The 105,966-nt window shown below is 35.0% G+C and overlaps 3 protein-coding genes across 4 annotated transcripts; all 3 read left to right on the forward strand.

The window, feature by feature from the left end:
* The first annotated feature begins 20,065 nt into the window (after positions 1–20,065).
* On the forward strand, positions 20,066–23,008 carry LOC133518652 (ADP-ribosylation factor-like protein 16). Its single transcript, XM_061852333.1, has 3 exons — positions 20,066–20,521; positions 20,768–20,866; positions 22,519–23,008. The coding sequence occupies exons 1-3, from the start codon at positions 20,243–20,245 to the stop codon at positions 22,714–22,716; spliced, it is 576 nt and encodes a 191-aa protein (XP_061708317.1). The 5' UTR covers positions 20,066–20,242; the 3' UTR covers positions 22,717–23,008.
* Positions 23,009–35,983: 12,975 nt separating this feature from the next.
* LOC133518930 (NADH dehydrogenase [ubiquinone] iron-sulfur protein 3, mitochondrial-like) lies at positions 35,984–37,016 on the forward strand. The gene has a single exon (XM_061852723.1). The coding sequence runs from the start codon at positions 36,041–36,043 to the stop codon at positions 36,986–36,988; it is 948 nt and encodes a 315-aa protein (XP_061708707.1). The 5' UTR covers positions 35,984–36,040; the 3' UTR covers positions 36,989–37,016.
* Positions 37,017–42,597: 5,581 nt separating this feature from the next.
* On the forward strand, positions 42,598–75,976 carry LOC133518931 (lachesin-like). Of its 2 annotated transcripts, XM_061852725.1 has the most exons (9): positions 42,598–42,967; positions 54,380–54,479; positions 54,630–54,736; positions 54,971–55,156; positions 57,790–57,982; positions 59,394–59,522; positions 61,102–61,221; positions 73,573–73,743; positions 75,421–75,976. In XM_061852725.1, the coding sequence occupies exons 2-9, from the start codon at positions 54,413–54,415 to the stop codon at positions 75,798–75,800; spliced, it is 1,353 nt and encodes a 450-aa protein (XP_061708709.1). In that variant the 5' UTR covers positions 42,598–42,967; positions 54,380–54,412; the 3' UTR covers positions 75,801–75,976. The 2 variants fall into 2 exon arrangements, with proteins under 2 accessions (XP_061708709.1, XP_061708708.1); XM_061852724.1 differs by lacking the exon at positions 42,598–42,967 and having other exon boundaries at positions 53,353–54,479.
* Positions 75,977–105,966: the final 29,990 nt, after the last annotated feature.

Here is a 105,966-nt window from a genome sequence, read left to right on the forward strand (position 1 = left end):
TAGGCAAAAAACATCACAATTTATCTGATATATTACACCTGTCAAATATTTCTTCATTAATCGGCCTACATTGATTATCTGGAATAACTACCACCCTCCTCTTTACGTAGTATTAATTTGAGTTCGCAGAAGTCGCGGATTCAAATCCTGGTTCGCGCCAATTAGTTTTTCGGAACTACATATATACCGAATATCATTTGATATTTACCACTAGATTTTCGGTGAATCCAATGTTTTCCTTCACCGAAAACCTACCTAGAAAACCTGCATACATCCGCGAAGAAATTCAAAGATGTAAACGAATTGTAAAATTCACCAAGACTGACGATTACCCGGCAATCAAAAAGATATTAAATTAATATCTTATAAGAAAACTATAAAATTGAAATCTAATCTCCTAAATGAATAGAGAACGTTCACATGGGTATTGGTTTTCCGTACAAACCTATGCATTTGCTGTTCGCCGCGCAGAAACGACGTGGCGAGCTCATAAAACCTTATCTGGCCCCGTCGAGGGCGCGTTTAATACGTAACTGCTACTTGAACGCCCTAATTTACTCGTACAAGTCACTAAACTACTAAATCAACGGTTGTTGGTTGTGTTACAAAATATTTTATTTGACAGTTTTATTTATTATCTTATTTAGTTCTGATTTTTCAAACATCAGATAAAATTATCTGTCACAAATTTCCTTCTTGCTTGTGAAATCTTTAGCGTTCTGATTAATAAAACTGTTAAATTAAATGAGATATCACATTAGATAAATATTATCATACAAAGTAAAGCGGTTCCGCGACTCGAAAGAATGATGGTTCTTTTGGATGATGATATCTTGATATTACCAACAGTACAGCAAAGAGATATCAAGTGTATTGTGGTAAAAAAATACGAGGTTGTAATGATAACCGATCACATATTAATCTATTTTTATAATAAATAGTACATTACTATGTAGGACGGAAACGAAGGGTTGCAGGGCAAGTAAATATAGACGGCCGAGCGTAGTGAGGTCGAATAGGGATACGCGGCCGGCAACCCTGTTTCTCGTCGAGATTTGTATAGTGCTTTTCTCAAACTTGCAATGAAATAATAAAATATAATAAAAAAGGATGATGATGATGATGATGGTTTTATGTCCTAATATGACAGGTATTCAGTACGTGGAGTATTGAAGGGGAACAAAAATGTACCTGTAGCCGCCGTGCAGGTCAGGGTCTCGACGACTCAAATAAAACTTCGATTTATAATGAAGTGAAGTATAATCTTCCAAAAGGTACCGGTTTACAAGGATTCTTACCAAAACGGTTAAATGTAGAAAGTGGGTGTAGATAGTATGGAGGATAATGAAAGAGTGAATTTGCAATATTTGATCAGTACAAAAAGGAAACTTCTGCCATTATGCTTTTATTCTTTGTGTTTTTTATTATTACTTAGATGCTTTTAAAAGGTGAACGAAAATTTAATTATTTTTGCGCTACGACGCACGGTTTAGGAGATACAGCTCAAAAAGTTTTTTTTTTCACTCATGCAGAAATATTTGTAGGGCTGTATCTCCTAAACCGTGCGTTGTAGCGCAAAAAGAATCAAATTTTCGTTCCCCCTTAGGAAATCTTGAAATAATATTGAACAAACACAAAAAAAAAAAAAAAAAAAGCATAATGGCAGAATTTTGCTTATAAGTTTTTTAAGGTTGAATGCCAAGATGTGCCATAATTTGACGTTTAAAAACAAAAGAAGGTGACCTTGCAGGTCTAGGTGTGTAAGGCTGTATGAAATTCCTTTTACATATCATCTTCACTCATTGCACCTGATATGTAGTATTTCTCTCGTGAGCGAGACGGCTATGCGTGCCCAGGATCGCGGATAGCATGTTTTTCATTTGTTATTTTCACAAAAGTGAAAATATTATCGGTAAGTTCGACCAAAAAGAAAATTGCGCATTTTTAGAAGCAATTTTCATAATTAGCTTTTGTGCGAAAACTTTGCCTCACCACGTTCAAGTTTACTCGCCCGAGCCAAACGCTCCACAAGCGCCCGGGATTGAAGTACCAGCAACAATGACGGTCTTTGCCTTTTGTAATACTTTATTATGTACCGGCAAAGATCCCCTGACAAAACTTTATTGGACATCGAGTATGAGCACTCAGATACGAGAACAGTTATAATGTGACGTCATACAGCGATAGTCGATTTGAGGGAGTTTGTTTCTCAGAGTACTGAGAACTTTATTGCCCCTTTTGTCGGGGACTCGGGGAAATATAAATTGTTTCTTACAGAAATATTTATATATCTACAATAATGTGTTTAAGAGCAGTGGTGGCAGCATGGTTTCATTTTTATCGTTTGTCACTATGCCCGTCACTTTCGCACTTACATACTTGTTAGAACGTACCTACCGTACCTACTGTTACGCACTACCGACTACTCCCGGCGACCAAAAACTGGGGCCAGGAGACCAAGCGGATCGCAAGCACCACTAAAACATGTTGCGCTCTTCTCAACTAACTTCGAGAGAGAGATAGTTACAAATTTGTCATCTCGACGTCAACACAGTCTTTTTTTATACTAAGGAAGAGTTTTAGGCTAAGTATGTCAGGCTTTGGCGTTTCTCCGGCCGGCCATCTGAAATCATGGGGTTGCGAACTGGATCGCAGTAGCCATAATTGTTTCTAGGTGGATATGTAAGTTTATATAGGGACCGTGCGCGTTGGAGGTCTGCCATCTTGTGGCCTGAATCGGAACCATAAACATGTACATTTACATGTCACGTGTTTTCTTGTGCATAGTAGGTTCTGCCATCTTGTGGGCTACATCGGAACAATAAACGTCACATTTACGCCTCGCGCCAAAAATCTGACGGCTCCTGTGCTGCCTACTACAGTTCATGCACGCTCCCTATATGTTTAGATTTAAATCTAATCTGTCAGTGTCCAAAGTGACGTTTTTGATTGAAGAAATGTCACTTTTGATACTGAAAGATCAGAACCATACCTAATCATATCTTGTTAATAAAATTAGAATACTCCTGACAATATTTGTAGGTAAGGCATACAGGGTGACCATTGGACAAATCCTGAAATCCCACGTAGGGTTACTTCTCAGGAATGCTCTGACGTTAATATTTTTTTAATTAGAACAAATAATAAAAAAAATTTTTTTCGAACAAAAGTTATTTGCAATAATCGACAACAAAAAGAAACACACTGTGTTAATCTTTGGCAGTGTTTTTGACAATTTGTTCGAAATATTCAAAAGTCAGAAGCTTATTAGTGTCATAAATAAAACAGATAATCAAAAAGGTTGAAGAAGGTTCCATACTATTCTTTGAGGATATTACTTTAGGAACTACAAGCACATACAGGCTGCTCCAAAGTAAAAATTGGTAATTTGTTAAATTGTTCGAAACCGCTACGCCGGCTGTTATGATACTTTGTACAGTCAGCATCAATAGTAGCGGATGAAATAAGGCGCCAAAAGTATCTAATATTCCTGATAACTTTTCTAAATATCGATAAATTTCTTAAATTCAAGCTCAGAAGTATATCTTTTACCGTCTTAATTGTTTTACATATAGAAACCTTACTTTTTGTTAAGCTGTTACAGAAATGAAAGTATGTACTACTTTTGAAGCGTTGTTTGATCCGCTACTTTTGATGCTGACTGTACACTGGTTCTAAATACCCTAATGCATATGTACATTTCGGCTTTGTCCAATGGCTAGGGACACACTGTATATAGTTCGTGTCATCCACGATAACACGCAGATTAGTCAATTCTAGCTTTTAATAACATCCTATTACGAATCAAGGCACGCGTCGTCGTAAACGACAAGATCTATAAAAGCCCAAATTGTATATTGAATAACCGTGTAGAAAATGTTTGTAGATATCCAAAAACAAAGAAATAAACATACATAATAAAACTTACTAACAACTTAAACTATAAAGATAAAAAAATTTGGCCCAAATTGCCGTCAATGGGCAAGGTGCCTAGAAGGCTGGCCGTATTTCCCCGCTGTATGGCGATACTTATACGCTGTGCGAAATAGTGGCCAGCCCTCTGGTCGCCTTTTGTAGAAAATAATGCACGAACATGAGATTATGCGAAGATACGAGCAGAGGACCATTCATTGCAATAGCAGAATATTTAAGTACTGTTGTAACCCGTGAACCGTTAGAGTTCAATAATAGAGAGGAACAACACACACTAGGTGAGTTCTAAACCAGTCTCAGACGAATGCTGATTAAATATGATATTTCTGGGAAAGTCACTCTTAAGACCCTTATAACATTTTTGAATACCCAAGCTTGTTTTTCACTAGTTTGTCTACAAGTTGAGGTTTCAAATATTATAATGCCTTTTTTTGTATTTTGTGCAATAAAATTTAAATAAGTTATTAAAGTACCGACATCTTAATTACCTTTGGCTTGTAATAGACTAAATAATGGTGTACCTATATATATATTCAATTCAAGCCTGTTGTAATTATCGTAAAGCCAATATTACAAGAAACCCAGACAGAGAGAAAACAATCTTGACAGACAATCTTAGTAGTGAAATCGTGCTAAGTGAACTCTGATTTAGACGTATCAGCCTCAGCTGCCTGTCTAAAACTAAATAATAATAATAATAAGCCCCCAGGGCAGCTTGTGGCGAGCTGAATGGGAAGTGACGTCCCTTGGGTCCCATACCCCCGAGAGTCGGTCAGGCCCCTCTCTCCGGCTTGCCTTGATTGGCCGGCTGGAGTGAACACTGAGCAGGGGCCGCAGGACTCTCACCTCTGGCTTGCCTTTACCGGCCGTCCAGAGTGGGGTGTCCGAGCTATATGCTCGCAGAGTGGAAGTGAAATATGCATAAGACGCGACTTGGCACAGTGGCTGCTTACAGCCACTGGGTAGAAAGCGGCGCACACCTCTCCACACTCTGAGCCACTCACGCAATGTTGTCCCCTTGTCGCTCCGTGCGAGCGGCCGTTTTCGGGGACCCATATTGTGAGTTGGCGAGTCACCACCTGTCAATTTTTTCGTGTTTTTTAACATATGATCAGGGCAGGTGCCATAGTCTCCTCCATAGTCTCGATCACCAGTCCACTAGCTACTCAACCCAATAGCCCGGTTTCTCTATGTACCTTTTTCTTAAAATAGTCCTACACTAACCGGGGCTTGTCCTTGGGTACACTACTATAGTGCAAACAGGGATATTCGTCGGTTAGTGTCACATTACTTTTAGAGTAAATTGTCTGATTGCAAGGGGACTCTACGTGTTGGCTTCGGCCCCACGCACGCCTTCCAAATGCCCGGGACCCCATGGTCCCGAGAATTTGTAAGAGACATACAAATAATAATAATAAACGGACTGGTTTTGTTATGGCTGACGTTTTATTTTAGGGCTTTAAATTACCTGTGCGTTAAAATGAACACTTTTAGTTTCTAAGTTTAAATTTTTATTACAAACACTTTATTATAAATTTCAAGTATAGCGTCTATTAGAGCACCGAAAGCTAGGCCCTCAGGAGGCTATAAAGAAACTCAATAGTATCTTTCCCTATTTACCGAACGAGCGAGCAGAGCGAAGTGAAGTTCTTACATTCAACTTGGAACATACGGCTGGCTAGAGGCACGTCGGGTATTTCGATGTTTAACTGTGCTGAGCTAGCAGGGGATAGTTTGTTATACAAAAACTGTAGTAAATTTGTTCAAATTTATATGAAATTGGGTAAACGTATAGTTGAGGGTATTATAAGTTAGTCATTAAATTATGAACAGGCTCGATCAAGGGATTATGGAGCTACAAGAGTCTAGAAGGCCAAAATGCTATTTGTTTGGAGTCTTGCTATTCAGTTAAGGGCTCTACAGACTTTTGCAATAAATCGCACGCGATTTTAGACCCATTGCCTACTAAGAAGGTGCAATAAATTCAATCGATCTATCTTTTAGACTAACCGCGAGTTCTCAGTTCGCCCCGAACTGATCGTTATTAAAATAACATGTAATGTGCCTCGCATGTCTTGTACAACCATAGAATGGTCGTTCCTCCGCACGGCGCCGGACAGTCTCGTCTCGGGCGATATAATATCACACTCCGCTGTGCACTGGAGGTAATCAACCGACGACACTCCATACACGGGTGACTAGGAAAAAGACTCGGATTGCCAGTGATTTATGGACATCAACTGTAATTCCAGTTTCATATACTATCTCAACAAAAAGCCATAAGGTACATTTTTTATAACAGTTGCTCAAAAAGTGCTACATTATGTAGCTGTTTAGCGTGCGGAAAGTTTGATTTCGCGAACTAGTGCTTTTTACTTTTCCACTTGTTCCAATTCATGACTATTTATTGATGAGTGTTAATGTTAGTTTCCTTTAAAAGTCGTAATCAACATAAAAACCTACTGTTAATGTAAAAATAATAAATATAAGCATATTTCATATTTTATTATTTACCTCTTCATAATTATAACACGTTAATTTTTTAATATTGAAAAACCTTTCTTAATAAGTTGTCTGAATGGAACGGAATAGCTGCCGAAACGCCTGTCAAAGCAGAGGCGTTTTTTCTTACTGCAAGAAAGGTTTAAGTTTACAAAGGCAACATTCGATATTGTTTTCATACAATTTAAATATACGACACACAAATAATCGTAAATAACGATACTTAGGTAATAACAGTATTGGTATTGGTTTGGTATTTTATATTTACAATTGTTTCTGTCTGAACATGCATAAAAAAAGTACTTGTTGTTTTTCTTATTTTTTCGCAACTGTATTAAAAAACTTCGTTCGATACACGTGCGTCATTCTTCACTCGTCCCGAGTCTTGCCACTCGCCTACTAGCATTGGAATTCAAGGGGTGTTGTTATCGTAAAATCATTATCAGGCGTGTTTCAAATTGAGTTAAATTTTCATTCAATATAAAGATGTTTTTCTTAACAGAATTCTGGGAGATGAACACAATTGTCGGTAATCATTCCATATCACTTATTTGAGAATAGGATTTGGAGTACGATTAATTTTAATTTATCCAATAGCTACCGTACTTCCAGTTTTGCTGTATCGTACTCCCATAATTTGAGTGAAATCGCGATAATGTTTTAAAAAGTTTATTACAAATTTAGAATATTAAGGGTCCCCAACAAGGTCGGTTCTCCATACAAACGTAGTTACGCTCTCATTTTAGAACGATCAGCTCTGAAACTTTGTAAAGTAGGTACTTACAATCAGGATCAAGTATAACTAGTCGTGTAATAGCTAGTTTATGTAGCTTCAGATACCATAGTAAAAAAATACGCTTTTAAGTTATTCATAAATACAAAACTTTTTTTTGCTCTGTTTCGTTTGTTTTATAAATTGGAGCTACATAAACTAATTACAGGACTAGATATCCCTCATGTTATTTATTATACTACTTTATTATGTGCAAAGTTTCATAACAATACAATACGTAGTTTTAAAATGAAAACAAAACTCCGTTTGTATGGGAAAGAGATATTTGGCCGAGCTTGCCGGGGACTTTTTAGTTATGCGAATCAAAAAAATTAATAAGGGAACAACAAAAAATTTTCAAGATCAGGGATTCATCAAAAATCTAAAATAAGTATTTTTTCACATCTGTGGAAGATTAGGTACTTAATACTGTAAATAAATGTCATTAGTTACTACGCCATACATTTTTAATGCAAGCGTTCTATACTTTTTTTTTCTATGTATATTAACCACATAGTTAAAAACAGACTATAAATATTATTAATATCATATAAATAGGTATCAAATTAGGATAAAATAAACAGGTAAACTTCCAACTAGCTACAATTTGATCCGCCGTAGAATTACACCAATCGATCAGATACAATTGTATATAATTATATACATGAAATATGATTATGATGTCAGTATACTTTCGAATTGACCTGATTGTTTATTTGCCTATAAGAACAACAATAATTGTGAATTGTGATGTTATATTGCTGTACAAATTACGAAGCTTTTAAAACAACTTAATCGGTTAAAACGTTTTGTTTTAAAATTAGGAGTAAATGAACTGACGTGTACTGCTGAGCTTTACAGCTCTAATAACTCATAATTCAGATGCGTAATGCCCGTGAAATAGATTCCGCGAGCCCCCTCCCGATTCTAGAAGAAACGTTTAAATAATTTACCAAACATCAGGCTTTGTAATTGTGTGCTGCTAAAAAAGTAACCTTACAACTGAAAAAACAAAGTGTACAATTAAATATACCGCAAGCAAAGATATGCAGTTTCAAAAGAAAGTAAAGTAAATCCTGCGAACCGGCCCGCTGGCTCGGAACGCTAAATTAGCCTGCCAAGCTGCCGCGACTGTTGTTTGATATATTATGGGAAATGATATGAATATTTGCTTCGAATAATTCATGTGAGATTTGGCTCGGTAACTGACCGTTTTTGCGAGAAGTTTCCTGTAGTGAAGCGATAACTAGTGTAAACAGTGTGCGGTCTTTAGTAAACACGGATTTGTATTAAATAGGTACCTATTTAATTTTCCATGTTTAACTTTGCAGTTTGCTTAAATAGCATGCCTCGTTTAGGATTGTATATGCATGTATTAGGTGGATAGTAGCAGTCACATTTTATGTCCTATTGCAAAAATAAAAAGTTTTTTGACAATGAGGGTCCAGGATTTCTTAACCTATAACCGCCACATTAAGCCAATCCGTCTCGTGGAGTATGGATTATTAGTCACGGATATGTCACACCAGATCATAGAATTTGATAATTTGGTATGTTTTGAGCATGAGTATGATTAACTAATCATAACCTAACTAAGCACAGGGAGGTTTGGAAAGCGAGAGGGGAGGCCTTTGCCCAGACACACAAATAGACTTATAATAATTTAAAAAAAAAAAAACCTACCTAGGTTTGACTTTTTCATGACCTGGCCACGAGAAAAATATTCATTATTCAAACCAAAACGAAGTTTTATTATGTGCACTTACTCTTGTTATTAATCCAAATACAAATATGTAAATTGTCGTGACAAATCTACAATTACGCGCGTTAAAAAAAAATACATTTTACAATTGTGTTTTCGGAATATTTGATTAATCTCTCGGCGTGTGTCAAGACCATACTACAATTAACGGCCCGATTCGAAGAATAAGATACGATAACGATAAGTTCTGGTTTATTATAAGTTCTCATTTAGATATCGTTGCGGGCAACCAATGTCACTTTGACGTTAGATATATCTTACATAGACCTTACTGGGATCACAGTGGAATCGAAATAAACGTGAATTTTAAAATGCCGTTTAGTTATCGTACTTTCCAAAATCTTAAACGTGTCTTAATCATTCTTCGAATCGGGCCGTGAGTATAATAAATCCATTTTACCGCAGTAGGTACTTTTTGTTTCGACCAGTACTAGGGATGGTACAGAGTACAAAGTAGATAAGTAGAGAGTGAAGAGACACGTACAGAGAACGCATGAGTTTAACTTGTAATAGAACAGTCTTCTTGTAATAGAAGTCAATAAATCAGGTTTCGAATCGATAAAATCACTAGAGAAATGCCTCAAGATTGCTAATGAAATTTTTGGCAACCGTATTGTAATTACAGGTCGACAATATTGTTAAATTGTAAACAAAAATACGTACCACAAAAATAACACATTTGTCAAACAACTAAATTGTAATAAATACAATTCTTCAAATCTACACATCTTACAATTATGTAACCAATCTTGATATACCCTCAGGCTTCAGGTCCACAAATGCGAAGTATTTAATTATAAATTTTAGACTTGTAGCTGTGACAAATATGTAATTATGGTATGTATTTTTGTTTACAATTTAACAATATTGTCGACTTGTTCACATGTATTAGAGTTTTTATTATTATTTATTTAAGAAACAAACAGTCGGTTACAAACAATTTTACAAAAAATATCTTAGATTAAGACCTGGAGTTTCCTTATTGTATATAAATTGCAGTCAAACAACAAACAAAAATAGGTACTAGGTAGTTAAGTTTGATGGTATAGGTAGACTCACGAGAGCCGGCGGCGCACGTTTTGTGCACAATTCAGTCAAATTTATTTTATAAGAAATCCTCGCCAAATTTTGTTAATCGACCCATATCGATACATAAGTATTGATAATAAAGTTTAAGTGTAGAAATTTATGAGGAGTGACATATTTACCGGATAGTGACATAAGTAATGACAAAAATACATAATTAATTAATTAATTAACCAAAAGCACTTTTTATTGAATTAACGGAACAGTTAAACAAATCTAAATTATTAAGTTTTTCATTTTAGTTAAAAATGTTACAAACACGTCTTATAAATAAATTTTTTGCATAGCATGTTCTACTAAAGGGAATGGAATGCATTTTTTTCTTCTGACACTGGCGCTGACGTCTACGAGGAACTTTCAAATGTATTTGTTGTAGAAGTGAGAGTAGAGTTTTGTGGGATAGGGCCCTGATGTTTCGAGCATATTACGCCAGCATAGTATAAATAACTACTGATGATTGTGTGAGTTTAAACGATATATTCCGTAATTTATCTTCAAATGTAGGTATACTATTTCTGATAACAAAGAAACTTTATAAATAACAGAATCACGCGACCGATTTGGCCTAGTGGGTAGTAACCCTATCTATAAATCCGATGATCCTGGGTTCAAATCCCGGTAAGGGCATTTATTTGTGTGATGAGCACGGATATTTCATTTTCCGGATAGTTCCTGAGTCATGGGATATGTATGTATTTAAGTATTTATATAATTATATTTCGTTGTATGAATACCCACAACACAAGCCTTCTTGAACTTACTGTAATTCAATTTGTGTAATAATGTCCTATAATATTTATTTATAAAAAAAAAAAAAACATTCAAGCGAAGTTCCTAAATTATAGAAGTACACACAATAGTTTTGTATAAATATCTGCATCATTTGTTTCGCATAAATATCCTGACTGTAATAAATATCATGTAATAAGATTTATTACACAGTTCAACATGTTATGTTTTTTATCATACGTATTTTAGTTGCAAAACATGCAGCTTAAACCACATTTACCACGCGTGATTTGTAAATTTCACAGAAATGTCATAGTACCTACGTATGTACGATAGCTGTTGTGAATGCTGTTAACAATCAAATGTATACCTACGAATATGACAACAACAAACAAAGACATAATTTCAGCTATCTAGACAAAGCAAGATTCAGTAATAGAAATCAAATAAACTGCTCTGCTAAAACCGGTAAACATGTACAATACGATTCCGTTTTCCATATCCCATCAAAATTCCAATAACACCGGCCCATAGCGACATTTCGCTTGCAGTTAATTTTCAACTGCGTAATGAGCTTGAGATGCATATTTCACACTGGCGGGCCGTTCGCGGGCGTTAAGTGGGGTATTTTATTGGCTTATTATACAATATTCTAAGCTAAAAATCGTGGAAAGAGTAGGTTTTTAATTGGGCAACGAGCTCGCGTGGTGCTGACGGGTGGATTATTCATGGCTGCTTCAGAGCTTCGCTCCGTCGCCCCGTTAATTCAGCCTCGAGTTTTTTTATTGCGCCCTTTATTCTCCTAGATTGAACTTTTTGAATATAATATTTGACCGATTAAGAAAGTTTTGCTACTTTTTTATTAACTTTAATAGTTATATTTAATTACGCCAGTTTAAATTTAAAGGACTCTATCAAAAAATTACTTGTTGAATTTATAAGCAAATGGTAACTCATTGCCATAATATGAGTCATTATTAACCGATTTTCTTCTACGACAAAAGATATCCAACTCTTCTCGCAACTAAAGCAGTAGTCGATGTAGGATTATTTTCTGCCTGTAATAAAAGGCTCAACGGAAGCATTTTAACCTTTATTTAGGGCAGAAAAGACCACTTTCGTAAATTTGACGTAAATCGTTACGCCTCTCGGAAGTTGCTTTTTAGGTATATACGTTCACAATATAGCGGAAAAAATTATGAAATTATTTTAGGTACTTACCGATTCATTTACTTTATATTTATACTTGAACAAGTATATAAATAAAATAAAAAGTGTATCAAATTGGCATCACAGCTCTGTAACGATGAGCCAACTTTTTTTTTATTGACTTAAGTCAAAGTATTATTTTCATTATTAAACCACTCTAAGATTGCAGAACTACAATATATATATATATATAAAGGTAAGTATGAATTAATATATTATCTATCACACTTGGGTAAGTAAACCTTTTTTCTATAAATACTTTACCTATATTGATTAATAATAAAAAAAATGTTAATAAAATTACATATTTCCTTAAAAAATCTCCAATTCTAATTCTGTAGGTACGTGAACTTATTGAAACAACGCCACTTACAGTTCCTTTTTAGGGTTCCGTAGTCAACTAGGAACCCATATAGTTTCGCCATGTCCGTCTGTCTGTCTGTCTGTCCGAGGCTTTGCTCCGTGGTCGTTAGTGCTAGAAAGCTGAAATTTAGCATGGATATATAAATCAATAATGCCGACAAAGTCATACAATAAAATCCAAAAATTTAATTTTTTTAGGGTACCTCCCCGACACGTAAAGTGGGGGTGAAAATTATTTTTTGCTTCAACGCTACAGTGTGGGATATCATTGAAAAAGTCTTTCAAAATTAATAGGGGTCTTCAACAAACATTTTTTGATAAAGTGATTATATTCGGAGATAATCGCTCCGAAAGATAAAAAAATGTGTCCCCACCTCTAACTTTTGAACCATAGGTCAAAAAAATATGATAAAAATCGTGGAAGTAGAGCTTAAGAAAGACATTAAATGAAAACTATAGCGGACATGATCAGTTTTCATAGTAAAAAGACGTACAATCTACTATACTTTAAGCTCCAGTTTAGCTTATTGTGACGGAAGAGTAACTACGGAACCCTGCTCTGAGCATGAGCAGACATGCTCTTGGCCGGTTTTTTTTTTTAATAATATATTTACAGAGCTCAGCATAATGAGTAAACAAACGATGTTTGTTTCTTTAACACTGTTACCGCAACGCCACAAGTGGCCGAACCTAAACACGCCGGTTACTGCAGTTTGTTATGATAAGTGCTGAGAACACGTAAACTATATATTGTGGTTAGGGCGTCCACGCGTTAGAAGTTGGTAGGACATGATTAAGTTTTAAGATCTGTTTTTAATACATATTGTGTATGTTTGTAGCCTCGAAAATATTTTCCAGCTACAAAATAACTACGGTAAAGTGTGTATTGAAAACGAACCAATGTAAGGTATACCCGGATAAGATCTGATGGAACTCGTGAATGGTTGCTGTTTGTGGAGGCCGGTCTATTTAAGCTAACACGGGCTACATGTTATGTTATGTTATAAGTATGTAGGTAACTTATGAGTGTCATTCACGTGAGACACTTCATTCGGTTCTTGCGTGTTTGTCTGATGTATTTTTTTGTTTTTAATTATTTATATAATCATTCAAGTTTTGGAGACCCTTTATATCTCTAAGGATAATTTAATGATCGTTTTTTAATTATATTTTATCTCTGACACTCAGAGATTTTTACATCTCTAAAGAATTTTGTTCATAGTTAATATTATAGTTTTTTTCTTGATTAATTCGACGTTTAGAGACTGTACACATATGTAATAAAATATCAAATATTTCATTAATTCCATATTTGAATTGTATTTTGTGATTTTGGTTATTTTTATTGCTTGTAAAAATTTGAGATGTAAAAGTGCCCCGTGTGGTCTATTTGCTGAATAAATGTTTGATGTTTGGAAGGTAACATCGTATGATGGCAACTGCTAAAAAATATATCCAAATTAGCAGTTATTTTACATCACTGGCAATACAATTTGCGACGCCATTTAACACCGCTCCTCTCGCCATTTTGTAATAACCGCTCAGTCGTGTCAGTCGTGTGTCACGAACGTTTAATACAAATGTGAAAAAGTTAATTTTTAATTAAAAAAAATATAGATCAACTTTGAGTGTAGATTACTCCTAAACATTAAGGGGTATTAAGTATATTAATAATAAAACCTTCTTTTCTTTTTTATCATTTGCATTCAACATTTGGAGGTAAAAGTAAGTCAGAATCTAGTGTTTTTTTTGTAACGTCCTTCCAACTCGCTGAAAAATAGTCCGGTCTTAGCCGGGTGTACCTTACGCTATTTCGTTATGCTGGGATACTATTCCTTAACTAACTTTTACATTAACCTTTAAGAGTAGGAACGCATTAAGATATGCAGTCGCGAATTAGTAATTCATTCGCCGTAAAAACCTACTCAATGATTAGTGAGTAATTGAAATTCAAATGTGATCCCTTGTTTCCATCTATTTAGCTACGAAGCTGAGCTGTAGTTTTCAAATAAAATTTGGAATAAAATATTTAAAATAAACAAGGTACAAGTAATGTATCTTTACGAGACATTTTTACTAAGCCGTAGAACCTGATTAGATTACAATGATGATGATGATTACAATGATGAAATTAAATCATCATGGTTTCTTATGAAATTCAATTGGTTTAAAAAGTAAAAATTTGAGGTTTGACGACCGGTCTGGGTCACTACCAGACCCTGCCTATCAAGCCGATGGTCCCGGGTTCTAATCCTGGTAAGGGCATTAATTCGTGTGATGAGCATATTTATGAATATGTATATATTATATATATCGTTGTCTAAGTACCCGCAACACAAGCCTTATTGAGCTGTGCCGTGGGACTTAGTCAATTTGTGTAATAATTTCCTATAAGTAATATTTATTTATTTAAAAATAACTTATCTGATAATACAACAAATCTGCTGATAGATATTGTTGTTCACCACAGTTTAAACTATGGCATTATATAAGCTAAATTCGGTTTGGTTCCTTCAACATTTAATCGACCCGATAACCTTTTGGTATTAAAAATAACAACAGGTGAATTCGTAATGTATTTTAAAGAATTATTTATTTTAAACTTTATTGCACATTGTAGATTAGGCAAAGTTAATGTACATATGTTATTAGGCTTTGAGAAGGGTGTAGGGATAAAAAGTAAAAGTAATATTCATCTCACCGAACTGGTTACATGTCCGATCCTCTTTCTATATAGGCAGCTCGTCTTTGCAATCTCCTTGTCAAAATTAACAGTGTCCGAACAGGTTTGCTTTTACAAAAAAATCTTAGTGTATCCGCTTTGTAAGTTTATCTGATTTCGTATGTATGTATGTATATGTAAGTATATGTATTTGTATCAATATTATTTATATATATGTATATTTATCTTTGTCTTTACACAATACAATCTTATGATTGTATTGTGTTCGTACCGGTACCTAATTATAATATCTATACCACATGTTTTTGCAACGGCTGCTACTTATTTACCTAAAGGTTGACTGGTAGAGAATGCCTTATGGCATTATGTTCATCTTTTGTACAGTCTGTTTTATTATGTGCAATAAAGTTTAAATAAATAAATTATAAGCAAAATACAATTACTACATAAATAAAATAATAAAGTGAAGGTACCTATAAATACAATTAAATACAATTATTGATATTTACGAATATATGGATATATAATACATATACATACACTGTACAGTCAGCACCAAGAAGATAGTGACGGCTAAAGTAGCCAAATATATCGTAACACATCTTTGCTATCATATAAATAAGCAAGTACGTTGCAAGGGCATGCAAGTTCGCCTCTGTAAAAATGATGTGCTTTTTTCTGCTTTATGTTTCTTTTTGTACAATAAAGTGTTTTACTACTACTACTACTATGTTCAAATATATTTAACCAATCTGGCCGTTACTATCTATTGGATGCTGACTTTATATGCGATGGGTTACGAACTAATTTCTACTATCCATACAATATACATCCGCGTGGTTACTCTAGCCGTACAACGCGATGCGGTTGCATTTATAACGTGATGACGGTTATGATAAGGGTGTGATTGCTTTCCCATATTTTGTCCGTTAAAATGTAAACATCTTTTAGCTATGAGAAATATAGTTATGAATATAAGTGCTTTAAATAAATTCTTAAAGCAGATAGACTTAGACCAAGCTGTTTGCAGCGATTTTGACTGCCCAGACTTTAGTGTTATTTAAACGTCACAATTTCATAAAAGTTTAAGATAACACTTGCACAGTCTGGGTTATCAAAATCGCTGCCCACTTAGCTCGGTCTTACTCTACGAATGTATTGCGCTATAAAGAGTGTTAGTTTAACTGAGGTGGTTGGTTTGGTAAGAAGTTATTATTATGGCCATCTGGCCACGGACTGGTTGAAAGCCTGGGTCTATGAAGCTGTTTTGCATTATATTATGAAATTTAAAACGTAATATATCTAGTTTTAGTCCCAAACTCCAGCTACCTTCTAATACGCGATCAATGTGGAACTTCATTACCAACTACAACTGCCTGAAATAAAACCTACACAGTCGCAATCAGCTCACTGGTTAATTGTCCATCAGTCATAGTATTTTTGAACTGGGTACATAAAGTATTATATTTGTGAGTATATTTAATTATAGTATAATTATGTACCTAAGTTTTTTGCCGTTAGTATATATGATTTATCGCTATTTTGTTTTTTAAGTTACTTTTTTTTTGTTTAATGACTGCAGCTACCACATGGTTGACTGGTAGAGAATGCCTTTAGACATTAAGTTCGCCATGTGTACTTAATTTCACATAAAATACTTAAATACTTGAATTTGTTATATTGTGCAATAAAGTTTAAATATATAAATCAGATATATCGGAGTGCTGGAGATGCTCAAAAATATCTGAACACGCACTATAGCGCCCTGACAATGGAGGCGTGGTGATATATCTGTTAGAACCTTGTCCGCTCCGAAATATCTGATAGCGACTTTTACAAGTCAAAAAAGTTAGATCATTGTTGAACCAGTTAATTATAACTAAATATGTACAAAATCGTTAAAAATGCAAAAAATAAAACCTTCTAAACGTATCTATTTCCCTACATGGCCAGCGAAAAGGCTAAACATAAAGTAGCAATCGGATTTCCGTGGTTTAACCAAGTTAAACGAAACTTGCGACAATTTCTTTAAAAGCCTATAATATCTTTTTAAGAGTGCTTATCGCGAAAGGGGTACTAAACCAGCCGCGTCGCGAACATTATTTAAAAAAGAGGAAGCCGCGAGAGTTTACTTGTTTTGTAATGTCTGCATGGAGCCAAGACACAGTAGATCCGGAGGCGCAGTCAGATCTGTATAATCTTCGAATAAATATCAGGTGGCAATTAAAGCTCACTAATTACTACTACAAGTTGAGGGCAATATGGAACCATACTAATAGAAAAAACCGGCCATGAGCATGTTGGGCCGTGCTCAGTGTAGAATTCCGTAGTTACCCGTCTGTTACAAGTGTTACAACAAACCTTGAACGGGTGCTATATTCCAAAATCTCCCAATTATGATTAAAAAAAGAAAATATATTTATAATGATGCGAATATTATTGGAATAACGCAATTCTAAGGCAAGATATTTTCGTAAATGAGAGAAATAACTCAGACAAAACATAAAATAATATTGGTTATCATCATCATCTCCTAGCCGTTTTCGACCACAGCGACTGCGTTCTACCGCTGAGAGCGTCGCTGGTGCGCTCTCAGGTGACTGATATAGCCAATTTTTGCAGCAAATGTACGACCACACTCGTTGCAAGTCAGCACCCCTCGGACATAATTGTAAAGTATGGCCGCAGGTGGTCTGGCCTTCAGCTCGTCGCGCTTAGCGTCGAGTTCTGTGAGCCGCCTGGCTTCAAACTGACGTACCTGAGTCTGCACAATATGCCTCCAACGTGGACGGTCACTGGCTAGACTCTCCCACTTCGTTGGCTCTATATAAGCTCTCTTCATATGCCGTTTCAACACATCTTTGAACCGCAAGAATTGGCCGCCTTGTTTGCGCTTTCCATCTTGCAGTTCGCAGTAGAAGATGCGTTTCGCGACTCGGTCTTGGGACATGCGGGAGACGTGACAGCACCATCGTAGCTGTCGTCTCATTAGATAGGCCTCTATTCCAGCGACATCGGTACGCCTAAGGATCTCCGTGTTTCTAACACGGTCAGACCAATGGACGCCCATAATTTCGCGAAGGTATCTCAGATGGAAGCTGTCTAATGAGCGAATATGCTTACGATACAGGCACCACGTTTCTGAGGCATACAAAAGATTCGGCAGGACAATAGCCATGTATACAGCTATTTTAGTAGAAAGCTTTATATCGTGTGACCGAAACACCTTGGAACGAAGTTTGCCGAACGCACCTGCAGCGGCTCCTATTCTGCAGTTAATTTCGTTGTCAAGGTGGCACTTAGCTGTAATCGTGCTACCCAGGTATTTGAACTGCTCTACTAGTTTAAGTGAGTCCCGTCCGAGTTTAATGTCAACCTGCGGATTGGCAATTGTGCCGAGGACCAGAACTTCAGTCTTCTTGACACTTATTTTAAGGCCAAATCTATGACAATCTATTGGTTATATTTATTTATTCAACCTGTAGACCATAGTTGAAAAAATATATTAATAATCAGTTGCCGGACACCAGATGGTCAACATCTCCAGCATCTCCTGAAGATGCCTCGTAGAGAGAGGCGAAACACGTATCGACTTTTGTACTATTGTTCGTGGTGTGTTTTATTTATTTGCGTTTTTGCGGAGGGTGGGTGATAATCTTAATTACATGCAAAACATACGCAAGTAAATATAACGGGTTAGCACTGATTGCCTAGCACGTTATTATTTCGCGGATGAGCAAATTATGTAATATTTTACGCGTAAAATTGCACCTAATGCGTGGAGGCTTCGTGCTCTTTGTAAGCGCTTCATAATGCGCTGTCTGTAAAATAGAAAATTGAAAAAGAAAAAATAAAAATAAAAAATTGGGATCCTCCCCTACAAGTAGTTTTTTTCACCACATCAGCTGGTAAAAGCTTGATTGTTCAAAACCTCATGAAAAAGTTGTTGATAAAAATTTTGTCCACATGTGGGGCCAAGTAAAGAGATGCAAATTTTGAGTATTTTTGTTATGTCAGCTGGTATTATTGACTTTTAAATGATGATTATGAATTATAAGTATTTAATGACTTTCATTTGGATTTGATGTGGTTTGATTTTGTTTGATATCTTACAGTTAATATTTTCTTCGGGTCTGTGAGGTGAACAATTTTGTGTTTCACTTGGGGGCAAAATTTGTTTAACCTTCGTGCTTTGAAACCCTTGCAATGCTCGTGGTTCAATTTTGGAATCTTTCGCTGCTCGGGTATCAATATTAGCACGAGCGTTTAAGCAACAACTTTGCCCCTTGTAAAACAGATAACTGTTACAATCATCAATCCTTCGTACTCATTAAAAACACATTTCAAGCCAACTGACCTACTGTACGTATTAACCACTGGCCAAAGGTCGTTGGGCCATCAGATAGCACCAGATTTGCGGCCACTCCATTAACAAATTACCTCTTTAAAGCGCTTCTGTAAATAAATGTGCAGGATTCTTTATTTACACGAGATAATGGTTTTATTTTCGCATACGTGCTTGCGTGCTTGAGCAAAATATAAAAGAAAAGTATTTTTCAATTTGTAGATGCTTATTTTTTTTCCAACTAAATGAACTGGATTTTGCGAAACTATGATGTGTAAAATACCATGATCTTTTAAGTACATTTTTATTATACATTAAATCATAAAACACATTTATTTCACCTAATCATATTTTATTTTACTAAACTTATTTCTTACAAAAAAACCTTCCTTCCTTAAAAATGGTCGAATTAGGAACATTCATTCTTTGCGAAAAATGTTGAACAATCACGAGATCCCACGAAACATAAGGTAACATTTTAGAAATAATGTGCGTGATAAATCACTCTTACACAAAACATTAAAATTTAAAGATTGTTGGGAAAATAAAAATAACGTATCTCATTATAACATAAGTGTTATTAAAATTACCGTCTTTTACAATTTTATTTCATACTGAATAAGCAGTAAATGTACGTTGTAAGAAATCGTAGCATCTATACATTACCTATTTTGATCTCACAACACCTTCACGGCACACAATTGCTCAATATGTTTATGTCAGGTGGCGCCATCTATTAAAAAGTTTGATAAACATTTTCGTTGCTAAGCAAACTTACGGCAAGCCTCTATTGACATAACGCGCTGTTTTATTATTGTTACAAGGACTATAGTGAATGCAAGCTTCATTATAAGAAATATGAATAAAAACGTTCTTCGCCCCGTAGTGGACGACCAAGAGCCACGTATTAGTGTTATTTGTCTTGGTCCAACGGGATCAGGTAAAACGACTTTGTTGAAAAGGCTACAAGAGGCCGAAGGTATTGACAATACCTATAGTCCGGTACCCACCATAGGAACTAATATTTATGATATACACTACGTTAATAAGAGTGGGAAAAAACAAACATTAAGTATACGAGAAGTCGGCGGAGAGATGGCGTCACTATGGAATAATTATTTGGAAGGAGTTGAAAAGGTAACATTATTAATTTATCACTAATACAATGTAGTAAAATGGGTGATGCTTGAGAGTAAAACATGTCGTTTAAAAAAAAAACATATACCTTGTTTTGACTTTTCATCAACACATACAAAGTATTTAACATTAATGTTGATTTTTGTTCTGCATCCAAAGCACTTTTGTCGAGTACAGTACTATTGGATTTTTTTTTTAATCCAAAGTTAGGAGTTAAGTGAGTAAGAACTAATCCTTTTTTTTCAGGTCATATTCGTAGTGGACACATCTAATCTGTGTCAAATATCGGCGGCAGCTCTCATGCTGTATACATTATTGGCCGAGCCCTGTCTCAAACAAGCTAAGGTTAATAATGTTCATAGTTTGTCTGTTGTTATTACCTATACATACACATAGACAATTATATAAAAAAACCCTCCAATTATACTAAAGCATGCCTGGCGAGTATTAAAAAAGGGGATATCAAGCGCTGATGTTCGGAGCGTTCCAAACCGCGATTGTTCCAAAACTATAATGTACAAACTTAATAAATCCTAATTGTACATTGTGAAACGAGAGGGGTGAGTGAGATACTGTAAGTTAAATTTTGCAATACTCTTACCCCCTGTAATTACACAATGTTTCTTATCATACCTACGAAGAAAAAACTAAATTTTACTAATAATACTACTTCTAGTGAAATCTAATCAAATCAGACTATTAACAGTTTTACTGCGCGGCTTACGTGGGCGATGACTCGCGAATGCGATGCGACGCGACGCGGCGCGGCGCGGCGCGGCGCGGCAGCCCAACGACATTCGGAGATAGCTCCGGTATAACACTTTCATAGGTATCAAAGGATTGAATTCACCCGCGCCGCGCCGCTTCGCGTTCGCGAGTTATTCGCTCTGGTAAGACACTGCCTATGATTTCAGAGTCATATTTAATAGCTAATCACAGCGAGGTATTTGTATATAATTCCGAAACTACCAAGATTTTAATTTTGAAATGATTGTTTGATTCTTTGCTTGGCTTTAAATACTATTTAAATACTGGGAAATCCCGGTATTTTCGGTTCCGGTATTTCCCGGGAGTAATCCCTACCCTCTACGCATCCTCGCACCGATCGGCTACCTTACACATCTCTGGTGATAACATTCACAACTGTCCACATCCTCGTTATGCATCCTCGCACCGCCCAGCTAATCGCACATCTCTGGTGGAAATGCAGCCTAACTTTGATTTCAGTTTATCCTAGTGTCAAGCAAGAAGTACTTATTTTATAAATAATGAATAGATAAATATTGGACGATCTTACACAAATTGACTAAGTCCCACAGTAAGCTCAAGAGGGCATGTGTTGTGGGTACGCAGACAACGATAAGTATAATATATAAATACATAGAAAACACCCATGACTCAGGAACAGATATCTGTGCTCATCACACAAATAAATGCTCTTACCGGGAGTCGTCGTTGGTATACCGTTGTTTTAAATTACTATATTTCTATACCATACCTCTCGCGTCGAATGATATTTCCTATTACAGTTCCTTCAAGTTGCTTTTGGTTGGACTTAATTTAAAAAAAGTAACGCGTTTATACCATATTTTTATTAAAATTACTGTTATATTTCTATAGAAATTAATGTGTTAAACTTCAAAAAACTGTCCACAAATATTTTACGTGACAGCTACTCCATATAAAAATGAATTGTTAAAATAGGGATCATTATTCGATGAGATACATATATACTATGTAATTATCTTCATTTTGATTATATAATACCACGCTTTAACTACGATTCCCAGCGAATGGGTGGAGTCAGGCTGCGTCAGAGCGCCTTTCAAAGCCGTGACCGGCCCCGGACGGACTACATCGCGTTTAATGTATAGGCACATTGAAAATGCGCTCCGACGCAGCCGGACTCCGCCCGTTCGGTGAGAAACGAACTTTACTATACCCGAGGTCTCGTTCAGAGCAAACTACTAATAAAACTAGTTTGAACTTGCTTTCAGTTCATCCTAGTGCTAAGCAAGATGGACTTGGCTTACCGTCAGATGAGGAACGAAGCCCTGCTGATGCTGCAGAGCCGCCGACTGCTGGCGGAGCTCCCGAGACCCCCAACCATTCTCGAAGCAGCGCCGCTTACCGGCGAGGGTCTGCTGGAGCTGAAGGCGCAGCTCACCAATCAGAAGATTAAACCTGCAATATAAATGGTAGACGTGTAACCTTTTAGCGACAGGTGCAAAACATGAAAATAGTACATTGTGCAACGAGGGGGGTAAGTGAAATTTTGCAAACAAGGCCTTTTTGCATTAAAGACTCGAGTTTGCAATATTCTTCCCCCGGAGTTACACACAATGTTTTAATCACACTTGCGAAGAAAAAACTAAATTTTAAGTGTTAAATACGGTGATATTTTAAACATTCGTCCGCCATATTGTCATTCTTTGACAAAAAAAGCATTGATGCGTATCCGGCATTCAGCCGCGATTGAAAATTCTGTAAAAATATTTTAAACTGCTATCAATTTAATCAACTTAGATATTTTTTAACATAAACAATAAACATAAATTATGAACGTCAGTATTTTAAAAGTAAAACCCATTTTAACCTTCTTGGTTCGTATGAATTAGTGACACATTTTTTTAAAAAGCTATAACACCCTCGGGATATATAGCTTATTTTCACAATCCAAAAAAATCAGACTTTAAATTGTTGCATGCTAAAATCATAGTTACATGCCGTTTTAGATTGGTAGGTAAATATAAAAGCAATGTTGTTATTCCAATGTATATAATAGGACAAAATAAGGTAGGTACGTACGATAATTTAATCTGATTATATTTAAAAATTACAAATTTCGATGGATGGGCGTAGCATTATATAATTATTCTTAATTATTTTAATTATTGTGTTAATTTTAAGTCATAAAGTTTCAAGTCAAAGGCCATAATTTTTGTAGAGTTTTAGTTTAAAATACGGCTTAGAAGCGATTGTATTATTCCAGCACTTTGGCCCTTAGTACTTGAAACTACTTCGAAAAGTCAATTTTCTTATTGCAATAGGACGGTATACATCTATTGCAATTTTAGAAGAAACAAAATTTGTTTCTTTCTACTATTTAATAGTCCAGTTCACGCAATGCCTTAGCCTGCGTTTCCACAAGAGATGTGCGAGGTAGCTAAACGGTGCGAGGATGTGTAGCGAGGGTGTGTAGCGGGCTCTTTTCAAATATGCGAGCGAGGTGCGGTGAGACGGGAGGTGATGATTTTTTTCGCGCTTGCGTCCGTAACTCGCAACTTGCAACACATTCCTTGCACATATTCTTCCCTTGTTTTGTATGTAAGTACATAAACCTCGCTCTGCTGAGCTGTTTCCACTAGAGGTGTGCTGAGCGAGGATAGGTAAATGAAATATTTCTATTGGTTCATGACAAACACTTCCCTCGCTAAGCATCCTCGCATATCTCTGGTGAAAACCCAGTCTTAAGATTTTAATTACCTATAATCTCATACTTCAAAGGCCTGTATATTTTTTTTTTTTTTTTAATTTACTTAAAATACTAAACGCATGGCTATATCAATTACGTTTTATTAATACAAATATTATATTATATATTAAGGCTTCATTTATTTACTTATAAACACCCAAATAATTGAAAAATTCATGTTATTTAATAATTAAATTATTACGGAGATTATTCCGTTTAAAAATACCTACTTATTTACAAGCATCAACTATAAAAAGCATTATTATTTCCCCCCACAAATAATTAACACTCCATTTTAGTCATACCCCGACCGAAAACACATGCTTCATCCATAATTCCTAACAAAAACAACTTTGTGCCTATTGGGGCTTAATTACTTCAGATCTTAACAATAATAAAACTTTCGTAAATTTCTTGTCTTATAAATTATGAAGATTTTAAACCTAAGGGTAGGCGGAGAGCGTTACAAGGCGAACAAGGCTCCACGTTTCGTTCGAAGGAACTTCGCCTTCAAAGTTTCGACATGTGTCCCGCAAGACTCCATCTTACCTAGATAGAATCAGAGACCAGTCAATAGTCAATACTGTTAGTCTGTACTCAAAGTACACCACCATTAAGTTAAGCACAAAGCAGTTCTATGCAATAGATGGCGCTGCTCTTTTATCAGTGGTAGTGGTAGACGCCGGCAGCGCCACAGAATATATAATTGTACTACCGTACAGAAAGGAAAATTCCTACAGAGCCGAAGTTTGACAGCGATTCAGGGCCGAATCATGTTGTCTCTTTTTAATGTCTGTAACTGCCCTTTCAGCCGAAAGGGATAGTTCCACCCTAAATAACGGAGCCGAGAAAGCCCAAATGATTTAGTTTCCTCCCCCTGGCAGCAACGCTCACACTTTGCCTAGCGCTGCGATTGTCTTATATTTTGTACCTGAATCAGGCGACTTTGTAGGGAGATCATCAGTCTTTATTACTTACTTGTCATTGATAGAGTATATAGAACCTCAAACTCTAGTGGAAGTAATGCGTATGTTTAAGCGTCGGTATTTTTACTATCTAAGTATAGATCTGTATTTAGGATAGTTTTATAGCAATCTTGGCTGGTTTCTAGTATGTATGTCTGGATACATTTCGGAAAGTATAAGAAAATACCATTGAGGTATTATGTAGTACTAGAGAAGATCACTGGAAGAAAATGCTTCCACACCTCAATGAAATGCCGGTACTTTACTGCGTTTAGTACGTCTCCGACCACTGGCGAGATGCCACGCATGTGTCACAAATTAAAAAAACAAACAATATAAATGAAAAATATCATTCTGCGTTATGATATGACAATGTATTGTAATAATATCAAGAAACATAATAAAAGCAATATATTAACAATCCACTGCGAAAAAAACTCTTGTTTTAAGCTCATTTAAATTATTTTGAAACGTCACTTTAAACACTCGCGGTGGTACGCCATTTTCTTTGGCGCATAGATTAAATTTCGCAGATGTAACGTAGGTACTAATGATTATCTACCTTATTGTTTGCAGAATATATACATAATAATGATATATTACTCTTTATCTCGTAATTTTTTTAATGTTTTTCTCATATTTAAAGAGTATATTATGCTATAAGCGCCATTTGATCAAAATTGCTACGAGTACGAAAGTCATTTGAGAAAGAGTTTCATGACTATTTTTATAAATTTGAATGTCGTCCGTGTCACATATCCTTAAAACAATTTCAATACACTTGTAAGGAAAAAAATACAATTTATCTAGATTCTTCACAGTGTGTATGTAGGCAGAAAATGAACAGTTATCATAATAGTTTCGCCTCTGGCTAGCTACACAGCTATGCTTATTCTTTAGCTTCATGACAGACGTCAAACGCCGAAAATGGCGGACACAATTTGTTCTCAATAGCCTGTCTAGTATATTTATGTCAGTGGAAAATACAGTCTGCAGTTGCATTTAATTACCAAATACAAGTTTGAAAACTTTGATGGCAACTAGACCTTAGAGATGTCTAAGAAATGACACATTTAATATTTTGAAATATAACTTAATTTCTCAAATTTAAATAAATTATTTAGCATTTATTTGTAACAAGTTAATTTCGCGAATAAGCAAATAATTCAGATGATTTTGTCGATGTGAAGGCCTTTATGCTAGTCTAATCTCTATTTAAATTATAATAATTATGTACTATATTGCGTTGCTGTTGAAACTGTACTCTTACTCATGCCGGGTGATCAGGGGGTCTACCGCGAAAATTAAGGCATAATTAGAGTGTTAGAAAAGAAAAGAAATTCGATTTACGCGGTTATAGCACAGTATCTACATCTACTTACAGTCAGCAGAAGCAGCAGAGCAGGTGAGATAATAAAAAATCTACCCGTACCCTTACTCACTGAAAACATATGTACGAATATCTACACGATTTTGATTACGCTAATCCCGAAAGTGAATACCTATACTAATTAAATTAAATAGTCCATGGGGTTATTCTATGTTTGTACAGAGAAAAGCTGTATACAAATTTCTATGCACAATGATACCCTGTGGTCCCTGTGTGCTTCGGGCAAGGGCCTTTACGTGATGGTTCCAGATCCGCGCACGCCTCCCAAAAGTCCGGAACACCATTGTTTCCTATACCGAAAAGTTGTGTTTAGAATATTTACCATTTCTATTATTATTCCGTACTCAAATTCCTTTTTAGGGTTCCGTAGCCAAATGGCATAAAACGAAACCCTTATAGTTTCGCCATGTCCGTCTGTCTGTCTGTCTGTCTGTCTGTCTGTCTGTCTGTCTGTCTGTCTGTCTGTCCGAGGCTTTGCTCCGTGGTCGTTAGTGCTAGAAAGCTGAAATTTGGCATGGATATATAAATCAATAAAGCCGACAAAGTCGTACAATAAAATCTAAAAATTTAATTTTTTTTAGGGTACCTCCCCTACACGTAAAGTGGGGGTGAAATTTTTTTTTCGCTTCAACCCTAGAGTGTGGTGTATCGTTGGAAAGGTCTTTCAAAACTAATAGGGGTTTTCAAGAAACATTTTTTGATAAAGTGAATATATTCGGAGATAATCGCTCCCAAGGAAAAAAAAAAATGTGTCCCCCGCCCTCTAACTTTTGAACCATATGTCCAAAAAATATGAAAAAAATCGTGGAAGTAGAGCTTAAGAAAGACATTAAATGAAAACTATAGCGGACATGATCAGTTTAGCTGTTTTTGAGTTATCGCAAAAAGTTTTCCCTTCATAGTAAAAAGACTTACTTTAATTAGGTACTGATTATGCAAATTTGCCTATTTGTTTAACTCGGGTGAAAGGTACCGTTTCATCCCTTGGTTAACAATTTACTATACTTTAAGCTCCAGTTTAGCTTATTGTGACGGAAGAGTAACTACGGTACGGAACCCTACACTGAGCGTGGCCCGACATGCTCTTGGCCGGTTATCTTATTTAATAATTGAAGAGGCAGTTGCTATGCCGTCTGTCAGCGCGCAGGCGCAAGCAGCCACCGGAAGCCGGAAGTTGCGGTGTTGCGGGCACAATCTGGAGTTGAATGGTGGGAAACACTGAATCAAGTGCAGCCCGGCCTCTGTTTTATGTATGAAACTGTAAATGATAAATGGGTAACGTTTTCATTTGATTTTAGGTTTTAATTGTGCGTGAGTTTCAGCTTGAATAGAATTTGAAATAGAGGTGTATTGTCAAAGAAAACTTTGTAGCCACAGTAAATTTACTGCCATCTTTCATCAAATGATTAAAACTTTTAGAACGCCGTTTGATTGTGATCCTCATTCTTTCACTGATGTGGTGGTATGTTTTCGAGCGATGGCGTGATCAAAAACTTGAAAGTTTTAGACCCTAAGGGGGAGAACAGGGGAGTGGAATTTTGTATGGGGAATCAATAACCGCTGAACCGATTTAGTTGAAATTTGGTATGTAGATAGTTTCTGTTTTGGGGAAGGATATAGAATAGAATAGAATAGAAGAAATTTATTCAGAAAACGCTTAATTTTAGGTAATACATGAGACGACAGAATCAATTTATTATTAAGCGTCACTGAAAAGGTCTCCACTCAGCTTAATGTCAAGATACCACCTAAGGATCTCGACGCTGGTCTTCCATAGAAACCTTTCCGAGAGAGCGCAGCTACACGCTAAAGTACAAAATTTTTTGACGACCGGTTTGGCCTAGTGGGTAGTGACCCTGCCTACGAAGCTGATGGTCCCGGGTTCAAATCCTGATAAGGGCATTTATTCGTGTGATGAGCATGGATATTTGTTCCTGAGTCATGGGTGTTTTCTATGTATTGAATTATTTATAAATATTTATATATTATATATATCGTTGTCTAAGTACCCTCAACACAAGCCTTATTGAGCTTACTGTGGGACTTAGTCAATTTGTGTAATAATGTCCTATAATATTTATTTATTTATATATTTAAGTACAAAAGTTTCAAGTAAATATCATAAGGCTATAATTATAATTCAAGTAAAAACTACAATAACAAATAAATTATTTAAATTAACGGTACCTAAACAGTCAGTCAGTCGTCATACAAGGCGAAATAAATTATAGGGTAGGAGTTCGTTCTAGTACATGGCATAGTGATGGCACAGGAGTATACCCAATATTTATAATTTTTGTAAGTGTAAAATATGTTTTTTAAATTTACTTCTAAATGAACTAATTGACGGTGAGTTCCTTATAAGTGGAGGTATATTGTTCCAGCACTTCGTGGCTAGTTTATTTAAAACTGCCACGAAATGATGCGGTGCTGAGCCTAGAGCAAATAAGACGAATGGCTAATATGGCCCCTAATATGGCGCTGTGAAAAAGTTAACTTTTCATAGAGGTAGAACGATGTCATGGTTTTCATAATGCCAAAAGGCATGCAAGCAAAATGCAGCGAACGTCGCGATTCCATATTCATTAACCCACTATTATTTAAATAAGGAGTTACATGAGTTCGAGGTGGAATATTAAAACTAAAACGTGCACATGCGTTCTGCAGCCGCTGCATTAGCTTTTTTGTTTGGCACAATAGACATCCACCTATGACAGTATCAGCATAGTTGAGTTTTGACAGTATTAAAGATTCACATAGAGATATTCTTACGTCAGTACTTAAATATCTACGTACACTATATAATATCTTAAGTCTATAAAAACATACTCTAGAGATCTCCAATACGTGGTTGTGGAATCTAAGTTTACCGTCCATAAGCACACCCAAGTTCCTTGCTTCCGTTACATGCTCAATACAGTAATCCCCAATCTTAATCGAAGGGTTGTGGTTGCACATTTTACGCCTTTGCTTCTCAGTACCAAGTACAAGGAATTTTGACTTTGCTGGGTTTAAGACTAGACTGTTTTTGTTGGACCATTGAACTATTCATCTCAAATCGTCATTTATTTTTAGTCATAAATTGTCAGCATAAATGTGATAAGCACAGTTTTTGATAGCTTTCACTATATCCGCGCTATATACAGTATATATACAGAATAGGACCCAAAATTGAACCTTGCGGCATGCCACGGGAGACTAAAGATGCACCAGACACTTGAATGTTACCATTCTCACTAATTAATTGGACTCTCTGTCGGCGACCGCTTAAATAACTAGAAAACCATTTCAATGCCCTGATTTCAAACCCATAATAGGCTAGTTTCGAAAAAAGTAAATTGTGATCAATGGTATCGAACGCACGTGAAAAGTCGAGCAAAACATGAATGATCCTTTTCCAGCATCGACATCAGCATCGAGAGATATAGAGTTTTCAACCCCAAAATCGCCCCGTAAGAGTGAAAGGAGGAAAAGGGCATTACGGGAACAAAAGGATTGAAGTTTGTACGGGGAATAAGTAAAAAAAGATGCCCCCAGATACGTATTTAAGAATTTTTAATAGTTGATCACCCCCAACCCTTTAAATTGGGGGATGGAATATTGTCATAAGAAACTTACAAAAAGAAGTGAAATCCCATCAAAAACAACTTCATCTCAAATGTTGCCAAGACGAAACCATATATTTTGACTAAGATATATAGAGTATGTTCTACTTGGAAATGTTTTTGATGGGATACATGGCTTTCCTATCCTCGGTTGCACTTTATTATATTTGTCACAACTATGAAATAGCGATGGTTTAAGAACATTAAGGCCCTGTCGGTTTATCACTCTAATTGAGCGTAAGCGTGATCGAGACGGATGTGCGTGCTCGGATATCATGTTTATGAATTTTAATTTGTTGTGAGTTTTAACAATAAAAATATAATGGACGAGTTCCCTCGAAAATAAAATTTTCTTATTTCTAGAAGTAATTTTTATGTTTTTAGGTTTTGTGCAAAAATTCTTGCAAATAATTAAAATGCGTTTTAGACCTATGTTCGTGATTTTTTTTTCTATCGTGCGAAAGTCAAAAACTCAGGATTCGAATCGATGAAGTCCCTACAGAAAGGCCTCACAATTGCCAGTTAAATTTTTGGCAATTGTATTGTGATCTAAAAAAGCGGGACGATATTTCAAAACCTGTTATCTCACCCTACGGCACCTCGTCTTTATGGTTCCCATAGTATTAAGTAGTTTTAGGAGTAGCAAATAGCCTCATGGGATTTTACTTTTACCATAGAGTTCAACCTAAAAGTTGGTGCAGAAGATTTATTGTACGTACTTACCTTTCCGCTTGACCCGTTTCAACTCCCCGTTTAAATATTCAAAAATTAAAACTGGGTGCTTTGGGCAGCTGGAAACTTGAGTAAATCTTTCTTTCCGGCCGCAGGGAGCGGTACACCTCAATCAGGCTACTTCCCTAATCAAAACCGACCGAATCCTTGCGAATATTAATGTTTTATCTCGCAACTTGTAACATAGCATAATACAGTTTGAAGATTTCCATAGCATTTATATTAGAGTAATTAAGGTAATGAGTAAAAACATGCATTTTTGGTTTATTATCACTTAAATGTTTTCCCATCCTCTTATTCACAAACAGGGTAAAATCCTCGACTAGTTTATTTAACTATGTTCTCATCACATGTCATATGAAGGACAAAAGGTGTTTCCGCGGGAGTTATGGATTGTGGAAAAAAAGCTATAATTCCCTAGGGAGGTATACCTTTTATTTAGTTTTGTTATTAATTAAAACGAATTAACTAGGTATACATGAGTTTTACTTTTAAAATATTAACTTTTATAATTTAGTATTTTTGTTATAAATAATTAAAAATAATTTTTCCGTATATGTATGGCGTTTTTCTGTATTCTCTTGTGAAAAAAGATGGCGGTATCAGGCCGGTTGCTATAGGGAACACCCTATAGCTACCGAACTGAACACAGTTCGCCGCCTTGCAGCCAAAGCTCGCTAGACACGCTTTTAGATAACGACTCTTTAAGGATCACGGTGGCCCTGCGTTTGGGGTGTAAGGTGTGCGAAGCACATGGATGTATTTGTGGGGTCATGGTTGAAGAAGAAGGTCACCATGGCCTTAGCTGCTTGAAGTGTGCGGGACGTTTCTCAAGGCATCATGCTATTAATGATGTAATCCACCAGGCTTTGGTGTCGGCAAACGTTCCTTACGTTTTGGAACCTCCAGGGTTGTGCCACACAGATGGTAGGAGACTTGATGGTCTGACATTGGTTCCATGGCAGAAGGGCCGGTGTCTCTTGTGGGATGCGACTTGCGTCAGTACATTTGCACCTCCCTACTTGAGTCTCACGGTTAGGTCCGCGGGGTCAACTGCGGAGTATGCAGCCAAAATGAAACATTACAAGTACTTTGCCCTGGCCCCAATGTACGACTCCGTACCAGTTGCAGTTGAGACTGCGGGACCTTGGGCTTTGGAGGCGAAGGACTTCCGTAAGGGATTTGGGTCGGGAAATGGGGACATTTAAGACAGGTACGACTCGTGACGGTTATTTTATTTTGCTTAAATTATTGTTTACTCGTATAAACGACGAAGCCTGTGCGGATATCATCATTGGTTTGTTTAGGACGAAGCATATTGCTGATATGCATCGTGGCCACCTGACGTAACCTGCGTTGCGGATAATTTACACACTAAGTGGATTGTTTTAAACGTGGTAATAAATACTGTAATACATTTTTAAGTTTAAACCAATATGTAAGTTATTAATTTACATGGTTTTTTTTATCTTTAAATAGTAAACATATGTGCCTAAATGATAAATACGTAATGAAAATATGACGTTTATGACAATGACACTTAAGCTTCAAATGTACACATGACCGCAATAAAATATTTAATTTTTTGTTCAAAGAGCCATGGAGCGCAACATGCTTGGGGTGAAAAGGATTAACCGGATCCGAAACACTACGTTGCACACCAAAACAGGCATCGTCGACGTTGGGGTCAAAACTGCCAGGCTAAAGTGAGACTACAGGCCATGTACGACGTATGCACCCACAGAGGTGGGCTAAACTAGCCACGGAGTGGGTGCCACAACGTAAACGCCGGCATGGTCGGCCTAAGAGGAGATGGCGGGACGACCTGGACGCATTTATCAACAACTGGACGGATGCTGCAGTTCATCGGGATGATTGGAAGTCTAGGGGGGAGGCCTTTGCCCAGCAGTAGGACACTTTATAGGCTCTTAAAAAAAATATTGTATTAATTTAATAGCTGTTTGAAATATTTTTACACAATTTTTAATTGCGGCTGAACGTCGGATAAGTCTATGCCTTTGATGCCTAACCTATCAAAGAATGACAATATGGCGGACGAATGTTTGAAATGTCACCGTATTTAAGAATTATTTTACTTGAAATATAGTTTTTTCTTCGCAAGTGTGATGAAAAACATTGTGTGTAACTCCGGAGGTAAGATATATTGTCAATAAGCCTGCGGCTGTCGTGAATATATAGAAAAATAGAATATATACTCTCGTATGATATTTCAATTACCCCACAATGTACTATTCACACATGTATAAGTCCAAATGACACACTAAGACAAACAATTATTACCTAATTTGATTCAGGCTTGTTGTTGGCGCGTTTATGAATAAGGTGGTTAGGAATATTTGCTCTTAATCTGAAGTGTACTGTAAAGGGATACGGGCTATCTGCGGTGGGGAATGTAAATGCTCGAGGTAGATTTCTGATAATATTTAATTCTATTTTTCTTCAAATAGTAATACCACAAATATCGACTACCATGAATGATTGCCGCTTTCCCAATCAATCGCCTGCAGATCTTTATTCCTTCAGCAGGGCGATAGTTCTGAATTCAAATGATCGTTGCCAGTTATCTACCACGAGACCGTGAAAGTTTCCAACCTTCACAGTACCTATTAAAGTGTGAGAAACAAAATGGTCTTTAAAATATAAAATACATCAGGTGGACTTGTCTTTTTCTACAGACCCAAGATACCGATTTCAGAGATACATCTACTGCGGCAAATAGACTAGTTTTTCGCAGCATGCCAAACTAAAAGTGGACAGGCAACTGTATCACTGTAAAATCACTTTCATTATATATATATTATATATATATTTTATATATATATATATATATATATATATATATATATATATATATATATATATATATATTTGTATTTATATCGACCTCAAAATCTATTTTATTGTAATCAAAGCAAATCCAATAAACTTGGTCGTTTTCGTGTTGAGTTTAGAGACTTTTAAGTTTAATGACATAAAAGTCACCAAATTAGTACAAATAGCACGCCGTAACGAAATTAATTACACAGCAATTGACAACATTTCAAAATTTTCAATATCCCTAAATCGAAAACCATTTCGGGAGGGGCTCCTGTAGATTACAAAAAAATATATAAATTTTATATATTTTTTACGAATTTTTGCATTCAAAATCTCTAAAAATATTTAAAACGGAAATGACGTCACCCAGCTCCTTCAGTTCTGCCACTACAAGCAAAAAAATGACTTCCGATTGGGTTGACATTGTCATTGTCATTGAAAACGGGATGAAAACCATCGTTTGACTTGAGTTTTGACGTTTGTGACACTTGTTAATTTGTGATTTTATTTTTAACGTTTGAGATTATGTCACTCGCACTGTTGTCTATGCTCAAACGTAAATTAATTCAACGTTTTTTCCAGTGTATGAAACAGATCCGTGACGTCACGATTCTCACAAATGACGTTTGTTACATACGCCCTTTTGTTTCAAGTAACAAAATAAATAGATTTTATGACCAAAATATAGGACTTACGCAAAATAAAAAAAATACGGGTACCTTAAATTAGTGCGTTCTTTCGATGTAGACAATAAAAAGTAGCACTTAAAAATTTGAAATGTTGTCAATTTATTAAGAATGCTGGCGCTAGGTCTTTACATACAATTAATTAAATAGTAGGTACTTTTATTGGTTTCAAATCTTGATTAACGTAATTATCGATCAATTATTTTCAATAAAGAAGCTGCGAAAATGTAGTCATCCTAGGTAACTGACCAATCGTAATCCTTAAAGGGAAAGGGGACGACCGCTTCACCATACAAACGTAGTCCGCAATTTCCTCCCTGAATATTAAAATTAAAGAAAATAATTTTTATACAAACATTTGTATAGAAAGGTCGCTCCGATATTTGAGCTAGACACCGCTATGCGCGTATTAGAGCGACATCCCGCTCGCACGTCGGAGCGACGTGCAAATCGGTGGTCAATTAAGAGTACGGCAGAAAGAACGTTAATATCAGGCTTACTACACGCAAGTTGTGCTTGAAAGAATGCGGGCAAGGTATTAGGAAAAGACTAAAAGAAAGTTGCTGCTGCCGGCGCCGACTATATTTTACTTACCTTATAGACAGATACAGCGGCGGCATCAACACCGCAGCAAGAATGTCTCAAGCTTCAGCTGTAGCCATCCGAATGTTACCTTAACCCACTGATAAGCAAACTAGACAATAGCCATAAGTCCGAATTCAACAAGAAATATATAATGTTGGTAAATATTGTGAAAATTAAACTTATTGACCGAGCAAATCCTCTTTCTTTCTTACTTTTTAACAACGAAATAGGAGAAAGAAAGCAATTAGACCACATTTTCAGTTAAAAAATAATGTCAAATGTGAAGGATACATTTTTTTTCTTTTTACATATTGTTCGTATCATCTACACACAGATTTGTCAAATCTAACCTTTAATGACATGACATTACAAGTCAAGGCACGCGTCGTCGTGAATGATACGATCGATAGTAACGTATTTGACAGTGTCGTGTCAGCTTTTAGTGGAAAAAACATAATGCTACATTTACACGATTGCCAAGACTTGGCAAACGTCTACAAGCTCCAAGCCTGTACAAACGCTTGAATGCCATTTAGACGTTTGTAAGTGCGTTGTTGTATTCCGGACAGGCAAATACGGTACACGTGGACGTCGAAGTTGGTTCGGTAGTTTTGGTTATTGCGTTCGATTCGCGCTATCGTGTAAATACATCGCAAGCGCTTGAGGCATACTTCTATGATCTGTGTTCAAAAACCGACATATGTGCCGATAGATGATAAGCTGCTCAATTCGAACTTTAAGATACGTCAATTGTTAGGTCTAGATACGATATGGATCGGATATATCAGTGTCATAAATGACGTTTCTTCAAACAAAAACGTCACTTTTGACCCAGACATATCCGATCCATTAGGGTTAAGATGGTTAGCTCTATCATTTGTCACCATGCCTGTCACGTTCTAACAAGTATGTAAGCGAGAAAGTGACAAGCATAGTGACAAGTGATAAAAATGGAACCATAATGCCGCCGCATATTTATGTATGAATGTCACTTTATTGCACATAAACAGGTTAACATAAAACAGACAAAACAAAACCAAAAAAAATGTTATGTACAAAGGCGAACTTATCCCTAAAAGGGATCTCTTCCAACTAACATTTGAGAAAATATCCGATATATATTATTTGCCATATCGTATATAAACTACCTAATATTTGACGTATCTTAAAATTCAAATAGGTCCGAACCTCTTGAAAGATTCACATGCTTGTCGAGACTTTCCAAGCGTAGACATTTAGAATAATGTTGAATAAATCCTTATTTATGAGTCTTGTACTTGTAGGTATTCGAAAAATAAATAATGTCATATTGTCAATTTTAGTTGTCACTTATATCAAAATGAATAGAATTTTATCTTCTTTAGTTAAAAATACAATAGCACATGTTTTCAAACGTTCACTCCGCGTAACAAAAATTGTATCAAGCGATGGCAAGGGGAATGATCCATGTAAAAGTAAGGATCCATGCGCGGAGAAAGATGTAAGCAGCGATAAGGTGCAGTTAGAGAAAGGCTTTGCTTTGCAGCCCATCGATGTCAAAGCTTGGACCCTTAGAAAACATGACAACGTAGCCAGGCAAAGGCTTTATGAATTTGGTTTATACGTTGCTGCATGTTTGCCGAAATTTGTTCAAAAGATTCAAATGACTCATACAGATGAACTTGAAATCCTTGTTGCTCCCGAAGGTCTGTTATGTGTCTTGAGCTTCATGGCTCATCACCAAAATGCTTGTTTTGCTCAGTGTGCATTAGTTACTGCTGTGGATGTTCCTTCGCGTGTGTATAGATTTGAAGTCGCTTACATTCTCCGAAGCTTCAGATTTGCAACAAAGGCGACAGTTAAAACTTACACAGACGAATTGACGCCTCTACACTCCGCGTATGAATTATGGCACGGCATTAATTGGTATGAAAGAGAAACATACGACATGTTCGGCATTATTTTTACGCATCACCCGGACTTGAGAAGACTTCTAACCGACTATGGGTTTACAGGACACCCGTTGCGAAAAGATTTTCCCCAGGTAGGGTATACAGAGGTTCGTTACGATGACGAATTGAAGAAGATCGTTTATGAACCGGTGGAGTTTGCCCAAGAGTATAGAAGTTTCCAGCTGCAGTCGCCTTGGACTTATTACAGAGAATTTCACGAGGGCTACAACTGTCCACCTGCTCCACCTAAAAAAGTCTAAACAATATAATTCATATATATATATATATATATATATATATATTATAGTGTCGAAGCTTCGTGTTGTTTGTTTAAAAATAAATTGGTATCCTTTTTATTTTAAAGTTTATTATTAAGTTTAAGTAGTTTAAGACAAAGTTTCTTGAATAACCTGCCGTACCGTAAAACTGGGGTCTAAAATTTCCGTTCGTTTTTATAATTATAAAAAACTTATCTTTCGAATTTACTCTTTTTATCATAGTATCCTTATAAATTGCACATTTTGAAATTAGACTAAACTAATAAAAATAAAATACACACATAAAACTTAAATGCGAGAATAGCCCTTAAGATTGGTCTCCCAGATCAGCCCCCTGCGAACTGTAACCATAAAGACATAGGTAACATTCTCCCGAGGAATAGGCCAGACCTAGCACGGATGACTTACTTAGTCGTTACTTTATTGGACTTAAAAAATATTTAAAATTAATATAATACCTAACGGTATTATACCTGCTTCCAAGTAATAAGTGTCTAAATCGCTAACTAAACAGAGTTCCTAATATTTTTTTATTTTCTGCGAGCATCAACATTATCATACATAGACACACATACCTACACACAAATTAAAAGTCTAAAAACTATAACCCTATTTTTTCTAAATTAATTTTTAACAAGCAAAAACGTCTGCGAACGATGCTATTAAGCTTAGAATAAATTTAAAAGTGGAAAAATTACTGTCTTGGGCTACCAGACAGAGGCCGTGAGTTCAAGTCTCACCCAAGACAGTAATTTTTCCACTTTTAAACCTTGTTTTTTATTATAGTTAATTTAAAGGGTGCATTCCTGATGTTAAATTAAGATACTTTCTCTAAGACACCGGTATCCAAATTAACTCAATTTTGGAGATAATCAACAATTTATTTTTACATGCATAGGCTTCTAAAAGCATGTGTATTTGCCTTAGTTCGTGTTTACATATTCATTAGTGTTTAGTATGAGTTCATACATTTACTATAGTCAAGTGCTATCTTGGACGATCGATATTATGATATTGATAATTTTCAATTGTTTGGTTGACTTAACTATGATGTCGATGTTACAATAACGCTATATTCCTAAAAAAAATTAAAATTTAATTATGTCCTTTAGTATCCTTAAATGTACTTAATCATACCCGTCAGTCAGTCATAAATTAACGAAGAAAAAAAAACTCCGTGTATAATCACCTCTTTTTTGCAATTCGGTTAAATATTAAGCTCATGTGCCACCCGAAACGTGAAGCTAATTGATTGACTCTTCCTTCATTAAAATTGCCTCAACTAAACACTACATCACACAAATACTTGTCAGTTTGATAAATTCTGTATCGATTTTAAGACTACGTCTTAATTGAGTAAGTATTATTTTCATTTATTTATTTCTATCAATCTGCACTAACATAATGATTGGATAGTATCTACAGGATGTAACATAAAAACAAGAATAGTAGGGGTCCGTTTATTTGCTATCGTCTTCTGGTTAGGAAAAAGTTGAAGCAAAATTGTTTTGACGCGAATTTTTTTTTCTAGGCAGCAGGTCGTTCTAGTCGGCAAACCCTCCATACAAAATCCAAAAAATGTTTCGCGTCAATTTTTTTTGTTCTTTTTCACAATCAGAACACGATTCCAAAGATGGCCTTAAACGGATCCCCACTATTTTTGTTACACCTTTATATATAATATCTGAATTTATTACTTTAGCTGTAACATATATATTTGAAAGATACCAATAAGACAATCAATGATGTAAAACGCTTTACTAAAGCTTTGTTAGGGCATCGTAATCAAAAGAAGTCATTTAGGAGCATACATACGTAGCCGGAGATAGCCGCCATTGCCGTGAGCGGCCAGATGACGGTCTTTCTAACGCCTCAATTAATAACTTCGGAAATTAGCGGCAAGTGGCTAATTATTCTATCTCCAGTTCATTAAGTTAGTTGCCTCATAAATAGCCTGGGTCAGGGAAATTATATTTCGATGCCTCATTATACCAGCGGGAATTATTAGACAAATTTTTTCGATAAACGACGTAGTAGTGCATAACAAAAAGAAGAATAATGTAGTTCATTCAAAGATGTACAAAGTGATTAAGTCCCTTTATAAGACAAGGTGTGTTACAATTTTTTGAGAGTTATATTGCACTCAGTGAATTTATATTTGTACACTATTGTTACATTCGTTTAACAGGTGGTGTTAAAAATCCGCAGCAATCTCGGCCGAATTTCACCTTCCCATAAAAACGGAGTGTCGTTCTCATTTTAAAACAATGTGTTGGATTGTAATAACGAATGAAACTTTGCACATACAATGAGATGAGGTGTATTTATCTATGCCTGTAATTACTTTATATAGCTCCAGCTTATAAAATAAACGAAATAGAACAAAACAAGTTTTGTATGTAATTTTTAATTCGCTGTATTTTTTTTACTTTGGTATCTGAGGTTTCTGTACTTCGAATGGAAAAAACGGAACCCTTAGAGGATCACTTTGTCCGTCCGTCCACCCGTCTGTCCGTCCGTCCATCTATCTGTCTGTCAACCTTTTATCTCCGGAACACGTGGAGGTATCAAGTTGAAATTAAAATCAAACTCAAGTCTACAGCTCCTTGAAGCTGTGATAAAATCAAAGTTCTAAGTTAACGTAAAAAATATATATGGCTGTTTATGCCGCAAAACAACGTAGGCATATTCTCCTGCATTTAATTTCCATTGTCTATATACAGATACACACACTAGTTTCATATACTAATGTTGTCAGTTTTTACGTTTACCTAATTACAAATAAATATGACGGTTTTACTTAACCATTTGTTTGTACGAGTAATATATATCTACTCGTATATGAACATTTTACGATTAGTAATAAGAAATTAATTTATAGCTAATAGGTTTATATTTAGATTTATACGTTTTTAAATATTTTATTGCGTATAATGAGTAATAAAAATATTTCTTACATATAGGCGTATACAAGCATAATATGTATGATAAAAAATTTAATTTTAAATATACATTGGTAATTATCACTGGATAAAATTGAATAATAGGTATAACAAGCTAAAACAGGTAATCTAAATGTTTATAATTATTTTAACTGTTACGAAAACGAAGTAATTCACAAAATAAACAAAAAAAATCTTCATATGACGATATTTCTTCTAAATACTTTACTTTATTTATTGACTTGATACTGTGACCATTTATAGAGTCAGAAAACGATAGGCTGCCTTTACACCTGTAAGTTACTTTCGTAATATTTAATGTAACTTACTTACGGTTGCATTTACACTTAAAATAAACTTACAGTAAAAAATGCTTACGCAAATTTTGTGACTTTAAACTTGCATAAATTATTACACGCCCATTTAGATATGCTTACTAAATCAATAATAAAAATGTATACTCATAGTCGCCACGTACAAGCCGCTGCTGCATATATAATTTAATACAATATAAGGCGAAAGCAAAAGAATGCTGAAAGAAAATGCTGGCTGGGTAGCCAAGGTTTTGGCTAGAAAAAAGAATAGCACGAGGTGCGTTTGAAAATCTTTTGAAGGAGTTGAGAGTGGAAGACCGAGCCCAATTTTTCAATTTTATAAGAATGAATGCTACAAGTTTTGAATATAATTAGGAAAAAGTTGCACCAATCATTAAAAAACACGATACACATTTTCGACAGGCAATTTCACCACCTTTTGTGTAGTCCCACAGTATGAGACGTGCTTCAAAAGCGGTAATTAAAGTTTCTACCTCCTCTGGTGACCAGGTTTTGTTTTATTTTTGTCTAGAGGACATTGTTTTGATGTAAGTTCTCAACTTATCAATTTAGTTCGATAATCTGTGAGTCGCTTCCGTAAAGAAACACGAACGTGTTTAGACTTGTAATTTCCCAATTTACAAAAGCAGTAAAAAATTATAGTAAGCTACTTACAACAAGTGTTTACACTTGAAAATTTTTCGTAAGTCGCTTACGTAAACGACTTATGTAAGTAAAACTTACAGGTGTAAAGGCGGCCTAAGTTGGAAGCGATTTTGATAACCCAACCTGTGCATGTGTTAAGTAAACGTCATAATTTCATAGAAGTTTGACGTTTCAAATAACACTTGCATTGGCTGGGCTGCCAAAATTGCTGCCAACTTATCTTGATTTGACTCTAGTAGTCTAGGCCTGGCAAGTGACAATACTAAGCATAGAATTTTTTTGGGAAAAAAATGTAAAAAGTTTCAACGACAGGTCGCGTATTCTTTTGTAATACAGGTGATTCATTTGATCTGGATTTGTTATGGATATATGATCTGTCAGTGTCCAAATTGACGTTTCTAGTTGAATTAATGTCTTTTTTGACATTGACTGATCACGGCCACAACAAATTAAGATCAAAATAACCTGTTATTACAACCAGAATATCCTTCTGATTCAGTTCTTTGTTTAGCAAGAGGGCAAAGTTGTTGTTTAACCATTCATGCCTAAATTCTTAACCCGAGCACGAGAAAGATTATAAAATTGTGGAATCTTTAGCACTGCTAGAGTTTTAAGGTACGAGGGTTAAACCAACTTTGCTACCGAGTGAAACTATTTTTTTTTTTCACCTTATGAACGCGAGGAAAAACTAACAACCCGAATCAAATCCAAATGAAAGCTATTAGATATATATCATTCAAAATCATTGTTTAAAAGTCATTCCTAAATTCAGCCAACACGAGGAAACAACCTAAAATTTGCATAAAAATAACTTTGCCACTTTTAAGGATAAAATGTAAATTTCACGTCAGTTTTTGTAGAATAAATAGTCTTTACGAAGTAATGTGGTGAATAAAAAATTGTACCTTCAACGAGTTATGTGATATTTACCTTCTACTGAATGACTTTCTATGTGCAAGTCTTTAATATAAAAATATTGTACATGTAAGTTATTAAATATATACCATTCAAAAAGTTATGAAGAACTGTCATAAAATTAAATTGCACATATTCAGCTAACGCATTTCAATATTTAATAAATACATAATTGCTTTTCTTGTATATTCTTTAATAAAACAATAACAAAGGTTTTATACGATATTCATTTGTTTATTAAAATTACATATAAAATCGATTTACGTAGATACATTAACAGTACCTCACACACAACACAAAAAATACTTTAAAGCAAATTAATAATTCGCATTGCCTCCACGGGTTCTTCTTACAGCTTCCAGGCCATTAGGTCATTAAGTTTCTTATGTGATGTTGCGGGATATCGTTCCATTCTTCCACTAACACATGTTTCAGGTCTCTAAGTGTAGCTGGGGCGCGGTTTCGATTTCTTACACGCCTTCTAAGCTCGTCCCATACATGTTCAATCAAAGCAAAAGTAAAACAAGCGCGATTAGTTTCATACAAATACCACTGTCAATTTTCAATGACCCTTATTATTTGACCGTGAGTGTACATAATTTGTAGGTACCTAAATCTACTACTATTAATTATGTAGTTTCGTAGATTGATTTCCCCTGTATTCGATATCATTGAGATTTTAATTAAATTGCATATAACAGGAATAAGGTAGAGCTACCTTTTAATTTACGCATTCTATGTTTTGTTCATCATTGTGAATTGTTATCATGTACCTACCTCACATCAAAGTATTTTAATACATATACAGGAAACCTTCTGTGCTTATTTTTATAACGAGTTTCACATAAATTCAGTGACAATCGACATAAAAATTTCCATTGTGCACCAACTTACAGAAATCCTCAAGTTTCTTAAGACTGTTTCCATTGGCTTCATATCCACGATCCAGCTGCGTAAGAATAACGGCGGAGCGGAGGTCTGAATGAACAATCGCCGTCAGTGTGTGGCGTGCTCGGGTCGCGCGCCGCCGTGCCCACGCTCCTGCGGGACCGAACTTATCACGCGCAAACTTTGCTGTGGGGATTAAATATTAACTGGCATGGATAGTTTGAAAATGGAATGAGGTAAGTGTTTGTTAGCGTTATTTTGTTTTGTTTATTTTTACTTTGAATTGTTGTCCTATATTTTTTTATTATCTTATACAAAAAAATATTATATTAGGTTTATGTAATAGGTAAACGTAAGTTTACCTAGCATAGATAATTGTAATTTATATATATTTTATTCACATCTAATATTAACTTGTTATCCTAATAGTTATAGATATTTTTGTTTTTATTTATCGTTAACATTTCACATTTTAAATTATTTTCATTTTCATGTTAGAGGTAATTTCTTTTCTAACAGCCGGTCCCATGCAAATTAAATTTTCTTTATCTTTTTCTAAATATATTTTTAAAACAAATATTTAGAATTTAACAAATACTGAAAACCAAACTTAGCGAAAATACCTATATAGCCGTGACTAACGACGCGCAGCTTGTCATTATTTTCCCTTTTTCTCAAACCCAAGCGGCAAATTCTTCAGTAATTAGCGTCATACCATTCTTCCCAAAGCCGTGAGTGGCCGCCGAACTAATAGACGTACAAATATCAGTTCCGGAAACTTTAACTTAGTTAACTGGAGTTTAACACGTTCGCCGTTAAATGAAACGCGTTTCGTTAAAGTTCGCCTACACTGCAGGAGACCTGCCACTGCCAAAAAACAATACGAGAGGCAGATTGAAAGTTTTTTGAATAGAAGAAACTGTGGTAATTAGGCGGTTACCCTTTATTTTAATGATTGATTTTCAGCTGATCAGGTGTATACATTTTCCTAAAGCTCATAGCGATTTTTTACCTCAGAGGTTTTGTATGAAATCATGAGATACCCTTTGAGATTAAGGCCTTTTTTATGCATAAAATATTCATGTACTTAGGTTTTTTTACTGGTTTCATAGGAATACTGTTTGATGACAATGATGATGAATTGATGAAAAACTGCAATGTAAACTTTTGATGTCGCTGTGGAATGACATGATTATCTATGAAATTCAAAATTCAAAATTCAAAAATTTATTCTGCAAGTAGGCCTCAAGGGCTCTTTTACAAGTCAATACAACATTTATAGAAACATCATATAGTGACATGAAAAATACATAACAACATTTATAAATACAACAGCCAATACCTGGGTAAACATTACATTATAATAATCTTAAAATAAATAATTAATGCAATACAATAGAGATGTATAGTCTCTATGGTTAAAAACACATTAAATCTGGAGATGTAAAAGGTCCCCAATGTCAGAGTACTAATACTAATAAAATTTGGAGGTGTAAAGTCTCTCCAAGTGTCAAAATAAAATTTATACTAAATAAATAAACCGCGTCTGGACTGTTAAACTAGCAGTCTCATAAACTAATGCTACATTCTGTACATAACTAGTATGTACCAAGTCAAGTATATTATACAATATGACAGAGACGTATAGTCTCCACGGTTAATACATTAAGTTTGGAGATGTATAAGGTCCCCACGGTCTGAGAAAAATAATAATACACAATAATAAGATTTGGAGGTGTAAAGGTTCTCCAAATGTCAAAGAATAAAAAAAATAAAAAATTGTATGAAATACATATTTCACGTCAAGAGACTGTTAAGCTAACAATCTTAAAACTAGTTCTACAGAATACATAACTACTATGTATTTAATATATCAATGTCATCATCAAAATAACTAAAACATAACAAACATTAATACATAAGGTTGAACAGCTAGAAACAACAGCGCCATATGCCTCTCCGGGACACTGCACGCAAAACTATTACAGCTTTTGAGACTGGATACTTGGCCATGATATATGATCATTCATTATAGAATTACAAAAGCGATTAAATTTGAAATTTTAATTGTAAAGGGTGACTCACGCTAGATCGGGCCGGGGCCGGGCCGGAGCGTCCGACACATCATTTTCTATGACGGCTGATCGGTGATCACGTGGTCCTTTCCACAGAAAATGAAGCGCCGGAAGCTCTGGCCCGGCCCCGGCCCGGTCTAGCGTGAGTCATCCTTTAACATTCGTACGAGAAGTAGGTTCAGTATAAAATTAGAAGCTTTATAACTGAAGACTATCTTAAGGCGCTCTTATAGACAGATTTTAGGTTTTTGAGGGGGTGAAGCAGACGAAGTGGTAAAGCAGGCAGGCGGGCGCCCCGCGCGCCGCGCTCGCAGCAAGTCTACGTCCTTATTCTGACGCCATCCGTATTCTGGTTTGTTAGTTCTGGGATCTTTTCCGGAAATTTATATTGATTATGATTTAAACTTAATGAAATTAAAAATTTGATAATTATATATAATACCGCGGCAAATTGAGAACCTACTAAAATGATACCAAATCGTTTTGTGTCGAAATAATATTACTTACTAATTCAGACAAAAGTTACAACTGTCTGCTTTAAATCATATATAGATACCTATTCAAAACTTAGTTGACCTTAAAAATGCAATAGAAGTCAATTTCGGGCAAGTAGTGAAAAAAGGAAGAATACTAGCAAAGCTAAGTAATTTGTGGAAGTGAACGTAAAAAGGTAGCATGTTTTTGCTGGTATTGAGATAACTGAAAACATAAGCATAATAATAAAAAGTGTGTTTTAGTGAATAACGCCTTTTTGATGGCTATGTCGCCAGTCGCCACTTTGGGACCTAGTCTAGACTACCTTCTTGACAGATATCAAAGTCACAAGGTACCATGCATTTGAATAGACTAATTTTTACGAAAAAAAATGTACCAATTTATATTAATCCATAAATTTTCCAAGAACATGAACTTAATATGTTTAAAAACATACAAAAAGTAAAAAAATAAACAATTTTTTTTTTGCGGAATTGACTTAAACTTGTACATGAAATTCTTCTTATGACCTCAGGAATACGTGGTTAAAAAAATTCCGTTTCCTCACGGGCACTTTTTATGACTTAACCTTTGAATTTTAAGCCCTACGTAGAAAATTAATTAACAATTACCTCCAATCATAACTTTGTTTTGTGGTGGTAGTCATTTTTAATAAGGAAACTGGAAAACTGTCACTGTTGCTAGGTTTGATTAGTTAGGTGCATGTGGCGAAATGCATAAACATTACAATAATTTAACAACAACAAGGACAACTTCAACAGAAGGACATGATGTCACGATCCTCAGCATTGAGGGACCAAGAAGAAGAAGACAATAATTTAATTGTTCTATTCGAATAGCGTATTTAGTGCTTATTCTAACGATATATGCTTCAATATATACTTTTATACATAGATAAGCTTAAATACTTAGTTGAATTTGTAATATTCTCTAAATCCACGCTGAACACCCGACGGAGCCCGCCACGTGACTACTTTTTACGTTTTGGCTTCTGCCACTTGAAGGGATATACTATAGGCCTTGACTAGTGATTCATTTAAAAATAAACTATTTTAATATATACATATTACACATAAGCACCCTAATGCAAAAATGAAGAAAATATATTTTTCGAAACTTTCGATCGATTTTTCCACTTATATTTTGTATTGGCAGGAAAAATAGTAAAAGCATATCACAAAGACATAACAAGGTCCAAGGTTTTAAAGAAGAAGGTAAAATTGGCTGAGACCTGAAATTGACGGCAGAGTGTCATCGAAATTTATACTTGAAAAAAGAAATAAAATGTCACCAGTTTTCATTTCATACAAAACAGAAATAGCATGGTATAAAAGTATTATACCAAACTTTTACAAAGGACTTTATGTTTAACATTATCAAAAATGGAATTTAGTGACATTCTTGAATTTACAGAATAATTAACCAGTGAAATAAAAATATTGGCGAGAGGTATAAATATATACGAACTTCCGAACCGAGTACTTGCAAAAATTTTAATGGAATTTGAAGGGTAAATATCACTCCTGCTCACCTTACAAAATAAAATAGTTGATAAATGTTGTAAATAAAGTCTTAAGTGTATACCATATGAAAATTAATAAACCAGAAATACCAAACAAATTCAACACTTATAACATAAACTATTAAAGCCATTTGAGCACTTCCACAAAAACGTGAAATGGTACCTTCCACTAAGCACTATTTAAATCCCTCATATTTAAATCCAGTATATCTCCTGCATCCTGTATGTGTTAAAAATGAAGCTGTTCCAATATAATGACTTATATAAATGAAACAAGGTATTCAATTTGATTATTACTGTAATAGCCATTTAAAATATTATTTTACCTAAATTGATAATTTAAAAGTAGGTACCCCTCACGAAATAAGTACTACTGAATTTTATACTTAGCAGTGTTTTTTAAAATGTATATGTATTTTACCTTCCTCGTATTAAAAATGAAAAGTAGAGTGTTTAACTCGGGTGCAAGGCACCATTTCATCATTTGGTTAATCGTGGCTGTATGCCGGACAGATGCGTGTGTAAAACTTGTCAAAAAAGATAATATGACGGATGGATGTCTGAAATGTCACCGTATTTAAGAATCAATTAGCTTAAAAATTAGTTTTTTCTTCGTAAGAGTGATGAAAACATTGTGTGTATAACATATTTGTGTATTTATAGTGTGATTATCCATTTTATGTAACGTCCGCTAAACTAGCACAGGTCCGACGCTGACAGTGGTCACGGGCGTACTGGCGTACTGACGGTATTGCCGCGCAGGGTAACGTTTAGTAGACAAAATGTTGAATTCATAATTATGAATGAAAAATTTAACGCATCGATAAACTGACAAGCAAAATGTTAAAGTTACTTAAAAGCTATTGAATGAAGTAAATTTCATATTGATATTCATCATAGTACTTCTAAAATATCGAAATAAATACAGTTTTAAGCATATTTTCAAAGCAAAAATCTATCGAGAAAAAGATGAGCCATCGTGTTTCTGACAAGCATACGGCTAGTTCAAAGACTGAAGTTATACATACTAGAAAATAATCGATGAAATCCTTGTAAAAGCCTGTAAATATCGATTTAAATATAGCGCATTTTACTATACACCGCGCCTTAACTCTGTTGTTGGTTGTTGCCTCGATGAAAATCGTATAAAATAATGACACGAAAAATGTATCGGGTCAAAATTAGAATAACGCTCGACATGTAATCCTGGAATATAAATAATAACCGAAAGACATATACCTACCTCAATAAAATTATAAAGAGCTATATTTTAACAATATATAATTATAGGAACTTTAACAAACTTTTCAAATTATTTTTACGAAATTAATAGCCTTCCATATTACAACTGAAATTCTATCATTACATGTGGCATCATATATTTGATAAGCTCTTAAAATAAGTGACTTAAATAAATAAGTAAATGCATATCTAAACAAATTTGTGAAATCTAATAATAAAATATAATAAGAAGCTGGGCTAAAAATATTTTCAAGATTACTTTCCAATTACAATTACGTTCTGTATAATGTAGCCTGCAGTGTACCCCCTATCATCTACTGAGGCCGACAACGCCTTGTTGATTAACGATCAAATTAAGGTCATTTGATAAATATCCGGCTACATTTTTCTTTTATTTGCAGAGTGTTTAAAAACTTCTGGCTTTAACGAACTGGATAAACAAAATGTTATTAACTTTAACATTTCCATTCATGCGGGCCGCTTGGTTTTACTTATCCAGACGTTTATTGTTAACGTTTAAACTGATTCCTATGTGTATTAAATATATTTTACAGTACATATGGTGCTACTTTATTGCACTAGTGCGCAAATTAGCATATTACGTTACTGTGTCAAACATTTAAAGGGCTATATGTAATGTAAAACGTTGTACGATACATGTGCGAATAGATAATTCGCAACTCTCTTCGGTCGTGTTTTAATTTATCGCCACTCATTTAGAATTTCCTATTTTACGCACTTGTATCGTAATGTACTAATACAGTACATATGGTCCTATTTTCCCGCACGCGTGCGAGAATGAGCACTTTCAGTGCATATGTCGAAAATTTAAAGAGCCTTATGTACTTTAAAATTTTGTACAATAAACGTGCGAATGGGTAATTCGCAACTCGTGTCGATTTACCTATTCGCACGTTATCCCTTTGGTCGTGTTTTAATTAACACCAATCGTGCGAATTTCCTATGTTCTGCACTTGTATCGTAAATGTACATATGGCGCTACATTACTGCCCCGAGTGTGGTAACTCGCACTACAAGTGCGTATGTCGTGTCGATTTAAAACACTTCCTTCGGACATCTTTAATGTATCGCCACTCGTTGCGAATTTCTTACTTTTCGCACTTGTATCGTAATGTACTATAATGAAGTGATCAGATTTGATATTTTCTAACACTATTAGTAAAACTCATTTATTTGGACTTTAGAAGCGATTATTTTCAAAACTGTTCTCTGAATCAAATAAAAAAACCTTACAGTTGTTTTTAACAAAATCTTAAAATTAAATCAAATTTACTATCAGGGCTGTAAGTAGCGGCTCACAAAATGGCATGTTTCAAATTTCATTAATATATATATAGCTTATATTTTTTTAGGTAAAATGCCTAATACACAGACGGACGGACCGACTTAACGAAACTATAAGGGTTCCGTTTTTTCCATTTTCGCCACGGAACCCTAAAATTTCCTTTAGTTCGACTATCGATTTATATAGGTATGAAAAAAGACTTCGGGATATATGTAATCCCATCAAAAGTATTTTCATGTAAAATATCGCCAACCATATGGCTCGCACAGTCAAAAAGTTATCAGATCTCTTGTAGAGCCAAGATTCTAACTACAAACCCTAACTTCACAAACTCAACGCCTTAGTCAAAATATACGGCTTGGCCGTTTCGCGAACGTCACATGGGCGTAAGGCGAAAAATGTATTTACCATTAATTATTTTTTATCATACAAAAAGAAGTATCTTTTAGTAATGAAACGGCCAAGCCACATATTTTGACTTTTGGTACCTACCATGTCCCCAGATTAAGAATATCCAGAATATGTTGTTCTATCTGTTTTTGTCTTAGTATATTCTACAGACTAGAATTAAGCTCAAGGAAACCCAACTTTTCATTAAAGTATGCCTGAGCTGAGCAAAATCGAATGTATCTCATAAAACTTGACGCACATGTAAAACATTGGAGGCACAATCCTTTTGACAATAATGTCTTTATTTACTACAGAAAATATTAAAGAAAAAGTCATTAAGCCGTCCAGTAGCGGAGGTCGGGTTCGAACCGGTACCTTCAGCTAACGCGGTTAAGTTCCTGGATCTCTAGACTACCCCGTCTATATCACATAATTATGCTGTAAGCAAAAAATTCTACGTTTGTGGTCAATATATAAATATATGGAAAAATAAAGTGATTTGATCCCAAAGTTGTGGATAGTAATAGTGGGTGAATAAAAAGCTTACATTTACCTGATAATTTCTTAAAAACTAGGTATCCTCACAATTTGTATCATACGATAGAAAACAATAAATAGTATCTAGACTTTGCGCTGTAAATAGAACCGCTGCAGATATAGTTAACCCCCTTTCAAACAAATTCCTATGTTGGGGGTCAGTTATCTCTGCAACTGACTGTAGGTACAGTGTTAGGTGAGTGGTTAAATGTAATCAGAATATTATTGGTAGAAAACTCATAATAAACTAAAACAAAAGAGTTACAGATAGTTAACTTTATTTGAAATCCCTATACAGAAACAAGGTACGTAGTTACAACAAGTTTACCGGTCGGTATGAAATTTCCGACGGCGTTTGTAAACTTAGTTTCCACGTCCAAGTTGTTCTCGGAGCTCTGAGGCCCACTCTAAGACAATGTACATCAATGTAGTGGAAAATATAGTAGGAACTTACTATTGATGTACCTAACTTTTCAATTTAAAATTGAATATAGTTTTTTTTATAACAAGTAGTACGCAGGCCGTATAATTAAATACAGATTATCATCCCATATAACACCCACATTTATTAAAGGTTTGTGATTCTGTGGAGGCCGCAGTTCAAACCTAACCTAATCCACATTTTTGCGAGATATTTTATTCTACGGGGGGTCGAAGTTCTAACCTAACCTAACCCTCCTTTTGCTAGGTAGTTGGGTCCAAATTCTCTTCGTTGTCTTGTTTCTGACCAATTTATCATGCTTGTATCTATGTCTTCTATCAAATAAAAAAAGGCGAGTTCCGTATGTCGTTCTGTAGCTGTAAATTATATTTTACAAGAGAAAAATTAAAAACAAAATTTCATCTCATACAAATAGCACATTTATTGGGGACAAAAAAAGGGACAACGAAAATAATTTTGACCCAGTTATTAGTTTGTGCGGAGTCGCAGTTCCAACCTAACCTAACCCATTTTCTTAAATGATTCTCGTGAAATTTTGTGACCAGAAAATGAAAATATTTTTTTCGTCGATCCATTTCTTGGATTATTTTCAATATGCGGAAATTGGCATAAAAAAACTCAAGCGCCAATAGCGTCCATGGCGCTTAAGAGCATTTGTGAGTTGACTATGAGAACGACTCAACGAAGTATATTTTTCACTTTTACATTTTCTAAGCTTACAGCTCATAGAGCTACCAGAGGTGACTTAAGCAACAATAAGTTATTTCAATGAAACAAGCATAATTATATTGTTACTAAAATTACAACATTTAGTGTAGTCATAACATAACATTATACAATGAAATAAAAATAAAAACAAACTTTATCCTAGCATTTAGTTACATAAACTTATACTTGACACAGCTAATAGCAAAATTCTCCTCGCGGTATGGAACTATCAAAAATTGTAGTAGCTTGACTCCGCTATGAATGGCATCCAACTAACGTACTCCTGCGAACCCTCTTACTGGAAAACTAGCGAGCTGTGTCCTACAAACTATGAACAATTCCAATCACTATTATGAAAAATTCTAGGTACTGTCTGTGATATTGACACAATAAAGTAAGTTCGCACAGACATAAGTGTCTGTTACTGAACGGCCTTGTTAGATTTTTCTATTTAGTTTTATTTACTACGTCGGTGGCAAACAAGCATACGCATAAGCATAAGCATTCTCACAGGAAACTGATCTAGTTAATGATGCTCTTGGAACTCCTTGTCGATAAAAAAACACATCTTTTAAGCTCATTCAAAATGTCTTGAGTAACTGGATCAGGATTTGACAGATGCGCAAGGAACATGAAATACAACTAGCAATGGAAGCCTGTTACGTGAGTAATTTTTGTTACATCAGTCATTTTTGTCAGTGAGATGTTAATGCATAATAGTATTTTATACAATCGTAATATAATAGAGAGCTTTTCAGTAAAGTCCCGTGGTTAGGCAACGAATCTTGCTGAGTTACCTTAGTAAGGCACTGACGTTAATGGTGGCAGTATTTATATGTCTTATTTTATTCTTGGTGCTTTGGTCACGACATCTCACGACATTTTCCACAAATCTTTTTTGTATACTATGTGTTACAGTCGGCATCAATAGTAGCGGATGAAACAACGCGCCAAAAGTATCTGATATTTCGGATAAATTTTCCAAATATAAGTATATATTAAAAAAAACTGTTTATTTCAGTGTTTGTTTTTGTTGAGGTACAGTCTGAACTCAGTTACAATATCTATATTTGGAGATTATCTTAACTAAGTATATAATTAGTCCTGTTGGCAGTTAGTGCTTACATGTTATTATAATACTATTTGTAACAAAATTAATTCATCTTATTCAGCATGCTGAATATAAATCTCTAAAATGTACATTCAAAAGTATATCTTTTACAGTCTTAATTATACATATACATCCATCACTTTTTGTTAAGTTGTTACAGAATAGTAGATACTTTTGACACCTTGTTTGATCCGCTACTTTTAATGCTGACTGTACATATGTTAACTTATTATAACTATAGTTATTATCAGTCAATAAAGTTGTTTGCTAGTATATTACAAACGACAAACGAGATATTAAATGTTATGGCTCTGGCATTTACTTATTTATTTACGTCTTAAGATCCCAATATGGGTAATAATCTCAAGGGACTTCGCAGATGTAGCCTAATCTACCGAAGTAATACAAATTCTAAACTCTGCACCCATATAAATCACCGGTCCGTACAAGTATAACCCCGAATTCGCAGTGATTTAAAAAAATATTGGAACATTCCCAATCGAACCCTGGATTATACCTTGATACCGCTGTCATGCAGTAAATTTTTATCGTATTTAATACCCTGATTATATTCGAAGGCTTCGTTATCTATCTGTTATTTTACAATACGAGTAGCATTTACTAGAGTTCCGTAATCAATCTCGATCGATACCTATACATTTTTATGGACAATTTTAGCATTTGTGTTTTTAATGTTAAGTACACATAAAAAAAAAACTTTTGAGTACGTTTTTATCTTGATAATAACACATATTCAATCTCCTATCAAATGATTTTAAGCGCTGAATTGAATATTTAAAACAACACAAAAAGAATACTAATGCAATACTCATGTTTTGATATTTCAACTTTTTTACAAGTTCTTATTTTTAAAAATCTTGCAATCAAGATCTGAATCACTTACGATTTCCAATTGAACCTTATCGCATTCCAAATCCCATTGAATATAAAATTAGGCAATAAAACCTCGTATCAGTCATTTTAACTCGTACATTGAACTCATCATCAAATGCATATTTATGAGTTATTAGACTTCCTAAAACAAGCACTAAGAGCAAATTGACGTTTTTATCAAAGTCGTTTACAGCTGTAAAAGTATCACCGTTTTATTTAAAATCGCTACACATAACAACGAACGATCCGGGTTTCAATATGGCGGTCACCGTCTTCACGCGACCGTTAGGTACCTACATACTACGCCTCGAATTTTTCTTAGGCATTATCACACTTGTGCGGAAAAGTAGTTACCGGTGCGCGATCGCATCCGCACTCATTTTATACATTTTCGGTCGGCACTCCAGTGTAATGGCGATACCTGGTACAAAGATAGCTGTCATATAGATATGTGGGGAATCATTATTGACTGATCGAATCGCAAAATTGTCGTGCGGAAGGGACCCGAATAGCTTTACACGTGTCGTGACATCACACACGGCTCCTAATTGCCGTGCTTGCAAATATACTGACGGTGTTTTTTCTACATTGTGAGCTTTGAGCCCGCCTTCACCGTACTTTTTGTGGTTGCGGCGTATTTAAATTACGCTTCATATTCTAATTTTTTTTAACTATTAAAAATAAACTTTTTTTCTTATTAAAAGCTGCAACGTGGCTGAACATCGAATTAAAAAAATATCAAGATAACTGATACCGTCGAAATTTTTTTTCGTCGAAACTATGCTGGAATTAAATTTGAAGTTTTAATGTACAAATTAAATTCATACGTATCAATAACTTCATCATAATTAACCATTGTTTCTCTTTTTACCACTACTCCTTCAATGTTCCTACTTTGGGTCCAAAGTATCTTCTTTTTGTTCCAGCTTCACAACGCAGTCTTAACCGCAGCAGGAAATATGCAGTCCTGGTGGTCGTTGTACCTATTGGCTGTCTTCATGCTTGGTTTAGATTCAAAGCTTGCAGGTAGTACATATTCACACATCATACGAAATATTCATTCAGAATAACTAGAAAGTACAAGAAAGAATATCTACAACTATTGTTAGCACAAAAGTTTCATATTATTTTCCGCCGAATTAAATCATAATAATTTTAAGCTTCTTCACTTTATAGGGCAAGCCTTCCAGCCAGAATTTGTAGAGCCAATTACAAATTTAACTGTAGCCATTGGACGGAATGCTACATTTAGGTGTCTAGTGCAAAACCTCGGGGGTTACAGGGTAAGTTGAAATATCATATAATTTAAATTGACAACATCAAACGCTTTGGCAATATCTATACCTTGAGGTATAATTTACCCGTAAATAATATCTTTAATTGCATTGCATTTCATTAATAAGTTAAGCTATTTAAGTCTTTTTAAGAACTACTTGTATCGTAGAACCTGTATTATAATGTTATTTTAAAAATATTAGGATATAGTTTAAAAAACAAATTCTTATATACGTATATAGGTGGGATGGGTGAAGGCAGACACGAAGGCAATTCAAGCAATACACGTGCACGTTATAACTAACAACCATAGAGTGGGAGTGTCCCACAACGGACAAACGGTCTGGAATCTTCACATCAGGAACGTCCAAGAAGAAGACCGGGGCCAGTATATGTGCCAAATTAATACAGATCCAATGCAAAGTCAGGTAAGAAAATCTCTAATACAGATTCTGCTAAAATCCGAGAGATGTGAGATACCATAACTGTCATAAAGTCGATACGTAGGTACTTTACATGTAACCGCGCGAATCCTTGTGCACAAGTTGAATATAGAATATTTTTATGTTTTAATACATAATATATGTTAAACCAACTGTTTGTCTCAGGACAAAAAGACAAACGTAGCGTACACAAAGTAACTTTGATGATAAAAAAAGGTTCCTTTTCTATAGAAAAGTGGATTATATACTTTTTATTCTGTCATAACTATGTAGCAAATAAAAACACCTTCAAATATTTACATAGCCCAAAAATATTATTACTTTGGCATATGAGCGAATGAGCGAAAGAAATAGTAATTACAAATCTCTATAACAGTTTCCTCATATACGTGATAATAAGACATTGTTTATTTCCCACTGAACCTAATAAAGCTAAACGTAAGAGTCATGCATATGGATAGCAAAGGCATCTTTACAGGCGTCATATTAACAAAATTGACAAACATGGAAATGCGTTCCCTCTCTGTACCTACCTACATGCTTAACCTTGCTTTGGTGCAAAATAATACGCCTTTAATATTAAACAACGTGAGAGATTTTAACAATATTTTCCTGATCATATTTAAAGACATGTCCTATAAACTTTCTGCAGAATTCGCCTAGTTGTGATAGATGTAAAAAAAATAGGTAGTACGAAAAAAGGACCAATTCATTTTAATGTATAGTTTTACCAATAACATTTACTTTCTATGTACGAATATATTTAAAAAAATTAAATACGAAAATTGACCTAAAATCGAAAAAGATAACATGTTTTTCTTTTTTTTTTGGCTTCAGAAAAGCATGGTCAAAATCTTTCGGGTTCCTCGTGAGCACGTGGTATAAGTTAGCGCCCTTTCATTGTGTTTGTATACTTTTGTCACCTGTCGTTAGATTACAGCACAGAAAATGAGCGGTATGTTAGAAAGGACATGTGCCCTACGGTTTATCATTATTTTATCGTATCTATTGTCTCAACCATTACCTCATATTGTCATTTACCGTCAAATAGATTGATAGTATTTATATACCAAGTTCAAATGAAATAGTATTTACAATAAACATTGGGGAGATAAACTGAATTAAAGTGCGGGTCAGCGGGAACGCAGCGAGCAATGATTCGTGCATGGTGCCCCTAAATTATTGCGCCGCACTGTAATTTATACCCAGGCCTGATAACGGCATAAATTGTTGGCGACAGTGCAAGCGCGTTACTGAAAAAGGACGTAAGTGTTGATGTGACCGAAGGGTTTTTACCCCTATCTGGTTCTGTGCGTTGGCTGCAGCTGCCAGGCTTCGACGGGACGGGACGTCCACGCAGCATGACGCCAGTTGACGAAATGGGGTAAAAATTACACCATGCTGGTCTGTGAATTCAATTCAATTTGTCTTATCATAGTAACTGCTTGAAGCTAAGTGTCATTTATTTACGTAATAGATTAACCTACACTGGAAAAAATATATACTGAACGATAGTGATTCTCAACTACTTCTTTGCACACTAAAGACAACGACAACTTTATAATATTGCTTTCGTAATTAGCTTTTTACGTTGAGCAGTGATTAGTGGTTACTTCCGTATCACACATTCACATTTGGGAATCCCATATGCAGCTAGTTCAGTCTATTTTAGGCGCGTCTCGCTCGGCTGTAATGGTAGGAGTAAGAACGTTGTCAATTAATGAATATGAAAATACAATTCCTGTTATGATTCCAATGGTGTATATTTAATTAAAACATAATTTACAAGAAATAATCAACTCAAATCTTTATCAAACTTTATCAACTGTCAAAGACCTGGGTGTTACCTTCGACGCCTCTCTTACTTTTCATGACCACATAAAAGGATTAGCTGCCAATTGTTATAAGCGACTTGGTTTCGTCATCAGGAATGTGCGCGAATTTAACGATCCCAGAGCCATCAAACTGCTCTACACGGCTCTTATGAGGAGTAAGCTTGAGGCGGCAAGTATTGTTTGGAACCCAGCTGAAATCACATACGCCCTCCTCGTAGAAAAAGTGCAAAAAACATTTCTTAGGTTCTTGTATAAGAAGTTATATACTTACTATCCATTCTTATATCCGACCAAGTACTTATTAGGATCATTAGGTTTTAATTCCCTTGCAGTCAGACGCAATTACAATCTCCTGGTGACAGCATGTGGAGTTTTACGTGGCGAGACAGACTGTCCTGAACTGGTAGGACGAACTGTTAGACTCGCTATTCCATTTGTGCCCAAAAATCTCCTGCGACCGCGAAGTCACAAGCTTTTGGCCGTCCCAATTACACGCACTGTAGCACATAAAAACTCGCCTGCTGTGCGGGCTCTAAGGCTGCTGAACTCCTTTCTGTCATGGGCACCAGATTGTGATATGTTTGCAAGTCGATGGACGGCTGTGTATCAGATGTGTCTGCGGTATTGCGAGGTGATGGACGAAAGTTGATTGTGATCTGTTTTTCCTAGTATGTAATCCTATCATATAATCTGAATTGTACAGTGCTTTGGTCTCGACTGTAATGCTGTATATATATATTAAATATTAAATAAATTATAAATAATTTATACTGATTGAAACAGATGGGCTATCTGGACGTGGTGATCCCTCCAGACTTTATTTCCGAAGAGACGTCGAGCGACGTCATGGTTCCAGAGGGCGGAACCGTACGCGTTTCGTGTCGCGCGCGCGGCATTCCTGCCCCAATGGTGGTGTGGCGCCGCGAGGACGGCGCGGACATTGTACTTAGGGATCAGTATGGAGGGAAAAATAAAGGTAAGTTGTACAATCATTTCCCATACAGACATTGTATTATACTCCACAATAATTATATCTCTATAATAGGATAGGCAACGGCTGCTTCTCCATACAAACGTAGTCCCCATTTTCCTCTCGGGATATTGACTTTTTGGATAATATTTATATACTACATAATTTGATGTAAGTATATTGACCATAGCTATGTACGTTACTTACGTTTGACTTTTTTTAGATTTTTTTATCATAAAAATTAGGAGCGAAAAACAGATTTCATACAAAATTTTATTTATTTATTTAAAACTTTATTGCACAAAAGAAAAACTTAATGTACAAAAGGCGAACTTAATGCCGTGAGGCATTCTCTACCAGTCAACCTTAGGGCAAAGCAGAAAATTTTAAATGATTCTAACTCCTATATTAATAAAAAATTTGAAAAAAAAGACAAACGTAAGGGCATAGCTCCAAATATTAGACCTATACATATCAAGCCAGAATGTAAGGTTGAGAAGACACTCAAAAAACTAGTCAAACCTTCATGTGCTAGCAACCCTAGGAAACACTTCTTGCCAAATCGTGTAGTAGTAGCGATATACACGCATCAGCTTCAAGACCTGCTAGTGTATCAAATAAAATAAATAAATACCTGTGGTTAATATACAACAAATTGTGTCCAAATAATTTTAATAATGTTAATATCCAGACAGGAAAATGAGGACTACGTTTGTATGAAACGGATTTCGCGCGGGTCCTCTACTTTCGTCTTAATAGTACATTGTGTATTAAGGGTGGTAATTAACTCGAGTTCGTAATTATTATACCGCCCGTGGCACACATCATGTTTTTCATTACACTAGTGAGGAAAAATCTAAATTTTAAGTGAAATAAGTTTAAAGACGGTGACATTACAAACATTCGTCCACCATATTTGTCACAGGTAAGGCATCGAAGGCACAGATCCGTCTGGCATTCAACCGATAAAAAAATGTGTAAAATTATTTTTAACTGCTAATAAATTAATTGAATATTCTTAAACATACACAAAACATATATTTTAAAAGTAAAACTCATATACGAGTATCATCATTTATTACTCCTTGCGCAGAAATTGAGTAGATGTTATTAAAAACCGTTATGCCCAATATGGCCATGAGCATTATGAAATAAATAAAAAAATATTACGCCCGTGGGCATAATAGAGCTCATTTCATCTCAGTCTGGCATACGATAACACCGTTTACGAGCAAGTATGATGAAAATAATAGTAGAACACTTTTCTTGTTATATTTTAAAGATCACTACTGGGGTTGTAATAATAATTTGTTGCTGCCTCCACAAATTTGCGGCTTCATCACAACTTAATCATCACATCATTTATGGTACTCCATCGTATTTTGAAGTATATTTAATCTAGGTCTTTATCCCGCAGTGAACATGTACAAAGAAGAGGTATTGACTCTGAGTAAAGTCTCCCGGTCGGACATGGGCGCCTATCTCTGCATAGCGAGCAACGGCGTTCCCCCCACCGTGAGCAAGAGGATACTGATCAAAGTGCACTGTATGTTTACCCTTACCCCTCTTGTTTGCCAAATATGTCATAAGTGAATAGACGTTTGCACCGAAATGAAGCTGTTACTTATGTTGTGTGCGTTGGCTCGTCTGTTGGGATATAATGTATCACAATATTTCTAATATTCTTAGGGATACTTTGTAACCAGTGAAATTACCGCTGTTTGGGGCTTACGTGATTTCATCAGTCATTAAAAGAGATAATTATTAATTGTATTAAAATAAGTATAAAGTCATTAATTCATTTCTCCTCTTTTAAATCACTAGCTAATATTTACCTCTTTTTGTTTATTATTAAAATGCTTATCCATGCTTTCTGTACACTTTTGAGATTCGATCTGTATAAGTATATCGCTAAGTCCATGAGATGTTTCAGTCTCGATCTAAACCCTATATCCGTTGTATTGTAACTGTTGTTTATTTTGAAAATTTTCGTAGGACTTGTTATTAATGACGTTATTCAACGTCAGCCAGTAGTAGCTTTTAATTATTTTCAGGCTGGAACTGTTTATGTCACAGCGATGGCGTGGACATTTAGCCTTATTGCAATTTTTACTTTTTATATACCTATTTTATCTTTCCTGAAATCATAGTAAAAATAAATAATTTCATAGAGGATGTTATTAAGTATAAATTGGTAAATTAAGACTCATATAAAAACCTAATAAAGATATAATGTATTTTAAGAACTTTATAACTAGGGTCAAGCCAAATTGGGCTACCGCGTCGTCACATGTTAATCAACGATTACCATTTGTTCGTCTCAATTAAAAGGCTTAATTGCCTGACGCGTATCGAGCTCGTGAACGTGGCCAATGATGTAAAATCAATCAGGGAACTTTTATTATAATTTTAAATGCTTTAAATATGCTATATAACATTTAAAACTTTCGCGTTTTGACACATATTAAAACATATATTTATAACCGGGTCTATCACAAATTCGATTTTGATGACGACCGGTCTGGCCTAGTCGGTAGTGACCCTGCCTATGAAGCCGATGGGCCCGGGTTCGAATACCGGTAAGGGCGTTTGTTTGTTTATTTGTACTTGTCATGGGTATTTTCTATGTATATAAGTATGTATCAAGCTTTGCTTAGTTTAGGGATAGGTCAATATGTGTAAGACTGTTCAAAAATATTTATTCATTTATTTATTTAGTTACCTTTATTTCCGATGATTCGATGCAGATTTCACTGTTCGTGGTCACGGATAACTGATGTCCCAGCAAAATGTCAAAACAAATATTTGTGTAACTACTCGACAAAAGGTTTATGAAAAGTTTTTGGGTACACATCACAATTTTAAACAATCCACTACATATTTGTTAATTATCTCACATATCCGAAATTGGCTTAAAAAACTTCTCGATCACTGGTCCCCCAGTTGGCGATAAGTTAAAGCCATTTAAATTTCTGAGGTGTTTCCTGATTTCAATCGCTTCTCACACAACTCGAGGATAATAATGGATATGATAAATTCGGGATAGACCCGGTGTATACGAGTAAATATGTTTTAATATACTGTAAAATGAGTAAAAATATAGAAGTATTTTTTTTATAATGCAGTTCACCCAGTGATCCAAGTGCCGAACCAGCTAGTGGGTGCTCCGCTGGGCACTGACGTCACGCTCGAGTGCTACGTCGAGTCCTCGCCCAAGTCCATTAACTACTGGGTCAGAGATTCAAGTAAGTATTGCACGTGACTATTAGCTTAGAAAATTGAACCAAACTAAAATGTATCCCCTATTTCTCCTATATAATTGGGCCTAAGCCCTAATGAAATAAAGTAATTTGGTAAGTATAATTTTATTCACCTGACTGACTTTATGGAACTTGTTGCTTGATTTAAAATTGAAATAAATAAGTTATCCTCAAATAATTGTACTTCTTAGGTTTTCTTGAGATGACTAGCTTGTGTCAAAGATTTCATTCCCTCGTTAAACTTGTTAATTAAGAATAAGAATAATTTATTATCTTGACACATCTTAATACATGGTGAAAGTTGCTCAATTGCTGTCCTGTGTGTCCCAAACTAGGCTAAGCCTGTATTTTAGGACCCACCGAATTGCACCTAAATGTTTAATAATTTTAACCATCAAAGCCCTTATCTAATACCAGATATAGAATTTTTTAAAGTTACACTTAATCATAACTACAATAGCAATATACTGAATTACGAGACATAACATGACATGACATTACGAGATACGAGCTTTTTATAGTAATTGCCAACATGCGTTGTATACTTATTTAGAGCGAGTATGACACCAATGGTTAGTGTGAAAACGTGTCTGCAAACTGCAATCAACCAGCGCATCGGACCACAAGATGACCTCGCCAAACGCTGAGGCGACAAAACAGTTGCTATTGAAAACATCGCTCTAAAGAGGATGGGGTGGCATTCCGCGCTTATCATAATCGATAAAATTATGAAATAAATTTATATTACCTATAGTGAAACAAAGTATGCCGGAAATCTTTCGCATTGACGTTATTAATAAATACCAAACTTTTAATTCACTTAACTTATGTCGCCTGATAGTTATAGGAATCTAGCTTGATTGAACTTAATCAAGAGGTATTAACTAGACGAGGATGCTTCGTCTAGGTAAGTTCCAATGTGTTCCTTGGAGACTTAGTTTATAAACATGGAACACGCAAATCACTACTTATAGCAAGGCCAAAATTAAAACAACATTAGGACAGAAGTTAGACTCTTTTAAAAATGTATCACTTCTTGTCACATCACAATCACTTACTTGTCGCATCTTACATACCTATTTAAATTTTACACTTCTTACAAACCCACTAATAAGTGCAAATATTTTACTTACACTTACACAAAATGCATACACCCAACGCGTGCACGCTCGGACAGTATGTTCCATGGTATGTTCAGTCAGGTACTTAAAGCAGATATTGCAAATACTTTTTTAAAGTGTATGCAAAATCAGTTAAGTATTTGGCACCTACAATAAAATAAGGGCAGAATCATCATAAATTTCGTTCCGTAACAAAAATATTAAATTATTTAAACTACTTACTCTGCAGTCTAACTAAATAAATGTTGCCTAATTATTTTTATTGAAAATCAAATTATCCGTAGACATAGCACTATTGATAAAATCTCACGTTTGAAATTGCAACAGAAATCCAAAATTAATATTCGACCACTATGTCTACATGTGTTCCAGATACTGTTGAAGCTTCAATTTGCGCTTGATGAAAATGCTACCTTATTTCAGAACGTAAACCAATCAGCAGAGCAAATGCCATTATCGTATAGTAATGGTCGCGTTAAGCATATTGGAGTAATTAATTAGTTCGCTGTTATCATCAGGGGTATAAAAATGAGATTAATTAACAAGTGGACATTGAAACTGTGAAGCACATTTTAAAGACAGGATCCACTTAAGACAGGAACTGCTTCACGATTTACTTGAAAAGAAAGGGTAAAAGATAAATATTAACATTGCTGCTATGCAAGTATGCTAATAAATATTTATAATTAGCTAATTACAAAGGCTTTTTCTGTAATAAGTTTATTAATTATCAATCACTCAGATATTTAGCTAAAAAAACTAGTTGAAAACCGTTTCAATGCAGCTAAGTCAAAATGGAAATTATTGAAATTTTTCCAATTAAGTATGGAACGAAATAACTTAGTCATAATTTACCAAAAAAAATGTTAAACCTCTTTTAATTTATGATCTTCATAAAACGTTAATTTTTCTCATTTCGAGACTGAATAACAAATAAAATATTACTTTTTGTCTGGGCGTAACCGTGCTTGCAAGTAATGCGATATTAAGTTTTAATTTACGAGTGCGTCGGGGTAAATTCTTAAGAAAATTGACCTATTGTGGTGAGTAAGACAATGCGAGTTAGTTCCGACTGAGAGAACGTGGCGTTTATGACGCTCTTCAGAGACAATGCTTTTATAAATTATCTAGAAGATCTATTTTATACTGGTTAATAATAAAAATACTCGCATAACTATGCCAAATACATCTTAATAACCTTATACTGAATGCTTGGGTAGTATTGAAACGGGTTTTGAAGCTATAAATTATAACTTTGTAGCAATAATAAACTCAAATTTGTATTAAATGTTGGGTTATCATGAAAAATACTTTAATTTCTGATTTATTTTTAATATAAAAAATATAACTATATAATCGTAATCTTTTAATACCTCGGAAACACCAAATTCAGCCTAAGATATGTTTAAAACAAGAAGTCAAATCAAAAATTTAGCGCAGCACTACTGCAGTCCAAGTTGAACGTAACGAGGCGGTCCAAATGTAACCGACAAGTTTCAACGCTAGCAAACATTCCGTAACTAAGTCAAGCTTTTGATTCCTCCAAGTTTCCGTTTCTGTAAGTCAATGAAGTTACTGATTTGACTTCTGAACTTACCGTTTGTATATTCTATCTCATATGTATGTATTTAAATCAATCGTATCGATAAATATTGGGAAGTCAAAATCCAAACAGATCTTTTTTTATAAAAATGAAATAAAATGAAAGGTGAACGTTATTGCATACTATTCTCATCAGCTAATAGGGATATAGTCAATACTATATTAGCTATGAGAATAGTATACAATGACCTCGATCGATATGGTGTTCCACGGACTTGATGTGTTGAAAAGTCTGTCTTACATTTCTATCTTTGTCATTCTATCAAGAAATATTTTGGTAGTCATGATTTTTTTATATATATTTCCAGTGCCCCATTTATTGTGATAATTAATATATATTATAAACATTTTGTTACAAAATCCCAATTGTTCAAAAAGGTTAGGGGTGGCCTCCTAAGTCCTTTTTGCCATAGCACACCTCTGGACTTGCAGGCTACGGTGAATGATTACCATCAGGAGGGCCATATGCTCGTTGCCACAGTCGTGGTATTAAAAAAAGTAACCCGGGATTTAGTAACTGCCCTCAGCGCTCCATTTAAAAAATCCATGTAAAATTAGGTAGGGTAAGAGAATTATTTGTAGGGAATTTTTATTTGTTCCTCTTGCCCCGAGCAAAATATATTACGTTCCTCCTACCCAACATGACCTTACAATATAAACAACACAATTCAATTTTATAAACTAAGTACTTATTGAAGGCTAGTTACCAAAACATAGGGAAACACAAAGTTTTCTATTTGATGTCAATAAATTGCTTATAAATATTAACGTGTACTAGTTTTTACAATAAAATCATAGGAAATATCACTGATCTTGCGGGTTAAACGTTAAAGGGCTGATTTAGACGTCATACGAACTCGCATGCGTTTTTAGTTACATTGTGGACTATTGAGGTTACAACCAATTCGGCCGACCGATCAAATACCGCAATATAATGGAACTCGCATGCGAGTTCTCGCACCGTGTAAATGAGCCCAAAGTCATTGTTAAAAACGATCTACCTCGAAACTTCCAAAACCTATTGGCAATAAATATTTTAATTTTGTGAGAACTGAATCAATTTGTATAAAATCGATTAACAAGATGTAACTTTTTTACTAATCTTTAGAATATAGTTATTTTGTCGTAGAATAGGAACATACAGAAGCCCGTACCTTGAAGCACCGTCAACCAGGGTGATTGATATTTGAATAAGAATAGGGATGGTGGGAATAAAAAAAAACATTTACCTGATAATTTGTGTAAAACTACCTACAAGAATGGATTCACGCGGTTAAAAATAATACATAATACAATTTGCTTGTGTATATTTAAAGAAATCAGGTATCAGTTTCATTCTCTATTTTTATCCCAATTCACCCCGCCTCCCCTATTCACTCCCGTTGACTGTATCTATTTAGTTTTAGTACAGTTATTATCCTAAAATAAGTATCAACTTTTCTATTCAGCTACTATGGCGTTGTGGGTTGACTTAAGTAGGGACACTTACTTTAACTAATTATACATAATTTGCTACTAGTGCTGCAGATCTAAAGCTCGATTTAATCACTCTTACATCACTTAGTGTGAGTGATCGAGTCTGTGCGGAAAGAGAAGTGTCGTGGAATGTAAGGGAACTCATACATTCTGTTACTATTCTCTTTCCGCACAAATTCTATGCGCTACGAGTACCTAATAATAGTATATCAATAACAGATCAGTAACAGGTTAAAGTTCAAAGCCCGCTGCTAAATACCAATCTATATAATTCTACCTGATCTTTCATAATTGAAGTAAGCTTTATAAATCCTGTTGCAAAAATCAGACCTTGACCTAGCTTAAATAATGCTTTTATTAGCTCTAGTTTTGTAGTATAGTTCAGTATTTTTAATAAACCTCACCTAACCCAGTAGGTACATTGCAGAAACAAATCACATTCACTTTTATTACACAAACAAAAAAACCTTTCAAACATTTTTAGTGGGAAAGATCTAAATGATATTTATACACCTTTTATGAATACGGGAGTATTCTGGCGTGAAATGTTCCTTTGTTTAACTGATGAGACCATATTTTATTCATATTGCCATGTATGAGGTGAGAGGGTTCCTCCGGCTCCTATTGCATGAAATCGGTGACTCTTCTTGTAAGATAAAAAAGTGTAGGCTGGTTAAGCATCAAATCCTCGGTAGTAAGAAAAAGTTGATTTGCATTAAAGAAAATAAAATTTACCCTATACAACTATACTCTATACAAAACCGAACGCAATATGGTTTTAAATATATTTAAACGGACTTAAATGATCTTCCGATGAAATAACTTAATAAGCTTTCAATGTGTGAAGTATTCTAGAACTAGTACGATGAAATATTAGCTTCGTTAACTTACGAAATAAACCGAGTATGGCCTGTCACAGGAGCAAAAAATTTAACTGTAGGCTGTACTCCTCAAACTGACCAGCATTTAGTTCAGCGACTTTTAAAAATAACTTGCATTCTCAACCACCAGAGCAGGCAGGATTCAGACCAGGCCTCTCCATCACCGACCATCTACATTCTTTAAACCAAATAGTTGAAAAATGCCAAGAACACAAACTTCCACTTTACATCGCCTTCATAGACTATTCCAAAGCTTTTGACAGTATCACCCGCGACTTCATATTCCCTGCCCTATTCAATCAAGAAATAGACCCACCTTACATAAAACTCCTGAGCACTATATATAGAAATAGTACCGCCACCATAAAACTGCATCCTCTGGCCCATCCTTCAAAATAGAGAGAGGAGTTAAGCAAGGAGACCCGCTATCGCCGAAACTCTTTACCAGCACTCTGGAACAAGTCTAAAAAACTTGCGCCAAGTTGGGGAGAGAAGGGGGCTTGTCGACGTAAATCGGAGATTAACTAATCTACGGTTCGCTAACGACATTGTCATTTTCTCTTCAACTGCTTCCGAGCTACAACAAATGCTTGAAGAACTAAGCACCGCAAGCCTCAAGATTGGACTGAAGATGAATATGTCAAAGACTAAGCTTATGACTAACAGCACACCACGTAGGATAGAGATAAATGGAGAACACATTGCATATGTCCATGAGTACATTTATTTGGGCCAAATAGTCTCCTTCCAGGTGCGTCAGGAAAAAGAGGTCGAAAGACGGATTGAAAACGCCTGGAGGCTATTGATCCATGAAACACCTGATGAAAGGTAATCTTCCGATATCTCTCAAACGGAAGCTCATGGACATGTGCATACTCCCAGTTCTAACCTATGGTGCACAGACTTGGTCTTTGACTAAAGCTCAGAAGTCCAAACTCGGAGTTTGCCAACGAGCCATGGAGCGTAGCATATTAGGTGTCAAATTGGTGGATCAAGTCCGGAACACCACGCTGCGCTCCAAGACACAAATCATCGATGTAGCTCGGAAAGCGGCCAATCTAAAGGGATTGGGCTGGTCACGTCTGCCGAATGCCGAATGAGTTGTGGGGCAAAGTCACTACAGACCTCACCGGCGATGGCGGGATGAACTAGACTCCTTCTTGAATTCGAGTGGCCAGACATAGCACTGGACAGAGATCAGTGGAGAGATTGGGGGGAGGCCTTTGCCCAGCTGTGGGACATGACAAGCTTCAAATAATAATAATAATAAATTCCAATATAAATTTTATATGCTATTATATTAAAAGTCATAACCATAACATTACGTCGCGTTTGCCACAAAACTCATTTACCTTAATTTTGACTTCCATGGGTGTGATTTCATTTCATTTTACCCTATTTGATACGTGTGCGGTGCTACGGAATAAGTAGCCCTTCTGCCCTCGCGTATGTAAGCGCATACACGCTTGCCTCTGCAGCTTCAGCTTTTTGGTCACTTACATACGGTGGGTGGGCACTGCACTCCCTCCACACCTCTAGATTATGATTCAAACTTGGTACCCATGACTATAAAAATGTATGGCAAACATAGTATTGGATGTGAATGTGAAATTACGGCATTTAGCAGTTATAACATATTACCATTTTCACACACAACATTTATGGCATATGAAATTATGATGGCACTGACAAAATTATGAAAACGAGGGTATCCTGTGCCGACTTGGCGCGAATACCTACTCGCGTTAATTTTACCGACAATGATCAGACTTAAACTTTGTAAGATGACTACTTACAATAAAATTGGTTTCTTAGTGATTTCTTTCATAAAGAAAATTTCAATACTCGAACCGGTCACGAAATCAGCGCCTCGTAACTCGACTGGAAACCTGCTTCAATAACACTGAAAAATATATCTCGTCGCATGCAAATATACCTTTGGAATCATAATAAAAGTCACCGCTATGTCCTCAGAGAAAAATCCATTAACACTTATTCGCGCGTAAAATAAACCAAAGTAAGTTACGTAATAAAATAACACGTTCCCGCCGCCATCCTTTCATAACAGCGTATGTCGAGAGAATCTGGCCGCGTAACGTACCAGCGCCAAATCACGGCATTACGTATTCAAGAAGAATGACAATATCTCATAGCGCTGCATTTGTTAGCGGAGCCAGGAGTGTGGAAAATGAAAAAAAAAAGTAAAATGTGAAATATTCCAAGAACCTTCGGCAAACACAAATAACTTAGTGCTATCTACTTTTATTGCGAGTTCTGAAGACAAAACCACGCGCCCGGCTATTTCCTTGTATGCTATTATTTAGTCCGTCTAACTGTATAGTCGGTTCAACGAAATGACTACCTTAAACGATTAAAGTAGAAAAGATTTACCTACATAAATAAGTCATAAGAGAAGGTTTTTAAATTGCTAAATACACTATCAACTGCAATTACTTCATTGTGTATGTTTGAATATTTGAAACAAATGTCTTCACATAACTTTTTTCCGTTGCAAGAGTGCTATTTTAGTGAATATTTAAATAAAAAATACTCCATATTTAGTTCGCTGTGCAGCGCCGCCGGCGGTTTCGCAAACTTCCCTCGGCACGGCAGTTGTCGCCTGAAATTTACGGGTTAATTTACAATGGGAACGGGTTTTGAGCTTCTGAAAATTTTTGAGTTGCACATTATATTCCGCACTCATCTGCGTTTCTGTCCCAGTTAGCTGTGATGTATTGTTATGTAATCATGTGTAATGAAATAAGGTATTTTTGCTATACATACGATTATATGCTGAGTTAAATAGTCATACTACTTACCGACACATAATTTTTCTATCCTGAGGGCCGGTTTATGAATTTATAGCGCTCGATTTTGTCACTCGGAAATCTGTGGAAAACGGCAAATTGATATTTTTGAATAGAAATTGGAAATTTAGTGGCATTGACCACTCGTTTTCAATTTTATTAGTAGAATTTTAATGCCAAGTATTGGAAATATATTTAGGGGAGACACACGAAATCGAGCGCATGAAATTCAAAAAGCGGCCAAGTGCGAGTCGGACTCGCCCATGAATGGTTCCGTACAATTTATGATGTATTAAAAAAAAACTACTTACTAGATCTCGTTCAAACCAATTTTCGGTGGAAGTTTGCATGGTAATGTACATCATTTTTTTTTAGGTTTATCGTTCTCTTATTTTAGATATTACAGGGTGGGGGGGGCACACATTTTACCACTTTGGAAGTGTCTCTCGCGCAAACTATTCAATTGCAGTTTAGAAAAAAAATATATTAGAAACCTCAATATCATTTTTGAAGACCTATCCATAGAATAACCTATTCAAAGATACCCCACACGTATGGGTTTGATGAAAAAAAAAATTGAGTTTCAGTTCTAAGTATCGGTTATTCGCGGATGGTCTAAAACGCAGCAAAATGACCACTTTTTTATTTCATTAGGTAGGTTAGGTTTGTTGGTTATCTTCAAATGGCCGAAGGCCAAACCGCCCAGAATAGGAGCCCCGCGGCAGCGAGGCTCCGTCGACATTGCTAACGTAAAGATAAAACGACGAAAATGATGTAGGCATTTTGCGTTCTAGACCGTTCGCGATGTAGACTAAAAGTGATATAGGCAAAATATTGGGGAACCCCCAAAAGTTATTGGTTTTTTTTTCCTATTTTTGTGTGAAAATCTTAATGCGGTTCACAGAATACATCTACTTACCAAGTTTCAACAGTATAGTTCTTATAGTTTCGGAAATAAGTGGCTGTGACATACGGACGGACAGACAGACAGACATGACGAATCCATAAGGGTTCCGTTTTTTGCCATTTGGCTACGGAACCCTAAAAATCGCCCCCTTGTACCATGTAATGGTCGGTTGTCCACGTAACGGTGTGATAATGAAATCGCGTGGTATTTTAAAAGTAACGGTTATTGATATCACTTGAATAGCTTATTTGCATCCAATGTACATATTTATATTACATGGTAACATAGACATAGAGATATCGCAACAATATTAGAAATACCTACTAAAAAGCGAATCAATTATAAGTTTTATACATGTGACAAGAATAACAAAACTTAAAATAAATATTAAGAGTAACAATTAGGATAAATCAATTTAATACTTAACTAAAATGCGGGTTTACATACTTATAATAAGGTATCCATAAATTCAGATATACTGTAGTAGCATTTTTCAACCATCTTACTTTTTAGATTTGTTGAAAATTGGTTGTATGTCTGTGATGTTTTTAAATTAGCAGGAATAACGCCACCCATAATAATTGTATTATGTCTGATGGAGTAAGTTCATTCGTTACGTGTCTTCTGACCATCGCGTAGACTTTTAAAGGTAAAAAAACCTGACTACCCATATTTTTCCATATCAAAACATCTTACCTTAAGCTCTCAAATATATATCTGTAGTTTTTGCTTAAACAAATGTTGTGAATATTAGGATTAGGTAATACGCCGCCGGCTGAGCAAAGCTCGTTATTCACTTGTTAGGTTATATATAGGCTATAAATACCTATATATAATAAACAGTAAACAAATGTCGTTCCTATGGCAGAATTAGACAACCCCAGGGAAACAAAAAATAGGCAGCATTAAGTAACTGTAGTCCAGCGCTCAGTCAAGCAACAAGCGTTAATTATTAAAGTGCATTAGGGTCCCAACTTGTCTGGCTGTGATACGAGCCCGTGTATTATGGCCCGTCGATCAAACCTTTGTTCGCAGCGAACTCGCGAAGTGACTAGCGCTTTCCCGGCCATTCCGAAAACCAACCCGAAAGAGCGAACACCGCGGGATCGTCATTTTCATTTGTCATCAATCTATGTTAGGGCCGCTGACATGTAAGTGTTAATTAAGCAGGCCTCACTCGAGCGTAATTAAGAGTATTACAGTGTTATTTTAGACATTAATTGAGATGAAATTTCTTGTTATAATGAAACGGGTGGGGGCGAGACCCGAGTTAGGCAGGCAATTTTGCTTGAAGGTCATCGAGCATGAAAGTCAAAGCACGCTGCAGAGTAAACAAGCTCAAACTGCGATCGAAATGAAGATTCTAAAAAGCGTGACTGGTGTTATCGTTTCCTTGTAAAGTTTCTGGACAAGAAATTTATGCTTTCTAAAAGAGATACAAATATTGCGTCGGAAATTTCTTTGGCGTTAACGTTGTTTGAGGATTTATGTTTTATGAAACGTGAAATATTTTCGATATACTAGTATTTCGCTAGATGCATTTAGTTTTTGGTGAGAGAACTGGTCGCTTTATCATTTGCGGGCACCAAACACTTGGGGCTTAGGCGGCTCGGCGTCGGCGACACACTGTGGAGGGATTGTTTGGGCGACTAAAGGCTGGAGGAAAATGTCGCCGCTTTACTGGTTGTTTGAAAAATAACAGTTTTCTCACAGAGATAAATAGTAAACGACCCTGCTGAGACATTTCTGAAATGAATCGTTAACTGGTTTCGGTTTGTGCTCGGACTAGCAGCGAAAGCTAAATTTAGCAAGGAATAAAGTTGTTTCTAATACTTCAAACCTTACCATAAATGTTTTGTTTTGTTAGTAGTTAGATATGAGAATACATAAAGTGCATATTTAAATTCAAGGACCAAGTCTCTTCCTCAAATTGGACCTGCAGCCTACATTTCATAAACAACAATTAGGTTTTCTATCAAGACGAAAAAAAGAATTCAATGTCTAGCATCTGTTTATGTAGTTGACATCGTAGATTACGCTTTACTTTAAAGTCCACTGATTTCTTCTAAAATAAAAATCTTCCAAGAGCATGTCGGGGCCATGCTCAGAGTATAGGGTTTCGTAATTACTATTCTGTTAGAACAGGCCAAAAATTAGTAAATATCGTTATGTACATTACAAGCATAAGAGAGTACCTCTATTCTGCCACAATCAATCCGATTTGTCGAGACCCGACCCCAAATGACGGAGAACGGCGCAGATAGATGATGAAGAATCCAATTTAAGGTGAATACTTATATTTAAAAAGGACGTTTAATTTTACAGCGTGTCCGAGAATGCTGTTATCAATATACCGTAATGTATGTTAAATATACAAAAAATCTTGTGATAGACGGGACAGCCGCAGAAGTGATACCTTAAGTTATGGAGTGTGGAATTAAAAGGAGGAAGAAAAAAGGAAGAAGATAAAGAAGCCATCTACTACGCCACGGAAAGGGCACATGACATTCGAACCGTTCTCGAAAAGAGCGTACTCCCATCTTAAAGGCCGGCAACGCACTTACATTCCATCTGGTGTTGCAGGTGTCCATGGCCGACGGTAATCGCTTACCATCAGGTGATCCTTCTGCTGGTTTGCCTCCTCTATCATAAAAAAAAAGAAAATGTCTTATGGCAGAACTAATGCAAAAGGGACCAGCTTTCAGCTTTAAATAATAGTTCCTAATCTCTCCGGTGGCGCCAGGTAGGTTCATGGATTACAAAGACCATAGAGGTATAATACTTATAGAGATGATATGGAAGAGGGGCAACAAATAACCCCACCAAATTACGAAGGTTGTTTGTGGTATGCTGTCAGGAATATTAATACGTGTTTTTAATTTTGTCGCATTGCGTATGTTCTGTCCCTCACGGCGCACGCGTATAGCACATCTATATAAAGACGAGGTCTATGACATTTTATTTCGTTGTATTGTGGCGCCGCCTATTTAATGTTGTTTGATGGACACTTTTCATACATAGAGATTTTCCTCCTTTTATTCCACACTCCATACCTTAAGTGTTACATAAACTTAATTTTAAATGAATCACTACAAATGTGCAATTCATACAAAACCAAAATGTTCATACAATTAATGTATTTTTATACACACTAATCAACTTACTGATTAAGTGTGAAATTACGACCTATGATCGAATAATGTTGTAGTACTTTAAGACAAGTAAAAATATAATTTAATGATTAAAGCGATTGAATGGTAATTTTATACATGACTCACGTTTTTGTAACAACTCTACCGTTAAAATATAAATTATATCAAACTTTGCACATTGATTTATTTATTTCACACACTTTTCATTTATTTGATGTAATTAGGCAAATTTGCAAAGCCACATTTAAAAAAAAATAACAGTAATGTTTCTGAGTATAAAATCTCATAATAAATGTTATATTTGAGTACTTACACCAAATTCAGTTTTTTCAGAACAGTGTTCAATATGTTTGTTGTTTCTCAATCTTAACGACTTTTTCTTTCCTACAGATGAAATGGTGATATCGTCCAATAAGTACGAAGTGGTGAACACGGCGCTGAGCTCATTTGAGAGCCGCATGGCGCTGACGGTGAGGCGGCTGACCGCGGCCGACGTCGGCGGCTACCGCTGCGTGGCCAAAAACTCTTTGGGAGAAGTTGACAGCGTCATCAGACTGTATGGTAAACAAGATAATTATAACTATACTCAATAAAATATGTGTCAACTGTAAAACTTTCATAATTTTTCATTCGTAAACTTCGGAGATAAGGGGGGGGGGGGATATGGTATTGTCTTTCACATTTTCCTTCATAAGTAATGTTTTTTTCACTATGAAAAAATATATGTTTTGTAATGTTCATTTTGAGCTCTTTCAAATGTTACCCCACTTGACCTAGTAACTAGACTTTGAAATTTTGTCCCCACTTTATATTGGGAATTTTCCATAATTAATGTAAATAAAAAAAATACCACTTCCAATATATCCGGGGTATTGTTGTTCATTAGTATTCCAAATTTCAAATCGATAGCTTAAGTACTTCTCGAGATATTAAGCAATGTGACAGACGGACGGACGGACAGAGTCGCACCATAAGGGTTCCTTTTGTACTTTTTTGGTACGGAACCCTAAAAACAACAGGTTGCACTCCGGTAGTGCCGGCAGAAGTGAAAACTTGAATAGCAACGTTGTCCATTTTTGATATTTTGGAGAAATTGAGTAGCAGTTTTATAAAAAGAGATAATTCTCTATTGTACGAGTACCTACGTAAATAAATTTGAGTGTGGAAGATATTTTGAAATGCGAATTTTAGTGTTAATATATAACATATTCAAATTAATTGATGAGGCATGAGCAGGACTACAGCCTTACACAATCAGTAAATGTTAATGAATCGTTCACCATCATATTAAGTAAATCAATCACGCTTCTTTTCTGTAACTGTGCTGTTCTTAACTTTTTGGTAAGGAAAAATTTGAGTATCTACAATCATGGACACCCAACAACACAAAGATGCAATACAACACAATTAACACAGATTAAACCTCATTAACCGTTATGACAGCACATTGATTATGAAGAAAATAAAATGTCACACTTGAATGAGATACGATTTTTCAAAAGTAACCAGGCTTTGATGACATTCAATTTGCACGTCACCATGATGTCATGTGTCCGTCTTACGAATTTTCAATCTGACGGTCACGTGACCTGACACGACTGATGGTCACGTGACCTGACGCGACTGACGGTCACGTGACCTGACGTGAGTTTAACATTTTTTCCCCATCACAACAAGTGCACAGCGCCGCTAAGTAAGTTTTCACTTCAAACGTCCAAAATCTAACCCATTTTAAAAGACCAAGTATATTGTTATAATTATGTATAGTAAATGGCCCGTTAGCGGCTAAGCCGTAACCTAATGCGAGTCATTCAGTAAGCCTAGCAGCTTATACATATCTGAGTTAGGTGCCCAGCCGATAACATGACTACTGCCTGCCGTATCAGCCACTTAAATACTAGTTTCATAGTTTGAATTCGGAGTTAGTTGCGCTAAAATATGGTAAACAATTAAATAGGTGAGCTTTACGCATTCATATTGAGCGTTTCGTGAAACAGCGCAAATAAATGTTTTTACAGTCATACGAGTAGGCACATGGGTATATTTTATCATTATTATCGGTGTCAAATATAAAAATTAAAAATTCTGTTTTCCCGTATATATGCTGAGCGTAAGACATAATTAATTTTAGTCTTTATTCATATGTATTACTGCTTTTGTGTTTTTGTATATAAATAGCGGGAATGCCCTTTCACAAAGTCAATAACTATTTTATAATTACTTCATCTTATTCTACAGAAATACCTGGACCAACCGCACGGAACACCAGTCCCGCGACGAGCAAAGAAGAATACAAATACTCAACACCCATGGAAGGCCCTGACGATCAATTCGGATCGGCGGACAGATCCGACGACGAAGAAGATAAAGACGCCATCTACTACGCCACGGAAAGGGCACACAACATTCGAACCGTTCTCGAAAATACCACAAAGAACCGTTCTTTTGTTTTTCCTCCTTCGGTAAAACAAAAACTTAGCAACAAAGTTAGTAAAATATTAAACCAATTAGAAATAGAAGACTCGGATTTCGAACTCAATAGGAGCAGTAATTACAAACAAATTATTTCAGTAGCCTTTACTGTCTTTAGTGTAGCTATCAGTTTACTAAATGGGTAAAATTATATTTATGCTTTCGTGTACCTACTCATCAATGATCTCGAGTATTTGGTAATCTTGTTGCATTTTTATGAAGCGCAGTGTTCTAGTTTGTTGCAAATCAGTACATGTTGCCAATTTAGTCTGTTTCTGATTAAACATTCATTTATTGATTGAATTATTTAAAAGCAGTGTTTTAAAATATTTACATATAGCCCAGTGGAAAATTTTAAAATATTAATATTAATAATAGGTTTAATAGGATTCTACCTAATAATAGTTTTCTGATTAGGCTGATTCATGTTGTTTGTTATTGAGAAATTGTTTACCACTAACTGAATATCTGGATGCCAAAACATGTGCAATATTTTGACATTATAAATATAGACCAGTTTTCTTTCATGTTTTAACATAGACATTTGCAGTTTCATGTAGTTTTAACTTTACAAAAATCATTGAAAAGTTAAATTTTATTACTTTTTCGAGTAAAATTGGAACAATAACAGATAAATAACGATCAGTTATTTATCAATAATAAAAATATAAATGTAGCAAAAATGGAAATATGAATGATTCATCTTAAACTATAAACAAACTAGTTCGTGGCATAAATAAATAAGTACATTTAGAATTCTCGCTCTAGGAACACTTTAAAAAAAAGACTGGAAGTACCTACTCTGCCTCTAAAATATATCTTCACAAAATGTGATATACAAATGTAAAACAATAGAATTAGAATGTGAATGACACAGGGTGGAGCCAGCCATTTGAATCGGCCGGTTGATTTGTTTGAGTGGAAGTAGGTAAATGCAGGATATATGAAATCTTGCCATTATCTTGGAGAACAATGAATTTTTTGCATACGAATAATACTTAAACTACGATTTTGTACTAAGAAAAAAATATGTTATCATGAAAATATTGGCAAATACTTTTGTCAGAAATCGAAGCATTAAAAAAAATATATGGGAAGAAATGCAAGAAATGAATAGTAATGCAAAATTTCAGGTTCAGGTTGCAAGAGGGTCAGAAATTATCGTTTGCCTCATATATCATAAAAGAAAGCTACTGTTTTAGCTTAATTGTTTTAAAAAAATGAATTTTCATTTTGTCTTCTTTCAATACAAATTAAAAAAAAATTACGCGAATAGTAGAGAAACATCGCTATTTGGAATGACATTATGGGATGGCAGATACTTCTGGCATTTTATTTACTTCTTTTAACGCTGACTAAATTTAACTTAGCTATACTGCCATGAAAATGCTATGACATTACCAATCTGTAGTTATATACAACATAAATCAATTTAAGTAAAAATCACAAATTTTTACAGACATCGTAGATAGGAATCAACTTTAAAATAAAATACATACCTTATCACTTACCTAGTATGAAATAAATATAACATGTTAATTCGTGTTGGTATATCAATAAGACTATAATTATCCAAAGACATTTCATTACACTAATAAATTAAATTATATGCCTACTCGAACTCTTGTACCTTAGTAAATATAGTCAATCTTTCAAATGCATCCTTAATTGCTTATAATAGGTATCTTATAAATAATTTCGATTGAGGAAAGCCAACTATAAATATATACATACATAATAAAACTCAAAATACTCCTAGATCTTAGTTATTACATGAAATATATCGAAGATAGTACAAAAAACGGATGTTAAGCTAATTATCTCAGCTATCAAATACCTACAGCCGAGGGTTTGCCAAATGGTTGAGGACATACTGTTTCCACATAAACACGTAGAATATGTTACTGGCAAGCTTTTATTACTTACTGCGATAAAAAAAAAACAATCAAAAGGGCCTATAAGTAAAATATATGACTTACGACCCGATTCGAAGAATGATTAAGACACGTTTAAGATCTTGGGAATATCGATAACTAAACGACATGTCAAAATTTACGTTTATTTCGATTCCGCTGTGATCCCATTAAGATCTATCTACGATATTTCTAACGTCAAAGTCACATTGGTTGCCCGAATCGGCTGCTTCTGTCAATTATACTGCATACAAACGATATCTAAATGAGAACTTATCTAAACCAGAACTTATCGTTATCTTATTTCATTATTCGAATCGGACCGAGACTTTGCTAACAGTAACACTTGACGTTTACAACAAAACATTTAAATGTAATAAATATATTTTTCTGAAATATGAATAAATAGCAGCTATCTATTTTATATATCGTGTCATTCACGACGACGCGTGCCTTGACTCGTATTGTTAAGTTATTAAAGGTTATATTTGACAAATCTGCGCGTCATCGTGGATAACACGAACTATAACTTAAAATTATTGTAATTTCAAGGCATACAAATTGCATTGCATATGATTTAGGGTATTTACATGTTTTGCTTACATATTGTTTTAATACCTTTGCAAGTATTTCGTATAACCTTAATTAGCAAAAATAATGAAGTATTTAGTATGCACCCTTGTAAAGAAGTGTCTCGGCAATGCTTTTATAATTAGTTAATTAGTTTACTTTCCTATACTGTTGTTGACTGTCTCGTGTATATCTTAGTTTAAGTTCTTATAAATAACTAAAAACTGTCATGATTTCAATCGTATTTACATATTTCTAATCCTGTCCTAGTTTCTGATATGATATAAATTGTATATATGATATGATAATATGTAATATTTATAATATTATAAATAAATGACTATGACTAAGTATATAAATATGTTTAATAAAGTATAACAGGTTAAATATGTTTTTATTTACTCTATTTATACAACATAACCTTATAAAATTGTCATTCAAAACGTTATTTCACAGATAAAAAATAAAAATAATTTAAAAATACCATAATAGAATAATATAGTTTAAAGGTACTATGGATATCCTAATTCGATGTAAAAAAAACCGGTAAAATCTGTGACAACCAATCGCGATTGACGATTTGCGAGCTCCATGCTACCCCATGGCTCATGTGTCAATTTTTTTAATAGACACCGCAAATTGTTTTTTTTTTTTTGCTGTTTTATAGGAAATGGCTTAAAGTTTTTAAATGTTTGCCTCCAGGTTGTTACACTCAAAAAATATAAGTACTTACATTTTCTATCTATACTAGCGTGCTTATCTTATCTTATACCTTTAAACGAGCAATTCTTGTATATATATATATTTCTGTGATCTCGGAAACGGCTCTAACGATTTCGATGAAATTTGGTATATGGGGGTTTTTGGGGGTATACAATCGATCTAGATTAGTTTTATGTTTGGGAAAACGCGTGTTTTCGAGTTTTCATGCGTTTTTCTTTCGACGCAGAATATGGTCGCTAATTTCGTGTTGCCGGCCACTGTCCGTCTGGTCAAGCGGGTTATGACGCGGACGGCTAGAAACGAGTGTTACGGGTTCGAATCTCGCCCGGGAACTAACTTTTGTTTTTTTTTATTTATATGCTCAAGTTTATATATAATTTTTTAATTTTTATTGTTTTAGACAAGTTTAATTAAGTAAAAAAATGTATTTAAGATTATCATCTATACACCACCATATTACAATAAATAGTTATAACCGAGCAAAGCTCGGTCGCCCAGGTACTCTTTCTAATGAAATAGGTAATTATTTAAAAAAAATCATTAAGGTACACGTACGATCGGCCAAATTCCAGCTTCAAAGTACGTCAAATCCGGGCCGTATGGCACAGTATACGGCACTACCTCACAAAAATATGAGTGTTAACTATAACTCTGCAACTTCACTCCTTCAAATCAAAGGAAAATTGGTGTGAAGTGTGACTCGAGGAAAGTCAACTAGGTAACAAGTGAAGTTTGAAACCCAGCCACGCTTGCGGTTTGTTCACAGATCACTTACCTCCCTACTAGATTAAAATATAAAACGACTCACGTTCAATGGCACTAATACTAAGAGCAAGCAACCGGGTTAATATTTTCGTTGTCTTGTCTCAAAAAATGTGGGGAGTGTAGCTTTTTGTATGAGATGAAATTTAGTTTTAAATTGTTCTTAGGGTAAATGTAATATACAGTTAAAAAGACATGCAATAGCACTCGTATTTTATTATTTATTTGATAAAATACAGAAATAAAAGCGTGACAGAGTGGTCCAAAATAAGACAACGAAAAGAATTTCGACCCTCCGCTCATTGTAGTTTGCTTCCACCAATATCAATAAAATTTTAATCGAATAAGGGTAAATACTGGCTGTCTAGTGCAGTATAAATAGAATGGAGTAGTGTAGTTTGCGACTTACCTCCTTATTCATCAAACTTTTCAAGCCTCAATTAGTTTATTTATGTTTTATCCCGTTTAAAGCCATTTCTGTCCAGTCGACAGCGCCAAGTTCGCTAAGGTCTTTTTGCACTTCGTCTCTTCAGCGGCACCTAGGGCGCCAAGCGGTTTTCGGTCATTTGGAGCTCCAAAGTACGCGCTCCAGACTGCACGATCTTCACCTATCCGGACTACCTGCCCGAACCATCGGAGTCTGGCAGTTTTCGTTTCTCCAATGATGTTTGGCTCGGTCGCCAGATCTTCAATCTCCTGGTTCCTACGGAGTCTCCAGGTTCTATCCTCTCCCTGTGTGTGTACTAAGATTTTTCGGTAGATCTTCCGCTCAGCTACCAGTAGCGCGCCTTTTTTGTGTTGTGTTTTGTTTTGGGCATAAGGCCAATCCTTATGCTTATGAATAACGCCATTAGTATTTTGCAGTAATACTTTCTATCAATCCCATGACCATAAGTGTCTTAAAGGTGTTATAATGTGTAGTCTATAGGAGGCAGTCCGGTTTGTTCCAAGTTGCCGGATTATTCGCAACATCTACACTCATCTTCATTATGCGAGCGAACTTTGCCATTTTCACACGCCTACCCTACCCTACCCTCTGCGGCGTGTTTTGCTGTATGCAAATTAACCACCTAACTTTGGCAAAATAACAAAGTTTTTTTTTGTTTTAAACCAATTTCGTTGATGATTAGATTCTCTAAGAAAGTGTTTTAGGAGTTCAATAGAAATTGCAAATAATGCAAACAAACCAATTTACCTTCATTACTTCGTAATCTTGCACTTTTTAAGGACCTTACCAACAATTGATATACTTAAATATTACGTTAATATCATTTTCTAGTCAAAATACATGTCGATTATTAATATTTCAGTGAAAACAACCTTCGTAAGATTTTAGGTTAAATGTCAAATGCTAACAAAATCTGTTATATTAGTTTACATTATTTGCTTATTCTATTGAACTCAACTTCATAGCTTTTGGAGTACTGAGGTTTAATTCATCTTGACACAAAACGAATTATTTTATATTTATGTTTATTATGTGTTGCGCAGACAATCGCAAGCACGTAGGCTTGACATTCGCTATTGAACATTAACTCCTAGTATGAAGCTATTGGGAAGTGCGCTTCCCAATAGCGTTACGTGACTGAAGACCCTTCAATTAATACACACTACTTATATGATAACCAATTCATCCTTATAATGATGAAAATACATTAAAGATTATCGTGAAGAAATACACACAAAATTCACAATGAAAGATAATAATAATCGATTATCAAGGGCTTGTTAGCGTAGGTATACTAGATGCGGCCAAAGATGATCCGTATGACAGTTCCTCCAATTTGCTTTTAAATGGAATTAATATAAAAAAATTATTAATGAAATAGGTTTAACAATATTTTCATAACTTAACTGTTACATGTATGAATAAAAAAATGTGTTATAGTACTAAAAAAAGTCCAAAAACATTTGACATTGACATTTACTCCATACAAAAATAAACTGTCATAGGGATCATCAATGGTCGCGTCAAGTATAGCGTATATAAGCAACGCCATGAGTATTTAATCAATAATTTTATCGATGCCTTAATGTGCAGTAGGTTCAGAAAACGTTGATTATAAAAAGCCAAAGCGCTTTTTTGGATCACAATACGACTGCAATAAATTTAATTAGCATTCTTGATGTCTTTCTCGAGGGACTGTATCGATTTGACTCCTGACTTTTTGACTTTCGCTCGATAGAAAAACATCACGAAAATAGGTCTAAAATGCACTTAAAAATTTTGTAATAAATCAGCAATATTATGTTTGAGCGAACGTATCGATTACTTTTTTTATTTAAACGTTCAAAAAAAAATTAAGGAACGTGATATTTACGCTCCCGGCAGTGGCGCGACACTCAGGACCTTCTGGTCATTCTCGGCTCCGTTTGGCTCAGCATTGCTCCGAGCAATTATTAGGGTTAGCACAACAAGTTCATGACGTCGTCAAGACGTCTCTATACGTGCACGACCACAAATAAGATAATAACTTGAATTTTGACAACCCTAAATATCCGAAAGGGATAGTGCCGTACATTAGAAAGGGACAGCATAATTCGACCCTGAATCGCTGTCAAACTTCGGTTTTGTAGGTAGTGTCATTTCTGTACGGTAAGTAGTACTATTATTTATTCTGTGTTCCCGGGCACACACTTCCATCTCGCTCACGCTTACGTTCAGTGAGAGTGAGAGAAGAACACGAACAAAATGGGCCTTAATATATCAATATAAAGTTATGTATCACGTATTATTTAACCATCATTTGAGCAGATTATTCATAAACATCTTTAAAACAGATCACTAACGGTTATTATTGCAATTCGCTGAAATCGTATTCCGTGCGGATACTACGCAAAACGTAAATAATTATTTTATTACTACGATACAATATTTTAAACAGCATTGATGCTGTGCGACGGTCCGGAGGTTAATTAAAACGCGTTTGAATTCCCGGTTGTAAATTTTCCTGTTTTCGGTTTTTTACGAACTTTTCGACGAAGCATCCAGTTTTCTGTTTATTTATGAGCTTTGGCTAGCGGCCGACGGACTGCCGGCTTGACCAACAATATTTTCACATTAATGTTTGCTGTTTTTTGCAATACCATTTTAGAAGCGTAAATAAATATACAGTGCCCTGGATGACCATTGTGATGGGCTAACCAAGAATGTTTATTTAACAACATCGATTTTGATGTTAGCACTCTCTTGTCTACATTTTTAGTTTATAACATAATTATCTCGATAAGAAATTAATTTTAATGTTATACATAAGTATATTAAGTATATGAAATAGATTATTTCGCTCCGTAGTCGGACTAGGCGAACTCTACTTAACAATGGTATTAAGGGCGTCCGCTTGCTGGTGCGGGTGCACGAAGCAGGCACACGCACGCGGGTGCCAGTGTAGGAAAAATCCGCCGCACGCCAGTTAGTGCTCAGCCGCTCCGTGTTACCGCGCCAGCTGGCGGACGTCCTAAGACTCCCTTTGGCAAAATGGGGAAAATGTTTTTGTTTATCAAGAAACACCTAAGTATCTATCAATAGGACAGCCCCTTAAATCCGCACCGCAGATAGTTATCGACTAATCATTCCTATAGACAAGTGAGAGAAAACAAAGCACGACACGGCGCAGTAACGAGAAAATAATCAATCTCCGAACTCCACTTGGAAGCAATCAACGGTCTATTATTGCGTCCATCCAATCCGATAAGAGAGCCGATACATCAAAGATGTCCAGCTCCTACTTATTACTAGCCAATGTACCTATTTTTAGATACAATAATCGAAAAATCTAGTGCAGCCGAGAAGCCCATCGGAGATGACGGGGTATGTCAGCTACAGGCGCGATGTCCAAGTAAATCGATAGTGAAGCGGTGACTATTCCGTCACCTGTCAGGCATGTCCCCGTGTCAAGTATTTTTGACTGTCAGCAGCGGATATTGACGTGGATATTCGATCAGTAACGCAGTTACGGCATTTATTCATGCACAAATTACGATGAACAGGCACAAACTATCTCTTGTTTTATAGAAAATTTAAATCTTAAACATGATTGTGCAATATTCTTCTAACACATAATTATTCTTTTAATATAACTACAAATGCAGGGGAGCCCATAATGCTAATTTTGGTAATCGAACTAATTTTGGTAATTATAAGAACTAAGTTCATTTTGAAGTTTAGATTGGAAGAAGAATAATTTATAATATTATGATAATTATGTACCTACTTTACTTTCATCGGTGCGGGGAGCGTTACAATTATTTAAACAGACCCCATCTCACATAGACAAAGGTACGCGTACTTACACGTACATAATATAGCCAGTTAGTTGTACTTACACTACTTACCTACTTATAATCTTATTTCTATAAATCTTGTATATTTTGCAATTCAATCAAATGAGCTCAACGTGTCGGCAACGCGCATGTAACTCCTCTGGAGTTGCAGGCGTACGGAAGCTACGGTGACTGCCTACCTTCAGGTGAGCCGTATGCTTGTTTGCCACCGACGTAGTATATAAAAAAGTAAACCTTTTAGCGTTATGACTTCTACAAAAACGTTTCGACATTTAACCAGAGATGTGAAGAATAGTTTTTAAAAAGTATTAAAATACAAATACTTCCTTAGTTCCAAAATAGTTTTTAAATTTGTATTTAAAATACTCAATACAAAATAGATATTTTCAAAATACTATTTTAAAATACAAATACTTTGCGATAAGAGGTACTCTGAATAGTGAATACTCGGTATTTTCTGGGTTGGTAAGGCTCTCTATATTCTTTAAAAACTGTTGTGTCAATCAGTCCTCTTAGAACGCAAATTTCGAGTATTTTTCCCATGTTAACCGGTTCAATGGACTTTCAAGTCATGGTTTTTAACGGTCAAAAAGCATTAATTGAGTTGTAATGTTTTACAGTCCGTATATGCCACTCGTTGGTTTATGAAAAGGTCATGTTTGTGTTTCACCAGGGCAGAAAAGCTTGAAAACTCTTGTGTCTTGAAACCTTCACAACGCTCAAGCTTCCACATTTTTAACCACTCACTACGCTGTCATGTGCTGCGCTATTAAAAAGATTCAATGTCAAAAGAATGACATTCTCGCAAGGATTCTAATGTCAGAAGAGATTGTAATTCCTACCTATATTACCTACTAATAAGTATTTTGAACTTTGAAAACAGGTCACAAAAGCTATTTCAAATAAAACACAAAATAGTTTTCTTCAAAAGGTATTTAAATACAAAATAGGTATTTTGCATTTTAAATACATGTATTTCTAATAATTCACATCTCTGCATTTAACCTACAAAATAGAAACGGTTTGAAACAAGCTTTTTCGCTAAATATTTTTGTGACCCTTTTCAAAAAATCATATCGTCAACATATGACTATTGGCATATGACCGAAAAATGGCAACGGCACAAAGCGTAGCTCGTAGGCCCATCTAATTTGGTAGGTGTCGTACGTGGGGACACATTAAAGCAATTACGTGTTAAAAGCCCGTCTAGTGCCCGGGGCGCCAGCCTCAAAGCAAAGATACACCCATTTCGTTACACCGGTAAATACATAAAGCTGAAAAAATGTTGTTTTCAGTTTATTTATTTTTACGTGGAAAAAATATAATTTTGTCCTGTTATTACCTACTCAAGCAAAAACTTTGTACAGTTTTTTTAATAACCGTAATTCAGAGTAAAGCCAAAACTATAAGCTGTTACGTAATTCACATTCTTTTCGTATTCTAATAGAATAGGTATGAAATGCCTGTATTTTGCCAAAAGCAAGTTAGGTTTTTGGGACGTCACATAGTTACTTTACAAAATATTAAAACTCGAAATAGACCTAATTAGATGACAGCAGCCGACTCGTCACTTTAAAATTAACTCTTCAATTGACTTGCCCAGAATGTAACCTATTTCAAAAGTGACATCCTATGCAACCTGTCACTAAGAGATCTGCTAAAAAAGGAGCTTGCCCAGAATCTTCTCAAGTAGTAATTGTGTACTCGTATAATAACTTAGGTATCTTAGGTAATAGGTAGGTATTAGTATAGGTCCATTTTTTATAGCATTAGAAAGAAGGTAAGCGATTTTGATATGTTTTTTTTTTTATCGAAAAACACTTATGAAAAATAAGTCACGGCAAATATGTAGGTAACAATTATAAATCATATACAAAATCATTTACATTGTTTTGCTTTCATGAGTAATAATCTAATAATTACCTACTGATTTTTATCAATAAAAAGACGTCAAGATTGTTTACCTTTTTTCTTATGCAAAAAAAAAACGAACTATAGGAAGAGACTATAGTCTGTTTTTTAACTATGACATACTATTTTCTCTGGGCGGTACGCCTATAGAAAATAGTATGTTACGCTCATTTTTTTCGTGCATAGAAAATGTATGGCATGGTACTTAATAGTAAAAGAACAGCCTATACCAAAGAAGGCAATCTACATCTAAAAAGCGCTTACAGTGAATTTATGACAGCACAGAATTAGTATGTTTGTGGCGCAGACGGAGAACATTTTAACTTTTAAAGCCCAGTAGGTTCGTGTCCTTCTCACTCTCACTAAGCGTAAGTGCGAGCAAGATGGATGTGCTCGGGACCGCGGATATCATGTTTTTGAATTTAATTTTTTTGTGTTGAATTCAAATTTAATTTTTGGCAACCGATTTTAAATCTAAAAAAGCACCTCGACTTTTCAAAAACTCCTTTCTTTTAACCATTATCAGCAGGAGTTCCCGGGTTCTAATCCTGGTAAGCATATTTATGTATTTGTATATTTTTCACAAAAATTTAATTCTCAGTTATGGATGTTTCGATGTATATAAATACTTATAAAGTATATATTATTTTATATATCTCCGTCTAGAACTCACAACGCAAGCCTTATTGCCCTTATTGAGCTTACTGTGGGACTTGGTCGATATGTGTAAAATTGTCCTATAATATTTATTTAATTAATTAAATTTAAATAGCATTTTATAACAGTTTAAACGACACGCTGTACACATAAATTTAATCAAGCCAAAATAATAAAACGTAATGACAGTAATTTAATTCATAGAATCATAAAGTATGTAAAGAAAAATATTTAATATATTTCAGTTTTGCATACCTTCCTAAATCCTAAATAAAAACAATGAGCTTTTTTATAAAAATTAACCTACCTAATCTATGTATTGGCAAAGAAACCCAATAGGGTACACCGGTAAACAGGCATGGTTATATCCACTCTATATGATGTATATATATTTCGATACAGCGAAGATTGTAAGGTTCCTAAAGATTTATTCAAAAATTAAATGAAATATGCTCGCTCTCAGTTGCCTTCTAGATTAAACCGGTTAATGAGGTTTCTACGATATAGCAAATTGCTTCAGCATGGTACTTTGTTAAAGTACAAATTTTAGTACAAATTTTATTAAAACTCGTGTACAAAATTGCATTGTAATGGTAATCGACCTTTAAAAGGTCTTGATTAATTATTTGCCTCCTACATGGTGACAAATCAATACCATTAAATTGTTTTACTGGTAACAGTAGGTAATGTAATGAAATATATATTTTCTCAATTATATCATGCAATAACCGATAGTTAAAACTTAATAAAATGCTCTTTAAATTTACACTAATATTTTCTATAAGTATTTCATAATAATGATATTAAATTAATGCGTTACAGTGGTACACATCAATATATGGTACCATTCTTCTCCTCATGTTGTTGTTGTTTAACCTCTTTTATTAATATTGATACCCGAGCAAGCAACAATCCCAAAATTGAAACACGAGCGTAGCGAAAAGTGGAATCTTGAGCGTTGCGAGGCTTGAAAGGCACGAGGGTTAAACAAATTTTTCTACTAAGTGAAACACAACCACCACCACTATGATAAAAATACTAACTGTTAAACTTTACAAATCAAATCCAAATAAACGTTAGTAAGTTCTACCAGCCAGCATGAGGAAACAACTCGAAAACATCAACTTACTTTGCTCAGCTTGTGGATAAAATACAACATTCTCAATAGTTTGAAGAATAAAGAGAGCCTTTACAAACTGTTTGGGGTGAAAAATACATCTGCAGTACATATACAAGGGTGATTAGCACTAATACGTGCGTATGTCGAAAATTAAAGGGCCATTTGTACTGTAAAGCGTTTCACAAATCACGAGCGAATAGACTACTAGTATTCGCACTTGTATCCTAATAAAATAATAGTATTTTATGCAACAGTTGTTTAAGAAGGGTCAAAAAAGGCGAACATTGTAAAGGAATACGCCACGAGCATTTTTTGACCTACTTATACAACGTTGCATACAATACTTTTCCTACGAGTCAACAAAAATAAATCTTAATTTAGGCAAACAAAGCAAAAGTATTTAGCCAAGACGCGCGAGCATACCTTGTTACGCGCCCTTCACCTTGGCGACACCTCGTAACTCATGAGGCCCTGGTACTTGCTACTTGCTAAATTAAAGTTTTGGACAGTTTTTTCTCGATTTTGGCCACCGTAGCCTACGGAGACTAACAAGCAACGCTAAGCGGTCTTCGTAGTCTATGGGTTATAGGACATTATTACACAACTTGACTAAATCTCACAATAAGCTCAATAAGGCTTGTGTTGTAGGTACTTAGACAACGACATAATATATTTCATTTCATTTTATTTGCGTTAAACATGGTACAATGGATATTATACTATTGTTATTGGGTAACACATGATTAACTACATAGTAGCATGCAAATTAATTACACCTTAAACTCTAGGCCATACAAACAAAATAGACAGGTATGTACAACATAATTCAAATGTCAATACTAAAACTAAAAACAATTAATTAGAAGGAACCATCAATTTAAAATGTCATTAATATTATACAAGTTTTTTTCAATTAGGTAGCCATTTATAGGGTGTGTGTAGGGCTGAGTGTTTTGTAAATCTGATTTCTCAAATTCTGTGTAACCTCTTACTATTTAGCTGAACCTAAACGTAGATAGGTACTTTTCGTGCTTCTATATAAAGATATGTTTAACAAACATGGAAACTATAGGTCTAGATTAAGATAAGAAACTGTAATAATATATTTTTTTTGTATGACCGTTTGTTTCATATTTAAATAAATAATAAATAATAAAATAAATATAGAGTCTTGGTTTTAGTGCTAATATGCATAGAAAACACACATGACTCAGAAACAAATATCCGCGCTCATCACACAAATAAATGCCCTTAACAGAATTTAAACCCGGATCATCGGCTTCATAGGCAAGAAAATCGTAATGTACTATTTTATACACCTACTCTCGTTTGCCTCCACCAGGCACAGATGGGAATAGGTGTTTTCATATAAATCTTTCTCATTTGACCCTGCATGCAGTATGGTGGCATTGGTGTCGGTCACGTAGGGCCACAAATGAAAATGTGTCGTACACCACTTGAATATATGACACCTGTTGTCAATTATTTAAGTGAATTAATAATATTAATTAACTAGAATTGAGCAAACATTTCATCCAATTTTATCACTGTTATCACCGCTGAGAAGCTTTTCTTAGTGGTTTATGGCTACATATTTATCACGAGGCAACTATAATAAAAGAACGGTTATTTTATAAACAAATACCGACATCTTTTCTCATCAAATGTTGATGGGTGCGGGCCTTTATGGCGCTTTTCTTTCATAATAATGACCAATTGTGGTTATAAATGAGTCTAATTGAGAGAAAATAATGATAACAATTACTGGAAATATATTTTATTCCTTGAGTGATAATAATTCTTCGAGGAATCTAGTAATAATAAGCATTTTCATCTTTTGTTTTAACAATATTTAAAAAATAAAACTTTGTCTATTGTCTATATACAGGTTTTTTTTTTTAATAAGTGCCAAGTTATCTTACAACTACAATCACCAGGTTGTATTTCATGAACCGTGTTAGCTAGACAGTTGAAGTTTTCACAGATGATGTATTTCTATTGTGGCTATAACAAGAAATACTAAATACAGAATAAAATAAATATTTAAGCAGGGCTCCCATACAACAAACGTGATTTCATTGCCGTTTTTTGCGTAATAATACGGAACCCTTCGTGTGCGAGTCCAATTCGCGCTTGGTCGATTTTTTTGTCAAATTTTTAAACTTAACCCTTTAATGTTCATTTCTTTTTCTATTTTTTTCTGTTACAATATTTTTTTTGATTCTGTTGTAAAATATTCTTGACATTGCGAATTAAAGAGTTAAAAAGGTAAATAAATATTTTTCAATTCAAACGAAAACATTAAGCGTGTACTTGAATGGGCGAGGGGATTTTCTACATAGAGAATAGACGCTTAGCACGAGGAATTTGGTACATTGACCCGTATGTTCCTATCTCTATCGCAGGCGTGTTGTTATATTGCTGTCCCGCCCATGATGCCGGTGGTAATTACACTGTTCTAGCGGGACAGAAATATAATTAAGTAAATAATATATAAAGAAATATAATAAAATAAATAGGAGCAGACATTAACCCGTCCGTGATTCCTCGTACTAAGCATCCTTTATTTACTAATATTGATAAGCGTAAGTTTCAAATAAAGGTCATTCGTCAAATCAACTTCCAGCATCACCAAATACGTGACGTTGATATTTCGAAACACTAGCTTAAACAAAGTTATGCAATTTCAAATACGCCTCGAAAACAGTCTAAACCCCAACGATACCATTCTCCAAGTGCCCCAATTCATCGGGATTGAACTAATGTGAGAAACAGAGCGGATCCCAGCCTCGGCCCAAACGAGCTGCACGACTGTTTGCCTAAATCTGACAGCTGTAGCTAATTCGAAATGTACTCCACTAAATAATGTAATGGAATTCTGAAACTACGGTCTTACCGTTTATTTCAATGTATTTCGTTGCTTTGGATTTATATGTACATCTTTCACACCTAGACTTGTGTAAATTTTGAAACTATAACATACGTATTTATGTTAAAACATGTTTTTTTTTTGTAAATTTATTGATTTTCCAGGGTCACTACCCAGTACCTGTCAGGCGAGACGACTTGTGTCGTAGAGAACAGCCATTTCAATATAATAAATGCGAAAGTGACCATGCCTGGCTCTTTGTTTGTTACTTCTTCACATTTAAACCGCTGAACTGAAAGGTTTGGAGATAGTGAGTCCCAAAGAAGAGCACGTGACGTCTTATTTATGATCGAATAATTCTGTCAAGACATCAAGTTGACTTTTTTGTATCATAAGCAACGCATTGATGCGATAACTATTTTATTTTTCAAATATTAATGTGACCAGCTTATGGTCTTTCCAACACGATTTTTTTAATCCACAATAGCAAAGCATCTAAACTATCATCTGACAAGGTTTCAATCGGGATTGTGTGCTGGGCAGCTGATGTTCACGAGAGTTCATAACCTATCCTTCTAAACGAGCTATCGCCCGGAATGTGATAACCAACGAAACTCCGCGATCTATAATTTTATTTTTCAATATTAAATATTAAATATATTTATTTCTTTAATCGTATGTTAGGTTACTTATAAACACTTCACAAAGTCACTGTATTGCTTTGTCGCTCAAATAAATCAGGTCCTTCAAGTCTATATATACACGTAGCTATTAATCAATGCGTACGAGTAGAATGGAATAGACCTATCATAATTAGATCGTTACGTGACATTTCAACTCCATTGTGACTATCACTTCAAAGCGAAGCCGAAACCATAATAGTGCCTTTACGCAGCCGTCGACTGCACGTCGGTAATTAAATTTCGATTGTGACACAGTCAAAAGCCTGACGGAATAGAACATGTCAAGACCATGAAACAATTACTAGCATGCAAACGCGGATCGGTGGCGCAGCGGTACGTGCCAAAAAGCCAGTGAGAATCCATCGCTTCCCGACCACGTCTGTTATTGCTCCTGACAATATTTTATACGGCTGTGAAAATTGCAACCGCGCGCCCAACTTTAACAATTTACACGCTGCGCCCCCGTTGCATATAACTGCGCTTACAATAGTGCTTTTCCGCGTTAGTCTGAATGAGGTAATGTGATAAGGGTGCCCTAAATGAGAGAGGTCTGAAATGAGGAGGAGTTTTACTCGTGCGAACTATTACCAACACGCTCGGACAATCCTGCCCTTGAAATCAAAGTAAAATAGGATTGCGTTGTAGAAAACTTCATTAATTTTCACGGACATAAAAATGATGTTTCTGTCTCTTAATGATAGAATTTTAAGTAGGTACCATGGTTTGTATTCGTATCCATTGAGTAAGCAAACCTCTCCATTGCTTGAAAGCTTATAAAAGTATTTATCTAACTGTTTAATTAGGTACTTAAAATTTTCTATGGATTTTTTTTTTCATGATACTGGAGGCAAACGAGCAGACGGATCACCTGATGGTAAGCGATTACCGCCGCCCATGGACACCTGCGACACTAAAGGGGTTGTAAGTGTGTTGCCGGCCTTTAGGATTGGAGTACGCTCTTTTCTTGAAGGTTTGGAGGAAAGAAAGTTAGAATCTCATAATATGTAATCATAATATATTCACTTCTAGAAATTATATAGTTCGGATTAGTCTTTCTCCAAATATATTTATTTAAATCAAAACTGTTTTTTCGGGTAAGTAACTAGATATTAGGCTAGGTACAGCTCAAAACAAAATAAAGATGCTTACCTCGCATGAATGCCTACAGTTTGTAAATAAAATACAATAACACTCCGTAACAAGTGCTACACATAATTCACCATTGTGTTACCAACACTTTTCTAGAACCAGGTTCCAAAACAGGATTGTGTGGCGAGATAATTACTTTTGCAATGAAAAAAGTCCCGCAGGTGGTAAACAAGGTAGGGTTTTATTTCGCTCCAACGTATTTTTTTATCTTTATTTTTTATCCACTTAATCCGGTGTGTCACAGACCTCACGTACGGTGTTATTAGCATGCGGGGAAACAAATCCAATCTGCCAAACACTCTGCGGTACTCGTAACAAGACGAGCGAACTTTGCTAGACTTGTCACGTATACGCGAAACTCGAGCGTATGAGATACACACGGATGCACACTTTTCTGGGGCGATTCATCTTTATTGCCGTTCAGTAAGAACTGCAATGGCCTGACAGAGCGAGCGGAGCAATAGAATTAGAACAGGTGCTTCCATTTTATACAAACGTAAATCGCTTAGCAGAACTGCGGCGCAAATGCAGTTCCTACCAATAGTATATATCGTCCATTAAATAGAAAAGCGACACAAGTCAAAAATGTACTTTTTTACAGGGGAGCTGTTTAAAGATTTTGTATTCGTTTTTTGTTAATGAAATTTTAATTAGTACATTAATATTATATGTGTCATATATCAATTTGTAGGTGTATCAACCCTCTTTTGATGTGTTTGGTCATTTGTAAGTAAATTGTGCCGTACAAACTTTTATCAGCGTAAACGTCCGTTTTGCATAAAAAAATAACATAAACTCTGATTATTTTTTTAAAAGCAAAGGTCACAAATACAAAAAAATAAACATTTATTGAATATAAAGCATACAAAAATCATGTGTTAGACATGGAAATATTCTTTTTAATAAAAATAAACCAAACCAAACTTATTTCTTTACATTTACTTATTGTCAGAACATGGATATACGACACAGTCTCTATAAATACTATAAATCTTAGTAAAAAAGAAATCAACAGGGTTAGACCTATATTTTGTTTTACTTGTATGATAACAAATAATGTTTACAAATAATGTGTATTATAAATACATAATAACAAAATCACAAAATAGCTCACGTTCTAGGCAAAAATAAACCTTCGCTAATATGGTAAACGCTTTTTCAAAAATAAAATTTCTCAGCACAATCGTTTGAGTGACATAAAATATGTTATTATAAAATTTGTTTGTACACCTGTTAACTATAAATCACACATAAAATTGAGATCAACAAATTGTCTTACTATATTAATCTTAACGAGTTACATTTGTATAGCTTAATCACCTAAATATTTTCAAGGTACAAAACTTACAATATGTGATTAAGAATATAATTTTTGGCATAAAATGGTAATATATTTACTTTTCTAAGAAATACTTAAAAGTTTTAAAACGAGATGTGCAGTTTTTCGTTAGCTTAATTAAGCTTTTTAAACTTGTTATTAAGTTTTAACATATACTTTCAATAACAAAATCACAGCATTTAAGGCACTTAAATCAAAAACAACCATACTTTTATCAGCAACATTAGAACAATCCTCGTCTATAATAGCTTCTTATGCAATTTTAATGTTAGTTACTGAAAGTTCTATAATATTGAGAACAAAATCACAGCTTTTAAGGCACTTAAATAAAAAAATCGTTTTAACAACAACATGAGAATAATCCTATTCTATTATAGCTTTTCACAGTCAATCTATGCAAATTTAATGTTAGTTACTAAAACTTCCCTTACATTAAGAACAAAATCACAGCTTTTAAGGCACTTGAATCACAAAAAAGTATATTAGTTTTAACAATAACATAAAAATAATCTTCAACTTTGAAAGCCTTTCGCGGTTTATCTATCCAATTGTAATCTTAGTAACTCGATTTTAATTACCGTTTAAAAAACTCTCGTAGAATGATTTATAGTAGATAGGTATGACCTTTTGATTAGTAAGATTCAGAATACCACGTATTTTTGTTTCAGGAACTTGTAATCTTCGATTATAATTTTTTTTCAACTGAATGCTGTTCCGGAGTTTCCGGACACTCTTCTTTTGGCCCCGTTTTAACGTGGATACAGACTTAAAATCGTCCTCTGTGTTGGATGTTTTTATAAAAACCTTGTGCTTTTCGTCATGAACAGTTTTCATCACCTTTATGTCAGTCCATTTTATCGTTTCTCCATCCTCAGTAACCGTATATTTACCATCAGCTAAAGCTTTAATGTTCCAGAAATCTTCATGGGTTAATTCAAACACATTGTAAGAATCACCTTGTTTTGTTGCGGTTTTAATAAGAGTAATGTATTGTTCTGGGACATATATTGACGAGGATTTTAATGCCTTGGATTTTATTGAATAGTAGAATGAACCGAATCTCCTTCATTCTGGGTGTGCCCAGTGATCAAAAATGTATGGGTAATACCTCTAATGTTAGAATACTCATTGATTTCTATTGGTACATAGCTAACATAAATTTGTTCTTTTGTTGACCTCAGCAATGGTCACTATAAAATACCACATCCAGATCTTCAGTAGCGTTATAATTCAAGTCTTTTAGGTAAGTAAGCACACATGACCCTATTTTTTCACGCCTCTAGCTCCTTCTCCTTCATGCCAAACATAGCAATTTGTTCGCTTTGTGACCAGCTCCGTAATCGTGAAATTAAGAAGGTTCAATTTGGTAATGTAATAAAAACTGGATACATCACCTTGTGGACAAGGCATTACCGCTTGTAAATCGTAAACCGACACTCGGAAAGTATTACTAACGTTTTTTTTATCACTATTTTTTTCATCTCGAGTCAGTGACTTTTCTGTTATGTGCAAATCGAACTCATCTTGTAAGGCTTCTTTTTCTTTGGAATCAGCATTTTTATAAATTTTTGATTTGAAAAACGAAATATTGTTTCTGTCTTCATCATCAGCTCCAAGATACTAAATTATTGTACTGCCACGTGAACTAAATAAAACATGCCAAGCTTTATTTACAATTACTTTAAAATTAACTTCTAAAATTTGGTTTCATTGTCAATTACACACAGTGTCAGGTACACACAAACATACAACTTAGTTTCACGTGAAGCTATTTCAAGCGTATAAAAATAAAACCGTTAGTGGGTAAATTTACGATATTAAAACATTTAATACAGGGATTACAGGGTTTGAAAAACAAACACCATAGTAGAAATTTCAATATAACATTTAAAACTTTTAGTTGTTTTCTACTATATTTTTAAGCAAAACGAACACATTACAAAGTAGTACGTTTTTTTATATAATTATTTTATTTATTTCAACAAATATTTCATGCAAAACAAACATATTCAAGAATGTGGCTCTGGCACATTTATGGATTTAAATATATCTGAATACTAAACGGTTGCAAATGCAAATACGATAGTTTTGTTTTTTGAAACGTAAAATTGAACTGTACATTTTAGAATCAAAACTGCCACGTTTCATATAACGGCCCCTTTGTGTATAAAAAAATAAAACGGATACATATTTAATTTTATTAAGAACGGCCACAGGTACGAACATGGCACTTTTGATTCATGGGTTAAAATATATTTTTAATTCAAAACGGTTGCAAATTCAAAAACGGCAGTTTTGTTTTCGGAAAAGTCCAATTTAAGTGCAAGTTTAAAAATCCAAACTGCCACGTTTCGTATTACGACTCATTTTTGTATAAAGAAATACAACACATACATATTTATGTTTATTCAAAACGGCCACATGTACTAATATGGCACTTTTGATTGATGGATTCAAATATATTTTTAATTCAAAATGGTTGCAAATTGAAAAACGGCAGTTTTGTTTTCGGAAAAGTCCAATTTAAGTGCATATTTTAAAATCAAAACTGCCACATTTCGTATTACGACTCCTTTGTGTGTAAAGAAATACAATACTTATATATTTATTTTATTCAAAACGGCCACATGTACAAATATGGCAATTTTGATTGATGGACTCAAATATATTTTAAATTCAAAAAGGTTGCAAATTCAAAAACGGCAGTTTTGTTTTCGGAAAAGTCCAATTTAAGTGCATATTTTAAAATCAAAACTGCCACATTCCGTATTACGGCTCCTTTGTGTATTAAGAAACACAATACTTACATATTTATTTTATTCAAAACGGCCGCATGTACAAATGTGGCACTTTTGCTTATATATTTCTAAATGAAACCACTTCTTTTTTTGTTTTATGGCTCTTTTTCACAAAACTGTCTTGCATTCGGGTCGACGGTAGAGTCGCAACTGACAAAATGGCGGTTTAGCACTGAAGTTAGTCACGAAGGAGTGATAGTGCAAAAAGGGCACCTGCATAATTTTGGTAATTTCTAACGACAAATCGACAGGTGTCTTTGTGCCACGTGATAATATTATGTTTATAATGTCGTTTTTGCAATAAAATAAATTTCGATTTTTTTTTAGTTGTGTCGCTTTTGTATTTAATGGACGATATTATGTGAATATTTACTACCTAGCACAGTTGTGGAAGTTTGCTGTATTAATTAATCGCGGGACGTAATACTAATCAAAAGATAGTCTTTTTTTTTAATATCGTGTGTTACTTACCTCGACAATTGCTGAAAAAATACTGAAAGTTTATTATAAAATTTATTATTTTTCATACAAAAAGCAATAAGGTATGCATATTTTAATATCATTTCCTATTTCTATAGGTATACGCCATCTAACTGAAATATGCAGTACTATTCCTGTGATAAGTCAAACATGTGAGAAGAACGTTAAATCTGGAACTCGTAATCCAAAACACGACCACACCAACGCCATCTATAGCATTGAGGGTGACTCACTAGAAAAGGGTGAAAACCGCCTCATTCGAACTTACAAAGGCGCGCCATCTAACGGACATTGTATTTAACATTTTCACGGTTTTCTTGCTTCGGGATAGCTGCTACGGTTGAATATAGGCGTACTTGCCTGCTTGTTGATCGACTATTATTGTAGATGGCGGTATACAACTTTTTTAGGGTTCCGTACCCAAAGGGTCAAACGGGATCCTATTACTGAGACTCCGCTGTCCGTCCGTCCGTCCGTCTGTCACCAGGCTGTATCACATGAACCGTGATAGTTAGCCAGTTGAAATTTCGACAGATTATGTATTTATGTTGCCGCTTTAACAACAAATACTAAAAACAGAATAAAATAAATATTTCTTTCCAATCTCGAGGTTCTCATCCAATCACCGAAGTTAAGCAACGTCGGGCGGGGTCAGTACTTGGATGGGTGACCGTTTTTATAGATAATGACGGACGGAACCCTTCCTGTGCGAGTACGACTCGCACTTGGCCGGTTTATTTTTTAATTCGTCTGCTGAAAGGATTAAGATGGTTATAATGTGAATCCTTTTAATTATAAAACCTTTATTGCATGTATATCGTCCCGTGTCAAAAAATATTATGGAAACCCGAGAGAAAAATCGCTTATTAACTACTTTTATTTCATTGATCTATACTAACAAGGAAAGGTACCCAACTGTCCGGTTCCGATTTGATTTATTTTTATATATGTTATAGAGTAGTCTAAAATAACAGACACGTATTTTTTTTTAGCTGCCCAAACTCAACCTATTGGGAGAAATTGTCCTCAAAAGTACTAAAAAATTACTAAATCTTCTAACTCCTATAGAAAGTGATGCTCAAGCAACTTGCTAGTTAATGGCTGGTTTGAGTATATGTTTGAAATGAGTATATGTTATATAGGCTAAAACTCATTTTTTACTAAAAAAATCGACATTCGAAGTTTTATAATATCTTATCGCTAAAGTTACACATAAAGACGGGTGTTTTTTTTAGGAAAACTTGAGTTTAAGCAGATATAACAAAACACGTGTACATTATTTTTTCCTGTTTTCAAACAAGCCATTAACTAGCTAGTTGCTCGAGCATCACTTTCTATAGGAGTTAGAAGATTTAGTGACTTTTTAGTAGGTACTTTGGAGGACAATTTCTCCCAATAGGTTGAGTTTGGGCAGCTAAAAAAAAATACGTGTCCGTTATTTTAGACTACTCTATAACATATATAAATATAAATCAAATCGGAACCGGACAGTTGGGTACCTTTCCTTGTTAGTAAAATATGTGCTGATAGTCCCAAGAGTGTCACGTAAATATGTTCAATTCGTCAAAGTTACTAAGTATATAGATATACTTACCTAATACTGTAAACACTGAGAGATAATCTCATTAAATAAACTTGCAACAGCGTGCCAGGAAATTACAATAACAACTCTTTAGCATACTATCGTTCTGTATAGTGCAAAATGCACAAGTAAAATTATGCGCAATAGGAAGTACGGCGAGACGCGGCTCGCCGACCATTGTAATGGAATAAAGTGCAGGATTTAATAACGCAATCATGAGCCGGATATTTGTTGCTGCGACTCGGCGGAGTTATGAAGCCGTTTAGTTAGGGCTGCATTCCGAAAAATGTGAAAGCTAAGGCGATTTCTGCAGGAGTACATCTTATGAAGGATTATTACCTACAGAAGCGTTATAAATTGGATTGAATATGAATGAAGTAGGTAAGTTGTTCTTTTATAACCAATTAGTGATATATCTATTGACACACATGCGATCTAAAGTACACAACGTTAATGTTACGGAACCATTTAGTAACCCTATAATGAAGATAACCTGAAGTTTTTCACTAAATCGTATGTAAGCAAGGCTCGGACATCAGTTAAATTTCCAAACCTATTAACATGTACTGGGCGCAAAACCTTTTAATTTCGGTTTCGTTCGGAAAACGTTATTTTTAAAACGGTTTGTAGGAGAACATTTTCATAAAGTTCTTGTCAGATTAACCGGTATAGAACAAATAAAACCGGTTTCTTCCTATGTCGGTGTCTTTGTTTACGCGGCACAACACTAGGCCAGCTGACCGTCTCGTCGCTCGTGGAATAAACCGGTTTATTATATACTTCTTAAAACATTCGCGTTCTTGTGAAAGTTTGGAGTAAAACCGATTTAACCGGTATTTACCGCTATTTTTAAAACCGGTTCCGAGCCTTGTATGTAAGTAATCGTTTCCCTTCCTGCGTCATAGTTAACGTACCGATTTCCGATTGTGTGTAGGACAACTCACCCTTGAGCGTAGAATGTGTTATGTCAGTTTTTAAGCCTTGCGCCGGGAAAGAACCGAAGAGGTGGAACGAAAAGATAGAAGAGAACCAGTATCAGCGTAGTTTGATTGAATCATATAAAACTAATTGGAAGTATAGACTTTTACAATGCCGAAATTCGTAAGGGATTGAATGAGTATTATATTTTGGCTCAAGGTAAAGTAATGTGAGGTAAAACGAACATAGTTTAGTTGGCTCGGGCCAAGAGAACAGTATGAGGATTCCATACAAGTGTTTGTAGTGCATCGGTGATAGTCTTACCCCACCTTACTTTATAGAATTTTAACAAATTTATTCCTTCTGAGAACATGCTTCACCAAATCCACTAACTTACCTTTCAATATTTTATCCACGTAATCTCAATAAAAACTATTCGCTTCTGGAATATATGATAAGGAATAATGTAATAAGGAAACTTACTGACCTCTCAGTGAAGTGAGATACTCGATAAGATTCTAACAAGTAAAGTTCAAGATAACGAAAAGTATTAAAATTCCCAATGCATCCGGCCAAATGAACCAAGTTTTTACAGATCTCTGAATCCGGAGTGAATGGAGTCGGGGCTCATTGGTCGCCTCTTAAAAAGTTTACATCCACGATACTTTGGATGTCTATTTTTAGGTTGAGATTTCAACTTGGGTTAAATAAAAGGAAAATTCTTCACATTATAAACTGTCACTAAAATTTTATATGAATATAATATAATCCTTACCCGTTTACAACGTATATCTCTGTAACTAATCACCGACACTTTTTAATAAGTACGTCATGATCTGTCAAGATCATATCCATAAGAAATCCAGATCAAATTTAGACTACGCCCCCGACTTTGGCGTATCTCAGAGTTTCGACACGACTCCACACCACCTCTGTTATCGGTACAAGTAAATGCGCTAAGAACAAGACTCCGACTGAACTTCTGATTAGGTTTGTTTTTATGTTTACTTGACAACCTTATAAATAACATTTACTAATACATTACCTGCACCACGTTATTCATCTTGTACCTCCGCGCTACCGTTGAGTCCAGAAGACACGTTTTCTTTGATTAAATTCTTTTGAGGAATGAACTCCAGACTGCAGTTTTGCGCGTTGTAGGAGGATGAATTATAGTTAGCTTTAAGTTGCAGTAGGAATTAAAATAAACCAAGTAATAAAGAAGTTTTGTTTTATGTCTTAGTTACATTTAATTATATATTTTTTTATAGATAAGCGTATGTGTAGTTATTATGTAGCTGTTGATTTACTAAGAACAAACCTTGAATCTTATTTGGATATATAATAGAACGGTTTTATCCAAATAGTTACGGTTTTGGATTCAGATCAACATTCCTAGGAACCTAGTAAACCTTTAAGCATTATAGTGTTTTGAGGGAAATTATTCAGGATGATACAAATTATTTTTTAAGAAATTGGCGGACTTTAGTGCGCAACTAGAGTTAGATCAAGCTTAGTTGGCAGCGATTTTGAGACCCGACTGTGAAAGTGTTATGTCAAACTGTTTTGAAATTATGACGTTTAACATAATTTCAAAACAGTTTGACATTTAAATAACTCTTGCACAACCTGGGCTATCAAAATCGCTACCAACTTAGCTTGGTCTAACTTTAACACAGTGATAACATGTAACCAGCGTGTTAATGGGCCTTTCGAACCTGTCAAGGGGTATGACCTCTTTTTATTTTTTTACTCAAACGTTTTTTGGTAAATTTACAGTTCATATCGCATCAAATTCACCTTCATAGACAAACGATACAGGCCGATTGAGTTATGTACTTTATTTTACCCAAGTTTAAATCTCTCTATAAAGTTCGATATCCAAGATATCGATAAATCGTCCCGCGGGGCTTCGTGGCACTGTCTACCTCTGCGATTTGGAACCAGTGCAAAATAGCAACGGTAGCGACACTACACCAACTAAATCCTACCCTTATTATTTATGGTTGACTTCTTAAGGTTTCTTTAAATAATTATCTTTATGATAATTTGAAGATAAAAATAAGATGTAACTACTGGTTTACAGTATTAGCAAGATTCGTGAGATTGCCACATTTATCTTACAAATCTTTCTTTTGGTAGATTTAGACCAAGATAAGTCTGCAACGATTTAGATAGCACACGCAGTGCAAGTGTTATTTTAAACGTCAAACTTTTATGAAATTAGGACCCATAAATAACACTTCCACTGCGTGTGCTATCAAAATCGTTGCAGACTTATCTTGGTCTAACTGTAACTTAATGTTAAGACTTTTATTTACACGTCTACTTAAATATAATTTTACATAGGTATCTTCTTCTTCAACCTAGCGTGAACCCGGCCTAGAGCCGGAATTTTGTCTATGGATTACAGGCTTCCATGCCAGCCGCACGGTAAAAAACCGGATTTGCAAATCTAAATGTATGACTGTAAAAACTGGTTCCATTTTACGGGAATTCTCCCGCCCTCGCTTTTTGATCGCGCCGTGTCGTAACTTATGTTCCCGAGTGTTAATTTTACGTCGTCTGACAAATTTGCCCGGGGCACACTGCAGTTGCGTGGTCTAATGGCCATCGAGTTTTCCCCTTACCCAGACTTTCTTTTTAGCTTTTTCAAATTTGATGGGTTTTGTCTAGTCACAGTTTCATTATACGAGTCAGTAATCTTTCTTAACTCATGTTAAAATATTTATCATTTGTTAATAGAGGAAAAATATTCTCCAGTTAGGTAATTGCCGTCGCCCTTTTTTTATCTAGTTACCTGCTATTAATGCTAACAGTGAAAAAATATTTCAGCTCTTCAAACTATTGCATCGTGACTTATTTATTTATGCGACAGCGTTTCATATGCTGCGGAATATGAAAAAAATATTTGTCTGCTATATCGCCGCTTATATTCCCCCTTAAAATCGGTCGTATAACTATAATCGAAAAATAAATATATGTAATATTTACTTTGACTTAAAAAAAAAATGCGACTCCATAGATTGTAGAATCACGGAATGCTACCAAAAGTCCTAAGTCTAATAATAATCTTTACTTAATAAAAGAAGACCAAATTCATAAAACAATTTGAAATGCCATTAAAATATTTACGATCATAGTGCATCTCAAAATAATTACATTTCAACAAATAGCACTAGATATTTATGCAACTGCATCGTTTTTTAAATAAAAGTAAAAATGGCTATTACTCGACCCTGACGCTTAAAAACGAAACTTGCAGAACAAACTTAACGAAGAAGACAAATCGCCAAACATAAAACACGCGTCGTTAAGATGTTCCATTCTGGTCTTCATCAGCAGTACCACTTCATCAGATATCACATTTTTAGATGTAGGTATATGCTTGATTTGTTGAAAATACAAAAACCATTATAACGTTTTATGAGTTTCCTGGATTCCTGATACTGGATTTTGACATATATATAGGCCCAATCTTAAAGATATATTTTAATTTAGATTAGTTTTTAATTTTTATTATAAATATTGTATGTACCATTAATTTAGCATTGAGTTAATTGTATTAATAAAATAAAATGTAGCTTAAAGATACATTAGATATGTACTTTCAAATAAAAAATAAATAAAACGCTTGTGAAATGACGGATTTCTGAGATGAAATACTTTAAAAGACAACCGAATTGCTAATCTCCACCTTTTGAAATTTTGAAGTCGTTTAACAAACTGGTACAAGTGTAGATAGCAGCATGCTATAGTATATCTATTGTAATAGCTGAACGTAGTGGAATGTGGCCGGGTCGGGGCGAGCGTCAGTTTTTGTTCGGCACGGCGCCGCTGCTGGTGTTTAGCTGTTACATTATTAGTTTTCAACTTCACAAGTTGGGGTTTCAGCTCCGTTTGCTACGTCCAAATTAGATGTTTGGATCAATAGTAGCTTAGTATGTTTTTATTAAACTATTGTTTAGATTAGATACTTATTCATAGCTAAAAAAAGGACGCTTAGCACAAGGAATTTCGCACATTGACCCGCCTGTTCCTGTCTCTATCGCACATTGCGGTCCCGCCCGTGAACCCGGCGGTCAATGACATTGTGCGAGCGGTTAAGCAATATAATTATGTGCATGCAATAGAGATAAGAAAGCGTCCTTTCTTTAATACGTGTGAATATTGACTCGTTTGCTTGTTATAGGTAGCTACTTATTTGCAAAGAAAAACAGAGAAATGCATAAACACACTTGTCCTTGCTTGTAGCTTTCTGATGCCAAATAAGATTACACATAAAATGTTTGAAACAAGAACCAGACAAATGTCTCAACTAATATATCTTGATCTAAGATATATATACCTTGGACTAAGGCAATCTCACCAACGGTTGAATGATGTCTTTAAGGTATCGGTTTTGGAAGTATTTAAGGTGTCGTTGAAAAGCCGTATAGCGCTTTTTTAGATCATAATACATTTGTTAAAGAATCACAATCAACAGCAATCTTTTTCTTGTAAATTTATAGATTCGAAACCTGTTCAAACAACTTTCGCTCAATAGAAAAAAAAAAACGAAAAAACGCACCTTTAATTATTTTTTTACATTTTTGGACAAAAGCAAAAATTTATGCTGTTGCTTTTGACAATGCCCACTTTTCTTTTTGATCGAACTCATCGATTATTATCGCTACTGTGACCTGAACTCACGGAACCTTAAGACAAGATGAGATTTATATTAGGTACATTACAGACTTAAGTAACTAGTCCCAAACCATGGTGAAATAGTGCAGCGAAAAATAGGTTATCATAAATTCATAAGTTTCCATAGAAATTTTTCCAGTAAAAATTAAATTATGTGAAAATTCGCAATACTTTTCCTGGAAATCAAGTTCCACTTTATCACAAAATCCTTTTTAACCGAGTAAAAAACAGGAGGAAGTTATCATGTCGACCTTAAAGTTAAAGTTTCGTTTGACATTTTAGCATTTAAATAAAGGTATTATTTATCAAACTAACGATATTTAAATTCCAAGTCAATGATCTAACCGTAAACTATCGAAGAACTTCTAAAACGGATTGGTTCCGGAAGCGAACGCTGTAGTACTATCGAAAACTGAACTCGAGGGCTGCTGGTTCATACGAGGAGGTGCTCCGGCGCAATTAACGTGATTTATTCGAGGCATTTACTTATTCAGTCCTACGTTTACTACGCCACGGGAGCACGCAACGCAAACTCCTTTAAACCTTCACTCTAACTTTATAAACGATACAAAGAAACCCAAACCCTAAACATTAACCGATAAGATACAATATATAAAACCTCGTTGCATTTTTAAGTCGGAACGTTTTGCGAACAAAGGCGTGTAAACTATCTCGATAGATATCCTATGGAGCAGTTTTACACATGCGACCACATTTTACTAAATATTTTATTTTAGACCGCAACAAAGCCAGTTCTGAGTTATGGGCCTGACTCAAAATTGCACAGGGGAGTTGTATGAATATGTTAATGGTCTTGTAGCCGGTTGTCTGTTATCGCGAATAGTGGATTGAGTAGTTTAGGAGCTATATATATGTGCCTTCACTATGACTAGGAGTTATAAGTATTTGCTCATATTGTGGCAGGCGATGAATCAATATCTATTTGTAAATTAATTTACTTGCATTGGTGTTTTTATAATACCGAATCGATGGTTGATGACATGGTGACATGCATAAAAATAGTGTCTAAAATATTGTATAATTTGAAATCTAAATAACATTTTTATTGCGTACGTTACTACACTACTACATAAATAGAAAAATACGTTTTTCACCCTTGAGGTACTAATTAATTTCAATTATTATTTTGTTCATACAACATTTTAACCGTCATCCTCTTACGTATCATGTAGATCATCATTATGAATATCATGAGACAGGGCCAGCTGACCAACAGATCGTAAATAATCCACTTACCTACATAACATTTTATTTTTATTTTTCGTAGTTACAGGGACAAATAGGAAAACACACCCACAGAAAATGATAGATAGATAATCAGACGGCGGAGACTTAACAGTAAAGTTCCGTTTGGCACTTTTCTGGAAGATTTTTGCAATAACTTAAAAATGGCTAGACCGATCATGTTTGCTATAGTTTTCATTGAAAGTATTTACTAAGTTTTTGTTTCACGATTTTTTTATTTTTTTTAGACCCATGATTCAAAGGTTTTTTTTTCTTTTGTAGCGAACTTTATCAAAAAAAGTTTTTTGGAGACCCTTATTCGTTTCAAAAGACTTATCCAACGATACTCCTCACTATTGGGTGAAAACAAAAAAAAACAAGAAATATTTTTTTGTATGGGAAGTATTGTATTTTTTTTAAGTTTTTATTTTACCGTTCTATTGCCATGTAAGATTTATGTATCCATGCCAAATTGCAGCTTTCTAGCACTAACTATCACGGAGCTAAGCCGAGGACGGACGGACAGACTACGGACTATTCTAGGTCACTACGAAACCCTAAAAAGTACTTTCTTTCGCCGGAGCTTCTCAAGATACAAACTTTTATTTACCAAGTAATAGTTG

Source organism: Cydia pomonella, chromosome 6, assembly GCF_033807575.1.
Source record: "Cydia pomonella isolate Wapato2018A chromosome 6, ilCydPomo1, whole genome shotgun sequence".
Taxonomy (NCBI): Eukaryota; Metazoa; Arthropoda; class Insecta; order Lepidoptera; family Tortricidae; genus Cydia; species Cydia pomonella.

Bases quoted from the DNA above. Each gene is read 5' to 3' on its own strand.
- LOC133518652 (XM_061852333.1), top strand. From the start codon at position 20,243: ATGAATAAAAACGTTCTTCGCCCCGTAGTGGACGACCAAGAGCCACGT. The intron at 20,522-20,767 runs GTAACATTATTA...CTTTTTTTTCAG, and splicing joins ATTTGGAAGGAGTTGAAAAG to GTCATATTCGTAGTGGACAC. The intron at 20,867-22,518 runs GTTAATAATGTT...ACTTGCTTTCAG, and splicing joins CCTGTCTCAAACAAGCTAAG to TTCATCCTAGTGCTAAGCAA.
- LOC133518930 (XM_061852723.1), top strand. From the start codon at position 36,041: ATGTTGAATAAATCCTTATTTATGAGTCTTGTACTTGTAGGTATTCGA.
- LOC133518931 (XM_061852724.1), top strand. From the start codon at position 54,338: ATGTTCCTACTTTGGGTCCAAAGTATCTTCTTTTTGTTCCAGCTTCAC. The intron at 54,480-54,629 runs GTAGTACATATT...TTCACTTTATAG, and splicing joins TTTAGATTCAAAGCTTGCAG to GGCAAGCCTTCCAGCCAGAA. The intron at 61,222-73,572 runs GTAAGTATTGCA...TCTTTCCTACAG, and splicing joins CTACTGGGTCAGAGATTCAA to ATGAAATGGTGATATCGTCC.